Source organism: Danio aesculapii, chromosome 18, assembly GCF_903798145.1.
Source record: "Danio aesculapii chromosome 18, fDanAes4.1, whole genome shotgun sequence".
NCBI lineage: Eukaryota > Metazoa > Chordata > Actinopteri > Cypriniformes > Danionidae > Danio > Danio aesculapii.
In genome coordinates, this window is record NC_079452.1 from 42,225,192 (window position 1) to 42,355,684 (window position 130,493).

General features: G+C 34.8%; 2 protein-coding genes and 2 pseudogenes across 3 annotated transcripts; all 4 read left to right on the forward strand.

Moving 5' to 3' along the window:
- LOC130245606 (vesicular glutamate transporter 3-like) overlaps positions 1–18,111 on the forward strand; it is a 20,823-nt pseudogene extending 2,712 nt beyond the window's left edge.
- A 16,100-nt stretch (positions 18,112–34,211) lies between these two features.
- Positions 34,212–63,053, forward strand: LOC130245366 (bile acid receptor-like; annotated as a pseudogene).
- Positions 63,054–69,021: 5,968 nt separating this feature from the next.
- On the forward strand, positions 69,022–88,096 carry LOC130245424 (vesicular glutamate transporter 3). The gene is made up of 12 exons (XM_056478103.1): positions 69,022–69,482; positions 73,875–74,130; positions 75,639–75,757; positions 76,721–76,835; positions 77,278–77,365; positions 79,436–79,522; positions 81,938–82,080; positions 83,390–83,539; positions 83,649–83,781; positions 84,932–85,042; positions 85,476–85,603; positions 87,638–88,096. Exons 1-12 carry the CDS (start codon positions 69,385–69,387, stop codon positions 87,980–87,982), a joined length of 1,773 nt encoding a protein of 590 aa, XP_056334078.1. The 5' UTR covers positions 69,022–69,384; the 3' UTR covers positions 87,983–88,096.
- A 9,860-nt stretch (positions 88,097–97,956) lies between these two features.
- On the forward strand, positions 97,957–127,310 carry nr1h4 (nuclear receptor subfamily 1, group H, member 4). 2 transcript variants are annotated; one of them, XM_056478105.1, is made up of 10 exons: positions 97,957–98,075; positions 105,562–105,738; positions 108,668–109,045; positions 114,092–114,232; positions 114,717–114,853; positions 115,455–115,553; positions 115,778–115,877; positions 116,039–116,185; positions 123,989–124,102; positions 126,911–127,310. In XM_056478105.1, the coding sequence occupies exons 2-10, from the start codon at positions 105,642–105,644 to the stop codon at positions 127,147–127,149; spliced, it is 1,452 nt and encodes a 483-aa protein (XP_056334080.1). In that variant the 5' UTR covers positions 97,957–98,075; positions 105,562–105,641; the 3' UTR covers positions 127,150–127,310. The 2 variants fall into 2 exon arrangements, with proteins under 2 accessions (XP_056334080.1, XP_056334081.1); XM_056478106.1 differs by lacking the exons at positions 97,957–98,075; positions 105,562–105,738 and adding an exon at positions 106,119–106,159.
- Positions 127,311–130,493: the final 3,183 nt, after the last annotated feature.

A 130,493-nucleotide genomic window follows, 5' to 3' on the forward strand; every position in this document is an offset into this window, starting at 1 on the left:
AACTGAGTGAGAGGTACATTTGACTTTGTGCTGTTTTATCTTTTTAACTCAAAACTTTTTTGAGTTCATTGTTTTGTTCTGTATTCCTTCCAGTACAACATTATTTAAATTCTTTGCGTAATTAGTGCTGGGGATAGTTACTTTTGAAAGTAATGCCTTACAATATTGAGTTACTTCCTAAAAATGAACTAGGTACATTAAATTAAATTATTTTTTATGGCAAGTAATGCGATACGAGTTACTTTTGAGGTACTTTCTTTATTTTTGCTGAAACTTGATCTCTTTCAGAACTTGCAGTTTTTTTTGTTCTTTTTTTTTTTTCAATTAACAATGCACTGTACAAGCTACACCTTCATTCGCACGTCATGATTTTGATATAGATATTAGATAACAATCATGCAGAAGTGCATAAAACCTAACCCTGAGCTTAAACAACATAAATGGTAAATGTATCACTTAATTCTGATTGGCTGTTTGAAACATATAGTTGAAATCAGAATTATTCACCCCCCTTTGAATTTTATTTTCTTTTTAAAATATTTCCCAAATTATTTTTAACAAAGCAAGGAATTTTTCACAGTATGTCTGATAATATTTTTTCTTCTGGACAAAGTCTTATTTGTTTTATTTTGGCTAGAATAAAAGTAGTTTTAAAATGTTTAAAAAACATTTTAAGGTCAAAATTATTAGCTCTATTAAGCTATTTATAGTTTTTGATAGTCTACAGAACAAACCATCATTATAAAATAACTTTCCTAATTACCCTATCCTGCTAGTTAAACTAATTAACTTAGTTACGCCTTTAAAATGTCACTTTAAGCTGTATAGAGGTGTCTTGAAAAATATCTAGTCAAATAGTATTTACTGTCATCAGGCAACGGTAAAATAAATCAGTTATTAGAAATGAGTTATTAAAACTATTATGTTTAGAAATGTGTTAAAAAATCTCTCCATTAAACAGAAATTGGGAAGAAAAATAATGCTAATAATGAAGGAGGTTTAAATAATTCTGAGCTTTAGTTGATCCAGGAACACGCTCCTGACTTGGTGAAATCAGGTTAGGGCCTTCAATTACCTTTAAAAAAAAAAATTATTTTAAGATTAATTAGGATAATGCTACATTCTGAGACAATTTCCGCCTCCAGAGCTATATATGCCGTATATACAGATTATTGAAAGGTTTAAAGCAGAGATGCCCAAACTAGGACCAGCGGGTCAAAATTGGCCCATGCTAACCTTTCATTTGGCCCGCCACCCCATCTGAGAAGAGAGGGAGAATGATAGAAAAGGTTGGGGCAAATGCCTTTAACAGAGATCGTCAATTCTAGTTTAACAATAACCTTTTGTTTGTTTGTTTAATGTTATGAATGAATCAGTTTTTTAAAATGTTCAAATGTAAATTCGGTTACTTGACAATGCAAAAGGACATTGGCATTGAACTCTTTTGTGTTCTAAATGGGATTATGTTTGTATTGTAAGAAGTTTATTGTAAATGTAAAAAATATATAATTATTAATATGATTATATATAATTTTTAAAAAATTATATTTTAAAATTAGGAATTTACCAAGGCAACTTTAATGTAATACAGTTTGGTATATTTACCTTCGGCCCACTAGCCTCAATCAGTTTAGTTTTGGGCCCTTTATAGAAAACATTTGGGCACCCCTGCTTTAAAGCAATGTTTTTGCTATTTTGTTATTTTTGTATTAGTTACGTAAAATCACTGTCCATGTGAGGGCATTGCCTTTTCAGTTTCTTCAGTGCATTCAAAATAATAAATGAATTCTCTCATTACATTTTTAAAAAAGTAACTCAAAAATCATTAATAATAATTTTTAAGTATGCGTTACTTTACTCATTACTTCAAAAAGTAATATTAATTACGGAAATTGTGTTACTTGTAATGCATTACCGGCAATACGGTCTGTAAAATTGCTGTGAATTGTCTTGTGTTTTTGGGGTTATTCAGCGTCTACTGAAAGTTATTTGTAAATTCTAATACATTTTATTAAATATTAAAAGCTGAACTGTAAAGGAGTATATACGTCACCCACCGTACCACTTCACTGATTGTTAATTAAGAGATGTAGGAAAAAGGTGGATATGTCCATTCTTAAAACTATTTCTTATGCAATGGTAGTAGAGATTGATGGGCCTCAATGTGACTGAAGAGGACAACATTGAGTTGACAGAAGATGGCCGGCCGTGGCAGCCCCCTAAACGAAGCCCACCCCTTTTGGACTGTGGGTGCTTTGGCCTTCCAACCAAACGGTACATCATCGCCATGCTCAGCGGACTGGGCTTTTGCATCTCGTTTGGGCATTCGCTGTAACCTAGGGTAGCCATTGTTGGAAATGGTTTAACAACAACACGGTCTACATCACGGGACGGCCGTCATGCAGGTGAAACAAGGAATAAATAAACCAAAAATATTAAAATTACATTTCGTTCATCTCTCATGTTAAGTTAGACCCAAGGATTCCAAACTGTGGTCCAAAAAACATTAAAACGAAGTAAAGAAAAAGAAAAAATCATGTTTTATTAAGACTCTCAAAATTGGAATGAATACTGAATGAATAACACTAAATGAGCAGATATCAGGGCGGCACAGGAGGCTCATTGGTTAGCACTGTCGCCTCAGCAAAAAGGTTGCTGGTTTGAGTCCAGGCTGGGCAAGTGGCATTTCTGTGTGGAGTTTGCATGTTCTCCCCGTGTTTGCATGGGTTTCCTCTGAGTACTCCGGGTTTCCCCCACAGTCCAAAGACATGCGCTATAGGTGGATAGGATATACTTAATTGGCCATAGTGTATGTGTGTGATTGTATGGGTATTTCTCAGTACTGGGTTGCGATGGAAGGGCATCTGCTGTGTAAAACATATATGCCGGAATAGTTGGTTGTTTATTATGCTGTGGCAACCCCATGATAAATAAGGGACTTAAGCCCAAAGGAAAATGAATGAATGAGCAGATAAATAAATAAAAATATTAGTAATATGAATGAGTGAATAGTTCATTTTTTTGAAAATAGTAATAAATGTATATTTTTACTTTTATAACTTTTGTCATTAATAATCATGTTTGTTTAGCGAATGTGTCTGTATCATTTACATATATAGTAAATTTCATCTGGATAACTTTTTAGATTATTTTCCTGATTGAAATTAAACTTGTTCAACATTTTCCCAAACAAATACACTTTAATTGACTATATGTACATGAGAATACAATGCAATGTTGTAATTTTATTTAGTTACAATTTAATTAATTTATTTATAATAATATAATTTATAATAAGTTGGTCTCTTGTGATATCAGTTAGAATATTACTTTTATTTCCTTTATAGTAATAAAATTTATTAAAGTCACTGTAATACATTAAATCTCTATTTCCAATACATGCAGTTCTCTTTAAAAAATTTCTATTTAACAAGAATGTAGAAAATACAATCTGATTGAAAATTAAAATGTTAAACTTTGATAATAAAAATAAACTATTTTTGGGCACCAAAATCTGTGTAATTTTGAAGCATGTTGGAATGCTAAAAAAAACCATAAAGCTTATAAAAGCATTATACAGGCAGTCAATTGTTGGAGTCCTTGGCTTAAAAAAAGTTTGAGAACCCTTGGTCTAGACAGACAATTCATTTGACTTCAACAGCAATCAAGGTTCACAGGCATGATTACTTCTCTTCTCTTCTAGCTTGAATTCTTATCAATGAAATTTTTTTGGTAGTTAGCAGCCACAATTCCTGTAATTTCCCTGTTATAAGAGATACTGAGAGGAAGACATGATTCATGCACACACTATTCACAAGGCCATATCAATATGTATATCTCAGTAATGGCACAAATAGTGTATTTTTTCTATTCTTCTTTTAATTGAATTACAAGCTAACATATTTTCTTCTAATCTGCATTGTTTAGCCAGCTCAGTTTAATTGGGATCCAGAAACAGTGGGATTAATACACGGCTCTTTTTTCTGGGGCTACATCGTCACTCAAATCCCTGGAGGCTTCATCTCTAATAAACTAGCGGCTAACAGGTGAGTTTTGTGAGCGCACAAGCACTGAAGCCAAGACTCTTGTTCCATAACATAACTCTCATATTACATTCAAAGGTGTTTTAAAATCCACACGAGTGCATTGGCCAGGGCTGCGAGGGTTAAATTTGTGCCGTGTGTTGATTAGAGGGGCGATAGCGGTCTTGTAATAAAAGCCTCACAGGAAAAGAGGACACGTGGTTGACAGAGTTAATAATGAAAGATCCAGAAGTAGATCTCTCGCTGAAACACCAGCCACTGGAATATTACAAGTGTCACTTACTGTTTTGGAAAAAAAAGAGGCAGATGGATGGATTAAATGGAGATAAAGGACTACTGAATGAACTGAATGAAGAGATTTCACAAATATTTAAGGTAAAAAAAACATAAATTGGTTAATTCTGGGCAGCTGGAATAGGGTCTGCCTTATAAAACACATGCCAGAGTCATTCCGCTGTGGCAACCCTGATAAATAAGGGACTAAGCTGAAAGATAGTGAGTTAGTGGCTTAGTTCTGTGCAGAAAAAAACTCTACAGAGTTAAGGTAGAAATAATACATTATAACTAAAATATTCATTATAAATGATGGATTCATTGATACTTCAAACAATTCATATTGTGTTGAATTATTTAAGTTCAGTGACACATCACATTTATTTGAATCTTCATTATAGTCCTTTTCATGTTACAAAAAGTGCTCTCTAGGGTCACTAACTCATCACTTTTATATCATGTCAAGGGGAAACACTTATTAATTCTATGTAAAAATGTAATGTCTTTAAGAATTCCAGAACTTGTGTCACGGTTATTGAAATAATCAGAAAACATTATTATGGAGTGAGCCTGACTGCTTATTACTGAAATTACTTTCTTAATTTTAAATGATTTATGATGCCTGAAATGTTTTATAATCTTCACTTTCATAATTGAAGTAACATGATCAAATGTCTCTGTATCTCAGGGTGTTTGGAGCAGCCATTTTCTTGACGTCAGTGCTAAACATGTTTATTCCATCAGCAGCCAGGGTTCACTATGGTTGTGTTATGTTTGTGCGAATCTTACAAGGGCTTGTGGAGGTAAATGTTCATCGGTGATCTTGTCATGTTTTTTAAATACTAATATACAAGCGATCATATATATTAATATTGATTATAAATTGTTTACTATTGATGATGGAGTACCGACACATCCTTTTTTTTTGTAAATGAATAATTTACTTACCCTCTTATAATTTTACACACCATTCGCCCATTTCTTTCTTTTCTGCAACACAAAAGCAGAACAAAGATATTTCAATGAAATTTCATACTATTTCAAGCTCCAAAAAGTAACAATAAAAATAGCCATGCTTTATGTTCTCTGTCGTCTAAAGCCATTCGATAGCTTTAAAGTGTCGAAAGATTGAAATTTAAGTCATGATTCTTATGAAGGCATTATCTGGACAAACATTTCTAAATGAATTGTATATTTTGATTAAAATACATTAAGTATTAATACTAACAGTGCATTATGTTAACAGGGTGTCACATATCCAGCCTGCCATGGCATGTGGAGTAAATGGGCTCCTCCGCTTGAAAGAAGTCGTCTGGCTACTACCTCGTTCTGTGGTAAGTTTGACATGGCGTATTTTATTTCAAAATTACTCTTATTATGAGAGAAATTCAGATAAAACGCTTCAGCTTTTACTTTAAAAATGTTTATGTCACTATCCACTTTCAAACGATGCAGAAGCTAATGGTTATTAGCCTACGTGAACTAAAATATGCATAACGTTACTTCACCGACCAACTGTGGCGGTTTTTGTTTGAGAATGAATCAGTGTTTGAAGGAGTTGTGTGAGTAAACGATTCAAAGAGTCATTCACATACTGAACTTAAATGACATTTTAAAAAATTACATTTCTACTATTTTAGCAGTTCTAAATATGAATCTGGATAGCATGTATATATGAATGAATTTAAAAAAATCGAATTTTATTAAATGAACAAATTGAAAAGTATTTTTTTCAGCATTTTTTTTGCCTTGATGATGCAACTTGCAAAAAAGCTTATCACAGAAAGTGTTTAAAAACACATAGATTTTTTTGTTCACCAGTTTTTGGACTAAAAAAGATCAGTCAGTTATGAATCACGTTGTTAAGAATCACTTAGCCTAACGGTTCATTCAATATTTTAAATTCAAAATGGCGGAAAATCCTGTAGCTGATCTCGCAGTATATCTGCTGGTTGTTTTACATATCTAAACCATGTGTAAATATATATCTTACATCTAAGGTCTTTCAGCATACAAAACGAAACAGAGGAATGTATTATTTATCTGTGAAAAGTTTTTTGATTTGTCATGTATTTTAACATTTTGACAACTGTATATGAAATGGAGTAAACAAGACATCCGTTGCGTTCAAATGTGCCTTCTTCTTTCAACAGCATCTGGATGCAGCTTTATGATGCAAGCTAAGATTGCATTTCTCAGAGATACAATCTGACTGCACACTCGTGCAGATGCAAGCTGAGGTGCATTCGATGCTTTTTAATGCGTTCACCTACCACACCCCTAAGCCTACCCCTCACAGTTACGTCACAAGCTCCATTGAGTTTGATCTCATCTTGAGATCAGGCTGCATCCAGATACTATTGGACACAATGCACTCAATGGAGCTAGTGATGTCACTGTGAGGGATAGGGTTAGGGTGGGGTTAGGTGAGCCCATTAAAAAGCATTGCCTGCAGCTCAGATTGCATCTGCACCAGGTCTGCATCCAGACCCCTCTTTTTTTTTTTAATTTACCAGAGAATGTCATGTAAAAAAGTACCTGAATTGTGTATTATTTCTGCTGAGATGTGCATCTAATGGATTTTACAGTTTCACTGATTTTAAATGAAAGTGAACAAATCTTTTTTTTTTTTTTTTTATAACAAGTGTACATTAAGTGTACATTCATGCACATTAACCACTTTTACCAAACACTGAAAATCTATAATGCTCATTGCCCTTCAAATGCATTAAAACAGCCCTCTCCTAAAATAAAACATGTGCTGTGACAACCTGTGCTTCACACCGCTCTGAACATGACCACTAACCGAAGATGGTCTCAACACAGCTTCAGGTTCTCTCTGTAAAAGAGGCTTTATTCTGTTGACATAAATGAAACAGCACCCTCTTCTATGTTCAAAAGCTCATTCGAGAATTCTACGGCAAACAGGAAGGTTTACAAGTGCACCCAGCGGTAAAATATACATTAAGACACCTTTTCATTAAAATCCCATTTCCTGTAGCTGCCAGCCTGTCCTTTAGGCAGAAGCACATGTTGAGGTGAGGTCTTAGGAATCTGCACATGTCTTCTGGCATTTGTTGCTTTAAAATCTTTATAGTTTGACAACTTTGAGTAGATAACTAAAAATACTTCATCACTGGGTGCACAATTCTCCTAAAATATTAGAATTTCAAACTAAACGTAGAGGTTACAATTAAAAAATCTTCTCTCTGAAAGCTGAACTAAACTAATTATGTGAGTTTGGCACTGCCAGTTATGAGGCAACCCCCGCAATGGCTTCAAATTATTGAACTGTCATGCGAGGAGAATATTACAGGTTGATTAATGCGCTCCTTCTTAATTTAACTTTCTTAATTATGCCTGTGTGTGTGTGTTTGTGTGTTCGGGTTGACAGGATCTTATGCAGGAGCTGTGATAGCCATGCCACTGGCTGGAATATTAGTGCAGTATGTGGGCTGGCCCTCTGTCTTCTATATATATGGTGAGTTAATCTTTTGGTTAGAAAAACTAACTTTATTTATATTTCTACTAGGGTAACACAGTGGCTCAGTGGTTAGCACTGTGACCTAACAGCAAGATGGTTTAGGCCCCAGCTGAACCAGTTGGCATTTCTGTGTGGAAATTGCATGTTTTCCCGATGTTCGTGTGGGTTTCCTCCAGGTCTGTTCCAAATACATAGGTGAATTAAATAAACTAAATTGGCCTTAGTGTATGTGTGTGCATGTGAGAGTGTATGGGTGTTTCCTAGTACTGGGTTGCAGCTGGAAGGGCATTCGCTGTATAAAACGTATGCTGGATAAATTGGTGGTTCATTCTGCTGTGGTGACCCCTGATGAATAAAGGGACTATTAATAAAGCCGAAGGAAAATGAATTAATGAATGTTTCTACTTATTATATTAAAAAAAGGAGAGAGACAGAGTAATTAGCTTCAGATTTTTTCTTAGCGAGTTATATATCTGTTCATTCCAAATAATTTTACTTTTATTCTCTAGTGTACTAAACTATAACTCATTATAAATGAGCCAGAAGAAATGGAAATAATTTACATTCTTATTGTTTGCCAGTTAATCAATTTGAAATGAATTAAACTCACCTGGAGTGCGTTTCCCAAACAATTACGTAACGCGCGCTGAACTATCATAGTACGATGCATCGTTTGGTAAAAGAACGATGTAGTGATCAGTGTTTCCCAAAACCGTAGTTGCTTTGTCGCAGATCCATCGTTTGAACTACGTTAGTTTTAACATAAAACACCCATAATGATGCTCTAAACGGGGTGGTAACAACTTCTTTAGAGAAGAACCCTATAATTTTTTGAGCAAATATTGTTTTACACGCACACGCACGCATTTAAAAAAAAAAATCCAATATTAGTTTTGGTTACAACATGCACTCGTTTTCCATATTAATTGAAATATATGTAATCGCCACATATAGAGCCCATGTTTCCTCTACAAAAATTATTGAAAACATTACATATTCTATTCTAAAACATAACATCACTTACAAAAGCTAACACGTATTCTAATCTCATATATAAATCATATAAATAAAAGAATAATGAGGCTATTTATTAAGAAATTAAATGTAATATTTATTAGGAATGAAAAAAAATCCTACTTTAATGATAAAAATAATAATAATGATGATGATGATGATGATGATTATTAAGTAGGATATTGTTTATATATTTTATTTATTTTTTGAAAATTCTACTTTCACAATTTGACACTTGTAAACCACTGCAGAAATGTTCTAACCAACAGGCCCATGTCATATACAGTACAGATGCTTAATAAATACCCTACTATAAATTAAATGAATAACGTAGCCTATGTTTTTTTGTTTACACAAGCTTTGGAGACGTAACAAATTCTGCTTTTAATAAAAGGTCACCTATAGCTTCATGAGCCACAACGGCTATGTTCAAAAGGACATCAATGTTTTCAAAGTGTACTGCGAAGGGAGCACAACTTTAAACATGAAGATCGCTAAAACTGAACTGTAAAAATACTTGAAAGCAAATTACACCAAAGAGAGATGACTTTAATGCTTTTAAAAAAAATCATTCCAAGTTTAAATGTTGGAACACTCTAAACGAATAGGGCATAGGGGGGATAACGGACAGTAGAACACAGCCAGGAACTATGTTTCCAACTACAGCTCCAAAGGTGTAGTTGCAAGTGTTTGTGTAGTTTGCGATGCAGTTTGCGAATGTTCTTTGGAACAACAGTTTTGGGAAACGCCAAATCAATAAACTATGTTTGTAACGACAGACCTTGCGACTTTAGTTGGCTAATTATGGTTTTCGGAAACGCACCCCTAAACAGCTAAATGGAACTGAATTGAATGAAATGTAATAGTATGCAATGTTTCCCAGTACTGAATTGCAGCTGAAGAATAATGCTATGTAAAACATATGCTGGATAAGTTGGCGATTCATTCCACTGTGGCGACCCCTGATGAATAAAGGGACTAAGCCAGAGGAAAATAAATGAATGAATTAATAAAATGCAATAGCATAATATAAATAAGGAGGACAATAAGTCTTTTTGGACAGTACAGTTTGGACAAAATCATAGACCTATAGAATCTCATGGCAGCTGGTGCTTAACAAGTAACTATGTTTTGGTAAATGAGTAGCTAGTTTGTATACATTTTTACAATTTCATTCAACATTTTAGTCAGCCTTGTGCCCCAATGATGTTGTATTTATATACCTTCATGCTTACATTTTCTCCCTTAAAATTGGTGCTTATCATGTACTATATAAATTGGTTGGTTTTTCATGTGAGATCATTTTATGTGAAAACGTGACACTTGTAACAATTATCAGTCATCTGTGCTTCTGTTTTAACATCCAGGTGTGTTTGGCATTATATGGTATATTTTCTGGATCCTGCTTGCTTATAACAGCCCAGCGGTACATCCTACCATCAGTGAGGAGGAACGAAATTACATAGAGACCTCTATTGGGGAAGGGGCCAATTTAATGAGTTCAACAGAGGTATGTGGTGGTGTATATATATACACACACTCACAGTCACAGACCACTGTTAGTTAGCTACAACTTGCTGGTTCCAGGTTGGATCCCTATTTCCTTCAGAACTGCATCAATATGATCTGACAAATTTCTTGGTTTCACACTAATGATTTGAATCTCATGTGGTCATTTGAGTATAGTGAACTCTCTGACATTTTCCAGAAACCAGTTTGAGATGATTTGAGTTTCACGATTAGATGCTTTATCCTGCTGGAAGTCCTAGATAGTACTAGTGAGATTGAATGTGGTGTATACATAGTTTTCAGCTGGTACAAATTGGCCCATAGTGTGCCAAGAAAATCTCCCCATACACAATTAAAGCAGCAGCACTCTAAAACATTGAAAAAAGCAGATTGTATTCATGTTTTCATGTTGTTTATGCCAAATTCTACAGCTACAATCCAAATGTTGCAGCAGAAATCCAAACTGGCAACCCTTTTCTAGTCTTCTATTGTGTAGCCTAAGTTTCCTGCTCTGCGGCATGATTGACTGATAAGACATTTGCATTAACGAGTAGTTGAGCAAGAGTATCTAATAAAGTGGCCAGTGTTGGTATATATAGCATATAAGCCTGTATTTAACTTAGTGTTTAAGTATGGTAAAGAGTTCACCCAAAACAGAATATTCTTTTATCATTTACTCACCTTTCATTGTTCCAAAACCTGAGTTTTTTTGTACTGTTGAACTCAAAAGATGATATTTGAAGAAAGCTGTAATCATTGTGTTTTTCCTTCTATGGATATCAATAATTACCAGTTTCTAGCTTTTTTCAAAATATCTTTTGTGTTCAACAGAAAAAGAAACTTTTAAAGGTTTGAAACCACTTGAGAGAGTTAATGATGAGGAAATTGTCACTTTTGGGTGAACTATCCCTTAAGGTATATTGACCTTATTCTGCAATGCAGAAGTGCGCTTGTTTTTGCGATTGTTTTTGTTGTAGAATATCTAATTGAGTTGCCTATGAGAGAAATGACTAGGAATAATGAACAACAGAAAATGGTCACTTCTCACTTTATCTACTTGCTCTACAAACAAGTGTGTTCATGACTATACATAAAAATAAGATTAATATAAGAAGAAAATATCAGTTTGCAACATCACGCAAAATATCAAGCTGTTTTAACCACTAAATCAATGTAAATGAATAAGACAGGAAATTTCACGCCACTAAGGTTTCAATGGCTGATCCCGCTCATACATGAAGAAAATAAGGTCAATAAAGGAGGTTTACTCGTATATAATCACTTATATTTTTTTCCTCTCCAGAAATTTAAAACTCCCTGGCGTGAATTCTTCACTTCTATGCCCGTCTATGCCATCATTGTAGCAAACTTCTGCCGAAGCTGGACCTTTTACCTCCTGCTCATTAGTCAACCAGCTTACTTTGAAGAGGTCTTCGGCTTCCCCATCAGCAAGGTGGATTGTTCTGTGATTTAGAATTCACAGTCCTCTGTGATTTAAACTTGCTCTTAAATGCAGTACAACTCACTCTATGCTAAATCTAAATGAAGTTCTGCTGTTTCAGGTGGGGAATTTTGTCAGCGGTGCCGCACATGGTGATGACCATCATTGTGCCAATAGGAGGCCAGCTGGCTGACTTCCTGAGGAGTCGGAAAATCCTCTCTACTACAACTGTGAGGAAAATCATGAACTGCGGAGGTATGCAGAGTTCTCCAGGCAGACCGACCTCAAACTCATGCCATTGGTTGAGAATTTAACCAACGGCCGATGCAAATGCTGATGTACGTTAAATTGGAATAGAAAAAAATAATTAGGGGGCATTTGCAAAACTAAAAATGCTAAACATTCTTTGTTTTGGTCATTAATTTACACAACATTTTGGGGGCCTGAAAACAAAAATGCTGAAAATTTATTTCTCACTTCTAAACAATGTGAGAAATAATTTTAAACTCAAACTAGGTTAAAATTTGAAGAAATTTTTATAAAAAAAATTAACTAGCTGGTGAGTGCCAATATTTTACCCAAATTTGGATTGAAACATCCAAGCATTTTTTAAAGAGTACAAAAATCTGTAAAAACAGTGATATCAGGTAAATGCACTGTTTAATATGTGCATCTGAGTACCTGAAACCAAAACAACATTGGCTTACTACAAGATTATCAGAATCTCAACGATTGCAGATTTCAACAATGTTGTCAAAATGGCAAACTTTTTTCCTGTATGAAAATTAACCATGGTTATATTGTAGTTAAAGTGTGTAGCAACCATGCTATCTTTTGACGCACTGATGAACCTTTATATGACCACAGTTTTGGGAAAAATAAAATTAAACTATAGTTAATGTAGCAAAACCATGCTAAATTTATGGTTACCATGTTTTAACTACAACAATCATGTTTTTTGTTTTGTTTAATTTGCAGTTAGACTGTGGTTCAGTTTCTTAAGGAAGAAAACTTTTTCTTTTGTAAACACACCATAAAAACACAGACATTTATACAATGCTCACTGTTAGTTCCTAAATACTTTTTTAAAAGGTTACACTTAAAACTGTCTTGTGAAAATTCATGCAACACCAAAAAATTTACATAAATAAAATTAGTAAGCCATAGTTTAATGGTTCTCTATCTAGCACATTTACAGTAAAAAATGAAACTGAATTGGAGTAAAAAATCCTTCTGTGTTCACTGACTTTAAGAGGCCATTCACACAGAATGATTAAAAACATGTAAAGCTTGCAGGGCAGTGAAAAGGGCTGAAACACAAGGTCTAGAGAGGTATTTTATACTTGTTTAAACATTTTAAACACATGCATGAGATGCCTGATCCTACCATTGTCCTCAGGCTTTGGAATGGAGGCCACGTTGCTGTTGGTGGTAGGCTTTTCACACACTCGTGCAGTGGCCATCTCTTTCCTCATCCTGGCAGTGGGCTTCAGTGGATTTGCCATATCAGGTGACACATGAGACAGGAGTCAGTCACATTATCCTTTATGCTGTTTCGCTGTGATTGACTCAAACCTTTTCTTAGAAATAGGATAAAATAAAAGGTATTTGCATTCATACTTCATGGCCAGCTTTAATTATGTGCATTTTTTTAAAAACGGTATAAAATACATGCAATTCCTTAGTCTGAAATCCATGACAAGCTACAATGTGCAATATTAAATATTTTAGATGGGACGTTGGGACTTGTGGTGCTGCGCATCGATGAATTTGCTTTTCAGTGTTTGGACTTTCGGCAGTGAAAATTAAACCACACTGAACTGAACAAAATTGAATTTTAACTCTGGACTGACACAATCTACACTGTAAAAGTGCTATAGAAATTAAGATGAATTGAATTGAATATTTTGAAAAAAATGTGAAATGTAACTGTTTTTCAATGCAGGATTCAACGTAAACCATCTGGATATAGCTCCTCGCTATGCCAGTATTCTTATGGGCATCTCTAATGGAGTGGGCACCCTCTCTGGCATGGTTTGCCCCCTCATCGTTGGTGCACTGACCAAACATAAGGTATATCACTTTATCAGACAGAAAACCACACTAGCTGCCATACTAGCACATGCAAATAGCTTCCTTCTTGTCATTTCACTTCTATAGGTAATGGTATTTTTAGAGGACTGGTTATTCAAATAAATAACATAAAATGTATTAATATCCTTATTAATATCCTCAGTTACTCTACAGTATAGGTTTACAATATGTTTTAAGGCAAGACTCTGTAGGTGAGTAGGATACAAATCAACTAGCCATACTTTTTCAGTTAGTTTATTACAATAATAATTGTGAAAATAATCTATTTGATATATAGTTTATGTATTAATTTGTATACATTTCTACTAAAAAACATATAAACATTAAAAATTAAAGTCAGGTTAAAAAAGTTTTTTTTTTACATTAAAGTCAAATATTTTTACAGAGGTTTTTTTTTTATCTCTACATAATTCGGCTAATACTGTGAACAGACAGAAAAAAAATCATTATTTTTGTTAAAATAAAATGTTGCGTGTATATATATATATATATACCAACATATATAGCCAACTTGCCTAGTATGCATAATACACAACCTGACAAAAGTCCAGTCATCGATCCCAGTTGTAAGAGCAACAAATAATAACTTGACTTCTGGTTGATCATTTGGACAAGTTGAAGAAGGTAGATCTTTCTGAATCATCTGTTGGACTGCATCTCAGTCATCACAAATACTGCAGAAGACCTATTGGAACCCGCATGAACCCAAGATTCTCACAGAAATCAGTCAAGTTTGGTGAAGGAAAAATCTTGTTTGGGGTTACATTTAGTATGGGGCGTGCGAGAGATCGGCAGACTGAATGGCAACATCAACAGCCTGAGGTATCAAGACATTTGTGCTACCCATTATATTACAAACTACAGGAGAGGGCAAATTCCTCACAGGATAGCACATACTTCAGCCTCCACATCAAAGTTCCTAAAAGAAAAGAAGGCCAAGGTGCTCCAGGATTGTCCAGCCCAGTCACCAGTAATTAACATTATTAAGCATGTCTGGGGTAAGATGAAGGAGGAGGCATTGAAGATGAATCCAAACAATCTTAATGAAGAATGAAGATTAAGATGAAGAATCATCAAAGTTTTTTGAGTTATTGCAGAGATGTATGAATGCAGTCGTCCAAGCTCATGGGAGTCATACACAATATTAATTCTTTTTCTGCTGCGCATGACTTTATATTCTATAGTGTACATTATTTCTGTTAAATGACAAGATTTTGTCTAAGCAAAGTCAGACCTTACTGTCCTAATTAAATAATTAAAAATCAAGGCATGATCATATTTTATTTTGGTAAAATAAGCATAATCTAGTGTCCTATGCCTTTCATATAAGCCACTTCTGATACAAAATGATCAACTAGAAGTTTTTATTTGTTGTTCTTAAAACTTAGATGTGTACAAGTGAAAACATTAGTGTAAATGTTTACAGAATTAGTCAAAACAGGAATTTTTTTACAATGTTGTCATATGGATGCAAATGTTTTCAAAGAAGTAAATTTCTGTCATGCCCAAATTAACCCTAAATTAACCCTTTGCGCCCTGTTGTCATGGGTCGTTTGTGTTAATGCTAATCCATTGATTTTGAATGGAGTGACGTCAAGCGCTGTCAAACTGAATTGTGAGTTTGTCGAGTTGCGTTGCCTCCATTAATAGCTGCAAAAGTTGAAAAACATTCAACTTCTCAAGCATTGGATGCCTCATCCAATCAGATTGCTTTATGCAAATACCAATGCAAATGCTAGCCAATGACATTTGCGCAACGCCAGGGATTAGCGGTATGTCAAAATGGAGAAAAAGCTTAATATCACAGCTGAATCTAAATCAGTGATCTAAGCTAAGCTATGCTAAAAGAGCTTGTGCCAGATAAGAGATTGACTGAATAGATTCAAAAATGGTAAAATTCAACAGTTTAACTCTAGGTAAATGGTAAAATGAGAAAAAAGTGGTCCTTTAATCAGTGACTTCTGTTCTCAAATTTTGACCTCCACTATACATTTCTGTTCTCAACAGACTCGCCTGGAGTGGCAGCATGTCTTTGTGATCGCCTCCATGGTGCATTACACTGGCGTCATTTTCTACGCCATCTTTGCGTCTGGAGAGAAGCAGGACTGGGCTGATCCCGAGAATACAAGTGACGAGAAGTGCGGCATCATTGGTGAAGATGAGCTGGCAGATGAAACTGAACCCAGCAGCGACAGCGGATTGGCAACCAGACAGAAGACCTATGGAACCACAGACAACTCATCAGGCCGCAAACAAGGCTGGAAGAAGAAGAGAGGGGTGACCATGCAGGCCGAAGATGATCACGAATCAAATCATTATGAAAATGGGGAATATCAGACCCAGTATCAATGACTTTTTAACATCAGACCCCAGAGACTGTGCAATGAGATGTAGGAGCATTTATTTGAGTAACTGCAGAAATAATCCAAACCTGGGACTAAAATATATTGACTGATATTCAACACACAAGCGTATATTTCAGTTGAAGAATGTTTTGGATGGCATTTTATGATTTGACATGAAGGAATATGAGAATGATCTGTGAGTAGATAATCTGACATTATGAAGACACGCTGAAGGAAGTAATAAGCTGCTGTTTTTTTATGTAAGTCTTATTTTTACTCATCAAGGATGCATTAAATGGATCAAAACAGTGACAGTTTAGGCATTTATGTTACAGAAGCATAAAAATGATGTACCTTTGGCATTTCTGTCCATAAAATGATCCTGAATTTTATTAATCATTGTATCTCAGACTATTTATTCTGGCATATTAGGATCATGATCATGATGTGACAGTAAACATTCAGCTTTGCCATCACACAATAAATTCCATTTTAAAATGGTGAAATAGAAACTGCTAAATGGAATATTCACAACATTACTGTATTTTTGATCAAATAAATGCGCCCTTGGTGAACATTAGAGACTTGCAAAACAGTTAAAAATGATATATATTAGATCCCTGGCTTTTCAATAGCATTGCTTGTACATTCCAAAAAGATTTAAAACAGTATAAGACCTAATAATAAGACACAAAAATGTCTGAATGCATTAATAAACATCAAACCATATGGCATCTTTTAACAAAATTTAAAAAACGATTGGCTTTTGTTTTCGGCTGAAAGTGAAAAATGCCTGAAAATAAGCCACTGACAAGACATTTCTGTGTAGTATACTTGTTCCTGCTGGCAACACTGGTAAAATGGCTCCTTTTGATTTATTCACTGTCAACAAAATTTTACTGCTAATAAAATCTGGGTATTTTATTAGCTTGTGTTTTTTAAAATCAATATAATTTTCGAGTTTAATTTAAAAAGTCTTACAAAATTAGTTGTAAATTAAATAATAAACAAATATTACAGAGCAGTTTTGGTTTCAATTTTTGTTTACAGCCAAGTGCATCCAGGATACTCAGTTTCGGTCCAGAATTTTTACTTTGATGCAGCCCTAGTTTTAAGATACTAATGTTTTCACAAATTGATTCATGTAAGATATGCTTGTGCTAATCTAAATATTTTTAAATAAATGCCATTTGACTTGATATTTGGCATCTATGGAATGACATTCATACTTCTTAAGTGTGACTAAAGTGTCTGGACACATTAATTCAGTTTTACAGTTGGAAAATGAACAAATAGATAAAGGACAAAGGATACCTTTACTGTATGCTAGACTAGAGCATAATTCAAACTCAATTTTTTATAATCACAAATCATCATTTTTGTTACAAAGTCTTTTTTAAATCTACTAAACTATAATGCTGACAGCAAAAATGACATTAGTTCATTTTTATTGAATTATTTTACATTTTCAATGTTGTCAGTTTTGCAAAGATGTAAAAGTGCGTAAGCAAGTAAAAAAAAACTTTCATGGCATTTCTTGCATGCAATTGTGCAGCTCCACAAATCTCCTTGTGGACATTTCCAGAAATATTATTTACTGTATTTATCGAGAAAGCTAAAAATGATCAGAAATGAGAATGAATATGATGTGAAATTGAATGAGTATTTAGTTGAAGGCCTTAAATATCTGATAATTCTGTTTATCGTTTACATATGTGTTGGTGGGAGAGCTTATGTTTGGCTGAAAACACAGACAGAGATGAACCATTTTAGTATCAAAGAACTTATTAAATTGAACATATATAACTATCCGCAATGTGCCTGATTATTTTATTTCTTTTTTTTCACAATACCTGCTAAGAGAGAGACATTTCATTACTTATATGGATGTCCAAATGATTGTTTGAAATGTGCACTTTATCATTGCATCACTGTAACCGATGTCTAATTAAAAGTTTATTTGGAAGAGAATAAAAATGCTTTCAATTGATCTCTTATATAAGTATATGTGACAAAGCATTTACAGTTAAAAAAGTCATGTGTGGTTGACAGAATTTTACAGTTAAAAATATGTTAGAAACCGTAAAAGAAATTTCAAGACTTTTACAGTAAACTGCTGTATTTCATTAGTTTATATACCAACGCAGTCTCACGGAAATATGTTACTTTTTGATTCAGTGGCTAATTTGTATTTACTTGTACAATCTCATTTGTATATTGTAAAAAAATCCTGGTTGCCTTAAAATTTTAAGCTGAACCAAATTAACCTCCATTGCATTATACTATGTTAAACTGACTTAAAACAGCTTGTGTAACTTATAAAATTAAGTTACGACATGAGTTAACTTAGTTTAATAAGTCACAATGTCCTAAAACATATGCTGTTAGGACTAATTCATCATATATTTTTTACAGTGTATATTTAGGTACAATTTGCTCATCCCACAATGAGGGATAGGGTAAGGTATGGGGTTTATGAATGTAATTGAATGAATTTGTAAAAATTAGCCACTTTTCTGACAATACAAAAAAATAGTTATGTCTTGATGAGAAAATCAAATCAACTCAACACAAACAAATTGAGACCCATTTTGAAAATGAATGTTTTTATCCATTCCTAAGTGAATTTAGGCAATGTATTTTGGTGCATTTAAACAAAAGATATATTTATTAAAATAATATTTTAGTCACCAAAAATATTTAGAAATTAAAAGATAATACAATTAAATTTAAGCAAAATGTTGCAAAACAAATGACAATCTACAAAAATTCAACAAAATTTTTCATTTTTTTGCTTCTCTAGATTTTTCCTCTTTTTTTAAATTTGTATTTAATATTTCATATTTTTAAAGTTAGATAAGCTCCAGATTTGGCTGCAGTACTGACTAATCTAATGTATGCACAAATATAATATTGTATAGCTTCCTATTAAAAATATGAATTTAAAAGGTAGATTTGTGAGGGGGTGTACTTATATGCTGAGCACATATAGAAGATGCCTATTGTCATTCACACTAAACACTACTAAACACCATCATGCTGTGAATTCTGAAAAGTCAACTTGTGATATATATTAAGGAAACTTACTATAAAAAATAAAAAGATGACTCAACTAAGGCAACTTGCTGCGCAGCTTTTATTTTAGATGACTACAGAACTTGGGTTACTGTAGCATTTTATAGTTCTTTAACCATTGAAATTACACTCATGGAAGTTGAGTCAACTCAAACAAAGCTGTGCAGAAAATTGACTCAAATAGTTTTTTTTACAGAGATTTTTTACTGTAGAATTTTTATAGTTTTTAACCATTGAAATCACAGCCATGTTTATAGCATTATAACAAATGTAAATCAAAACAATGTTTTAATGTAGTTGCATCATTTAGATACTGTACATTCGACTACTCAGTTTAAATGGCGTCTTACAGTATTAATGAGTCAAGTGTGGAAGAAAAGAAACCGAAGAAGACGCAAGCGAGACTGACATCTCACAGCATGTTCTTTTTCAGATGCTTGTTTATTTTATGCTGAGATGCTTAAATTGGCTCACTTTGTCTTTGTTGGGAGCGAGCTGCAAATCTCCTGGTTTGTGTCATGTGGGAGTAAACATCCTTCACGTTATCGCTATTCTTAAACACATTAGCCCGACCACCCAAAACTCTGTCATCCGTTTGGTAACGTATTGCAGATTTTTGAAATATAATATCTTTGCTGCATCATGATAATAAAATTACAGAAAAAAGAAGAGAAAAAACTAACAACGATAAAATAAAATGAACACTCATATTGTTTTATTACTTATAAGCTATTACCTATATATCTTTCTATCTATCTATCTATCTATCTATCTATCTATCTATCTATCTATCTATCTATCTATCTATCCTATCTATCTATCTATCTATCTGTCTGTCTGTCTGTCTGTCTGTCTGTCTGTCTGTCTGTCTGTCTGTCTGTCTGTCTGTCTGTCTGTCTGTCCCAAATATAAATTATATTAAAAAGAAAAACTTGGATGGGCTGTCTTGTTATTAAAACAATTTAATGATATAGTTTTAATGCAAATGTTATTCTACACAGTATAAAAATTCTTATATCTGTTGAGCAGCATTTTTTTTTGAGCAGCATCCACTTTTATAGTCTAAAATAAAATATGTTTTTAAAGTTTTTGTTTTACAGTTTTTCTCAGTGGCTTTGGTGCATTTCTCACAACACTATTTACATTTGCACAACAGTTAATGCATTTCTCTAAACAATTAGTACAAACTGCAAAACCAAGTTGATAACCTGCAAAAGGTTGTCACTTGCTCAAAATGGATAGCTCATTCCTCAAAAGCAAGTATTCATGTCAATGAAACTGTCAGTGTCACCAAGACTAAAAAAGTCCTGACACCATTGTTTATAAACAAGATAGTCAAATGGCTTTGTCATGTTTTTACTATGACAGTTTACTCTGTACATTTTTGTCAATGCAAAAGAGTCAGACCCTTATTTACAACAAACATAAACTTCCTTTGGATAGAGCTGTGCACAACTGTAAACAATATTGCAGTACAAATTGGAACTGAACTTACATCAGGTCTGTAAATCCTTCATGAAAATGTTTACTTTAAGACATTTTCAGGAGAAAAAAAAAGATTTAAAAAGTTTTTTAAAATTTGCTTGACAGATTTTGACAACTTAACATTTTTGTATGTAATGACTCAAGTAATGAAATGACTGTTAGTTTTATATAGGATGACTATTCAGCATTCACAAGTTTAGTTAATTTTGACTGACATGACATAAGCAAATGGTAATGTTATAAAGCAGCAGAGAGTTGTATAAAAGCAATTGATGCATGTTCAAAAGCATTTGCAATTTGTTGGAAGGAATAAAAAAATGCTACTATGATGTGCAGAAATGACTAATTGTTTAGAGAAATGCATTAACTGTTGTGCAAATGTAAATACTGTTGTGAGAAATGCACCAAAGCAACTGAGAAAAACTGTAATATATTGATTTAGCTTTTTAAAGTTTCTTGTTTCAGCAGCTTTATTTTATTTATTTATTTTACACATGACTATTTGGGGGATTATTTTAGTTTTATTTTTGTCACTATACTTCAAATTTGAATTTAAGCAATATTTCAGTTCAGTTTACACAAATACTTGTAATAGTTATCCTAAACTAAATTACTTGGGTTATGTGTTAATAATGTGAACAAACATTTATCATTCATTCATTTCCCTTCAGCTTAGTCGCTGATTATCAGGGGTTGCCACAGCGGAATGAACCGCCAACTATTGCAGCATGTGTTTTACGCAGCGGATGCCCTTCCTTCTCCAACCCAGTACTGGGAAACATCCATACACTCTAATTCACACACATACACGGCCAATTTAGTTTATTCAATTTACCTATAGCGCATGTCTGTGGACTGTGGGGGAAACTGGAGCACCCGGAGGAAACCCACACCAACACATGGAGAACATGCAAACAGACAGATTTTTTTTTTTTTTGCTTGTTCAAGCTACTTATATAAAATGAGCTGAATCAACACAATTCTTGAGATTTCATTGGGACAACTTTATTTTTTATGTTCAATCCACATAAATTTGTTAAACATGTTAAGTTAACTTAATCGATTTGTGTTGGGACAACATGAATGAATTGTGTGGAACCCTGCATTTTTCACAGTGCAGAAACGCCAACAGGTCCAGCCAGGTCTCAAACCAGCGACCTTCTTGTTGTGAGGCGACAGTGCTAACCACTCAACCACCATGCCACGCCTGTGAACAAACAATAAATGTATTTCAATGTTTATTTCTCTTTATTAATAATGTCTGTTAATGAAATTAAAGTCGTTCATTGTTAGTAATTAACTCAGTAGTGCATTAACTAATGTTTAAAAGATTGATTTACATAATAAATGTCGTGCAAGTATTCTCCAAATTTCAAGTACTGTTTATTCTTAGTTCATGTTAGTAAATTATTTCATTTTAACTCTACTATGTGTTAACAAACGGTCTTTTTTAGGTAAATCTTGTGAAAGTTCAAGGTTGTGAACCTTGTTAGTGTGTAAATGGCATTTTTTTGTGTGCAGCAGTCCTTGACAGCTCATGTTTGACATGTCTGTCTACTCTCGGCTGCTGTTTGATGCTCTTATCTCTACATCGGCCTTTATCATTCTAAAACAGTAAGCACTTTTATTTCACATTGACTGTAATTGTAGTCTCTTCCATTTTCAGGTCTTTCAGGTCGCTTTGGTTTGGGTTTATCACAAATTAAGATTAAAACATTATTCTTAAACCTCAACATTATTATTAACACATCATTATAAGCATATTTTTACCCTGATTTAAGAATGTTATTGCACCACATATCATTCGTATTATAGTTTTTAATTTTGGTGGTATATTTTGTTTATTTTTTATTTTGGTTGTGTTTCACATAATGAAAAGAAAACCATACTTTAGCTATTATTTTGTTATGTAGAATTGTAGTTTTTATATTCATACTTTCCATTAAATATATATATATATATATATATATATATATATATATATATATATATATATATATATATGTATATATTTTTTTTTTTGACATTTTTATAAGTTTTCAATTTTTTTATTTAGTGTTAAGTTTAAATCTAAATGCTTTTTAAATTTATTTATTAAACTTAATTGGCTTAGGTTGCAATCTTTTATTAAATTGTTATTAAGTTGGACATAAAAATGCATAAAATATTTGTCAAAACTGAGCTTTTTTATGGGTGGTTGAAAAAATGGTGCCCGTTGTGTGTTGTCGTGAGTCAGAAAATAGCTGAAGTGTTTGCTGAGAGTTTTTTAATGGAGCTGTGAGTGTGTCCTTCCCACAAGGCCACACAGAGCTCGTCCTCCAGCTCACACTCACAGCCTATGGCAAAGGTCTGTTTATTTCAGAGCTCTGTCTGTTGACTCAGAAGGGACGCTCTGATGGAGCAACAGCCGGTAAATCATTAAGTGCTTGTTGTTACATATATTTTAGATACAATTATAAAGGGACGATGGCCTGCATCACGTTTGGTCAAGAGAAATCTCACTACTTGGGTCCATATATCTGTCTATGTCTGTCGGTCTGTCTGTCTATCCATCTACCTATCTATAATAAATCTATCTACAGTATCTATACCAATCAATCAATCTATACTAATCTATCTATAGGTGGTGCGGTGGCGCAGTGGGTAGCAATGTCGCTTCACAGCAAAAAGGTTGCTGGTTTGAGCCTCGGCTGGGTCAGTTGGATTTTTTTTGTGTGGAGTTCTCCCCTGTAGGTGTGGGTTTCTTTCGGGTGCACATGCGCTACAGGGGAATTGGGTAAGCTACATTGGCCGTTGTGTATGTGTGTGAATGAGAGTGTATAGGTGTCTATCTATCTATCTATCTATCTATCTATCTATCTGTCTATCTGTCTATCTGTCTATCTGTCTGTCTGTCTGTCTGTCTGTCTGTCTGTCTGTCTGTCTGTCTGTCTGTCTGTCTATCTATCTATCTATCTATCTATCTAATCTATCTATCTATCTATCTATCTATGACTAAAGACAAGCTTAGCACATGTTAGCAATATGCTAAAAGTTATTAGCATTGTGTTAATTCATACTAAAATATGATAAAACATGCTAGCAATGTGGTAAAACATGGCTACTAAGAGTGCTAGCAACTTTCTACAGTAACTGTTAGCAAACAGTGAATGGCTAGCCATGTGCTAAATGTACATGTAGCTAATTAAAACAGTGGTTTGAAAGCATTGAAACTTTTAAATCTTTCAGTCAAAACTGTTTTGCACAACTAATTTGAAGTAAACAAAGCTATGTATAGTTTATACATAGACAGGCTTAGCATGGGTCATTTTGAACAGAAATTTAAAACATAATTATGTTTATGTAAATATAAGAGTTTAAAAGAAAGACACTTTTGTTGTTATTACTATTATTGTTACAGTTTTTCTCAATTGCTTTGGCTCAATTCTCAATTGAAGTTTAGATCTCTGAACAATTAGCTTACTGTTCAGTTCAGATTGGCATTTCTTATTGATTTAAGCAAATTGCAAATGCTTTGGCGCATGTGTGCAAACCGTAAGTACAAATTTCTGTAGTTTGAACAAAAACTAATTGCATATGGATTGTTGATCAAAACTGGTCAATTGTTCAATTCTCATCTAAACTGTCCAACTCTTCACAACTTTTCATCGTGTAAACCATCACACTCAAAACATTTTATTCAACTATCAAACATTTGTATAGGCACATGTTTACACCATAAATATCTGATATTTGATATATCTGTATATCTGATATCTGATTTATAATGTCTGCTAAATTGGTAAATAACCTCTAGTTGTGATACAATTTTAATCAACAGTTTAACCAATCAATTCTGTGAGCATATATACAGTAGTAGTCAACGTTTGAGATGGATCAAAACGTTTCATCAAAGATTCAGCAACACCCATTCTTGTCTTACAGTAGGACAGCTTTGATCCACTTCACTACTGTATATGCAGACACAATCACAATCACTACGCTTTTTCCTGAACTGCAGCATCATGCTTGTGGAAGAGCAATTGGAAGACTTGTACTGTAATTTCTGGCAAGACCAACAACAGTGTCACAATATTCACCAAGGATTTCTTTCATGGATGTTTATTTTGTGGTATTTTTGTGTATTAGTGGTAACATAAGAAATATGAAATGTACAATACAGTAATTGGACAAGCAAGATTGCACTTTGCATGTAATACATTCGCACAGAAATAATCTCTGTATGAGTACAAATGTTCATATTTTAATGTACTATTCTCAACATATATCAGATCAGAACCTTAATTTCCATGGTTGACTGTATTGGTGAAAAAACAACTAATCATTTTGAGCAGTGTGGCTCACACGATGACAAATACATTTTGTTTTGGTGGCCTTGGCCAAATTACTGACACAATAACTAGGTTTTGAAGCATTAATTAAATGTTTTGGATGAGTAATTACATTTTGAAGACATGCAAAATGACAACAGTTTTGACATTTGCACTGAGAGTTTAGAGAATATTTAGAGAATGTTTAGAGTTTAGAGACTGTTTTGAAAAATCTGCCAAAGCAATTGAGAAAAACTGTAGTAGTAGTAGTAGTAGTAGTAGTAGTAGTAGTAGTAATAGTAGTAGTAGTAGTAGTAATTGTGGAGTTAATTTGCTCAATCCTCATTCAATTGTGCACTTTTGTATAAAATAAAAATTTATGTCATTGATTTCTTAGCTATTTTAAGTTAAACCTAAAAGAACATGACATTTTGTTTTTAACAACTAGCTGAAATAAAGTGCGAGTGTTTGTATATACTGTATATGTTATATTTTTCAGTTTATGTTTATTTTATTTCAAGTAACAAAAAAAATGACTTTAGTTTGAACTTGTTTTTATAATCTCAAAGTTAGTAGCACATGACACAAACATGTGAATGTGCTTTTCAGAGTATATTTTGGGACCATGGTTTATTGTCAGCCAAACATGTGTTGCAAATTGTGTCATCATGCCCGTTTATAACAACATGAGCCAAGCTGCAGTAATTGCTAATTGAGCAATGCATCAGACCCTGAAGTAAACTCCAGTTCTTTCAAGCACACTAATATCCATCAAACTTTAACTCACAATTTAAAACTAAACCATCATAAGCTCATAATATGAAGACAAAATATCAAACTTTTGAGTGACAAGCCAAAATAAAGCAGTTGTATTTCAATGCAAATGGTATAACTGCCATAAGAGACAGTAATAATATTGTTTATATGAGTAAGTGCGAGGGAATGTGTTGGGTTGTGCTGGTTATCTCTCGCTGTTAAGGAGGTAATGCTGCGTTTTTAGCCTGTCAGCCAAAGTTTGGATCTGATGGCAGAGGGAGGGACTGCTAGTACTCATGAGGAGAAACAGATAGATAGTTTAATTAATAACCACTGTCCTGTTTCCCCATGACCCCATCCGCTCACACAACTGTCCAGTTGCTACACACAATCAGCTTGAGGTCTTTTCCCAAAAACCGTATGGCTTTAAATAACAAGACGGGATTTGAGAGCATACAGCATCTGGTAAGAAAACGTTCATCTTACTGAAATAAATCAGATAGTGATACTATTTATTTCTTTAGGTGATCAGGGTGGGTGTGGAGATTTCTTGATTTGAAATGGGACTTTGTTATGGAGACCCCTTTGTGTGTACGAGCATGTAGTCCTATGGGAAATTATGGACTGGATTAATTATATAAAAAGCGTTATGTGGGAAACTGGTTGTTGGGACTGAGGAATCAATCAGTATGGCTAACGCTTGAGGCCTGTAGTTTGTGACACTGTGGGGTTGTAAACAAATCTTAAATCACAGTGCTGTGACTTTTCTTTCCTAATGTATTACTTGCATGTACGGTGAAATATTGAGAGAAAAAGAGCTTGGCTGATGTTTTACTCTCAATAGAATGTTTTTAGAATTGACTTTTTTTGTTAAAATGTTGCTAATGTTGATATTTTATGGACATTTAATATCAAAAAGTCAACAAATGCTTGAACATTAATATATTATGATGATTTAGTTGCGATTCAGACACCCGTATTTATATAGCTTTTATAAATTTCACTGTAAAGCTAAACAATGAGTAAAACTATTTTATTTTAATCAAAATGGTTCATTAAATGATTTAAGTAAGTTTAAGATTTTGGATTTTATAGTGTAGTATTCTACTCATGAGACAAACCTTTCTGACTACAACTTGTCCTAGAAATTTCAAGCTATACAGATACCACAAACTCAGACCTTCAGACTACTTTTGTCTAATGAACTTATCGTTTTACTAAAAAATATCATCAAAATCTATCCATCCATCACAAAAAGAGAAAATGTTAGCAATATGCTAAATGATGCTAACCACATGTTAAAACAATGTAAGCAATGTGCTAAAACATTACAACAATTTAAATATTATCATGCAAGTAATAAGACATGTACAAAACATGACAGTATAAAAAGTAGCCTAAGATATGTCAACAATAGTTAAAGCATGCTAACACTTGTAATAAAAATATTTGTACTGTTAAAACATGCTAGAAAAGTGTAAAGAAAGCAACATGAGTTACATGCTAGCGATGTGCTAAACATGCTAGAAACATGTTAGCAAGCACAAGTAAGATACTATAAAGGTCTTCAAAGATACTAGCATTTGGTTTGCACATGTTATATACAGCAAAAAATGCTAAAATGTGACTACAATATTGCTACCGCTGTCCCTAAAGCAACATGATGAGGGTATTGTGTCAAAACACGATAGCCTGACCTCAAATGTTTACATCAGACTGAACACTTTCAACTTTAAGCTTTTAAAACTGTCTGATCAGGATTTCTCAAACTGTCACGGATTGGTCAGGCTCTCACGATCCCCACTCACGAAGATCACCATCACCTGACTTCTAATGAGCACACAGCTGCATCACATTCACGAGACACCAGATAAAAGCACAGCACTCCAGTCAGCTCATTGTCCGGGCTCGTCTCGACGAAAGCGGACAACTGAGCGACCACTCAGCGTAGTCATCCTCAGCAAACAAACGATATTACTACCTGTTTCTCCTTTGTATTCCTCCTAGTCTTCCTGGTCCTCCCGTATCGTCCTGTCTTCCAGTCCTTCCAAGTCTGTGTCATCCTCTGTCAGCTGTATCTGTGTGTGCTGTCCATCCTCGTGTATCTGTTACACAGCCACGGAGGAAAAGACCCAACATCATTCCTGATCCTCCTGGCTATCCTTCATGTGCTCTTTGTTGGTCATTAATAAACACCCTAACGTTTCCTTACCTCTGTCTCCTGTCCGCTTCATGACAGAAGCCCGGACCAATAACGACGACAACATGAGCACCCCCGATCACTTTCAAGAGCTGGTGGACCAGTTGAAGCGGATTCTACAGCCACCAAGCTCCACTTTCCAACGCACCACCAGCACCGAGCACTTCCGCTCCACAGTTTCTTCTTCGGCCCTTCCTTCCAGTCCCATGGCCCGACCAGCGCCCTACTCAGGCGGAGCGGGGGAGTGCAATGGTTTTCGTTACAATGTTCCCTCTATTCGAAATGCAACCTTCTCTATATCCACAGATAAGTCAAAGATCGCCTACATCGTATCACTACTCTCTGGGCCTGCACTTAAATGGGCTGAGACGATCTGGAACCAAGCCGGGCCGGTCATGAATTCCATCACTACCTTCACGGAGTATTTCAAGAGGTGTTTTGGACGTTCTGATGGGGAAGTAGCCGCTGGAGAGCAGCTGTATCATCTAAAGCAAGGTACTCTATCTACACAGGAATATGCTCTCCGGTTTCGCACTCTAGCAGCTGCAAGTGGATGGAATGAGAGATCGTTGTTGACCACGTACCGGCTCGGCTTGGAACCCACTCTCCGACTCCAGCTGGCCACACTTAGATGATACTATGGGTCTGGAGAGATTCATCCAACATTCTCTCCGATGTTCCGATCGTCTCCGTTCCTATCAACAGGACACCATCACCCCCTCGTCTGCACTCCTCCAATCGCCTGAGTCAACAGCCTCTCCAGAACCAGAACCCATGATAATAGAGTCTGGAAGACTGACATCAGCGGAACGACAGAGGAGGCTGACCCGGGTATGTGTCCTATACTGCGGTGTCAGTGGACACACCCGTATGGAGTGTCCCCTTCGTCCCATTCGGACTTCAGTGAGTGTATTCAGTACGAATATTGAACAATGTAAACCACTTACTACCACCGTACAAATAACTACTGCCTCTATTTCCTCTCCTTGTCACAGCCCTCATCGACTCCGGGTCAGCAGGGAACTTCATCTCCAATCCCTCTGTCGTCAACTCCACCTACGTTCTGAGGCGTCCTCGCATATATACCAGATACAACCGATGAACCCAGTGCACTCGATCTTCCGACCCGTTATCCATCGACAATGCGAAGACATCCTTCTTCAAGTGGGGTTGTTACATCAAGAGAGGATTCAATTTCTGGTTCTGGATGGGTGCAAATATGGACATCATTCTAGGGCGCCGTGGTGGTGAAGCACGATCCCATCATCTCTTGGGCACAGGAGAGATAAAGAAATGGGGATCTGGATGTACACCTACCTGTTTTCCAAATCTCCCTCTTCAAGGTCGGAACCCCATTCTTGTTTACAACATCGGTCGAGAGTCCTCCTGAGAAGCAGTTATCCACATTCCTAAGGAGTACAGCTCCTTTCATGATGTCTTCTGCCCCAAGAGAGCTTCCCAGCTACCGCCGCATCGGCCATGGGATCTGCGCGATCGACCTAGTTCCAGATGCCCAGTTGCCAAGAGGTAGGATCTACCCGCTCTCGCTTCCAGAGAATCAGGCAATGGAAGATTACATAAGGGAGGCTCTGAGTCAGGGGTACATACGTCACTCAAAATCACAGCCGCCTCAAGCTTCTTCTTTGTGGCCAAGAAGGACGGAGGGCTGCGTCCATGCATCGACTACAGGGTCCTAAATAACGGTACAGTAAAATACCGATATCCCCTTCCTCTGGTACCAGCCGCTTTGGAACAGCTCGAGAAGCTAAAGTCTTCACTAAATTGGACCTCCGCAGCGCGTATAATCTGATAAGAATACGTGAGGGGGACCAATGGAAGACAGCATTCGTGACCCCTACTGGCCACTATGAATATGAGGTCATGCCTTACGGTCTGGTTCAACGCCCCCTCCGTATTCCAAAACTTCATTCATGAAGTCCTCCGGGAGTTTCTTCACCACTGTGTATAGTGTACATAGATGACATCCTCATTTACTCCCGGAGTGAGGCCGAACATCGCCCAACACGTTGCGGAGGTCCTACACACATTTGAGAGAACATCACCTCTACCTCAAAGCGGAGAAAAGAAATGCTCATTTCCACCGAAGTCGATTCATTTCTGGGATACATCATTGACCAAACCGGTATACGTATGGATGGGAAGAAAATTGAGGCTGTTCTATCCTGGTCAGAACCCACCTTCCATAAGGAGCTCACAGGGTTTCTTGGTTTGCTAACTTTTATAGACGATTTATCAAGGACTACAGCAGGATACATCACCTTCACTAATCTCCTCAAGGTAAACCAAAGGACTGGAGTGGACCAAAGAAGCAGCGCAGCCTTCCGCCTTCTTAAGAAGGAGTTCCAAGGGCCCCACTCCTGACTCATCCTAACCCAAATCTTCCTTTCGTGGTGGAAGTGGACGCATCCACACCGGCGTCAGGGGCAGTATTATCTCAACATCATGATACACCGCCCCGACTGCATCCCTGTGCCTATTTCTCTCGAAGTTGAGCCCGGCGAGCAGAATTAAGCATAGGAGACAGGGAGCTTCTAGCAATCAAGCTAGCCTTGGAGGAGTGGCGTCACTGGTTGGAGGGAGCCAAACATCCGTTCCAGGTGATCACAGACACAAAAACCTCCAGTACATCAAAGAGGCCAAGAGACTATGTCCACGTCAAGCCAGATGGTCACTTTTCCTTCTCACGTTTTGATTTCTCCATTTCCTATCGTCCAGGACCCAATGAATCTAAGAGCAGACGCTCTCTCTCGTTTACACGAGCATCACGATCATGAAGAACTCCCAACGAAGATTCTTCCCGAACACATCTCCATTTGTCCGATCACCTGGAACGCTCCTCCAGTCGTTGCCACTCCGGAAGCTCCTGCTCCGCCGGGATGCCCTCCTCATCGGCAGTTCATACCACCTGAACACCGGGTAGATCTGATCCACTCCTTACATACCTCGCTAGGCACTGGACATCCAGGGATCAACAATACTCTCTCGCTAGTATCCCAACGATTCTGGTGGCCAAACATTGGCCAAGGGAGGTGAGGCAATATGTTCAGGGCTGTAAGGACTGTGCCCAATCCAAGAGCCCACGTCATCTACCGCTGGAAAGCTCCATCCCTTGCCGATTCCGAACCGTCCCTGGTCACACCTAGGAGTGGACTTTATCACTGACCTCCCTTCGTCAGAAGGTAATACCTGTATTCTAGTCATAGTAGATAGATTCTCAAAGTTTGTCAAACTAATCCCTCTGAAAGGTCTTCCCACAGCCTTTGAAACTGCCGCCAATATCTTTAATCAAGTCTTCAGGTCATTTGGTATTCCAGAAGATATTGTGTCGGACAGAGGTCCACAGTTCATCTCACGTCTATGGAAAGCCTTCTTCAAGCTCTAGGTGTGGCCGTCAGCCTCTCTTCTGGATATCATCCCCAAACCAACGGGCAGACAGAGAGGAAGATTCAGAGGTGGGACGGTTTCCTGAGGACCTTCTGCAGTGGTCCCCAGAACTCCTGGAGCCAGTATTTGGGCTGGGCAGAATATGCCCAAAATTCACTGCGGCAACCTCCACCGGACTCACGCCATTCCAGTGGCGTCCTGGGCTTCCAACCACCGCTCTTTCCCTGGGATTGGCGAACCATCGATGTCCCCGCAGTGGATCACTGGTTCCGGGAGAGCGAGAGAGTCTGGGACGAGGCTCATCAACATCTGCAGAGTGCAGTCCGTCGAAGCAAGGTAACCGCCGATAGGAGAAGGTCTGAAGAACCCAGATACACACCCGGACAAAAGGTGTGGGCTATCCACCCGGGACATACGCATGCGACTGCCCTCTCGCAAGTTAAGTCCCCGATTTGTTGGTCCCGTCACCATCGTGGAACAGGTTAACCCCGTCACCTACAAACTACAATTACCCTCTCACTACCGTATTCACCCTACATTCCACGTATCACTCCTGAAACCCTATCACGATTCCTGTTCTTCCCTCCACAGAGCCTGACCACGAAGAGGAACCCCCTCCTCCACTGCTCCTAGAAGAAGGAGCCGTCTACGCAGTGAAGGAGATCTTGCGTTCCCGACGTCGTGGTGGCCAGTTGGAGTACCTGGTGGACTGGGAAGGGTACGGCCCCGAAGAAAGGACATGGGTTCCCAGAGCTGATATTCTCGATCCTAGTCTCATGGTGGAGTTTCATGAGAGCCAATCCTGAGTTCCCAGCGCCTAGAGGCAGAGGGAGACCACCACGGCGTCGGAGTGTCGGCCCTCAGGAGCGGGCCCTGGGGAGGGGGGGTACTGTCACGGATTGGTCAGGCTCTCACGATCCCCACATCACGAAGATCACCATCACCTGACTTCTAATGAGCACACAGCTGCATCACATTCACGAGCACCAGATAAAGCACAGCACTCCAGTCGCTCATTGTCCGGGCTCGTCTCGACGAAAGCGGCCAAACTGAGGCGAGACCACTCAGCGTAGTCATCCTCAGCTAAACAAACGATTTACTTACCTGTTCTCTTTGTATTCCTCCCTAGTCTTTCCTGGTCCTCCCGTATCGTCCTGTCTTCCAGTCCTTCCAAGTCTGTGTCATCCTCTGTCAGCTGTATCTGGTGTGTGCTGTCCATCCTCGTGGTATTCCTGTTACCAGCCACGGAGGAAAGACCCCAACATCATTCCTGATCCTCCTGGCTATCCTTCATGTGCTCTTTGTTGTCATTTAATAAACACCCTAACGTTTCCTTACCTCTGTCTCCTGTCCGCTTCATGACACAAACAGTATTAAACTTGTTTATTATTGTGTATATTGTAATGAGGGTATAATATAAATACAATACACTAAGACTGTAGCCTCTCAAAAAACATATTTATGTGACGTTTTACTTCCTGGATGGTTTAACTGTGTTCAGTTTATGGCTTCTTAAGTAATAGTGCTAAAAGTTCAAATTAAAACCTCATTTAAAGTGTAGTTAACTTTCTGAACCATAAACTAACATTAGATTTATTTTTAGCTACTTACACATGATATGACATGCTCACTCCTCAACTGTAAGGTAAAAGGGTTTTTAAACTTCAATATATTGTTGCATGCTGTTGCTTTATAATGCTTAACAATCTAAAGCAAATTTAGAGATATAAAGTGGCAAATACAATGACATGTAGGTGTCAGTTGTGTTGAATAAAATGTTTGGAACTACACTGTAAAAAATGCAGGGTTCCACACGATTTCATTCATGTTGTCCCAACACAAATGGATTAAGTTAACATAACACTTTTAACAAATTTATGTGGATTGAACATGAAAAAATTAAGTTGTCCCAATGAAATCTCAAGAATTGTGTTATTTCAGCTTATTTTATATAAGTAGTTTGAACAAGCAAAAAAAAATATTTTTGGAGTGTAGAGCAAATGTCACTGTAATCATTTGTAGCAATTCTACCATCTCCGATTGAAACAAAACAACAATAATTTGGTAAATCATTATGTTCTGCATTTCTGAAATGACTTCTGAGTGGATTCACAGGACATTATGCTTCTGAAGTGTCTACCATTATCACTGCTTTAAATCTGAATTATATAGCTGAAGTATATAACTTCACTGATCACTGATTTATTTTATGCTTTTTTCCTGAGCAACAGGACGGTTTACTACAGTATATTGCATAGATACCTTAATTTGCAATAAAAACTGCCTCCATCTGTAAGTAAAGAAACTCACTTCCTCCATTTGTTTTTGTCTTCAAGAAGCTGAATTAACCCATCATTTCCACACTGGACTGAATGATATTTGGACACTTTGTAGACTTAACATACAGGCTTCTGAATGAATGATTGGGTGGGCCATGACGTCAATGTGGTGGACCCTTACAGATCCCACCCAACGATGCGTTCCCTTTATCAGAGAGCTCACACTTTTTTGGTGAGTACTTCGGTAATTATACTTCACTTCTTATGCTAATCCTGTATATCTTTGCCATGGTGAAAAGATACAAAACTGAAGCAAATTTATGTTATTAGCTAAAAAAGTGAAACTGTCACCTTTAATTTTACAACCCTTCATTAGCACGCTTTGTCCAAGATGACATTATAAAACTAGATCGATACTAGCTGTAATGAGAATGAGGGAATCGTGGCCGTCAGGTTAATGAGCAACTATAGCAACCTTTGTTCACACTAGCACTTCTGTAAGAAGTATGAAGGTGTTCGAGAACAGTAATACTTTCTGAAAAGAGGCACAATGACACATGCTACGGAGTAAAAGGTACTGCGTTTGATGGTTAGGAATCAATACGGCTTATGACTGGGTCACACTGAAATGTCCATGGTTCAGGAGAAGGCTTCAGGTCAGTATGACACTCATGATACTGAAACAGTTGTCAGAGTTTAACATGTCACTGAAGAAATTTAATTGAAGTAAAGATATAGTTCAAATATTTCATATATTTTCATTTGAAAGCTTGAACAATCTTAGTTTGGAAAATGCTGTCATTAGCCACTTAATTTGGCAAAAAGAGTTCTCACATTTGTTAAAAACAAATATAAAACAGAAGAAGATGGCCTTATGTTTGAAAACATTTTTTAATTCTTAATATAAAAAAAACTTCCAGTATCTAAAATTTGTGTTCACAAATGGGTCAGACCGTGATTAACAAAATAATAATGCATGTACAACATTTACATGGTATGTCTAGTGGTTAATAGCGTGAATGCCATCTTTTACCATCATTTTTTTTCTTTTAAGTTCAATGACTGTCATGATCGACATACAATTTAAATAAAATCTTGCTTAGAAATTTAGTTACAGCTACTTTCTATAATAATAACAAATGCTGTTTGTGAAGTGACGGAAGCGGAAATAGATATTTTGTTCTGTATTACGATGATGTATATTATGCATATGATTTTTAAAAATATACAATATAAACTATTTTGTTGACTTTATCCATTACTTGTGGATTGGATGAAGGCAAATCTGAACATGAGATTGTAGCCAACTGTAAGGAAAGGCGGAGCTTAAGCAGACAAAAATGATTGCAGAAGGCTGGTGTATGCCATGGTGTTTGTTGAGTTGAAAATATGAATGTTTTAAAAGCCTAGCATATAGAAAAAGAAGCATACACATGAAATGTTTATTAAAGGCCAGGGCACACCAAGCTGAAAGCCAGCTGGTATGTATACTGTTTTGAATAGTTAATTTAGATTATCGATACCTGTTGATTTAAGAGTTGATTCTTGCATACCTAACTTTTGGGCCCAGTTGTGAAACAACACACACTGTAAAAAGCAATTCATTACTTGACTGAGTAAACCCATTACCTTAAAAGCGACAAGACGACATTTCCTTAAAAAAGTGAGTATACCTGTTTTAACTTGGAACTATTAAAGTTGACTTAATTTATTTTTTGTATTTATGCATATAGTTCTTTTACTTAAGATAATGAGTAAACTGCCCTACAATTATTAAGTAAAGTTAGTTAATAGCTTTTAGAGCAACACATTTACTTACTCTCTATAAGTGAAGTCAACTAATCGCTTTTAAATTGCAGTCATTGCTCGCTAATATTGTCTTGGTTTGTCATGGCCTACACTGAAAAAAATAATTCAAAGATGATTCCTTGGATTTACTAAATTTTTTTTTTTACGTTAAGTGGTTGTAAACAATTTATTTGGGCTGAATTTAAACAAACAAATTAAGTTGAACATTGTTAAATTTAATTTGTTTGTTTAAATTCAACACAAATAAACTGTTTGCGACAGTTTTGCATGCAACACTTTTTTCAGTATAATATCCATATCACAAACTATATACAAATTAAAATGTTATGCTCAATTTAATGGCATAGATATTTGATGTGTCCCCTCGACTATACTGACCAATACACTAGCCTGGTTTCAATTAAAGATTTTCTTTTAACATTTGCAATATCTTCTAAATATCCATTAAAAATCTTTCCAAAATAGAGTTGTTATGCAACTAAACAGAATCCAAAAATTCCAAAAATCATGATGACAGATTTAGATGTTGACAGTTTAGGTATACTGCAGACATTTATTTAATCCAAGCAAAAAGTGGCAAGTTATCCAAGTATTGAAGGGATGGTTCATTAAAAAAATGCTAATTCTATTTGTCATTTTCTAATCAATGACTTGTTCCAAACCAGTATTTTTATTTTGTTGAACACAAAAAGATATTTTGAAAACCAGTAACCATTGACAGCTATAGAAGGAAAAACAAATACTATGGAAGTCAATGGTTACAGGTTAGTATGTTGTAGTACGTTTCTACAAGTAAACTAAACACACAGCCGTATCTTTAAAAACAATTATCATGCCACTTTTACAATCATCAGCTGACCTTTGAAAAGTATTTGTCTGGCCACGTTTAATAACAGAGCTTCCAAAGTGAATTCTTTTAACCTACTCACAAACTAAACAAAACAACTGCCAAATGATCAAATAACAACTCAAAACTGAAAAAAACCCAACTATAAATCTACCCTTCATACAGTGATATTGTGCAAATCCAAGAGCCTTTGGTTAATGATTTCTTGTTTTATTTCTGGGTGTGTTCGACTTCTGTATTATGTACACTTCACGCAATCTCCTGCTACTATTTGGATAGAGGTCAGATATGTTTCCCGATTGAATATAATACTTACTCGTGAGCTATGGTGGAGATCTTAATGTCTCTGCAAGGTAACAGTACCCGAGTGTGTTTTAGTTTCACTAATTGTTGTGTTGGCATAAGATCTATTAGCACTCCATGCTGGGTTAAATCAGTAAGGTGAGCTTGAGCCTTGCATCTCTTTGACTTGTAAACTGACAAGCACCGCTCACTGCTGCCATCTTCTCCTCAGATATTCTGGCAGAGCAGAACAGTCCCTTGCTACAGGACCAGGAGGTCATGCCCTTCACCAGCTATCCCAGCATGCAGTACACTTCAGTGGAGCCCTCCATGTCATCACCGTCATATTACTCCAGTCAGCATTGCTACTCACAGTACGGTGCGGAGGAATGGTACTCTCCGTCTGCCATGTTTGAGATGAGGAAAGGACCGTTGGAGGGTGGTTTTGATAATGAGCTGGATGAATCTTGCCCTGTCGTCCCGACTGTGTGTAAACGGTCAAGACATGCAGGCCACTCTGGAAAAAGCAAAGGCGAGGAACTGTGTGTGGTCTGTGGAGATAAAGCATCAGGGGTATCACTACAATGCACTCACTTGTGAAGGGTGTAAAGGTGAATCCTTTTTGTATTTTTGCTGGTGTTTATAGTTACACACCACATACTTAAGCATTTCAGTGTGTCCAGTAGCTGTATTTCTATCCACTTACAGTATTTTATGCACATTTTGGACTGTGGCAGTGAGGTCCAGTGAAATTTAAATATTTTTATTAGATGTAAGTATCAGCATGTTAGCTTTAAGGATTTCAATAAACTAGTGTGCAGACACTTAGAGAAAAATAGCATTTAGAAGATATAAAACTGAAATAAAAAACTAAAGCTTGCAGTTTGTCGCTTCCACCTAAATGAAATCAATCGATTTTTCACCTCATACTTCAGTTTTTCATCAAATCTTGACCATCAAATCTTGACCAATCTCTGGTATCTGACATGTCCCGTGCCCTTCAGGATAGTTCTCATTTGCTGAGCTTGATCTCAACCACTCTCACTGTTTGTTAGTTAGACTTTATTAATCCCAAAGGGAAATTCATGTTACAGCAGAGCTCTCCATACTAAAAATAGATCAAATAAGTTACATATATTCAGTTGAAGTCAGAATTATTAGTCCCCCTTTGAATTTTCTTTCTTTTTTAAATATTTCCCAAATGATGTTTAACAGAGCAAGGAAATTTTCACAGTATGTCTGATAATATTTTTTTCTTCTGGAGAAAGTCTTATTTGTTTTATTTCGGCTAAAATAAAAGCAGTTTTAAATTTTTTTAAAAAACATTTTAAGGTCAAAATATTAGCCCCATTAAGCTATATATTTTTTCGATAGTCTACAGAACAAACCATCATTATACAATAACTTGCCTAATTACCCTAACCTGCCTAATTAACCTAGTTAAGCCTTTAAATGTGACTTTAAGCTGTATAGAAGTGTCTTGAAAAAAATCTAGTAAAATATTATTTACTGTCATCATGGCAAAGATAAATTAAATCAGTTATTAGAAATGAGTTATTAAAACTATTATGTTTAGAAATGTGTTGAAAAATATCTTATCTCCTTTAAACAGAAATTGGGGAAAAAATAAACAGAGGGGCTAAAAATTCAGGTGGGCTAATAATTCTGACTTAAAAACAATAATAAAATTATATTCATACTGCACACCTTAGTTTTAAACAATGAGTAAACACTTGTCCATGTCTAATAACTATTACAGTTCAGCATAATTCATCTAGTATGTTTTTAGTTATACAATTTGATCACTGTTGGTAAAAATTACTTCCTGTATCTTTCTCTGTAACACTGGGGTTAAATTAATCTTGCACTAAAAGAGCTTGCAATGCTTGGACTGTATCAAAAAGGAGATGATTATCGTGGATCATCATAAAACCATGATAATCGTGCAGAGCTGTGATGCAACGAAATGCTATTGGCTGTGCTTAAAAAAGAAGAGGGGTTACTCTATGTCCCGCCCTCTCTTTGTGTTTCAGTTGAGATTACGTCAAACATCAAATAAAAAAATGCACATCTCAAAGTGCTTCATAGAACCTTTAAATGGAAACAGTCACGCATACATTTTGAAAATGGGCATAATAAAAGTGTGTAGGACTTTTAAACCGACTTTTTACCACTACACTGGAAATGTTCTTTTGGTCATTCTAAAATGTCTGAACCAAGGTCTGTCATCAAGTTGTTTGGTATTATTATCTCCCAAAACTGTGATGTATGGCTGCGTTCCCAAAGGGTGATTTCACGCCTCCAAAAACCAGTTGACTCCATTCCTGAAGTGAAGATTTAATTATCTTTGAATCACAGGATGCAAACGCTGCTTTATTCGCAAATGTTTTATACAATATTCCAGTTTTGTGCATAGGATTAATTCACATCTTTGCATGGAAGCCTGATTGGCAAATGAATCTGCATTTGAATCAGAATCATTGAGTGAAATCAGTAAATTTTATCTTAAGAAGTTGTGTTGCTACTGCACCCTATTAAGGAGCATCATTATTGAAGTGTTGCATCTTAACGAACATGGTTTTGTGTCTTAAATAACATAGTTTAGACTATGGATCTATTGTCACTACATTTTTTATTTCCCAAGTGATGCACTGTAGTTCAGCTGTGAGTAAAGTTGTCATTTGGGAAACGCATCTCAATGTAAATCAAATGATTTTAATGAGTTATATATTTTTAGTTAATGAACACAGTATGAAGGTGTGACCGGTGTAGTCAGATTCCAAAACTAATGACTTTAATGAGTAGGATATATTTAGTGAAACAAATTATATACTGTACTTCAAAGTAGTTCGATTGCAGAACAAATGTATGATTCTTATAGTGAATTAAACTTGCACAGCATAACCAGCGTTTTTTTATATAATAAAATCAAATGAGTTTGAACTTATAATAAAATCCGAATCATTTATCTATTTTACCATTAGTCAAATACTAAACTGTATCAATAAAACTCATAAAAAACATAATTAAAATTAGTTTAGGCTAAAATAATAACATAACTGGTGCATTTGTTAATTATATTCTCATGGCGATGGATTTGTAATTTTTTTTTAAATAGCTATTTATCCAACCAGCCTGACAAAGCAACCAATGGTGTGAGCTTGGGGGCATGGCTGTGTGTTTTTTCTCATTTAATGAAGAAAATGGGAAACCAGTTTGAAAGCAATAATCATTTCTGCAACATCAAGCTTGTAAAATGCATATTTAAACTTTGAGGCCTAACAGCTTCGCCATTCATACCTTTATTATTGTATATTTTATTTCATATAGCTGCACCCCTCCATGATCTCTTTGTTCTCTACTGAACCCTTATATCACTGTGTGCTTGGTCTTACAGTGCAGCCCTGCCTACATAGCTTATAAAGGACATAATAAATGACATGGAACCCCATGCACCCAATTTTAGCTCTTTGGAAAATCATTGGCTGAATGACTGCAAGTGTAATTCCACCTGTGCATGGACAATGGCCAAAGGGCAGATGCTGGGGCCATGTGTCCCGCGTCCCGCAGGCTTGGCTGGGTTTGATGCTCCTTCACGTTCAGTTTGGATTGGGTTCCCTCTCAGCTTTCTGCTGAATAATGATAGAGGCAACCAGAGCCACACGCCGCCATGCAAAGTTAATGCGTGTCATTGTGCTCATGGGCTCATGCTGGAATAATTACCTGTTCCAAAAACAACTGCACATGTTGTCTCCTGCCTAGAACTGAAAATCGAGCATCCCAGAGTATCTGTATTACAGTACTGGACGTAATGTAACGGCGGCAGTGAACCCATTCTTTGATCTGTGTTTACAAAGCGGTTTTCTTGTTTCTCCTAACAGTTTAGACTGTAGGGGAGTTACTGGTTCTTCTGTTATTTTTTTACTAAGGCTTTTCAGAATGAACTGATGCTTATAGTGCAAATTATTCATGACTGTTGTGTAAGAAAAAAAATTAAATTATGGATTTCAGGAGTGCAAAAATAAAAAAAAAGCTTTTGTATTGTATAAAAAAATAAAAAATAATGGATTTCAGGGGTGCAAAAATACAAAAGGCATTTGTATTGTATTAAAAAAATAAAAATTGTATTATTAGGGGCTGCAAAAATACAAAAGGGATTTGTATTGTATATAAAAAAAGTGTATTTTAGGGGATACAAAAATACAAAAAGCATTTGTTTTGTATTAAAAAAATAAAAATAGTGTATTTTAGGAGGTGCAAAAAATACAAAAGGCATTTGTATTGTATTAAAAAAATAAAAAATAGTGTATTTTAGGGGATGCAAAAATATGAAAAGCATATGTATTGTATTAAAAAATAAAATAGTGAGTTTTAGAGAGTGCAAAAATACAAAAAGCATTTGTATTGTATATAAAAAATAATAATAATGGATTTCAGGGGCTGCAAAAATACAGAAGGCATTTGTATGTTGTTTTACAGTAAAACTAACACAATCTCATGGCAATTCCTAACTTTTTGATTTAGTGGCTAATTCTTATAAATTCGTATGATCTCATTCGTACAATTTAGTACAATTTTCTTATCCCCCAATAACGATTGGGTTTAGGAGTGAGATTGGGTGTCATGCCTCCTTTATAAAATCGTACATTTTCATAAGAATAAGCCACTAAATTGACAAAATGTAAAACACTTATGTGAAATCAGGCTGGTAAAAACATAATATATCAATCAATTACTTCAGCAATGAAATTAGCTAAGATATTAAATATGGTTTAGTGAAAACAAATAAAAATGAACAGATTTTAAGTTTAAATAAAATAAAATGTAAAAAATAACTAAATAAATAAATTATTTAAGAGAAAACACGTTAACAGATTTTTTTTTTGCTTTAAACATGGTCAGTTAATTTTCATACATATTCATACATCATACAAAACTGCTATCTTATATAATTTTGCTTCTCCAAAAAATATTTAACTATTTTAAAGTTATTTAATTTAGCTTTTTTTTTTTTTTTACATGTAAAGTGACTTATTTATGGAAAAACATATTGTAATTATTAAATAGAAGAATTAAACTTTAAAATATATATTAAATCTTTATAGCTATTTAGAAAGTTTTTTTTTGTTTTTACTATGTATTCATTCATTCATTTTCTTTTTGGCTTAATCACTTTATTAATCTGGGGTCACCACAGCAGAATGAACAGCCAGTTGCAAACCATCACTGGGGAACATCCATACACACTCATCCATTAGGGATAGTTTAGCCTACCCAATTCACCTATACCACATATTTTTTGGCTTGTGGGAGAAAACCCGACCACCCAGAGGAAACCCACACATACATGGGGAGAACATGCAAACACCACACACAAATGCCAACTGACCCAGCCGAGGCTCAAACCAGAAACCTTCTTGCTGTGAGGCGAACGTGCTACCCACTGCGCCAACGTGTAGCTGTTTTACTATGTGGTCAGTCTTAAAAATATTGTTTGGTTGTGGCAGTTTTGCACCTTTTTAAGAACATTCCTTTCTTATTGTTGTTTTTGATGTATGATCACCACCTAAAGCCCAAAGTTTACTGTATGTGTCTCAAATATGTGTCATATCAAACATTTTAGTTACTCACTTATTGATGCTGAGCTATTTCTTCAAGGTTTCTTCAGAAGGAGTATCACAAAGAATGCTGTATATAAATGTAAGAGTGGAGGAAACTGTGAGATGGACATGTATATGCGAAGAAAATGCCAGGAGTGTCGAACTCAGGAAGTGCAAAGAGATGGGCATGCTTGCGGAATGTGAGTAGAAGCACAGTAAACATTGTAAAAACTTGTTCCAATTCAACTAATATACCACGCTTCAGTCACACACATTGTGAAATCACACATGAGCTTCACGTGTCCAGTCACGTTTCATGTGTATTCATCCATAGTAAGAAAAAAAGGTATATTTATTGTAGCACAATGTTCTTGTCAGATAATGCTTAGGGTTCAGAAATGGTTTGGGTTCAAATAATACTGAAGCAAAAATGCTTTTCCCTATATTGTTTACCATGGTACTTTGAATATTCAGCCTCAAATCACATGCAAGTATGACTTCAAAACAGCATTAGTACTATTTATTTGTCTGTGTACAATGTTGTACTTTAATAGTCATCGGCTGCTAATATGAGTTCACTATTTACAATCTACACTATTATTTATTAAGGAAAAAGTGATTATTATCCGAATGTGAAAAGTGCATTTAGTTTTACATCCAGTTTTTATTTGTTATCACCAGGCTTGTTAACAGAAATCCAGTGCAAATCCAAACGTCTGAGGAAAAACACGAAAGCCTCGTCTGATGAAAGTATAGGGGATGATGTCGTTGATAGTAGAGATCCTAAACAGGTTGTATCTTCCACTAAACCCTTCAAGGTAAGACCACAGGTTCTGTCTGCATTATTATTTGTATTGTTATAATCAGCCATGATTTTCTAGAAAACCTCCAATGGCAAAACAGTATTTTAAAATGCATATTTTTGAGGGGCTTGATGCGAAATTCAAAAAACATTATGAATAGCCACACCAGTGGCCGCAAAGTGAATTGCAACTAGCTAATAATTTTGTGTGCTATAAAAGCGATTTATTCATGAAAATTCTTACATATAGTATCATGAGATATTTAAGATAAAGTTATTTTCTGGTGCCTCGCTTGTTACAGTGTAACTTTTCAGGCATAATTGCAAACTAAAGTTAAGGATGTTCTATGGCAAGTTTTATTGAAGTGCTGTAAAAGGTGAAAGGGCAGCCTCAATGATGACAAAATTTTATTCTTCTCACTTTTGCTCACATTTACAGTAACTTCTAAAAGATTATATTTTAATGATGGCTTGTTATATGAACCAAAATATGGATGGATATTAAAAAATGTCCAATCTTTATTTATTTGTGGTTTGATTTCCCATGATTTAAATGACAAAGTTACAATAATGAATAAATTATTTACTGTTTTTTTGGCAAATTTTCTCACTTCAGGAAAATATAGAACTGAGCCAAGACCAGCAGGCTTTGATTAATTATATCGTTGATGCTCACAACAAACATCGCATTCCTCAGGATATGGCCAAAAAGCTGGTATGGCCTCTCACTTACATTTTATCTCATTTCTGATCGCATTCCTTTATCGTTTTATGATTTTTTAATGTGCAAAGCAGTCAAATGCTACCGTTAAAATCAGTAAACATCTCTACCTCTTCTTATCACTGTGAAATCATTATGCAACCAAGGTTATCGCTACCCAAGAGTCATAAAGCAATGCCTTATTTTATGATTTTCCCCCCGTTCTAACTTGTTCACAGCTCCAAGAGCAATTTAATGCAGAAGAAAACTTCCTTCTGCTAACAGAAATGGCCACTAGTCATGTGCAGGTGCTGGTGGAGTTCACCAAAAACATACCAGGTACTGTTTTTTTTCCAATTCCACAATAGCTATCTGTATTCTGTATAGTTCCCATACTGTAGATCACATAGTTCAAAGAAACATGTGACGCATTTTATATTATTTTTATATTTAAAAAACTAGGTCTAAGCAAACATACTTGGGTTCTTGTCTACTGAGCAGGTTTTCAGTCTCTGGATCATGAAGACCAGATCGCTTTATTAAAAGGTTCTGCAGTAGAGGCCATGTTTCTGCGTTCAGCCCAGGTCTTCAGCAAGAAACTGCCCAATGGACACACCGAGGTGCTGGAAGAGAGGATCAGAAGAAGTGGTGAGCTCATTATTTCACATGAAGATAGTTTACGCAACACTTACAGGAGTAGATGAAAACACGTTAGACCAGACTGCTTTCATAATACAACCAAACCTCAAATGCATTCAAAAGCCACTAAAACCACATGCACTAGTCTGTAAAAACAATCTATAAAAAGATTTCTGTATTTAGTTATTTGTGTTTTGGTTTTCATTTATTTATGTTTTTGAATTGCATTATGAGATCTTGATCTTTCCTCCAATTACTTTTATTGATCATTTTAATAGCTTAAAGTGACGTATTTTCTAGGTTGGTATTGTAAATTGCAGTAAAAAATCCTGTTAATAAACTGCCAGTACATTTTTGTTATTCTTTACGGTCTTCATTTTTTATATATTATTTCTTATCCAATATATTCATAAGTCAAAGCAGAGATCAAGGTCCCATGATGCAATTCAAAACATAAATAACTTTAAAAAATGGTGAATCACAAAATAGGAAAACTGTTAATTAACAAATATTATGTACGATGCATTCTCTGCATAACCAAAGTCCCTTTAAGGCAAGTAATTTCACTCGGCAGCCATCTTTGAAAACATCTCTCAGGCAGTATGCTCGGGCATTTAAACATTCAAGTCACACAAAATCTGCAGAAACTCACATCCGAGCCCCTCCCCCAGATAATCGTCAGTCTATATTGGCCTCTGTACTAGAAGGCGGGGCTTCATTCATCATATTGACTGTTACACTTTTCCCCAATTAAACTATACGAGTGACATATCTTGTGTGTTATATAGTCTTTGTGCATACCCATAAAAATGTCTCAAATATGATGTTATGTGTTTTAAAGTACGCATCTCTAGACAAGATAATACTTGTGTTTTAATTTCAGAAAAATTACGAGATTAATATTTAGTGGAATAACTCTGATTTTCAATCATTATAGTTATTCTGACCAACTGTGTGTGAAAGAAGAAGTCTAATAGACGTCCAATAGATGTCTAAACTTAGATATCGTTGATAAAAAACAAAAATTTGGGCTGTCAGTGAAAATCTAACAACAGTTCAAAAATAGACTAGTCATCAAATAGACATCTTGTGAAGTCTTTCTAATCTGTCTATCTGATGACTTTTGTACTATTGCTATGATGTCAGTAAGACTATTAGTCTATTATTTTCCTTGACAGCCAAGTGTCTATATCTATGTATGGTTTTTACACGTCTTTTAAACATGAAGTTGCTGGGTGTGTTTGTATTCATTTTTAAAATGTGTGAGCTTTAAGCACATTTGTACCTAAATGATCCATACTGGCACTTAAAATGTTCATATTAGTACCAAACATTTCAGGAGGTTCACTTTTGTACTTTTTAGGTACTAATTTATACCTCTCAGGTCCCAATATGGACCCTTTATGTACAAATGTGTACTTTTTGAAAATTTACTGCCCTTATTATTCATTGGATTTACAAGTAGTTGCAAACAATTAAACAAACAAATTAAGTAATATTCAACTGAATTTGTTTGTTTAAATTCAGCCCATATAAATTGTTTGCAACTACTACCTTAAAAATCCAGTGAATCATTTTCTTTCAGTGTACCTTTATTTGTAAGAGTGCAGATTGAGAGATCACTACAGCTGCCAAAAAAGATGGATTATCAAAAATCTCTCTCTCTCGCTTGTCTCCTTATGATCCGATCAACCAAAATGCAACTTTAAACACGGCCAGAGCTGTCAAAAACATTTTAGACTCCATTTACAGCTTTATTTAGTGTTTTCCACTTGTGACTTGACTGATGAAACACCTCTTTAGCAGCAGGTGTAAACAGAGCCTATTAAGTGTTCAAAGGAATCATGACTCTTGAATTTGTTGAGTTCCTTAAAGGCCAGAACAAAGTTCATTAAGTTCACCAGGCACGTTACATTAATAATACATCTGTCCGCCCTAAATAAAGACAGGAAATTTGCCATCTTGATATCCTGCGGTGTATGTTACATGTGTAAGAGGACACTAAAGTCCTGCTGGTTTCAGTTTCACAGAAGTCTAAGCTCTGAATGACTGCCAGGAACAGCACAGAGAGGAAAGCCCTCATAATGCAAAAAACAAAAAAGATTTGGCTTGTATTTAAATATCTAAATGTTCTTCAACCTACCTGTCAAAGAAACAGAATTACATTAGATATTAAGTCTTGTTTCATTAAAAATGCTTCAAAATTAAGTAAGTTTATGCTGAAAGCAAGAAAGAATATCTACTAGTCAGGCCAGAAAGAGATTATTTCATTTAAAGATTAAAAAAAACTGTTTATTTATTTTTTTTAGCTTAGTGTTAGATTTTTCTTGTTTTATGCAAAACTAATTAGATTTTTAACTAGATTTATAAATGTTGTAATATTTGTACTGGAAAGAAACTCAAAAATATAAACGTAATAAAATCATTTCTTTTGCCGTGCATAGTGTTATTGTTCTATCACTGACTAACTACTGTAGAATTTATTAATAGTTTGAATTTGTTTATATATTTTCCAATGTCAATTCAGGTTGAATGTTAATACCAGTAATTCGGTTGTATGTTTTTATTTTTACATTTGTAACTTTATAAAAATAATATGTAAATTTAATTCCTTTTTATTTTAGTTGTTTTATTTCTTAAATGAAAATGATGCTATTGACAAAGAACATATGAAATGAGTAATGTCCTAGCAGAAATGTTTGTTTTGAAATGTATTCAAAGAATTAAAAAAATATATTGTCTGTAAATCAAGACCATTCGCAAATCATGATTCATTTTTAATAGAAAATGCATCTTTTCTACAGGACATTAACCATTCTCTACTGGGTTTTTAAAGTGTCTGCATGAACAAAAACAAATATGATTATATAGTTTACTTTTGTTTAACTATATCCTGCTGCACAAAGCATGTAGCTAATGAATATCATATTTCCACCTTATAAAATCTCATCAGATTTTATGCACAACAGCCGCTGTTGTATTACAGCTCGCCCGATCAATTCTGCATCTTAAAAGCATCTTAATGTACTGTAGCTCTCCTACACTTACTCCACAGTGAATCACCTTTATTTCAAAGCCAGCTGCTTTCAGCCTCTCAGTATTTGAAAAGCCTGGACCGTCCGGTTAGTAAGTAATATTCATAAACACACAGATGAAAGCAGAGTGGCAGAGACTGTTCCAATCCATCACTCTTTTGCCCTCCAGTACGTATTTGAGAATATTCATCCAAAAGGCCAGCGAGGGAGAAATAGACGCACTGTCTAAAGAGACTATTGTTCTCTATCTAAACATCGAGAGGTCTATTGTCCCACTCGCTGGCTCTCAGCGCCTCTGACATTTCTGTGGCGTGGAGGCTTCGTGATGCGTCAGGCTCTTTTTTTCTTTACTCGCTCCTTTTTTGGAAAGTTATGACAAAGGTTATCCTTTCATCTGAAGGGAAATGAATGAACTGTGAAAGGAGTCTGCGTGCTGCCATCATTTCATCTCTGAGACGGTTTGCTTTTTTTTTGTTTGTTACACTCCTGCGCCGTTTTGTTTTAATATGTCCATTTTGGTGGAATCGTTAAAGGGACAGTTCACCCAAAAAAATCAACATCTGTTGTACATTTGCTCACTTTTTATTTCAGTTGGACATTAACGGAGATTTTACCTGAAACTGCGCTCCTTAATGATTCATAAAATGCAAGTCAGTGGCTATGAGTCAATGGGAGGCGTGCTTTGGTGTCCCACCAGTGATGATATACAGTCACATCGTATTGCTACAAGTGTGATATTGTTCATATAAAACAACTCGATGCCATAATTGTGTATATATATATTTAAAAAATAAATAGATCAAACACGGAGAGTCTCAAAATCCTTTTGTATGAAGAACTACTTTCTTCTGCCATTCCTTCACATCTGCAGCTGACGTCAGAACGGCAGAAACTGTAACTTCACCAACAGCTCTTTAGAGCTAGTAATATTATTTGAATGATTCTCTCTAGGGATTATGTCTAAAGTAATGACAATAAGGATGAAGGCATGCACTCAACTCATGCACATTCAACACACTACAATGGCTATGGTATAAATACAGCCCTACAGCATACAAAAGAGAGATCAACTTAGAAAGTCACCAGTTTAAATGATTTGATCAGCTGTAGTTTAAAATTACGTGGGGTTTTCCTCCTCTAAGGGCCTATCATGTGGTCCTCTGTCGCCATATTGTGGTGGACAAACGTCAACCAACTTTGGCGCTTTAATGACAGGCTAATGACTGCTGAACGTGCTGTCTCTCAGAAAATTATAATATTTTTTAAAAACGGCCACTGTCCTTATAAATAAACTGCATAGTTGCAATCTAAAACAACTACATTCTCAACTAAAAAAGCCTCAGAAAGTACACTATGTTGTCCAACAGCAGCAATATTTGTCAAAACTGTAGTGAGTTTATTGATCTGCTGTCAACTATTGGGAGAAATTACCACAATGGTTAAAGAGGCTGTATGAGTGAGTGTTACTGCAGAAATAGCGCACAGCTATTCAGCCAATCCAGATTCAAGAACCAGACAGAAGCTCTCTCTCTCTCTCTCTCTCTCCTCTCTCTCTCTCTCTCCACTCTCTCTCTCTCTCTCTCCTCTCTCTCTCTCTCTCTCTCTATATATATATATATATATATATATATATATATATACTTTCAGTGTCTCGAGACTAAATTTATAACAATTCTTGGGGTCACGATTCAATTAAAAATATGTCTATTTTTTCACACTAGATCCACTTGCAGTCCAATTATTCTTATTTGATCACAGTTTTCTGTTGAATGCAAACTTTTCTGTTTTACTTCATACAGTTAGGTCCCAAAGGAAAAAATAATCTAATAATCTGTAAAATTTATTTAGTTTTCTTGCAGGTTAGAAAATTCATTATTATAAAACAATTGCCATTTGAGCTTAATGAAAACCTAAATACAAAAATTGTATTCCTCGGTGCAAGAATAAGAAATAAATGCACAGATGAATAATAATTAAATTAAGAGTTAATGCATTGTTTTCTTATATGTTTGGCTAAACCAATTAAACTCAATTAAACAGCTACATTTATGTGCAAGGTAGTTCTGCAAGATTCTGGATAAACTGAGACTTTTTAAAAATTCTTCCTTGATTCTGAATAGACAACTTTACAAATAAATACAAAATTAAATTACTATTAGATAAAAAAAACATATAATATAATATAATATAATATAATATAATATAATATAATATAATATAATATAAATTAAAATAACATAACATAACATAACAAAATATAATATAATATTATATATAATATAATATAATATAATATAAAATAACATAACAACATAACATAACAAAATTAATATAATATAATAATATAATATAATATATATAATATAATATAATATAATATAATATAATATAAAATAAAATAACATAACAAAATATAATATAATTAAATAATATAATATAATATAATATAATATAATATAATATAATATAAATAATATAATATAAAATAACATAACAACAAAATATAATATAATATAATATAATAATATAATATAATATAATATAATATAATATAACATAACAAAATATAATATAATATAATATAATATAATATAAAATAAAATAACATAACAAAATATAATATATATATATAATATAATATAACATAACATAACATAACAAAATATAATAATATATAATATAATATAAATAATATAATATAATATAATAAATAATATAAAATAACATAACATAACATAACATAACAACAAAATATAATATAACATAGCATAACAAAATATAATATAAATATATTAATATAATATAATATAATAATATAATATAATATAATATAACATATAATATAATTAACATAATATAAAAATAACATAACATATGAATTTATTTATATAATTTAATGATTAAATTCTAAATCTTATTTCTAAATGTACATATATTTTCCTTACCTTACCTCACTTGTAAACAGGCTTTGTCTGAAAGTGATATTAAAATTTACAATTCATTTAAATTAAAAGTTCTTATAATAAATATAATTTAACTGAATATAAAGTCACTGTCTTATTTTTTATAAAATCACCAAGGATCACAGTTTCAGCTAAACACTTCTTTAATACTGTACTGAAGGAAAAAACTCAACTACATTTTTAATTTGTGTCCCTTTAACTATCCCTTTAAGTCATGTTTTTAATGTCTCAGCACAGCAGCAGGGTTTCCCTGATTGGTCATTCTGTGTAAACCAAACCCTCGTAGCTCTTCACACTGAATGCTTTACATCAGAAAAGAGCTCTCGGCTTACATGGCCAGCAAAGTATGATAATTATATCAATGATAATGATAAAGACAAAGACCTTGTACAAAACAGGAAGGCCTTTCAAAGAGAGGCTTCAAATGAACTGCTGCTGCAGAAAATCATAGTGAATGTGGAAACACACACAGCTGTGGAAATCCGAGGCCAGATTCACATCAGCTCTGACCTGATAGACAATAGAAAACTGTATAAGGTCACAGTCCCTGACACGGCACGCTAAGGGACTTTCATGAAGTCTCAAATAAAACAGACTGTAGGTACATGACAAAATCGGTTTTAGTTATTGTCTCATTTAAAGCATAAATCAAGTTTAAAGCACTAACTAAAGAAAATGCATAGTGTATAATAAGCTTTAAGATATAGTCATGGACAACAAGTTAAATTCTCACAGTTCTGCTTCATTTATCTTATGGATGTTCAAATTGTCATGGAAAAGCACTAATATTTATTATATTTAATTTGAAGAAAGATTTAACTTTTATATATATTTAGTTTTGCTACACTCACATTTGTCATGTCAAAATATAAATTTCCACAACACAAGATACATTATTAGCATTAGGTATGAACATTAAATTTTTTTTTTTTTAATTTATTTGAATACTTTTTTAGATGAGAAAAAGAAATAATTCTAAATCATTTTCCTAAATTTACATTTATTTTCCTAATCTTACCTCACTTGTAAATAAGATTTGTCTGAAAGTGATATTAATTTAACTTAAATTTCATAGAGTGAAATTAATTAAACTTAAAATTCTCAGAGTAATATTTGAAAAGAAGTTCAACTATCTTACATAAGCTCTATTTATCTAATTTATGGATATTGAGGTCAAAAACCTTTAAACAAAATATTCATTGATATTGTCAACATGCAGTTTGAAATTGCCAACACATCAACAAGCACAACAGATGATGAAATGCTGTATTTATAAAAGCATTTATGTTGATGCGATTTTTTTTTAGACCTGATTGCTTTCCTCCCCACAACTGAACCACTTACATGGCTTAAATTTTCTATGTTGGGCCGCTGAATAAATATATAATCTGTACATACTGCATTTAGAATTTTGACACGATGGGAAGAAATGGCTGGAGCAGAACTGCTCCTTAAAGCACACGGGACACAAAGCAGCAGTCTGTTTGCATTGCTGAGCAGTGTATAGAAACAATGTAAAGACAGGCATGATGGGCTTTAGACTCCCTGCTTCTCTTGCTTTGGAAATGAGAGTCACACTTAGAAGTTTAATTTAACCTTAGATAGACATTGTTGCAATCTCACTATGAAATGTTATGGCCAAATCAAACACAGCCTGGGGTGTGTATGTCAATGATCAACATAATGGTCCATGTTTTGTGCTGATTGGCCAGTGTTTTTCCACTGGCATTTCACACTCATAGGATTTGCATGGGAAAGAGGAATCTATGGTGTTTAATGTTTACAGCATGGACATTTCCATGTACCGAACTTAGGGCTGGGCGATTACAAAACAAATGATCACAATATAATTTTCATGTCATTCAATATTGATAATTATTATTATTTTTTAACATTACATTAGAAATATTAGGATTTTTTAACCACTTTATTTTAATTTACCACCATTATTAAGGCAAATAGTTTTAATAGTCAAAAACAAAAAACATATTTTAACTAAATCACTTTATAATAAATAATCATATGTGTTAAAGAGACTCTTAAACATGAAAAATAAAATGTACAACGTGTGTGCAAAGGTAAAGTGTAAATATGAACAAAGCAAACTTTAAAGTAGATCAACATCTGTAAGGTGTCAATAATAATGATAGAGTAAACCTCAAACTCTAATTTGAGAGTATCTAATTTTAATTTAATTGGGTAATTATACACACATTTAAATAGACAGATAGAACCCTTAAAGGAGTTCAAGATGCTTTTCTGAGTCTGAGAGTTATTATTTTATGTTATTTAACATTTCTTGTTTGTACAGGCTAAATACAAATGAAAAGTGAACATAAATTTTATATCATACCACAGAGCCTGGAGGTATTATAGACTTTGCAAATTCAGTGTGCAGACATTTGATGGGCAGAGATGTATAAAGTACTAGAGACCCAGACTTAAGTAAAAGTACAAGTCTCTATCAAAAAGTGACTTGAGTGAGTAGAAGTAAAAGTGCTCTTTAAGCACCATACTAAGTGGAAGTACTAAAGTATTCAACATTTTTTGTACTTAAGTATTGCAAGTAGTTTATTTCAAAATTTACTACTCAAGTACTGAAAGTAAAAGTACAAGTATTGTGTAATGTAGTTATTAAAGAATGCAGTCAAAGACATCATATGTTTTGTTTATTTAAATCTCTTTTTTGGGGCACGTCATTAAGCAGAACGAAAAGAAACATGACTTACAATACTGTTTTTCTCTCACGCTCGAACCACAGATCTGACAGATTATAACAGCTTTAACACACACCTTTCAAAGTTGTGTGTCACAAAAACAGTCCATAATCCACTCAAAACGCTATTGAAACCCAATTTCGGAGCACAAATTACTGGTTGTAAATGCTGTAAACGAACGTTCTAATTCACTTGATTTTGATTTTATTGAAAAAAAGAAAACGTGTATATACTGTGTTAAATGAAAATCTGAAATATTTTATGGCTTATGCTATGATTTAGTATTCAAAAATGTTCATTTTGATTATGTTTTAATTAAATTGGTCCTAAACTTCATATTTTTATAGTATATTATTCATTCTGGTACTTTTACCATAAACCAACATCTCAACCATTTGGTAGAGGCTGATATTTTAGAAATTATGGGATGTGTTGGGGGAAATGTATTGATTGTGTTAACTAGCGACATTAGGAATTATGAAATGCAATAAATAAAAAAATTCTATTGTTTTTTTTCTTGGTGTGACAGTTAAATGGTTACTAATACAGCAGTAAGATATATGAACTGTACCCTTAATTTGACCCGCTCAAAGAAAACACTCTTTCTGAATGTATATCAACAAAACTCATGCACAGAAGACAGCATGAGCATTTATAGCAAATAAACTAATGTAAATATTCTCCCGCCTGCTTTTTAAACGCTGACAGGCGAGGTCTTACACCCTTTGATTAGTTTGTCGTCACCTTCTCAACAGAAAGGGCTGCTATCGGCTTTAATGAAAGCGTTGTTCACTGATGGCGGGAAGAACCAGCCGCGGTTACAGTCACTGTATGTATGTATAATACGCGGTTATCACAGGTAATCTATAATAGACACAGTGGAGAAAACTTGCACCTCATACACGCCTACCAGGCCAGCGGGTCAAATCTCCAAAGTGAGAGAGGCAGAGGGGAGTCTCAAACATTTCTCTGTAGTTACAGTGAAATAGCGGCTCATGTGCGTGCCGCCTTCACTCGCCCTCGCGCTCCGTCCTTCGCCATAGTATTGCGCCGACACCGCACATAGGAGATAAATGACGTCAGTACGTAATAACCCGTTTGATCTATTACTGACCGATTTCGACCATTTGACACCTATAGTAACGAGTAACGATGCAGCTAAAAAATCTATCGGAGTAAAAGTATTAAACTCATCGAAAAATGTACTTAAGTAAAAGTGGAAGTAGGAAAAACAATACTCCAGTAAAGTACAGATACTGCCTTTTAGTATTAAGTACAGTAGTGAAGTAGTTCTACTCGTTATATACATCTCTGTTTGTGGGTAACATCCATTGTGTGAAGTTTTTGGAAGTTTTCCTGGCTTTTTAATATTGACATCGATATCGGAATTATATCGTATCGACCGAAATTAAGAAATATATTATAATATAATTTTTTGCCAAATCATTAAACCATTGACAATCAAGTGAACATTAACATGAAAGGTAATCAAGGGTCACAAAGTCTTAAAGGATGCCAAATTTGATCGTCAACATGTAGAACAGACAATTAGACTACTGTATTTAAAACTAGATTTGCACACGACACAAAGGTTTGTCTTATACAAATAACAAACATCTGTTAATTTGAGAAGTAGTGCATTTATAGAAACATAAGACATTTTATCGCCTACATAAAACATGCCACAGTAATATTGTGAATGTCTAAAAAAATAAAACAAGTTCAAAGCTGCTGCCTTAACATGGTCAAAAAATCTAATCTGCAGAACTTTTGACCCCAGTTGCCTAGTTAGACCATTTAAATGTGTTAAAATGTGTTCCACCCATGGAGCCTATGATTGGCAATGACTATTAAATGTGTGATCATATCAGATTTTTTAGTTTATTTTTGGGTGAACTATAAATAGACAGCACATGAGTAACTAAATGCTTTTAAAAACCTCTAATAATTACACATTGTGTTAAGTTGTTTATTCAGGATGATTTTCAGTTATCCAGATCATGTATCTAAAATATAAATGGAAAATAGCCAATCTATTTCTACAACAAACAGGAAAATAAGAACCTAACCTTACTGGCTTCTTTCCCAAAACAAACTATTCTGAATAATTATACTCTTTAAATATCATTAAAAGCAATTTACACCTACAAATGCTTCAATATACTAGATAAATCCAACAGTTGATGTGAGCATCCCTGTCACCGCTAGAAAACGAGCATGTTACAAGGTGAGCTAATTATTCATGATCGTTTTCGCTGTAACCATAGAGCTTAACCAAAAACATGTCCAAACGCAATCAATTTACGTCAAACGTTGAGCAAGAAACGTGACTAAGCAAAAGTAGGTCACTTATTCCATTTCATTTAATTTTGGCACACTTTTGGCACCACACCTCGGTAGTACTTTTTTTTCGATTCATCAACCAGATTAAATATTAATTGTTTGGCTAAATGGTGGACAAACAGGCAACCACAGGTTCAACTATAACCACTGATGACGCATTTGCTAGTTTTTATCACCTTCAAACGATATATTTAGTTTTTGTAAAGCAGTTGCTAATATTATTCTTGCATCTGGCATACGAGGAGTGAAAAGTATTGATAACCATCCTCCCAGTATGTCCTTAGATGGGTTATAACACCACATTATCTGCTATAATCCTTAAGACCAGGCATCACCATAACAATTATGTCGCCTCGATAATTCAGATGTCAGTGAAGGAGGAGCTGCTGTAACAGTTATAAAACAAGTACTAGATCCTCTTCAATACAGAACCCAAAATGAAAAAAAAAGGCATCGTTTATTCATTCTCTTGTCCCAAACATTTGTGAGTTTCTTTCTTTCTTTGTGTTTAACAGAAGAAACATTTTGGGTGAATTTTCCCTTTATTTAGGTTAGGGAGAGCTACGTACTATCATTTATTCACTATCCAAAATGGATAAGAGGGATCCCTGTTTGACTATGTATGTATGAGAATATTGATTAAACTGACATTAATATGAATATTAAAAGTTATCATGTGAAACTGGTTCATATCATTTATCATAATGAAAACATATGTTGAAAATGAGAGGAGCGATAATATCAACTTATTTAAATGATTGACACCATAGTAATTATAGCAAATTACTGTCATTTTGTCAATTGTCTCTGCTAATTAAAAAAAAAATCAAAGCCTCATTATTCAACTAAAGCATAAGCAGAGGCGTTGCATTTTATTTCTGTTTGGAAGAGGACTTTACAGAGGTCACGCTAGTAGTGTTGCCAAGTCCACTTAAAAGCTTAGTGAACCAGTTTTTTTTAGTTAAAGCATTGCAGGTGCAGGTCACAATTTTAGATTAAGTTAATTATGTCTTTTGAATAAATAGTTTGGAATTAAGGTTATTATTGGCTTTGTACATTAAATGTTTTTCTAGCAATATCTGGCAACACTATTAAGTGTTACCTCAATGGTTTCTTGCACCACACATACAAAGTGAAACAAATATTAGATGCTTAAAGAAGTCAGTAACATTAGATAAAACTATTCAAATACATGTGGGTTCTGTACAAACCGCATAGGTTTTTTTGTTCGATTACCTATTTTTCTGGAGTTAACTCCGTTGTTCAATGTGGTTTTCTCTCAAATTATGTTTGTACTGAACAAGATAAGGGGAACTGAATTCATCTGCAGTGTGCATGTAGCCATAATGTAATACTAAATACATGTCTGCCCTTGTGCTATTAGGTTAATCTCGAAACTAAATTTATGGTTATTTTAAAAAAATGTGTGAAATAACAATTGGTAAGGTTTCATATTTGAATGTAAAATGTATGTATGATATGAATAATGAATAGAATGAGTAGCCAAATTCTTCCCACTGCTGAATAAAACACTGCGTGGATTGCTGTCAGTAAAGAGAGGATGTAAACTTGTAATATCTAGGTTGCTTAAAACCACAAACCAAGCCGGATAAAGCATCTTGAGAACTAATGAGATTTATTTGTGTATGCTTAAGGAAAGATATTAATTTTTCTGAATTTTCCTTTTTAATGCAGTGAAATATCTGTCTCCAATAACATTACAAAACCTGTTTTTCTGTCTATTTTTCATTCAGTTTCAGGCTGTTACACGAGTCAAAAAATGTGAGAATCCCTAGACGTGACAAATTTGTTCAAAAATGCATTCAGTAGATGTGACCTAATTTTTTGAACAAATTACAAAAGTGCTTATTCCCTAAAGCCAACAGTCTGCCAAATGTTTTAAATGACACTTAATTTCGATAATTCAGATTTGATAATGGGCCAATTAATCCATCATCTGAACATAAACTACAATCATAAAACACCAGAATACTTGATGATCAAACTCACTATAAAAGTAACAATAAAATAGACTGATCATGTCTGCTGTTTCATAACAATCTTTGTTTGCTTGATGTATACAGGACTAATTGTCAGTGCCACTGACTTTTAAAACACGCACAGTCACCAACGAAAGCCACATTAGAATCAGATTTAGACAAGAAATCATTCCCGATGTTGCATTGCAGTAAACTGAACAAGCAAATGACAAACTCCAAGCTTGATGCTAACACTGCTTCAAACAAATATCAAAGCTTACCATTGCATCTCTTTACATAAATAAAATCACAAAAAGACCAAGAATGTAAAACACCTACTGTTTAAACTAAATTAATAGCATATAACAGGAAACATTACGAGTTATTAAATTGCACACATTTTTTGTGCTGCATGCATCCTAATATTTCCTCTGAAAACCAAATGCTTAACATTTAAATAGCATAATCCAAAAAACAAAACAAGAAACAGAAGAAAAAAAGATCACATGATTCTCTAGTGTCTAGACAAGAAGGCAACAGGAAACCGTCTCTTTGACAGGAAGAAAAGTCAGGTCAAGCTGTAAAACTGATGCAGAGTTGTGATTTGAGGTTCAGATTTTTAGGATTGATAGCATAATAGCTCCTCTTTTAGCTATCATTATCTGATTTAAAAACAATAAAGAGGTGCTTAAGAATGAGACCTTGAACAGGACTCTCAGCTTCATAAAAATCCACACTTAAAATAGCTTCCCCATTCAAATCACAGCAGTCTTTACAAATATCTAGGATTCAAAACGCATAGCAATACTTACAAAAGTATTCGTGACTAGGCATGGGACGATAACCATTTTCAAGGTATACCGCGGTTTGGAAAAAAGGTTTTAAAACCGCCAAACTTTTCTGTAATACCGTTCCTAAGGTATTTTTATTTATTAAAAATTTTTTGTTTTTATTTTTAATTACATTTTTTTTGTTTTTTAGGACAACAGTATCTCCAGCAGCAAAAGTATCCAAAATCAGTGTTTTTGAAACAAATGAAGACAGCAGAAGTGAATGATTCATTTGAATTATATAGCCGGACATGTTTGCTGCTCCAAAATTTCATAAATCTTTCAAAAAATAGAATACATTGTTTTCAAAGGGGGAAAAAGTTGTTTATTTATTTCACAGACAATTAAAAAGAAAACATTTTAGAGCAGTAATCACAATACCGTGATACTGTGAAACGTGATATTTTATCCAAGGTTATCATACCGTCAAAATCTTACACCGGCCCAAGCCTATTCGTGACGCACCAAAAAATGACCCACTAAAAACTTGGATGAATAATTCTGCTTGTAAAATTCTTGCTTGTAACAATAGTGCATAAACTTAATGATACAATCACGTGCATGCAATGACGTTAGTAAAAGAATATAAACATAGCATATACGCTCAACTAAAGCAACACATTTCAACTTTATATACTCTCGCTATAGACAGGTAGTGGTCAGTGTAAGTGTTATTAAGTGCAAAAGTGCTGCAGTGCACCCAAGTTGTGCTGACCTACTTTTAATCAATTCTTCTCCTTAAACTTTAAAGCCTTCATAGTCCACATTAGAGTGCATAAATTAACTTCTAGTAAATATAAGTCAAGAAATCAAAGCATCTACTGAAACACTGTTTAAGATATTTAATTTTTTTTTAAATAATGACTGAAATAACAGTTTTGTAGTAAGAACTCTAATAGTTTTTCTTCTTTATGCATTTGGAATATAAGAGATTAATACCATTATGTTTTTTAAAATAGGTATAGTAAAATGTGATAGAATATGAAATGAAAACACTGTATATATACATTTCTTTAAAACATTTTAATAATGTAATATACGTTTCTACATGAATATTAAAATTAAATAGATAAAAATAAATAAGTAAATATGTTTCTACATGCATACTAAATTTAATTATTAAAAATAAATAAGTAAATATGTTTCTACATGAATAATAAAAATTAAATAAAGTAAATATGTTTCTACATTAATAAAAAAATGATATATTTATTTTCATTTAAGTAAATGCGTTTCTACATGAATAATAATTAAATAAATAAAATAAATGCGTTCTAAATAAATAATAATTAAATAAAAATTAATAAGTAAATATGCTTCTACATGAATATTAATAATTAATAAATAAAAAATAAATTAGTTAAAACATTTTTACATGAATAATTAAAATGTAGTAAATAATAAATAAGTAAATACCTTTCTACATGAATAATATTACATATATAAAACAAAGTAAATACATTTGTACAATAATAATTATTAAATAAAAATAAAAATAAGTAAATACGTTTCTACATGAATAAACATACTTAAATAAAAATAAATAAGTAAATACGCTACTACATGAATAATAATAATAATTAAACAAATAAAAATAAATAAACACGTTTCTACATACATTATAATTAAATAAAAATAAATAAGTAAATACGTTCTTACATGAATAATAAAATAAGTAAATCTTTTTCTACATGAATAATAATAAATAAATAAAAATAAATAAGTAAATGCATTTCTACATGAATATTAATAATTAAACAAATAAAAATAAATATGTTTCTACATGAATAATAATAATAATAATAATAATTAAATAAATAAAAATAAATGTTTCTACATGTATAATATACAAAATAAGATTAAAAGCACTTTTAAGGCATGTAAAGAATGTTTAAATAATGTTAAAGCTTTCGGAAACAATTACGTGAATATATTTTAAGATTATTTTAAAGAAATAATTAAATATAATGACATTTTATTTAATGTGCTACACTGTAAAAAATGCCTGTACTTTTCACAGTAAAAGAATTTAATTAAATTACAAAACATAAATTACTGTTAATACTGAAAAACATGGTACTTTTTACATTATTGTTCTTACTGTAAAACCTCTTAAAACTATGGTAAAGTACAAAAAACAACACTAAAAGTCACTGTATTTTCTAGAGATGCATGTTTTTTAAACAGTAAATCACAATATGGTCTGTAGGAATACGTGTTTTTTTATAGAAGCGTGCCATTTTAAGCCTGCTAGTACCCCAGAAAAGTAACTGCCACTGTTTTTGCATAGCACGTTTATATAACATTTCATTATCTTCCTTGTTTCTATCATCAAAGCAAAACCCACATTAAATGGTTTATTGAATGAACAAACTATTAATATGCATTGCAAAAAACACCCACAGTGTGCCAGGCGAAGGGCTTTTTTTCTCAGGCAGCTACGCCAAAATTCACCGGATGCCACCAGATAGTAAATAATTGACCTGAAAAATGCCCATACTAAATGACTGGAATCTGTTAACTCAAAAGGCCAGTTACCTAAGAGACATACTTTCCAGATGAGCCCCTAAATTCCAGTCACGTTTTCTCTCTGCTGGGGAAGCGGAGGGAGGGGGCGACTGTCACGAGACCAAGCAAACTGACAGCAGATTAGGTTACCGTTTTAGCCCAAGAATTAATAGCCCAGCAGTCCTATTACATCTGGCCTTCTTTGTTTCCTATTGTTTATATCCTAGTTATGCAAAGCTTTATTGATCGAATTAGGATTGAGAGAGAAAGCAACGCCTGAAGAAGAGGAGGGCATCACAGCTCCGGCCTACAAGTGTGCGGAGTTTGACCCTACATATTACACAACCGTCACGTTACAAGGTCACGTTACAGAAATCAGAGCAGATCAGGCAGCACTATGACCTCACCATGCTAATGATTCCACATTACGTCACAACAACATGCAGTTTCACTCATTAACAGGAGACTGAATTCACTTGGGAGAAAGCTTCAGTATTAGATGGTGGATTTGAGAACTCCAAAAATAAAAAACCTGATTGTCAGAGTGTGTGGAGTAAAACTGATACACGAATAAGCTTCAAAAGCGGAACAATAGATTCTAAACAATGGATCATATTTATAAAGTGTGGCACGCTTTGTGGTAATCCATTCGTATTTTACTAAACAATCAATACCATGCATAAACTAATTTGATGCGTTACATATTTATTTGGTAACTTTTTATTTAATATACAGCCATGATCATTAGCATTAATGATGCAGTAAAGGCTCCGACTAAATGTTTAATTGAAAACATGACTACATTATTATTATCTATTTTTACACACAAATAATAAGCCATGTTTTAGATGTTCTATATTATTTAACCAATTTTACAACTTCAGTATAAGAAATAAGTATTTGGTGGAAAATCTTTACTTTCAAACAATAACAATGAAAACAATTGCTATTCTGACCAATTATTATATTATAAAAAGCTCTAAATTTGGAAGAAATGTTATAACATTTGTTAGAATAAAATGTTTATTAACATACAGTGGACAGCATATTGAATACACTATTTTGAAAATGGATATATTTATTCATTTCTCAGTGAATATAGGTAATGAATTTTGGTGCATTTAAACAAAACATATTAAACATATATTATGAAAATAATATTTTAGTCACAAACATACTTAGAAATTGAACGATAATACAATTAAATCAAGCTAAATATTGCAAAAAAAAAAAAAAAACCTACAAAACTTCAACTAAATCTTTCATTTTTGTTGCTTCTCTTGATTTTTTTTCTCTTTTGTAAATTTGCATTTAATATTTTCTAAAACATAAATTTAAGTGTACTATTTTGGACCATTATCATGAGTTATTTGTTAGATAAGCTCCAGATTTGGCTTCAGTACTGACTAATTTAATGTATATGCACAAATATAACATTGTATCTCTTCCTATAAAAAATATTAATTTAAATATAGATTTGTGAGGGGTTGTAAATTGTATTTGAGTGTGTGTGTGTCTTAAAGTATCAAAATAACAACAAACTTAAATGAACCGGAATAATTAACAGATGAATCATAATCGCAAACAAAACCGCAGCATTCTTTTTCATACCACCGCTATGCAAAGGTAAACACAATAAATCAACAACGTTTTTCCTGATAATTACTTTTCTTCAAAACGTCGACAGCTTAAGCAGTTTTAAAGAAATCGCCTCAAACCAAATTTTAAAAATACAAACAAAAGGATACAACAACCCAAGACATTTAAACTAGCATAATAACTAGCCGCAATGACCCGAACGGAGCGGCAAAGCAAGTCTTCCAAAGGCCTCGCAAAAGAACAACTAAGCACAGCTTTTCTACAGTTAAAAGCGACTGACAGGCAAATTTATGACTAAATGTGTGCTTTAACCGCAGCGGTAAAGCTTGAAAAGTGCCCCAGCCAGCGCACAGTTTCGACGCGCCTGTGCTCGGGTTTGCTCGAGTTCGCTCTACTGAACTACTGACCTACTTTCAGTGCGCAAACCAATCAGCGGGGAACACCGAGTGCTCCCTCTCCTCCGCCCGGCGCACCCGCGCAATCCACACAAGCCCTGTCCGCTTCGACCGGGACCATTCCCGGGAGGACGAGCCGGTTTTTTGTTTGAAGCGACGAGTTACCTGTGTTTTCCCCCGTCGCTCCGTCACCGCCGCCAGCCGCTGTGTTCCTCGCCGACATGGCTGGAGCCGGTACGCCGGGCCGGCCCAGGGCTCCGATGCCGCATGTGGAGAACGAAGGCGGCGGTAGTTATTTTGCAAAAGAGGGGGGAGAAAGAGGAGAGGAGAGGAGAGGTGAAGGCGGAAGGTGGGGGGGCGGCGAGGCCTGTGTAATTGCTTTAATTTTTTTCTTTACAACTAACTGAATTGGGAGGGTGGGCTGAGCGTAAAAACGTGCAAGAGAGGACACGATAGAAGCAGGACAGTGGTTGAAATCCGGGGAAACGCGGAAGAAGACGACGCGCAATCTCCTCCTACCATCATCAACACCGCCTTCTCCTGTCCGCTCCCTCACGTTACTAACCTAGTAAGTCACGCGATATGTTATGCAAGCCGAGAAAAAATGCGGTCACGGATGCGATGGCGGTATGCGGTGCTGAAGTGAACGAGCGCCGGACGGATGGACGGTCGTCCTTTCAATTGCAGCAATTCAACTCGAGCAGATCTCGTTCAGATCCTGCAATATCAGATTTATGTTTTAAAGAAGAGATGCTTGTTATATTGAGGTATTTGGTGAATGTGCACGAGTAACATTGTTGGGATGATTTTAATTAAACAGGTTCTTATTCTATTTGAATGTGTCTGGGTATTTTTGCGTCTTATAATGAATTAGATCATTAATTTGAAACGCTTGTTTTGTGTCAACGTCTTATTCCCTTTGTTGACTGACACAAACCGAAAAGATTAGAAATGACCTTGCTTTCACTAAGAAATATTATTTCTAAACCTGTCAATAACAGCCTACAGTATATTCCTTCATTCTTTTTCAAAGTAAATAATTAATGAAACAAGAATAGACCTAGTATTTCAATGATTTCTATCAGTAATTTAGTAACACTCTTTATATTTATTCCTTCAAATGTATTAAAATAAAATTTGACTGTTTGAACTGGCATTGACCTTGTGATCTAAAAATACTGAATTGATGTTATCTTGATCAGTGGTAAACATCTTGTAAGAAACCCCAAATATGATCACCCTCATGCAAATCCTAATTCACCACCCTAAAATATGCAAGTAATCTTTTCTTGGATAAAAAATCTATATACTTCATTTGTTTGAATCTTTTTTTTTTCAATCCTTAACACATTTTGGATTTGATATTAATTATTTTACATATTTTTATAATTTTATATAATTATTAATACAGTATTATAATGTCACTTCATTATTTGTTTGCTTCTTTAAGTATATTAATACTAATTTACGCTACTGGTCAAAGGTTTGGGGTCAGCTTTTTTCATGTTTTTTTTTAAAGAAAATTATTCTGTTCATCAAAAAAATGTTAAGTTGTATTTATTACAATTTAAATAACATCTTTTTATGTATGTAGTTTCAAATGAAATTATTACTCCAGTCATTATTGATTTTATTGCTATTACCATTAATAAAATATAATAATAATATTATTAATTAATATTAGAGTGATTTCTAGAGGATCATGACTCTGAAGAGTGAAGTAATGAAGATGAAAATTCATCTTTAAAAGCACTGAATAAATGATTAAATTAAATGATAAACTACTTTTGAGCAGTTATTTTATAGTGCAATAACATTTCACAATTTTTATTGTATTTTTGATTAAATAAATGCAGCCTTGGTGAGCAGGATAAGCTTATTTTTAAACATTTATAAATCCTACTGACCCCAAACTTTTGACCGGTATTGCACTATGTATATTTCAATAATAAAGTGAAAATAAAAATAATAAACTAAAAGCAATATAAAATTAATAATGGATAATAAAAATATGTTTGCCATTTTTATATTTTAAAAAGCTTTTTCTTTAAACATTTGCAGCCCCCTGGACAACCACATTTTGAAAAGCCCTTTTCTAGGACTTCAAAACAATTATTGTTTAAGAGATGTTTGCAGGTCTTCATGGTTGAAACCAAAAACTCGTCTTCTATAGCCAGAAAATAACTTTCACAACCAAGACTTTGTTTGTCAGCCTGTACCACCCTGTAGCGTTTGAATTGAAACAGTTGAGTAACCAACTCTGAACGAAAATATAAGCACTAGCGCCACCTGGTGGACAAATGTTGCATATGTTGATGGTAAGAAAACTCCTGGAAATTTCTAGCAAATATAAATGTTACTTAACTCACTCACTTTTCTTCATAAATCTTTATTTATACAATATGGTTAAGCTGTATAAATTAAAGCAGTTCTTATATAAAGAGTGATTTACACAACACAGAAGAAACCTAAATGCAAATTATTTAAAATCATCTATTACAACACTTGTCTCCACCATACATTTTACTTTTACATGAATAAATTTGGCTGCCTCATTAATCCAAAGCAACTTCTCCCAAAGTTTCCCAGATGTTAGATTTTAGTCCCTATTTTGTAATAGTGTGATTATTGAGTAATTATGTTGAAGGAAAGTTTCACATTTTTAACATTTTTAACTTTTTGGACTCATAAAATAAAGTTCCAGTTGCAGTGAGTTTTTTTTTAATTGACCTAAAATATAATGTTTCCTAATGGTAAAACATTCCCAGAACATTCTGGCAACCAAAAAAATAAAATAACATAAAAATAAAATACATTTATTAAATTAATCATAATAATAATAAATATTGCTAGCTCAATATTGCAATCAGTTTTTTGCTTTCTTTGAGAAACAACCTGACAACAAATGCTCAAATTTAATTAATCTAATCAACTTAATTCACTAGCAGCTGTTGAACTGAGCAGCAAAGATTTGATGTCCTGAAAATGCATTTACCCAAGAAACAGGACAGAGATTCACTGTAAAAATTTTTATGAACAGCTGTATGACTGTATAATGGAAACTGTCCTTACAGATCTTGAATCATGGGCATTTTTTTTTTTTAGTTTATTTATGCATTTGTGTTGCATTATGGATCTTAATATCTGTTCTACTACTTTTGATGTTAAAATCTAAAATTATGCAGCTTAAGTGTGCTTTAATAAAAAATGTGGGCATCTGAAAACAATATATTGTCAGGGTAGTTCATATATGGTACAACAAAAATTTGCTGCCAGTGTTCCGTGTTTATGGGTACTGTAAAAATAAAAATGTAAGGTAAATTTAAAATGTGAAGACTTAACTGCTGTGCAAGGAAATTTAGTTTATGGGATAAAAATGACTGGTCTGACAGCTGCACACTGGCTCCTGTTAACCACTAGATGTCCCTATATTCTTTAAAAACAAAGTTCAAATGGACAAAGAAGATCATTAATTTTCCTTCAGCCTAGTCCCTTTATTGATCAGGGGTCAACATAGCGGAATGAACCGCCAACTTATCCAGAATATGTTTTACGCAGCGTATGCCCCTCTATGCTGCAACCCAGTACTGGGAAACACCTTACACACTCATTTACACACATACACTACAGTCAATTTTATTTATTCATTTTCTTTTCAGCTTAGTGCCTTTATTAATCAGGGGTCGCCACAGCGGAATGAGCCACCAACTTATCCAGCATATGTTTTACGCAGCGGATGCCCTCCCATCGGCCAATTTAGCTTATTCAGTTCACCTATACTGCATGTCTGGACCGGAGCACCAAGAGGAAACCCTTCACTAATACAGGGAGAACATGCAAACTCCATACAGAAATGCCAACTGACCAAGCCGGGTCTTGAACCAGCGACCTTCTTGCTGTGAGGCGATCACCAGTGCGCCACCATGTTACCCACAAGCAGATCATTCTGACATAACTGTATCCAAATATAAATAAATTACTTAGTAAATAATACTTTACTTCTGTAAAAGTGTATGGATCTTGATATTATTATCCATATCCATATATTTCTGCCAATAAAAAAAGACCAATCATAGGTGAGTATGTAAAAAAAAAATCAATGATAAATAAATGAAAATACATGCTGGAATAAAAACAGTGGAGCAATTTAAAAACTGTAATAAACAATTTTTCCTCTGCCAAATCAACATTACTGTGGCAGAACCAATAACAACAAAATAAAATAAAACAGAACCTGTTTAAATCTAAGTGCTCAGTTTCAAAAAATGTGATGAGTGAATTTGATAAACTACATTGACCGTAGTGTCTGAGTGTGTGAGTGAGAGTGTATGGGTGTTTCCCAGTGTATGGAATGCAGCTGGAAAGGCATATGTATAAAACATATGCTAGAGTAGTTGCCGGTTAATTCCACTGAGGCAACCCCTGATAAATCAGGGACTTAGTAGTAGTTAACACAACACTACAGCGTAGTTCGAGTTTTTTCAAAGTAGGGTCTGGGGACCCCCAGAGGGCCACTAGTAGGCGCCACCTGTCTGGTCCATGAAAATGATTAGAGAAAAGGCATTAAAAATGCAAACATTTATGTAACCCATTCATTCATCTTCTTTTCAGCTTAGTCCCTTTTATTAATCTGGGGTCGCCACAGCGGAATGAACCGCCAACTTATCCAGCACATGTTTTACACAGCGGATGCCTTTCCAGCTGCAACCCATCACTGGGAAACATCCATACACACTCATTCACACTCATACACTATGGACAATTTAGCCTACCCAATTCAACTGTACCGAATGTCTTTGGGGGAAAAACCGGAGCGCCCGGAGTAAACCCACGCGAACATGCAAACTCCACAGAGAAACCCCAACTGACCCAGCCGAGGCTCGAACCAGCGACCTTGTTGCTGTGAGGCGACAGCACTACCTACTGTGCCACTGCGTCGCCCTATGTAACTCATAAATAATGAAATAATAGATAATAATTTTAATAAGACAGCTATATTAACATAAAGAAACACCGGATTTATTTGTAGAACGATAACAATTATAAAATAATACAAAAATAAGAAACATTTAAATACAAAATGATAAAAATTTCAAAATGATTAAATAAACAATTTAATAAATATTAATTAATTTAATTCATTACATTCCATAAACTGTAAATAAAATGAAAAAAAAAAACAGTTTGACAATAACTGTATTTAACTTAACAGAAACTAAGTATAGGGTGACGTGGTGGTGCAGTGGGTAGCACGTTCGCCTCACAGCAAGAAAGTCACTGGTTCGAGCCTCGGTTGGATCAATTGGAGTTGGTTTCCTCCGGGTGCTCTGGTTTCACCCACAAGTCCAAAGACATGTGCTATAGGTGAATTGGGTAGGTTAAATTGTCCGTAGTGTATAAGTGTGTATGGATGTTTCCCAGTGATGGGTTGCGGCTGGAAGGGCATCCGCTGTGTAAAACATACGCTGGATAAGTTGGTGGTTTATTCCGCTGTGGCGACCCCAGATTAATAAAGGGACTACGCTGAAAAGAAAATGAAAGAAACTAAGTATTTTTCTTTTAAAATCATATTTTAATTACATTAAAAAATTCTGTATAAATAGCCTTTTGCATTTTAGGGGGGTGGTGATCCCTTGCATAAGAACAGTTGTATTTGGTGTTGAAATCAATTAACCCCTGGTGTTTATTCCTGCAGTCCAGCACTGCATAATCAAAACCACTTCATATTTATTTTCAAACACCTGTTATTGTATGGGAACACAGTAAATCCTCATTTCACACGGTCAATCCTGACTTCAGGCTTTAGTAGCCCATTAGTGAGGCAGATTTTCCTCAATGTAAACTGAAGAACTGAAGAACAAGCATCAGTGAAACACAGCCTGAGACTCTAGAGCAACACCACACAGACTACCAATGAATTTTTTACACCTCAATATCTGAATTTTTAAAAGCACGCTGCATTTTGATGATTATTGCACAAAAGAGGCTTTCGTAGGGAAAAAGGTGGCGTTCTCCAGCAACAGAATTACATTACAAATGCAGCTTTTCAACATCAGCTACAGCACATCAAACCCTCACATCAGTGTTTGGTTGTTGATGTTGATACGTTTGAACTGTGAACCTCTGGAACAGTTTTTTTGGGATACGGGTTAGACGGGGACTATAGAGGACGAGGTGTTTCATTACACCTGCTCATATCAAACAACCCCTCGCCTGCGATCCTTGACTTGCCTATCAATATTAAATGAGCTCTGCTAGAGTCACTCTTTTTGGCCAGCTTTCCTATGAGGGAGGGAAAAGTCAGGTGTTCTTCAGTCACTGTCCAACAAGGAGAACGACGGACTTTCCATTATTCATGCCTAACTTTTTGAGATGCTGATTCAGTGAACTCGGATTCCCAATTTGTGGCTCGTTTCTGGATGTTCTGCAGATCAAACCGAATGAAGGATCTTGGAGAGCAAAGTCCCTCCTCTTGTTTGTGTGTGTCGGTGTCTGAATTTCTCTCCTCCTCCTCCTCGATCCACTCAGTCCAGCGCAGGAGAGGATGCGCACCGGCGTTTAGTGGACGCCCGGCTCTGTTTTTCTGAGAGTGTTTGAGGGACAGACGTGAAAGGGAAGGAGAGATGCCGCTGGGGGGGTTTGCGGGTCTGAAGGAAAAGCTCAACCCGGGGAAGGAGGAGCTGAAGAATAATGTGGGCGACTCTCTGGGGAACCTGCAAAAGTAAGTGTGAAGCTGATTTGAGGCTATATGCGAAGATGATTGCTTGCGGTATGTGGTTTTGGTTCTCAAAGAAATAAAGAATCAATTAAGAAGAAAACTATAGAACATATTTGATGAAATTAGTTACTTGTTCTAAGACTTATGTGTATCTGTATATTAATAATAAATGTAATTATTAATAAAAAAAACTATCCAGTAGTGTTAAAAACATTAGCAATGCAAATAATTAAAGAGTTTAGATGTAAAAAAATTTCTGAAAAAATAGCTTCTTAGAGAATCTAGCAATAACACTGTCATCATGCAAAAACCATATACACACACACACACACACACACACGCGCGCACACACACACACACACACACACACACACACACACACACACACACACACACACACACACACACACACACACACACACACACACACACACACACACACACACAGTTGAAGTCAGAATTTCGGCTAGAATAAAAGTAGTTTTAAATTTTTTAATAACCATTTTAAGGTCAAAATTATTAGCCCCTTTAAGCTATATATTTTTTCGATATTGTATAATGATGGTTTGTTCTGTAGACTAACATGCCAAACTACCCTTACCTGCCTAGTTAACCTAATTAAGCCTTTAATTGTCACTTTAAGCTGTATAGAAGTGTCTTGAAAAATATCTAGTCAAATATTATTTACAGTCATCATGGCAAGGATAAAATAAATTAGTTATTAGAAATGAGTTATTAAAACTCTTATGCTTAGAAATGTCTTGAAAAAATCTCTCCTTTAAACAGAAATTAAGGAAAAAAATAAAGAGGGGGGCCAATAATTCAGATGGGCTAATAATTCTGACTTTAGCTGTATACTCTGAACTTTCAGCAGAAATAAGTTCTATTGCTTTCTAGGTGTATTCATTCATATTTAATATCGAGTGCATTTTAAGAGATTAAAAACTTGAGGACTCCACCTAGTGAGATATATGTGTCTTAAAAGTCTTGCGTATTAGACAGCTTAATATGTGAGATAATGTAAATAATTTCCTGTGTCTGCGTAATATTGTCAGGAAATCACTTAGAGCAGTGGGATAAGCATGTAAAATGACGCATAGTATATAAAATGGAATATATGTGAACATTTTTTGATTTAGTCTGTGGTGCACACTGAAAAATTTACAAGTCATGCAATATTTATCATAATTCCTGCTTTGATTTTTTTTGCTTTTAAAGTATGTTCAAATGGTACAGAACTTTTTCTTTTTATAGCACATTTTAATCATTAGAAGAGTATATCTGCTTCTCAAAAGCAAGGCCATTTCCAAAAAAGCAACACATATTATTAAAATATATTATATATTAATATCATTAATTATGTCTTAAGTGTAGTGGCTGTTTGCAACAGTTTGTAAAAATGCAATGACATGCTGTGACAGGATGAGCTTTTTTGTTTATTTTCTTTATTCTTGACTGGATCTTTATTTCATGTCCTATTACAGTGGATTTTTAATTGCAGGTTACAAATGTCTGGCCAGATCTTGCCATAGGTTTCATTTGACATTACTGTTATTATGTTATTAAATCTTATGGAAATTGTAAAGTTGAGATTAATATATAAAAAAGTATTTAAAAAGTTTGGAATTCATTGACACCAAAATCGAAAGAGTTTTCTGACTTAAATATGTGCATGTATTATTCACAATTGAAAAAAACAAAACAAAAAAACTTACAAGCAGGCCTTAAACTAGCTTATGTCCATTAACAATGCTTCACAAACATCATGGACAGGATCTGATGCCTCCTGATCCTCAATCCTGCAGTATTCAGCTTTTAGTGAGCTGCTTCCTCTGTGTGTGCAAGAACTCAGGTGTGCGTTTCAAAATGGACAGATGAAAGTAATTCATGTGAGGTGGAGGATGAGAGAAGTGATGAAGGTTCAGTAATGGAACAGGTGTGTGTGGTAAAAGGGAGGGAGAACCAAACGCAACCTGACCTTTTCGACGGCAAACTCTGGCAACCCCTGCTGGCCTTCTCCACCGAGAGGAGAATTCACTCTGTCCAGCAGTACATCACTCATAATCACAACACTGAGCTTAATCTACATAAGCAAAAATCTCTTCTTTTGCTTATTTACTGTCCACCTTTTTCAGTATGTGACTACTGTGTTTTGAATTTTGGGCTGCACTTCCAGTTTTCCCCCATTTAAAAGAACTTCAATAAATAATTTAGAATAATTAGATTGTCTGAGAAATTATCCATATGCATTCTGAAAACTGAGTGAGAGGTACATTTGACTTTGTGCTGTTTTATCTTTTTAACTCAAAACTTTTTTTGAGTTCATTGTTTTGTTCTGTATTCCTTCCAGTACAACATTATTTAAATTCTTTGCGTAATTAGTGCTGGGGATAGTTACTTTTGAAAGTAATGCCTTACAATATTGAGTTACTTCCTAAAAATGAACTAGGTACATTAAATTAAATTATTTTTTATGGCAAGTAATGCGATACGAGTTACTTTTGAGGTACTTTCTTTATTTTTGCTGAAACTTGATCTCTTTCAGAACTTGCAGTTTTTTTGTTCTTTTTTTTTTTTCAATTAACAATGCACTGTACAAGCTACACCTTCATTCGCACGTCATGATTTTGATATAGATATTAGATAACAATCATGCAGAAGTGCATAAACCTAACCCTGAGCTTAAACAACATAAATGGTAAATGTATCACTTAATTCTGATTGGCTGTTTGAAACATATAGTTGAAATCAGAATTATTCACCCCCCTTTGAATTTTTTTTCTTTTTAAAAATATTTCCCAAATTATTTTTAACAAAGCAAGGAAATTTTTACAGTATGTCTGATAATATTTTTTCTTCTGGACAAAGTCTTATTTGTTTTATTTTGGCTAGAATAAAAGTAGTTTTAAAATGTTTAAAAAACATTTTAAGGTCAAAATTATTAGCTCTATTAAGCTATTTATATTTTTGATAGTCTACAGAACAAACCATCATTATAAAATAACTTTCCTAATTACCCTATCCTGCCTAGTTAAACTAATTAACTTAGTTAAGCCTTTAAAATGTCACTTTAAGCTGTATAGAGGTGTCTTGAAAAATATCTAGTCAAATAGTATTTACTGTCATCATGGCAACGGTAAAATAAATCAGTTATTAGAAATGAGTTATTAAAACTATTATGTTTAGAAATGTGTTAAAAAAATCTCTCCATTAAACAGAAATTGGGAAGAAAAATAATGCTAATAATGAAGGAGGTTTAATAATTCTGACTTTAGTTGATCCAGGAACACGTCCTACTTGGTGAAATCAGGTTAGGGCCTTCATTTACCTTTAAAAAAAAAAATTATTTTAAGATTAATTTAGGATAATGCTACCTTCTGAGAATTTCCTGCCTCCAGAGCTATATATGCCGTATATACAGATTATTGAAAGTTTAAAGCAGAGATGCCCAAACTAGGACCAGCGGGTCAAAATTGGCCCATGCTAACCTTTCATTTGGCCCGCCACCCCATCTGAGAAGAGAGGGAGAATGATAGAAAAGGTTGGGGCAAATGCCTTTAACAGAGATCGTCAATTCTAGTTTAACATAACCTTTTGTTTGTTTGTTTAATGTTATGAATGAATCAGTTTTTTTAAATGTTCAAATGTAAATTCGGTTACTTGGACAATGCAAAAGACATTGGCATTGAACTCTTTTGTGTTCTAAATGGGATTATGTTTTTATTGTAAGAAGTTTATTGTAAAATGTAAAAAATATATAATTATTAATATGATTATATATAATTTTTAAAAAATATATTTTAAAATTAGGAATTTACCAAGGCAACTTTAATGTAATACAGTTTGGTATATTTACCTTCGGCCCACTAGCCTCAATCAAGTTTAGTTTTGGGCCCTTTATAAGAAAACATTTGGGCACCCCTGCTTTAAAGCAATGTTTTTGCTATTTTTGTTATTTTTGTATTAGTTACGTAAAATCACTGTCCATTGAGGCATTGCACTTTTCAGTTTCTTCAGTGCATTCAAAATAATAAATGAATTCTCTCATTACATTTTTAAAAAAGTAACTCAAAAATCATTAAATAATTTTTTAAGTAATGCGTTACTTTACTCATTACTTCAAAAAGTAATATTATTACGGAAATTGTGTTACTTGTAATGCATTACCGTCAATACGGTCTGTAAAATTGCTGTGGAATTGTCTTGTGTTTTTGGGGTTATTCATCGTCTACTGAAAGTTATTTGTAAATTCTAATACATTTTATTAAATATTAAAAGCTGAACTGTAAAGGAGTATAACGTCACCCACCGTACCACTTCACTGATTGTTAATATTAAGAGATGTAGGAAAAAGGTGGATATGTCCATTCTAAACTATTTCTTATGCAATGGTAGGAAGATTGATGGCTCAAATGTGACTGAAGAGGACAACATTGAGTTGACAGAAGATGGCCGGCCGGTGGCAGCCCCTAAACGAAGCCCACCCCTTTTGGACTGTGGGTGCTTTGGCCTTCCCAAACGGTACATCATCGCCATGCTCAGCGGACTGGGCTTTTGCATCTCGTTTGGCATTCGCTGTAACCTAGGTGTAGCCATTGTGGAAATGGTTAACAACAACACGGTCTACATCAACGGGACGGCCGTCATGCAGGTGAAACAAGGAATAAATAAACCAAAAAATATTAAAATTACATTTTCGTTCATCTCTCATGTTAAGTTAGACCCAAGGGATTCCAAACTGTGGTCCAAAAACATTAAAACGAAGTAAAGAAAAAGAAAATCATGTTTTTAAGACTCTCAAAATTGGAATGAATACTGAATGAATAACACTAAATGAGCAGATATCAGGGCGGCACAGGAGCTCATTGGTTAGCACTGTCGCCTCAGCAAAAAGGTTGCTGGTTTGAGTCCAGGCTGGGCAAGTTGGCATTTCTGTGTGGAGTTTGCATGTTCTCCCCGTGTTTGCATGGGTTTCCTCTGAGTACTCCGGTTTCCCCCACAGTCCAAAGACATGCGCTATAGGTGGATAGGATATACTTAATTGGCCATAGTGTATGTGTGATTGTATGGGTATTTCTCAGTACTGGGTTGCGGATGGAAGGGCATCTGCTGTGTAAAACATATGCCGGAATAGTTGGTGGTTTATTATGCTGTGGCAACCCCTGATAAATAAGGGACTAAGCCAAAGGAAAATGAATGAATGAGCAGATAAATAAATAAAAATATTAGTAATATGAATGAGTGAATAGTTCATTTTTTTGGAAAATAGTAATAAAATGTATATTTTTACTTTTATACTTTTGTCATTAATAATCATGTTTGTTTAGCGAATGTGTCTGTATCATTTACATATATAGTAAATTTCATCTGGATAACTTTTTAGATTTTTCCTGATTGAAATTAAACTTGTTCAACATTTTTCCCAAACAAATACACTTTAATTGACTATATGTACATGAGAATACAATGCAATGTTGTAATTTTATTTAGTTACAATTTAATTAATTTATTTATAATAAATATAATTTATAATAAGTTGGTCTCTTGTGATATCAGTTAGAATATTACTTTTATTTCCTTTATAGTAATAAAATTTATTAAAAGTCACTGTAAATACATTAAATCTCTATTTCCAATACATGCAGTTCTCTTTAAAATTTCTATTTAACAAAGAATGTAGAAAATACAATCTGATTGAAAATTAAAATGTTAAACTTTGATAATAAAAATAAATATTTTTTGGGCACCAAAATCTGTGTAATTTTGAAGCATTTGAATGCTAAAAAAACCATAAGCTTATAAAAGCATTTATACAGCAGTCAATTGTTGGAGTCCTTGGCTTAAAAAAGTTTGAGAACCCTTGGTCTAGACAGACAATTCATTTGACTTCAACAGCAATCAAGTTCACAGCATGATTATCTTCTCTTTTCTAGCTTGAATTCTTATCAATGAATTTTTTTGGTAGTTAGCAGCCACAATTTCCTGTAATTTCCTGTTATAAGAGATACTGAGAGGAAGACATGATTCATGCACACACATATTCACAAGGCCATATCAATATGTATATCCAGTAATGGCACAAATAGTGTATTTTTTCTATTCTTCTTTTTAATTGAATTACAAGCTAACATATTTTCTTCTAATGTCTGCATTGTTTAGCCAGCTCAGTTTAATTGGGATCCAGAAACAGTGGGATTAATACACGGCTCTTTTTTCTGGGGCTACATCGTCACTCAAATCCCTGGAGGCTTCATCTCTAATAAACTAGCGGCTAACAGGTGAGTTTTGTGAGCGCACAAGCACTGAAGCCAAGACTCTTGTTCCATAACATAACTCTCATATTACATTCAAAGGTGTTTTAAAATCCACACGAGTGCATTGGCCAGGGCTGCGAGGGTTAAATTTGTGCCGTGTGTTGATTAGAGGGGCGATAGCGGTCTTGTAATAAAGCCTCACAGGAAAAGAGGACACGTGGTTGACAGAGTTAATAATGAAAGATCCAGAAGTAGATCTCTCGCTGAAACACCAGCCACTGGAATATTACAAGTGTCACTTACTGTTTTGGAAAAAAAAGAGGCAGATGGATGGATTAAATGGAGATAAAGGACTACTGAATGAACTGAATGAAGAGATTTCACAAATATTTAAGGTAAAAAAAACATAAATTGGTTAATTCTGGGCAGCTGGAATAGGGTCTGCCTTATAAAACACATGCCAGAGTCATTCCGCGGTGGCAACCTCTGATAAATAAGGGACTAAGCTGAAAGATAGTGAGTTAGTGGCTTAGTTCTGTGCAGAAAAAAACTCTACAGAGTTAAGGTAGAAATAATACATTATAACTAAAATATTCATTATAAATGATGGATTCATTGATACTTCAAACAATTCATATTGTGTTGAATTATTTAAGTTCAGTGACACATCACATTTATTTGAATCTTCATTATAGTCCTTTTCATGTTACAAAAAGTGCTCTCTAGGGGTCACTAACTCATCACTTTTATATCATGTCAAGGAGAAAACACTTATTAATTCTATGTAACAAAATGTAATGTCTTTAAGAATTCCAGAACTTGTGTCACGGTTATTGAAATAATCAGAAAACATTATTATGGAGTGAGCCTGACTGCTTATTACTGAAATTACTTTCTTAATTTTAAATGATTTATGATGCCTGAAATGTTTTATAATCTGTCACTTTCATAATTGAAGTAACATGATCAAATGTCTCTGTATCTCAGGGTGTTTGGAGCAGCCATTTTCTTGACGTCAGTGCTAAACATGTTTATTCCATCAGCAGCCAGGGTTCACTATGGTTGTGTTATGTTTGTGCGAATCTTACAAGGACTTGTGGAGGTAAATGTTCATCGGTGATCTTGTCATGTTTTTTAAATACTAATATACAAGCGATCATATATATTAATATTGATTATAAATTGTTTACTATTGATGATGAGTACCGACACATACTTTTTTTTGTAAATGAATAATTTACTTACCCTCTTATAATTTTACACACCATTTCGCCCATTTCTTTCTTTTCTGCAACACAAAAGCAGAACAAAGATATTTCAATGAAATTTCATACTATTTCAAGCTCCAAAAAGTAACAATAAAAATAGCCATGCTTTATGTTCTCTGTCGTCTAAAGCCATTCGATAGCTTTAAAGTGTCGAAAGATTGAAATTTAAGTCATGATTCTTATGAAGGCATTATCTGGACAAACATTTCTAAATGAATTGTATATTTTGATTAAAATACATTAAGTATTAATACTAACAGTGCATTATGTTAACAGGGTGTCACATATCCAGCCTGCCATGGCATGTGGAGTAAATGGGCTCCTCCGCTTGAAAGAAGTCGTCTGGCTACTACCTCGTTCTGTGGTAAGTTTGACATGGCGTATTTTATTTCAAAATTACTCTTATTATGAGAGAAATTCAGATAAAACGCTTCAGCTTTTACTTTAAAAATGTTTATGTCACTATCCACTTTCAAACGATGCAGAAGCTAATGGTTATTAGCCTACGTGAACTAAAATATGCATAACGTTACTTCACCGACCAACTGTGGCGGTTTTTGTTTGAGAATGAATCAGTGTTTGAAGGAGTTGTGTGAGTAAACGATTCAAAGAGTCATTCACATACTGAACTTAAATGACATTTTAAAAAATTACATTTCTACTATTTTAGCAGTTCTAAATATGAATCTGGATAGCATGTATATATGAATGAATTTAAAAAAATCGAATTTTATTAAATGAACAAATTGAAAAGTATTTTTTTCAGCATTTTTTTGCCTTGATGATGCAACTTGCAAAAAAGCTTATCACAGAAAGTGTTTAAAAACACATAGATTTTTTTGTTCACCAGTTTTTGGACTAAAAAAGATCAGTCAGTTATGAATCACGTGTTGTTAAGAATCACTTAGCCTAAACGGTTCATTCAATATTTTAAATTCAAAATGGCGGAAAATCCTGTAGCTGATCTCGCAGTATATCTGCTGGTTGTTTTACATATCTAAACCATGTGTAAATAGATATATCTTACATCTAAGGTCTTTCAGCATACAAAACGAAACAGAGGAATGTATTATTTATCTGTGAAAAGTTTTTTGATTTGTCATGTATTTTAACATTTTGACAACTGTATATGAAATGGAGTAAACAAGACATCCGTTGCGTTCAAATGTGCCTTCTTCTTTCAACAGCATCTGGATGCAGCATTTATGATGCAAGCTAAGATTGCATTTCTCAGAGATACAATCTGACTGCACACTCGTGCAGATGCAAGCTGAGGTGCATTCGATGCTTTTTAATGCGTTCACCTTACCACACCCCTAAGCCTACCCCTCACAGTTACGTCACAAGCTCCATTGAGTTTGATCTCATCTTGAGATCAGGCTGCATCCAGATACTATTGGACACAATGCACTCAATGGAGCTAGTGATGTCACTGTGAGGGATAGGGTTAGGGGTGGGGTTAGGTGAGCCCATTAAAAAGCATTGCCTGCAGCTCAGATTGCATCTGCACCAGGTCTGCATCCAGACCCCTCTCTCTTTTTTTTTTAATTTACCAGAGAATGTCATGTAAAAAAGTACCTGAATTGTGTATTATTTCTGCTGAGATGTGCATCTAATGGATTTTACAGTTTCACTGATTTTAAATGAAAGTGAACAAATCTTTTTTTTTTTTTTTTTATAACAAAGTGTACATTAAGTGTACATTCATGCACATTAACCACTTTTACCAAACACTGAAAATCTATAATGCTCATTGCCCTTCAAATGCATTAAAACAGCCCTCTCCTAAAATAAAACATGTGCTGTGACAACCTGTGCTTCACACCGCTCTGAACATGACCACTAACCGAAGATGGTCTCAACACAGCTTCAGGTTCTCTCTGTAAAAGAGGCTTTATTCTGTTGACATAAATGAAACAGCACCCTCTTCTATGTTCAAAAGCTCATTCGAGAATTCTACGGCAAACAGGAAGGTTTACAAGTGCACCCAGCGGTAAAATATACATTAAGACACCTTTTCATTAAAATCCCATTTCCTGTAGCTGCCAGCCTGTCCTTTAGGCAGAAGCACATGTTGAGGTGAGGTCTTAGGAATCTGCACATGTCTTCTGGCATTTGTTGCTTTAAAATCTTTATAGTTTGACAACTTTGAGTAGATAACTAAAAATACTTCATCACTGGGTGCACAATTCTCCTAAAATATTAGAATTTCAAACTAAACGTAGAGGTTACAATTAAAAAATCTTCTCTCTGAAAGCTGAACTAACTAATTATGTGAGTTTGGCACTGCCAGTTATGAGGCAACCCCCGCAATGGCTTCAAATTATTGAACTGTCATGCGAGGAGAATATTACAGGTTGATTAATGCGCTCCTTCTTAATTTAACTTTCTTAATTATGCCTGTGTGTGTGTGTTTGTGTGTTCGGGTTGACAGGATCTTATGCAGGAGCTGTGATAGCCATGCCACTGGCTGGAATATTAGTGCAGTATGTGGGCTGGCCCTCTGTCTTCTATATATATGGTGAGTTAATCTTTTGGTTAGAAAAACTAACTTTATTTATATTTCTACTAGGGTAACACAGTGGCTCAGTGGTTAGCACTGTGACCTAACAGCAAGATGGTTTAGGCCCCAGCTGAACCAGTTGGCATTTCTGTGTGGAAATTGCATGTTTTCCCGATGTTCGTGTGGGTTTCCTCCAGGTCTGTTCCAAATACATATAGGTGAATTAAATAAACTAAATTGGCCTTAGTGTATGTGTGTGCATGTGAGAGTGTATGGGTGTTTCCTAGTACTGGGTTGCAGCTGGAAGGGCATTCGCTGTATAAAACGTATGCTGGATAAATTGGTGGTTCATTCTGCTGTGGTGACCCCTGATGAATAAAGGGACTATTAATAAAGCCGAAGGAAAATGAATTAATGAATGTTTCTACTTATTATATTAAAAAAAGGAGAGAGACAGAGTAATTAGCTTCAGATTTTTTCTTAGCGAGTTATATATCTGTTCATTCCAAATAATTTTACTTTTATTCTCTAGTGTACTAAACTATAACTCATTATAAATGAGCCAGAAGAAATGGAAATAATTTACATTCTTATTGTTTGCCAGTTAATCAATTTGAAATGAATTAAACTCACCTGGAGTGCGTTTCCCAAACAATTACGTAACGCGCGACTGAACTATCATAGTACGATGCATCGTTTGGTAAAAGAACGATGTAGTGATCAGTGTTTCCCAAAACCGTAGTTGCTTTGTCGCAGATCCATCGTTTGAACTACGTTAGTTTTAACATAAAACACCCATAATGATGCTCTAAACGGGGTGGTAACAACTTCTTTAGAGAAGAACCCTATAATTTTTTGAGCAAATTATATTGTTTTACACGCACACGCACACGCATTTAAAAAAAAAAATCCAATATTAGTTTTGGTTACAACATGCACTCGTTTTCCATATTAATTGAAATATATGTAATCGCCACATATAGAGCCCATGTTTCCTCTACAAAAATTATTGAAAACATTACATATTCTATTCTAAAACATAACATCACTTACAAAAGCTAACACGTATTCTAATCTCATATATAAATCATATAAATAAAAGAATAATGAGGCTATTTATTAAGAAATTAAATGTAATATTTATTAGGAAATGAAAAAAAATCCTACTTTAATGATAAAAATAATAATAATGAGGATGATGATGATGATGATGATTATTAAGTAGGATATTGTTTATATATTTTATTTATTTTTTGAAAATTCTACTTTCACAATTTGACACTTGTAAACCACTGCAGAAATGTTCTAACCAACAGGCCCATGTCATATACAGTACAGATGCTTAATAAATACCCTACTATAAATTTAAATGAATAACGTAGCCTATGTTTTTTTGTTTACACAAGCTTTGGAGACGTAACAAATTCTGCTTTTTAATAAAAGGTCACCTATAGCTTCATGAGCCACAACGGCTATGTTCAAAAGGACATCAATGTTTTCAAAGTGTACTGCGAAGGGAGCACAACTTTAAACATGAAGATCGCTAAAACTGAACTGTAAAAATACTCTGAAAGCAAATTACACCAAAGAGAGATGACTTTAATGCTTTTTAAAAAAAATCATTCCAAGTTTAAATGTTGGAACACTCTAAACGAATAGGGCATAGGGGGGATAACCGGACAGTAGAACACAGCCAGGAACTATGTTTCCAACTACAGCTCCAAAGGTGTAGTTGCAAGTGTTTGTGTAGTTTGCGATGCAGTTTGCGAATGTTCTTTGGAACAACAGTTTTGGGAAACGCCAAATCAATAAACTATGTTTGTAACGACAGACCTTGCGACTTTAGTTGGCTAATTATGGTTTTCGGAAACGCACCCCTAAACAGCTAAATGGAACTGAATTGAATGAAATGTAATAGTATGCAATGTTTCCCAGTACTGAATTGCAGCTGAAGAATAATCTGCTATGTAAAACATATGCTGGATAAGTTGGCGATTCATTCCACTGTGGCGACCCCTGATGAATAAAGGGACTAAGCCAGAGGAAAATAAATGAATGAATTAATAAAATGCAATAGCATAATATAAATAAGGAGGACAATAAGTCTTTTTGGACAGTACAGTTTGGACAAAATCATAGACCTATAGAATCTCATGGCAGCTGGTGCTTAACAAGTAACTATGTTTTGGTAAATGAGTAGCTAGTTTGTATACATTTTTACAATTTCATTCAAACATTTTAGTCAGCCTTGTGCCCCAATGATGTTGTATTTATATACCTTCATGCTTACATTTTCTCCCTTAAAATTGTGTGCTTATCATATAAAAATAACACTATATAAATTGGTTGGTTTTTCATGTGAGATCATGTTTATGTGAAAACGTGACACTTGTAACAATTATCAGTCATCTGTGCTTCTGTTTTAACATCCAGGTGTGTTTGGCATTATATGGTATATTTTCTGGATCCTGCTTGCTTATAACAGCCCAGCGGTACATCCTACCATCAGTGAGGAGGAACGAAATTACATAGAGACCTCTATTGGGGAAGGGGCCAATTTAATGAGTTCAACAGAGGTATGTGGTGGTGTATATATATACACACACTCACAGTCACAGACCACTGTTAGTTAGCTACAACTTGCTGGTTCCAGGTTGGATCCCTATTTCCTTCAGAACTGCATCAATATGATCTGACAAATTTCTTGGTTTCACACTAATGATTTGAATCTCATGTGGTCATTTGAGTATAGTGAACTCTCTGACATTTTCCAGAAACCAGTTTGAGATGATTTGAGTTTCACGATTAGATGCTTTATCCTGCTGGAAGTCCTAGATAGTACTAGTGAGATTGAATGTGGTGTATACATAGTTTTCAGCTGGTACAAATTGGCCCATAGTGTGCCAAGAAAATCTCCCCATACACAATTAAAGCAGCAGCACTCTAAAACATTGAAAAAAGCAGATTGTATTCATGTTTTCATGTTGTTTATGCCAAATTCTACAGCTACAATCCAAATGTTGCAGCAGAAATCCAAACTGGCAACCCTTTTCTAGTCTTCTATTGTGTAGCCTAAGTTTCCTGCTCTGCGGCATGATTGACTGATAAGACATTTGCATTAACGAGTAGTTGAGCAAGAGTATCTAATAAAGTGGCCAGTGTTGGTATATATATAGCATATAAGCCTGTATTTAACTTAGTGTTTAAGTATGGTAAAGAGTTCACCCAAAACAGAATATTCTTTTATCATTTACTCACCTTTCATTGTTCCAAAACCTGAGTTTTTTTGTACTGTTGAACTCAAAAGATGATATTTTGAAGAAAGCTGTAATCATTGTGTTTTTCCTTCTATGGATATCAATAATTACCAGTTTCTAGCTTTTTTTCAAAATATCATCTTTTGTGTTCAACAGAAAAAGAAACTTTTAAAGGTTTGAAACCACTTGAGAGAGTTAATGATGAGGAAATTGTCACTTTTGGGTGAACTATCCCTTTAAGGTATATTGACCTTATTCTGCAATGCAGAAGTGCGCTTGTTTTTGCGATTGTTTTTGTTGTAGAATATCTAATTGAGTTGCCTATGAGAGAAATGACTAGGAATAATGAACAACAGAAAATGGTCACTTCTCACTTTATCTACTTGCTCTACAAACAAGTGTGTTCATGACTATACATAAAAATAAGATTAATATAAGAAGAAAATATCAGTTTGCAACATCACGCAAAATATCAAGCTGTTTTAACCACTAAATCAATGTAAATGAATAAGACAGGAAATTTCACGCCACTAAGGTTTCAATGGCTGATCCCGCTCATACATGAAGAAAATAAGGTCAATAAAGGAGGTTTACTCGTATATAATCACTTATATTTTTTCCTCTCCAGAAATTTAAAACTCCCTGGCGTGAATTCTTCACTTCTATGCCCGTCTATGCCATCATTGTAGCAAACTTCTGCCGAAGCTGGACCTTTTACCTCCTGCTCATTAGTCAACCAGCTTACTTTGAAGAGGTCTTCGGCTTCCCCATCAGCAAGGTGGATTGTTCTGTGATTTAGAATTCACAGTCCTCTGTGATTTAAACTTGCTCTTAAATGCAGTACAACTCACTCTATGCTAAATCTAAATGAAGTTCTGCTGTTTCAGGTGGGAATTTTGTCAGCGGTGCCGCACATGGTGATGACCATCATTGTGCCAATAGGAGGCCAGCTGGCTGACTTCCTGAGGAGTCGGAAAATCCTCTCTACTACAACTGTGAGGAAAATCATGAACTGCGGAGGTATGCAGAGTTCTCCAGGCAGACCGACCTCAAACTCATGCCATTGGTTGAGAATTTAACCAACGGCCGATGCAAATGCTGATGTACGTTAAATTGGAATAGAAAAAAATAATTAGGGGGCATTTGCAAAACTAAAAATGCTAAACATTCTTTGTTTTGGTCATTAATTTACACAACATTTTGGGGGCCTGAAAACAAAAATGCTGAAAATTTATTTCTCACTTCTAAACAATGTGAGAAATAATTTTAAACTCAAACTAGGTTAAAATTTGAAGAAATTTTTATAAAAAAAAATTTAACTAGCTGGTGATGTGCCAATATTTTACCCAAATTTGGATTGAAACATCCAAGCATTTTTTAAAGAGTACAAAAATCTGTAAAAACAGTGATATCAGGTAAATGCACTGTTTAATATGTGCATCTGTGAGTACCTGAAAACCAAAACAACATTGGCTTACTACAAGATTATCAGAATCTCAACGATTGCAGATTTCAACAATGTTGTCAAAATGGCAAACTTTTTTCCTGTATGAAAATTAACCATGGTTATATTGTAGTTAAAGTGTGTAGCAACCATGCTATCTTTTGACGCACTGATGAACCTTTATATGACCACAGTTTTGGGAAAAATAAAATTAAACTATAGTTAATGTAGCAAAACCATGCTAAATTTATGGTTACCATGTTTTAACTACAACAATCATGTTTTTTGTTTTGTTTAATTTGCAGTTAGACTGTGGTTCAGTTTCTTAAGGAAGAAAACTTTTTCTTTTGTAAACACACCATAAAAACACAGACATTTATACAATGCTCACTGTTAGTTCCTAAATACTTTTTTAAAAGGTTACACTTAAAACTTGTCTTGTGAAAATTCATGCAACACCAAAAAATTTACATAAATAAAATTAGTAAGCCATAGTTTAATGGTTCTCTATCTAGCACATTTACAGTAAAAAATGAAACTGAATTGGAGTAAAAAATCCTTCTGTGTTCACTGACTTTAAGAGGCCATTCACACAGAATGATTAAAAACATGTAAAGCTTGCAGGGCAGTGAAAAGGGCTGAACACAAGGTCTAGAGAGGTATTTTATACTTGTTTAAACATTTTAAACACATGCATGAGATGCCTGATCCTACCATTGTCCTCAGGCTTTGGAATGGAGGCCACGTTGCTGTTGGTGGTAGGCTTTTCACACACTCGTGCAGTGGCCATCTCTTTCCTCATCCTGGCAGTGGGCTTCAGTGGATTTGCCATATCAGGTGACACATGAGACAGGAGTCAGTCACATTATCCTTTATGCTGTTTCGCTGTGATTGACTCAAACCTTTTCTTAGAAATAGGATAAAATAAAGGTATTTGCATTCATACTTCATGGCCAGCTTTAATTATGTGCATTTTTTTAAAAACGGTATAAAATACATGCAATTCCTTAGTCTGAAATCCATGACAAGCTACAATGTGCAATATTAAATATTTTAGATGGGACGTTGGGACTTGTGGTGCTGCGCATCGATGAATTTGCTTTTCAGTGTTTGGACTTTCGTCAGTGAAAATTAAACCACACTGAACTGAACAAAATTGAATTTTAACTCTGGACTGACACAATCTACACTGTAAAAGTGCTATAGAATTAAGATGAATTGAATTGAATATTTTGAAAAAAATGTGAAATGTAACTGTTTTTCAATGCAGGATTCAACGTAAACCATCTGGATATAGCTCCTCGCTATGCCAGTATTCTTATGGGCATCTCTAATGGAGTGGGCACCCTCTCTGGCATGGTTTGCCCCCTCATCGTTGGTGCACTGACCAAACATAAGGTATATCACTTTATCAGACAGAAAACCACACTAGCTGCCATACTAGCACATGCAATAGCTTCCTTCTTGTCATTTCACTTCTATAGGTAATGGTATTTTTAGAGGACTGGTTATTCAAATAAATAACATAAAATGTATTAATATCCTTATTAATATCCTCAGTTACTCTACAGTATAGGTTTACAATATGTTTTAAGGCAAGACTCTGTAGGTGAGTAGGATACAAATCAACTAGCCATACTTTTTCAGTTAGTTTATTACAATAATAATTGTGAAAATAATCTATTTGATATATAGTTTATGTATTAATTTGTATACATTTCTACTAAAAAACATATAAACATTTAAAAATTAAAGTCAGGTTAAAAAAGTTTTTTTTTTTACATTAAAGTCAAATATTTTTACAGAGGTTTTTTTTTTTATCTCTACATAATTCGGCTAATACTGTGAACAGACAGAAAAAAAATCATTATTTTTGTTAAAATAAAATGTTGCGTGTATATATATATATATATACCAACATATATAGCCAACTTGCCTAGTATGCATAATACACAACCTGACAAAAGTCCAGTCATCGATCCCAGTTGTAAGAGCAACAAATAATAACTTGACTTCTGGTTGATCATTTGGACAAGTTGAAGAAGGTAGATCTTTCTGAATCATCTGTTGGACTGCATCTCAGTCATCACAAATACTGCAGAAGACCTATTGGAACCCGCATGAACCCAAGATTCTCACAGAAATCAGTCAAGTTTGGTGAAGGAAAAATCTTGTTTGGGGTTACATTTAGTATGGGGCGTGCGAGAGATCGGCAGACTGAATGGCAACATCAACAGCCTGAGGTATCAAGACATTTGTGCTACCCATTATATTACAAACTACAGGAGAGGGCAAATTCCTCACAGGATAGCACATACTTCAGCCTCCACATCAAAGTTCCTAAAAGAAAAGAAGGCCAAGGTGCTCCAGGATTGTCCAGCCCAGTCACCAGTAATTAACATTATTAAGCATGTCTGGGGTAAGATGAAGGAGGAGGCATTGAAGATGAATCCAAACAATCTTAATGAAGAATGAAGATTAAGATGAAGAATCATCAAAGTTTTTTGAGTTATTGCAGAGATGTATGAATGCAGTCGTCCAAGCTCATGGGAGTCATACACAATATTAATTCTTTTTCTGCTGCAGCATGACTTTATATTCTATAGTGTACATTATTTCTGTTAAATGACAAGATGTTTGTCTAAGCAAAGTCAGACCTTACTGTCCTAATTAAATAATTAAAAATCAAGGCATGATCATATTTTATTTTGGTAAAATAAGCATAATCTAGTGTCCTATGCCTTTCATATAAGCCACTTCTGATACAAAATGATCAACTAGAAGTTTTTATTTGTTGTTCTTAAAACTTAGATGTGTACAAGTGAAAACATTAGTGTACAATGTTTACAGAATTAGTCAAAACAGGAATTTTTTTTACAATGTTGTCATATGGATGCAAATGTTTTCAAAGAAGTAAATTTCTGTCATGCCCAAATTAACCCTAAATTAACCCTTTGCGCCCTGTTGTCATGGGTCGTTTGTGTTAATGCTAATCCATTGATTTTGAATGGAGTGACGTCAAGCGCTGTCAAACTGAATTGTGAGTTTGTCGAGTTGCGTTGCCTCCATTAATAGCTGCAAAAGTTGAAAAACATTCAACTTCTCAAGCATTGGATGCCTCATCCAATCAGATTGCTTTATGCAAATACCAATGCAAATGCTAGCCAATGACATTTGCGCAACGCCAGGGATTAGCGGTATGTCAAAATGGAGAAAAAGCTTAATATCACAGCTGAATCTAAATCAGTGATCTAAGCTAAGCTATGCTAAAAGAGCTTGTGCCAGATAAGAGATTGACTGAATAGATTCAAAAATGGTAAAATTCAACAGTTTAACTCTAGGTAAATGGTAAAATGAGAAAAAAGTGGTCCTTTAATCAGTGACTTCTGTTCTCAAATTTTGACCTCCACTATACATTTCTGTTCTCAACAGACTCGCCTGGAGTGGCAGCATGTCTTTGTGATCGCCTCCATGGTGCATTACACTGGCGTCATTTTCTACGCCATCTTTGCGTCTGGAGAGAAGCAGGACTGGGCTGATCCCGAGAATACAAGTGACGAGAAGTGCGGCATCATTGGTGAAGATGAGCTGGCAGATGAAACTGAACCCAGCAGCGACAGCGGATTGGCAACCAGACAGAAGACCTATGGAACCACAGACAACTCATCAGGCCGCAAACAAGGCTGGAAGAAGAAGAGAGGGGTGACCATGCAGGCCGAAGATGATCACGAATCAAATCATTATGAAAATGGGGAATATCAGACCCAGTATCAATGACTTTTTAACATCAGACCCCAGAGACTGTGCAATGAGATGTAGGAGCATTTATTTGAGTAACTGCAGAAATAATCCAAACCTGGGACTAAAATATATTGACTGATATTCAACACACAAGCGTATATTCAGTTGAAGAATGTTTTGGATGGCATTTTATGATTTGACATGAAGGAATATGAGAATGATCTGTGAGTAGATAATCTGACATTATGAAGACACGCTGAAGGAAGTAATAAGCTGCTGTTTTTTTTATGTAAGTCTATTTTACTCATCAAGGATGCATTAAATGGATCAAAACAGTGACAGTTTAGGCATTTATGTTACAGAAGCATAAAAATGATGTACCTTTGGCATTTCTGTCCATAAAATGATCCTGAATTTTATTAATCATTGTATCTCAGACTATTTATTCTGGCATATTAGGATCATGATCATGATGTGACAGTAAACATCAGCTTTGCCATCACACAATAAATTCCATTTTAAAATGGTGAAATAGAAACTGCTAAATGGAATATTCACAACATTACTGTATTTTGATCAAATAAATGCGCCCTTGGTGAACATTAGAGACTTGCAAAACAGTTAAAAATGATATATATTAGATCCCTGGCTTTTCAATAGCATTGCTTGTACATTCCAAAAAGATTTTAAAACAGTATAAGACCTAATAATAAGACACAAAAATGTCTGAATGCATTAATAAACATCAAACCATATGGCATCTTTTAACAAAATTTAAAAAACGATTGGCTTTTGTTTTCGGCTGAAAGTGAAAAATGCCTGAAAATAAGCCACTGACAAGACATTTCTGTGTAGTATACTTGTTCCTGCTGGCAACACTGGTAAAATGGCTCCTTTTGATTTATTCACTGTCAACAAAATTTTACTGCTAATAAAATCTGGGTATTTTATTAGCTTGTGTTTTTTAAAATCAATATAATTTTCGAGTTTAATTTAAAAAGTCTTACAAAATTAGTTGTAAATTAAATAATAAACAAATATTACAGAGCAGTTTTGGTTTCAATTTTTGTTTACAGCCAAGTGCATCCAGGATACTCAGTTTCGGTCCAGAATTTTTACTTTGATGCAGCCCTAGTTTTAAGATACTAATGTTTTCACAAATTGATTCATGTAAGATATGCTTGTGCTAATCTAAATATTTTTAAATAAATGCCATTTGACCTTGATATTTGGCATCTATGGAATGACATTCATACTTCTTAAGTGTGACTAAAGTGTCTGGACACATTAATTCAGTTTTACAGTTGGAAAATGAACAAATAGATAAAGGACAAAGGATACCTTTACTGTATGCTAGACTAGAGCATAATTCAAACTCAATTTTTTATAATCACAAATCATCATTTTTGTTACAAGTCTTTTTTAAATCTACTAAACTATAATGCTGACAGCAAAAATGACATTAGTTCATTTTTATTGAATTATTTTACATTTTCAATGTTGTCAGTTTTGCAAAGATGTAAAAGTGCGTAAGCAAGTAAAAAAAAACTTTCATGGCATTTCTTGCATGCAATTGTGCAGCTCCACAAATCTCCTTGTGGACATTTCCAGAAATATTATTTACTGTATTTATCGAGGAAAGCTAAAATGATCAGAAATGAGAATGAATATGATGTGAAATTGAATGAGTATTTAGTTGAAGGCCTTAAATATCTGATAATTCTGTTTATCGTTTACATATGTGTTGGTGGGAGAGCTTATGTTTGGCTGAAAACACAGACAGAGATGAACCATTTTAGTATCAAAGAACTTATTAAATTGAACATATATAACTATCCGCAATGTGCCTGATTATTTTATTTCTTTTTTTTCACAATACCTGCTAAGAGAGAGACATTTCATTACTTATATGGATGTCCAAATGATTGTTTGAAATGTGCACTTTATCATTGCATCACTGTAACCGATGTCTAATTAAAAGTTTATTTGGAAGAGAATAAAAATGCTTTCAATTGATCTCTTATATAAGTATATGTGACAAAGCATTTACAGTTAAAAAAGTCATGTGTGGTTGACAGAATTTTACAGTTAAAAATATGTTAGAAACCGTAAAAGAAATTTCAAGACTTTTACAGTAAACTGCTGTATTTCATTAGTTTATATACCAACGCAGTCTCACGGAAATATGTTACTTTTTGATTCAGTGGCTAATTTGTATTTACTTGTACAATCTCATTTGTATATTGTAAAAAATCCTGGTTGCCTTAAAATTTTAAGCTGAACCAAATTAACCTCCATTGCATTATACTATGTTAAACTGACTTAAAACAGCTTGTGTAACTTATAAAATTAAGTTACGACATGAGTTAACTTAGTTTAATAAGTCACAATGTCCTAAAACATATGCTGTTAGGACTAATTCATCATATATTTTTTACAGTGTATATTTAGGTACAATTTGCTCATCCCACAATGAGGGATAGGGTAAGGTATGGGGTTTATGAATGTAATTGAATGAATTTGTAAAAATTAGCCACTTTTCTGACAATACAAAAAAATAGTTATGTCTTGATGAGAAAATCAAATCAACTCAACACAAACAAATTGAGACCCATTTTGAAAATGAATGTTTTTATCCATTCCTAAGTGAATTTAGGCAATGTATTTTGGTGCATTTAAACAAAAGATATATTTATTAAAATAATATTTTAGTCACCAAAAATATTTAGAAATTAAAAGATAATACAATTAATTTAAGCAAAATGTTGCAAAACAAATGACAATCTACAAAATTCAACAAAATTTTTCATTTTTTTTGCTTCTCTAGATTTTTCCTCTTTTTTTCAATTTGTATTTAATATTTCATATTTTTAAAGTTAGATAAGCTCCAGATTTGGCTGCAGTACTGACTAATCTAATGTATATGCACAAATATAATATTGTATAGCTTCCTATTAAAAATATGAATTTAAAAGGTAGATTTGTGAGGGGTGTACTTATATATGCTGAGCACATATAGAAGATGCCTATTGTCATTCACACTAAACACTACTAAACACCATCATGCTGTGAATTCTGAAAAGTCAACTTGTGATATATATTAAGGAAACTTACTATAAAAAATAAAAAGATGACTCAACTAAGGCAACTTGCTGCGCAGCTTTTATTTTAGATGACTACAGAACTTGGGTTACTGTAGCATTTTATAGTTCTTTAACCATTGAAATTACACTCATGGAAGTTGAGTCAACTCAAACAAAGCTGTGCAGAAAATTGACTCAATAGTTTTTTTTACAGAGATTTTTTACTGTAGAATTTTTATAGTTTTTAACCATTGAAATCACAGCCATGTTTATAGCATTATAACAAATGTAAATCAAACAATGTTTTAATGTAGTTGCATCATTTAGATACTGTACATTCGACTACTCAGTTTAAATGGCGTCTTACGTATTAATGAGTCAAGTGTGGAAGAAAAGAAACCGAAGAAGACGCAAGCGAGACTGACATCTCACAGCATGTTCTTTTTCAGATGCTTGTTTATTTATGCTGAGATGCTTAAATTGGCTCACTTTGTCTTTGTTGGGAGCGAGCTGCAAATCTCCTGGTTTGTGTCATGTGGGAGTAAACATCCTTCACGTTATCGCTATTCTTAAACACATTAGCCCGACCACCCAAAACTCTGTCATCCGTTTGGTAACGTATTGCAGATTTTTGAAATATAATATCTTTGCTGCATCATGATAATAAAATTACAGAAAAAAGAAGAGAAAAAACTAACAACGATAAAATAAAATGAACACTCATATTGTTTTATTACTTATAAGCTATTACCTATATATCTTTCTATCTATCTATCTATCTATCTATCTATCTATCTATCTATCTATCTATCTATCTATCTATCTATCTATCTATCTATCTATCTATCTATCTGTCTGTCTGTCTGTCTGTCTGTCTGTCTGTCTGTCTGTCTGTCTGTCTGTCTGTCTGTCTGTCTGTCTGTCCCAAATATAAATTATATTAAAAAGAAAAACTTGGATGGGCTGTCTTGTTATTAAAACAATTTAATGATATAGTTTTAATGCAAATGTTATTCTACACAGTATAAAAATTCTTATATCTGTTGAGCAGCATTTTTTTTTGAGCAGCATCCACTTTTATAGTCTAAAATAAAATATGTTTTTAAAGTTTTTGTTTTACAGTTTTTCTCAGTGGCTTTGGTGCATTTCTCACAACACTATTTACATTTGCACAACAGTTAATGCATTTCTCTAAACAATTAGTACAAACTGCAAAACCAAGTTGATAACCTGCAAAAGGTTGTCACTTGCTCAAAATGGATAGCTCATTCCTCAAAAGCAAGTATTCATGTCAATGAAACTGTCAGTGTCACCAAGACTAAAAAGTCCTGACACCATTGTTTATAAACAAGATAGTCAAATGGCTTTGTCATGTTTTTACTATGACAGTTTACTCTGTACATTTTTGTCAATGCAAAAGAGTCAGACCCTTATTTACAACAAACATAAACTTCCTTTGGATAGAGCTGTGCACAACTGTAAACAATATTGCAGTACAAATTGGAACTGAACTTACATCAGGTCTGTAAATCCTTCATGAAAATGTTTACTTTAAGACATTTTCAGGAGAAAAAAAAAAGATTTAAAAAGTTTTTTAAAATTTGCTTGACAGATTTTGACAACTTAACATTTTTGTATGTAATGACTCAAGTAATGAAATGACTGTTAGTTTTATATAGGATGACTATTCAGCATTCACAAGTTTAGTTAATTTTGACTGACATGACATAAGCAAATGGTAATGTTATAAAGCAGCAGAGAGTTGTATAAAAGCAATTGATGCATGTTCAAAAGCATTTGCAATTTGTTGGAAGGAATAAAAAATGCTACTATGATGTGCAGAAATGACTAATTGTTTAGAGAAATGCATTAACTGTTGTGCAAATGTAAATACTGTTGTGAGAAATGCACCAAAGCAACTGAGAAAAACTGTAATATATTGATTTAGCTTTTTAAAGTTTCTTGTTTCAGCAGCTTTATTTTATTTATTTATTTTACACATGACTATTTGGGGGATTATTTTAGTTTTATTTTTTGTCACTATACTTCAAATTTGAATTTAAGCAATATTTCAGTTCAGTTTACACAAATACTTGTAATAGTTATCCTAAACTAAATTACTTGGGTTATGTGTTAATAATGTGAACAAACATTTATCATTCATTCATTTCCCTTCAGCTTAGTCGCTGATTATCAGGGGTTGCCACAGCGGAATGAACCGCCAACTATTGCAGCATGTGTTTTACGCAGCGGATGCCCTTCCTTCTCCAACCCAGTACTGGGAAACATCCATACACTCTAATTCACACACATACACGGCCAATTTAGTTTATTCAATTTACCTATAGCGCATGTCTGTGGACTGTGGGGGAAACTGGAGCACCCGGAGGAAACCCACACCAACACATGGAGAACATGCAAACAGACAGATTTTTTTTTTTTTTTGCTTGTTCAAGCTACTTATATAAAATGAGCTGAATCAACACAATTCTTGAGATTTCATTGGGACAACTTTATTTTTTATGTTCAATCCACATAAATTTGTTAAACATGTTAAGTTAACTTAATCGATTTGTGTTGGGACAACATGAATGAATTGTGTGGAACCCTGCATTTTTCACAGTGCAGAAACGCCAACAGGTCCAGCCAGGTCTCAAACCAGCGACCTTCTTGTTGTGAGGCGACAGTGCTAACCACTCAACCACCATGCCACGCCTGTGAACAAACAATAAATGTATTTCAATGTTTATTTCTCTTTATTAATAATGTCTGTTAATGAAATTAAAGTCGTTCATTGTTAGTAATTAACTCAGTAGTGCATTAACTAATGTTTAAAAGATTGATTTACATAATAAATGTCGTGCAAGTATTCTCCAAATTTCAAGTACTGTTTATTCTTAGTTCATGTTAGTAAATTATTTCATTTTAACTCTACTATGTGTTAACAAACGGTCTTTTTTAGGTAAATCTTGTGAAAGTTCAAGGTTGTGAACCTTGTTAGTGTGTAAATGGCATTTTTTTGTGTGCAGCAGTCCTTGACAGCTCATGTTTGACATGTCTGTCTACTCTCGGCTGCTGTTTGATGCTCTTATCTCTACATCGGCCTTTATCATTCTAAAACAGTAAGCACTTTTTATTTCACATTGACTGTAATTGTAGTCTCTTCCATTTTCAGGTCTTTCAGGTCGCTTTGGTTTGGGTTTATCACAAATTAAGATTAAAACATTATTCTTAAACCTCAACATTATTATTAACACATCATTATAAGCATATTTTTACCCTGATTTAAGAATGTTATTGCACCACATATCATTCGTATTATAGTTTTTAATTTTGGTGGTATATTTTGTTTATTTTTTATTTTGGTTGTGTTTCACATAATGAAAAGAAACCATACTTTAGCTATTATTTTGTTATGTAGAATTGTAGTTTTATATTCATACTTTCCATTAAATATATATATATATATATATATATATATATATATATATATATATATATATATATATATATATGTATATATTATTTTTTTTTTGACATTTTTATAAGTTTTCAATTTTTTTATTTAGTGTTAAGTTTAAATCTAAATGCTTTTTAAATTTATTTATTAAACTTAATTGGCTTAGGTTGCAATCTTTTATTAAATTGTTATTAAGTTGGACATAAAAATGCATAAAATATTTGTCAAAACTGAGCTTTTTTATGGGTGGTTGAAAAAATGGTGCCCGTTGTGTGTTGTCGTGAGTCAGAAAATAGCTGAAGTGTTTGCTGAGAGTTTTTTAATGGAGCTGTGAGTGTGTCCTTCCCACAAGGCCACACAGAGCTCGTCCTCCAGCTCACACTCACAGCCTATGGCAAAGGTCTGTTTATTTCAGAGCTCTGTCTGTTGACTCAGAAGGGACGCTCTGATGGAGCAACAGCCGGTAAATCATTAAGTGCTTGTTGTTACATATATTTTAGATACAATTATAAAGGGACGATGGCCTGCATCACGTTTGGTCAAGAGAAATCTCACTACTTGGGTCCATATATCTGTCTATGTCTGTCGGTCTGTCTGTCTATCCATCTACCTATCTATAATAAATCTATCTACAGTATCTATACCAATCAATCAATCTATACTAATCTATCTATAGGTGGTGCGGTGGCGCAGTGGGTAGCAATGTCGCTTCACAGCAAAAAGGTTGCTGGTTTGAGCCTCGGCTGGGTCAGTTGGATTTTTTTTGTGTGGAGTTCTCCCCTGTAGGTGTGGGTTCTTTCGGGTGCACATGCGCTACAGGGGAATTGGGTAAGCTACATTGGCCGTTGTGTATGTGTGTGAATGAGAGTGTATAGGTGTCTATCTATCTATCTATCTATCTATCTATCTATCTGTCTATCTGTCTATCTGTCTATCTGTCTGTCTGTCTGTCTGTCTGTCTGTCTGTCTGTCTGTCTGTCTGTCTGTCTGTCTATCTATCTATCTATCTATCTATCTATCTATCTATCTATCTATCTATCTATCTATGACTAAAGACAAGCTTAGCACATGTTAGCAATATGCTAAAAGTTATTAGCATTGTGTTAATTCATACTAAAATATGATAAAACATGCTAGCAATGTGGTAAAACATGGCTACTAAGAGTGCTAGCAACTTTCTACAGTAACTGTTAGCAAACAGTGAATGGCTAGCCATGTGCTAAATGTACATGTAGCTAATTAAAACAGTGGTTTGAAAGCATTGAAACTTTTAAATCTTTCAGTCAAAACTGTTTTGCACAACTAATTTGAAGTAAACAAAGCTATGTATAGTTTATACATAGACAGGCTTAGCATGGGTCATTTTGAACAGAAATTTAAAACATAATTATGTTTATGTAAATATAAGAGTTTAAAAGAAAGACACTTTTGTTGTTATTACTATTATTGTTACAGTTTTTCTCAATTGCTTTGGCTCAATTCTCAATTGAAGTTTAGATCTCTGAACAATTAGCTTACTGTTCAGTTCAGATTGGCATTTCTTATTGATTTAAGCAAATTGCAAATGCTTTGGCGCATGTGTGCAAACCGTAAGTACAAATTTCTGTAGTTTGAACAAAAACTAATTGCATATGGATTGTTGATCAAAACTGGTCAATTGTTCAATTCTCATCTAAACTGTCCAACTCTTCACAACTTTTTCATCGTGTAAACCATCACACTCAAAACATTTTATTCAACTATCAAACATTTGTATAGGCACATGTTTACACCATAAATATCTGATATTTGATATATCTGTATATCTGATATCTGATTTATAATGTCTGCTAAATTGGTAAATAACCTCTAGTTGTGATACAATTTTAATCAACAGTTTAACCAATCAATTCTGTGAGCATATATACAGTAGTAGTCAACGTTTGAGATGGATCAAAACGTTTCATCAAAGATTCAGCAACACCCATTCTTGTCTTACAGTAGGACAGCTTTGATCCACTTCACTACTGTATATGCAGACACAATCACAATCACTACGCTTTTTCCTGAACTGCAGCATCATGCTTGTGGAAGAGCAATTGGAAGACTTGTACTGTAATTTCTGGCAAGACCAACAACAGTGTCACAATATTCACCAAGGATTTCTTTCATGGATGTTTATTTTGTGGTATTTTTGTGTATTAGTGGTAACATAAGAAATATGAAATGTACAATACAGTAATTGGACAAGCAAGATTGCACTTTGCATGTAATACATTCGCACAGAAATAATCTCTGTATGAGTACAAATGTTCATATTTTAATGTACTATTCTCAACATATATCAGATCAGAACCTTAATTTCCATGGTTGACTGTATTGGTGAAAAAACAACTAATCATTTTGAGCAGTGTGGCTCACACGATGACAAATACATTTTGTTTTGGTGGCCTTGGCCAAATTACTGACACAATAACTAGGTTTTGAAGCATTAATTAAATGTTTTGGATGAGTAATTACATTTTGAAGACATGCAAAATGACAACAGTTTTGACATTGCACTGAGAGTTTAGAGAATATTTAGAGAATGTTTAGAGTTTAGAGACTGTTTTGAAAAATCTGCCAAAGCAATTGAGAAAACTGTAGTAGTAGTAGTAGTAGTAGTAGTAGTAGTAGTAGTAGTAATAGTAGTAGTAGTAGTAATTGTGGAGTTAATTTGCTCAATCCTCATTCAATTGTGCACTTTTGTATAAAATAAAAATTTATGTCATTGATTTCTTAGCTATTTTAAGTTAAACCTAAAAGAACATGACATTTTGTTTTTAACAACTAGCTGAAATAAAGTGCGAGTGTTTGTATATACTGTATATGTTATATTTTTCAGTTTATGTTTATTTTATTTCAAGTAACAAAAAAAATGACTTTAGTTTGAACTTGTTTTTATAATCTCAAAGTTAGTAGCACATGACACAAACATGTGAATGTGCTTTTCAGAGTATATTTTGGGACCATGGTTTATTGTCAGCCAAACATGTGTTGCAAATTGTGTCATCATGCCCGTTTATAACAACATGAGCCAAGCTGCAGTAATTGCTAATTGAGCAATGCATCAGACCCTGAAGTAAACTCCAGTTCTTTCAAGCACACTAATATCCATCAAACTTTAACTCACAATTTAAAACTAAACCATCATAAGCTCATAATATGAAGACAAAATATCAAACTTTTGAGTGACAAGCCAAAATAAAGCAGTTGTATTTCAATGCAAATGGTATAACTGCCATAAGAGACAGTAATAATATTGTTTATATGAGTAAGTGCGAGGGAATGTGTTGGGTTGTGCTGGTTATCTCTCGCTGTTAAGGAGGTAATGCTGCGTTTTTAGGCCTGTCAGCCAAAGTTTGGATCTGATGGCAGAGGGAGGGACTGCTAGTACTCATGAGGAGAAACAGATAGATAGTTTAATTAATAACCACTGTCCTGTTTCCCCATGACCCCATCCGCTCACACAACTGTCCAGTTGCTACACACAATCAGCTTGAGGTCTTTTCCCAAAAACCGTATGGCTTTAAATAACAAGACGGGATTTGAGAGCATACAGCATCTGGTAAGAAAACGTTCATCTTACTGAAATAAATCAGATGTGATACTATTATTTCTTTAGGTGATCAGGGTGGGTGTGGAGATTTCTTGATTTGAAATGGGACTTTGTTATGGAGACCCCTTTGTGTGTACGAGCATGTAGTCCTATGGGAAATTATGGACTGGATTAATTATATAAAAAGCGTTATGTGGGAAACTGGTTGTTGGGACTGAGGAATCAATCAGTATGGCTAACGCTTGAGGCCTGTAGTTTGTGACACTGTGGGGTTGTAAACAAATCTTAAATCACAGTGCTGTGACTTTTCTTTCCTAATGTATTACTTGCATGTACGGTGAAATATTGAGAGAAAAAGAGCTTGGCTGATGTTTTACTCTCAATAGAATGTTTTTAGAATTGACTTTTTTTGTTAAAATGTTGCTAATGTTGATATTTTATGGACATTTAATATCAAAAAGTCAACAAATGCTTGAACATTAATATATTATGATGATTTAGTTGCGATTCAGACACCGTATTTATATAGCTTTTATAAATTTCACTGTAAAGCTAAACAATGAGTAAAACTATTTTATTTTAATCAAAATGGTTCATTAAATGATTTAAGTAAGTTTAAGATTTTGGATTTTATAGTGTAGTATTCTACTCATGAGACAAACCTTTCTGACTACAACTTGTCCTAGAAATTTCAAGCTATACAGATACCACAAACTCAGACCTTCAGACTACTTTTGTCTAATGAACTTATCGTTTTACTAAAAAATATCATCAAAATCTATCCATCCATCACAAAAAGAGAAAATGTTAGCAATATGCTAAATGATGCTAACCACATGTTAAAACAATGTAAGCAATGTGCTAAAACATTACAACAATTTAAATATTATCATGCAAGTAATAAGACATGTACAAAACATGACAGTATAAAAAGTAGCCTAAGATATGTCAACAATAGTTAAAGCATGCTAACAACTTGTAATAAAAATATTTGTACTGTTAAAACATGCTAGAAAAGTGTAAAGAAAGCAACATGAGTTACATGCTAGCGATGTGCTAAAACATGCTAGAAACATGTTAGCAAGCAACAAGTAAGATACTATAAAGGTCTTCAAAGATACTAGCATTTGGTTTGCAACATGTTATATACAGCAAAAAATGCTAAAATGTGACTACAATATTGCTACCGCTGTCCCTAAAGCAACATGATGAGGGTATTGTGTCAAAACACGATAGCCTGACCTCAAAATGTTTACATCAGACTGAACACTTTCAAACTTTAAGCTTTTAAAACTGTCTGATCAGGATTTCTCAAACTGTCACGGATTGGTCAGGCTCTCACGATCCCCACTCACGAAGATCACCATCACCTGACTTCTAATGAGCACACAGCTGCATCACATTCACGAGCACCAGATAAAAGCACAGCACTCCAGTCGCTCATTGTCCGGGCTCGTCTCGACGAAAGCGGACAACTGAGCGACCACTCAGCGTAGTCATCCTCAGCTAAACAAACGATTTACTTACCTGTTCTCTTTGTATTCCTCCCTAGTCTTCCTGTCCTCCCGTATCGTCCTGTCTTCCAGTCCTTCCAAGTCTGTGTCATCCTCTGTCAGCTGTATCTGGTGTGTGCTGTCCATCCTCGTGTATTCCTGTTACCCAGCCACGGAGGAAAAGACCCCAACATCATTCCTGATCCTCCTGGCTATCCTTCATGTGCTCTTTGTTGTCATTTAATAAACACCCTAACGTTTCCTTACCTCTGTCTCCTGTCCGCTTCATGACAGAAGCCCGGACCAATAACGACGACAAACATGAGCACCCCCGATCACTTTCAAGAGCTGGTGGACCAGTTGAAGCGGATTCTACAGCCACCAGCTCCACTTTCCAACGCACCACCAGCACCGAGCACTTCCGCCTCCACAGTTTCTTCTTCGGCCCTTCCTTCCAGTCCCATGGCCCGACCAGCGCCCTACTCAGGCGGAGCGGGGGAGTGCAATGGTTTTCTGTTACAATGTTCCCTCATATTCGAAATGCAACCTTCTCTATATCCCACAGATAAGTCAAGATCGCCTACATCGTTCACTACTCTCTGGGCCTGCACTTAAATGGGCTTGAGACGATCTGGAACCAAGCCGGGCCGGTCATGAATTCCATCACTACCTTCACGGAGTATTTCAAAGAGGGGTTTGGACGTTCTGATGGGGAAGTAGCCGCTGGAGAGCAGCTGTATCATCTAAAGCAAGGTACTCTATCTACACAGGAATATGCTCTCCGGTTTCGCACTCTAGCAGCTGCAAGTGGATGGAATGAGAGATCGTTGTTGACCACGTACCGGCTCGGCTTGGAACCCACTCTCTCCGAATCCAGCTGGCCACATTAGATGATACTATGGGTCTGGAGAGATTCATCCAACATTCTCTCCGATGTTCCGATCGTCTCCGTTCCTATCAACAGGACCCATCACCCCCTCGTCTGCACTCCTCCAATCGCCTGAGTCAACAGCCTCTCCAGAACCAGAACCCATGATAATAGAGTCTGGAAGACTGACATCAGCGGAACGACAGAGGAGGCTGACCCGGGGTCTGTGTCTATACTGCGGTGTCAGTGGACACACCCGTATGGAGTGTCCCCTTCGTCCCATTCGGACTTCAGTGAGTGTATTCAGTACGAATATTGAACAATGTAAACCACTTACTACCACCGTACAAATAACTACTGCCTCTATTTCTCTCCTTGTCACAGCCCTCATCGACTCCGGGTCAGCAGGGAACTTCATCTCCCAATCCCTCTGTCGTCAACTCCACCTACGTACTGAGGCGTCCTCGCATATATACCAGATACAACCGATAACCCAGTGCACTCGATCTTCGACCCGTATCCATCGACAATGCGAAGACATCCTTCTTCAAGTGGGGTTGTTACATCAAGAGAGGATTCAATTTCTGGTTCTGGAGGGTGCAAATATGGACATCATTCTAGGGCGCCCGTGGCTGGTGAAGCACGATCCCATCATCTCTTGGGGCACAGGAGAGATAAAGAAATGGGGATCTGGATGTACACCTACCTGTTTTCCAAATCTCCCTCTCAAGGTCGGAACCCCATTTCTTTGTTTACAACATCGGTCGAGAGTCCTCCTGAGAAGCAGTCTATCCACATTCCTAAGGAGTACAGCTCCTTTCATGATGTCTTCTGCCCCAAGAGAGCTTCCCAGCTACCGCCGCATCGGCCATGGGACTGCGCGATCGACCTAGATCAGATGCCCAGTTGCCAAGAGGTAGGATCTACCCGCTCTCGCTTCCAGAGAATCAGGCAATGGAAGATTACATAAGGGAGGCTCTGAGTCAGGGGTACATACGTCACTCAAAATCACCAGCCGCCTCAAGCTTCTTCTTTGTGGCCAAGAAGGACGGAGGGCTGCGTCCATGCATCGACTACAGGGTCCTAAATAACGGTACAGTAAAATACCGATATCCCCTTCCTCTGGTACCAGCCGCTTTGGAACAGCTCCGAGAAGCTAAAGTCTTCACTAAATTGGACCTCCGCAGCGCGTATAATCTGATAAGAATACGTGAGGGGGACCAATGGAAGACAGCATTCGTGACCCCTACTGGCCACTATGAATATGAGGTCATGCCTTACGGTCTGGTCAACGCCCCCTCCGTATTCCAAAACTTCATTCATGAAGTCCTCCGGGAGTTTCTTCACCACTGTGTAATAGTGTACATAGATGACATCCTCATTTACTCCCGGAGTGAGGCCGAACATCGCCAACACGTTGCGGAGGTCCTACACACATTGAGAGAACATCACCTCTACCTCAAAGCGGAGAAATGCTCATTCCACCAGAAGTCGATTCATTTCCTGGGATACATCATTGACCAAACCGGTATACGTATGGATGGGAAGAAAATTGAGGCTGTTCTATCCTGGTCAGAACCCACTTCCATTAAGGAGCTCCAGAGGTTTCTTGGGTTTGCTAACTTTTATAGACGATTTATCAAGGACTACAGCAGGATTACATCACCTCTCACTAATCTCCTCAAGGGTAAACCCAAAGGACTGGAGTGGACCAAAGAAGCAGCCGCAGCCTTCCGCCTTCTTAAGAAGGAGTTCACAAGGGCCCCCACTCCTGACTCATCCTGACCCAAATCTTCCTTTCGTGGTGGAAGTGGACGCATCCACCACCGGCGTCGGGGCAGTATTATCTCAACATCATGATACACCGCCCCGACTGCATCCCTGTGCCTATTTCTCTCGGAAGTTGAGCCCGGCGGAGCGAATTACAGCATAGGAGACAGGGAGCTTCTAGCAATCAAGCTAGCCTTGGAGGAGTGGCGTCACTGGTTGGAGGGAGCCAAACATCCGTTCCAGGTGATCACAGATCACAAAAACCTCCAGTACATCAAAGAGGCCAAGAGACTATGTCCACGTCAAGCCAGATGGTCACTTTTCTTCTCACGTTTTGATTTCTCCATTTCCTATCGTCCAGGACCCAAGAATCTAAGAGCAGACGCTCTCTCTCGTTTACACGAGCAATCACGATCATGAAGAACTCCCAACGAAGATTCTTCCCGAACACATCTCCATTTGTCCGATCACCTGGAACGCTCCTCCAGTCGTTGCCACTCCGGAAGCTCCTGCTCCGCCGGGATGCCCTCCTCATCGGCAGTTCATACCACCTGAACACCGGGTAGATCTGATCCACTCCTTACATACCTCGCTAGGCACTGGACATCCAGGGATCAACAATACTCTCTCGCTAGTATCCCAACGATTCTGGTGGCCAAACATGGCAAGGGATGTGAGGCAATATGTTCAGGGCTGTAAGGACTGTGCCCAATCCAAGAGCCCACGTCATCTACCCGCTGGAAAGCTCCATCCCTTGCCGATTCCGAACCGTCCCTGGTCACACCTAGGAGTGGACTTTATCACTGACCTCCCTTCGTCAGAAGGTAATACCTGTATTCTAGTCATAGTAGATAGATTCTCAAAGTTTGTCAAACTAATCCCTCTGAAAGGTCTTCCCACAGCCTTTGAAACTGCCGACAATATCTTTAATCAAGTCTTCAGGTCATTTGGTATTCCAGAAGATATTGTGTCGGACAGAGGTCCACAGTTCATCTCACGTCTATGGAAAGCCTTCTTCAAGCTCCTAGGTGTGGCCGTCAGCCTCTCTTCTGGATATCATCCCCAAACCAACGGGCAGACAGAGAGGAAGATTCAGGAGGTGGGACGGTTCCTGAGGACCTTCTGCAGTGGTCACCAGAACTCCTGGAGCCAGTATTTAGGCTGGGCAGAATATGCCCAAAATTCACTGCGGCAACCCTCCACCGGACTCACGCCATTCCAGTGCGTCCTGGGCTTCCAACCACCGCTCTTTCCCTGGGATGGCGAACCATCTGATGTCCCGCAGTGGATCACTGGTTCCGGGAGAGAGCGAGAGAGTCTGGGACGAGGCTCATCAACATCTGCAGAGGGCAGTCCGTCGAAGCAAGGTAACCGCCGATAGGAGAAGGTCTGAAGAACCCAGATACACACCCGGACAAAAGGTGTGGCTATCCACCCGGGACATACGCATGCGACTGCCCTCTCGCAAGTTAAGTCCCCGATTTGTTGGTCCCTTCACCATCGTGGAACAGGTTAACCCCGTCACCTACAAACTACAATTACCCTCTCACTACCGTATTCACCCTACATTCCACGTATCACTCCTGAAACCCTATCACGATCCTGTTCTTCCCTCCACAGAGCCTGACCACGAAGAGGAACCCCCTCCTCCACTGCTCCTAGAAGAAGGAGCCGTCTACGCAGTGAAGGAGATCTTGCGTTCCCGACGTCGTGGTGGCCAGTTGGAGTACCTGGTGGACTGGGAAGGGTACGGCCCCGAAGAAAGGACCTGGGTTCCCAGAGCTGATATTCTCGATCCTAGTCTCATGGTGGAGTTTCATGAGAGCCACCCTGAGTTCCCAGCGCCTAGAGGCAGAGGGAGACCACCACGGCGTCGGAGGTTCGGCCCTCAGAGCGGGCCCTGGGGAGGGGGGTACTGTCACGGATTGGTCAGGCTCTCACGATCCCCACTCACGAAGATCACCATCACCTGACTTCTAATGAGCACACAGCTGCATCACATTCACGAGCACCAGATAAAAGCACAGCACTCCAGTCGCTCATTGTCCGGGCTCGTCTCGACGAAAGCGGACAACTGAGCGACCACTCAGCGTAGTCATCCTCAGCTAAACAAACGATTTACTTACCTGTTCTCTTTGTATTCCTCCCTAGTCTTCCTGGTCCTCCCGTATCGTCCTGTCTTCCAGTCCTTCCAAGTCTGTGTCATCCTCTGTCAGCTGTATCTGGTGTGTGTGCTGTCCATCCTCGTGTATTCCTGTTACCCAGCCACGGAGGAAAAGACCCCAACATCATTCCTGATCCTCCTGGCTATCCTTCATGTGCTCTTTGTTGTCATTTAATAAACACCCTAACGTTTCCTTACCTCTGTCTCCTGTCCGCTTCATGACACAAACAGTATTAAACTTGTTTATTATTGTGTATATTGTAATGAGGGTATAATATAAATACAATACACTAAAGACTGTAGCCTCTCAAAAACATATTTATGTGACGTTTTACTTCCTGGATGGTTTAACTGTGTTCAGTTTATGGCTTCTTAAAGTAATAGTGCTAAAAGTTCAAATTAAAACCTCATTTAAAGTGTAGTTAACTTTCTGAACCATAAACTAACATTAGATTTATTTTTAGCTACTTACACATGATATAGACATGCTCACTCCTCAACTGTAAGGTAAAAGGGTTTTTAAAACTTCAATATATTGTTGCATGCTGTTGCTTTATAATGCTTAACAATCTAAAAGCAAATTTAGAGATATAAAGTGGCAAATACAATGACATGTAGGTGTCAGTTGTGTTGAATAAAATGTTTGGAACTACACTGTAAAAAATGCAGGGTTCCACACGATTCATTCATGTTGTCCCAACACAAATGGATTAAGTTAACATAACACTTTTAACAAATTTATGTGGATTGAACATGAAAAAATTAAGTTGTCCCAATGAAATCTCAAGAATTGTGTTATTTCAGCTTATTTTATATAAGTAGTTTGAACAAGCAAAAAAAAAATATTTTTGGAGTGTAGAGCAAATGTCACTGTAATCATTTGTAGCAATTCTACCATCTCCGATTGAAACAAAACAACAATAATTTGGTAAATCATTATGTTCTGCATTTCTGAAATGACTTCTGAGTGGATTCACAGGACATTATGCTTCTGAAGTGTCTACCATTATCACTGCTTTAAATCTGAATTATATAGCTGAAGTATATAACTTCACTGATCACTGATTTATTTTATGCTTTTTTCCTGAGCAACAGGACGGTTTACTACAGTATATTGCATAGATACCTTAATTTGCAATAAAAACTGCCTCCATCTGTAAGTAAAGAAACTCACTTCCTCCATTTGTTTTTGTCTTCAAGAAGCTGAATTAACCCCATCATTTCCACACTGGACTGAATGATATTTGGACACTTTGTAGACTTAACATACAGGCTTCTGAATGAATGATTGGGTGGGCCATGACGTCAATGTGGTGGGACCTTTACAGATCCCACCCAACGATGCGTTCCCTTTATCAGAGAGCTCACACTTTTTTGGTGAGTACTTCGGTAATTATACTTCACTTCTTATGCTAATCCTGTATATCTTTGCCATGGTGAAAGATACAAAACTGAAGCAATTTATGTTATTAGCTAAAAAAGTGAAACTGTCACCTTTAATTTTACAACCCTTCATTAGCACGCTTTGTCCAAGATGACATTTATAAAACTAGATCGATACTAGCTGTAATGAGAATGAGGGAATCGTGGCCGTCAGGTTAATGAGCAACTATAGCAACCTTTGTTCACACTAGCACTTCTGTAAGAAGTATGAAGGTGTTCGAGAACAGTAATACTTTCTGAAAAGAGGCACAATGACACATGCTACGGAGTAAAAGTACTGCGTTTGATGGTTAGGAATCAATAGGCTTATGACTGGGTCACACTGAAATGTCCATGGTTCAGGAGAAGGCTTCAGGTCAGTATGACACTCATGATACTGAAACAGTTGTCAGAGTTTAACATGTCACTGAAGAAATTTAATTGAAGTAAAGATATAGTTCAAATATTTCATATATTTTCATTTGAAAGCTTGAACAATCTTAGTTTGGAAAATGCTGTCATTAGCCACTTAATTTGGCAAAAAGAGTTCTCACATTTGTTAAAAACAAATATAAAACAGAAGAAGATGGCCTTATGTTTGAAACATTTTTTAATTCTTAATATAAAAAAAACTTCCAGTATCTAAAATTTGTGTTCACAAATGGGTCAGACCGTGATTAACAAAATAATAATGCATGTACAACATTTACATGGTATGTCTAGTGGTTAATAGCGTGAATGCCATCTTTTACCATCATTTTTTTTCTTTTAAGTTCAATGACTGTCATGATCGACATACAATTTAAATAAAATCTTGCTTAGAAATTTAGTTACAGCTACTTTCTATAATAATAACAAATGCTGTTTGTGAAGTGACGGAAGCGGAAATAGATATTTTGTTCTGTATTACGATGATGTATATTATGCATATGATTTTTAAAAATATACAATATAAACTATTTTGTTGACTTTATCCATTACTTGTGGATTGGATGAAGGCAAATCTGAACATGAGATTGTAGCCAACTGTAAGGAAAGGCGGAGCTTAAGCAGACAAAAATGATTGCAGAAGGCTGGTGTATGCCATGGTGTTTGTTGAGTTGAAATATGAATGTTTTAAAAGCCTAGCATATAGAAAAGAAGCATACACATGAAATGTTTATTAAAGGCCAGGGCACACCAAGCTGAAAGCCAGCTGGTATGTATACTGTTTTGAATAGTTAATTTAGATTATCGATACCTGTTGATTTAAGAGTTGATTCTTGCATACCTAACTTTTGGGCCCAGTTGTGAAACAACACACACTGTAAAAAGCAATTCATTACTTGACTGAGTAAACCCATTACCTTAAAAGCGACAAGACGACATTTCCTTAAAAAAGTGAGTATACCTGTTTTAACTTGGAACTATTAAAGTTGACTTAATTTATTTTTTGTATTTATGCATATAGTTCTTTTACTTAAGATAATGAGTAAACTGCCCTACAATTATTAAGTAAAGTTAGTTAATAGCTTTTAGAGCAACACATTTACTTACTCTCTATAAGTGAAGTCAACTAATCGCTTTTAAATTGCAGTCATTGCTCGCTAATATTGTCTTGGTTTGTCATGGCCTACACTGAAAAAAATAATTCAAAGATGATTCCTTGGATTTACTAAATTTTTTTTTTTACGTTAAGTGGTTGTAAACAATTTATTTGGGCTGAATTTAAACAAACAAATTAAGTTGAACATTGTTAAATTTAATTTGTTTGTTTAAATTCAACACAAATAAACTGTTTGCGACAGTTTTGCATGCAACACTTTTTTCAGTATAATATCCATATCACAAACTATATACAAATTAAAATGTTATGCTCAATTTAATGGCATAGATATTTGATGTGTCCCCTCGACTATACTGACCAATACACTAGCCTGGTTTCAATTAAAGATTTTCTTTTAACATTTGCAATATCTTCTAAATATCCATTAAAAATCTTTCCAAAATAGAGTTGTTATGCAACTAAACAGAATCCAAAAATTCCAAAAATCATGATGACAGATTTAGATGTTGACAGTTTAGGTATACTGCAGACATTTATTTAATCCAAGCAAAAAGTGGCAAGTTATCCAAGTATTGAAGGGATGGTTCATTAAAAAATGCTAATTCTATTTGTCATTTCTAATCAATGACTTGTTCCAAACCAGTATTTTTATTTTGTTGAACACAAAAAGATATTTTGAAACCAGTAACCATTGACAGCTATAGAAGGAAAAACAAATACTATGGAAGTCAATGGTTTACAGGTTAGTATGTTGTAGTACGTTTCTACAAGTAAACTAAACACACAGCCGTATCTTTAAAACAATTATCATGCCACTTTTACAATCATCAGCTGACCTTTGAAAAGTATTTGTCTGGCCACGTTTAATAACAGAGCTTCCAAAGTGAATTCTTTTAACCTACTCACAAACTAAACAAAACAACTGCCAAATGATCAAATAACAACTCAAAACTGAAAAAAACCCAACTATAAATCTACCCTTCATACAGTGATATTGTGCAAATCCAAGAGCCTTTGGTTAATGATTTCTTGTTTTATTTCTGGGTGTGTTCGACTTCTGTATTATGTACACTTCACGCAATCTCCTGCTACTATTTGGATAGAGGTCAGATATGTTTCCCGATTGAATATAATACTTACTCGTGAGCTATGGTGGAGATCTTAATGTCTCTGCAAGGTAACAGTACCCGAGTGTGTTTTAGTTTCACTAATTGTTGTGTTGGCATAAGATCTATTAGCACTCCATGCTGGGTTAAATCAGTAAGGTGAGCTTGAGCCTTGCATCTCTTTGACTTGTAAACTGACAAGCACCGCTCACTGCTGCCATCTTCTCCTCAGATATTCTGGCAGAGCAGAACAGTCCCTTGCTACAGGACCAGGAGGTCATGCCCTTCACCAGCTATCCCAGCATGCAGTACACTTCAGTGGAGCCCTCCATGTCATCACCGTCATATTACTCCAGTCAGCATTGCTACTCACAGTACGGTGCGGAGGAATGGTACTCTCCGTCTGCCATGTTTGAGATGAGGAAAGGACCGTTGGAGGGTGGTTTTGATAATGAGCTGGATGAATCTTGCCCTGTCGTCCCGACTGTGTGTAAACGGTCAAGACATGCAGGCCACTCTGGAAAAAGCAAAGGCGAGGAACTGTGTGTGGTCTGTGGAGATAAAGCATCAGGGTATCACTACAATGCACTCACTTGTGAAGGGTGTAAAGGTGAATCCTTTTTGTATTTTTGCTGGTGTTTATAGTTACACACCACATACTTAAGCATTTCAGTGTGTCCAGTAGCTGTATTTCTATCCACTTACAGTATTTTTATGCACATTTTGGACTGTGCAGTGAGGTCCAGTGAAATTTAAATATTTTTATTTAGATGTAAGTATCAGCATGTTAGCTTTAAGGATTTCAATAAACTAGTGTGCAGACACTTAGAGAAAAATAGCATTTAGAAGATATAAAACTGAAATAAAAAACTAAAGCTTGCAGTTTGTCGCTTCCACCTAAATGAAATCAATCGATTTTTCACCTCATACTTCAGTTTTTCATCAAATCTTGACCATCAAATCTTGACCAATCTCTGGTATCTGACATGTCCCGTGCCCTTCAGGATAGTTCTCATTTGCTGAGCTTGATCTCAACCACTCTCACTGTTTGTTAGTTAGACTTTATTAATCCCAAAGGGAAATTCATGTTACAGCAGAGCTCTCCATACTAAAAATAGATCAAATAAGTTACATATATTCAGTTGAAGTCAGAATTATTAGTCCCCCTTGAATTTTCTTTCTTTTTTAAATATTTCCCAAATGATGTTTAACAGAGCAAGGAAATTTTCACAGTATGTCTGATAATATTTTTTTCTTCTGGAGAAAGTCTTATTTGTTTTATTTCGGCTAAAATAAAAGCAGTTTTAAATTTTTTAAAAAACATTTTAAGGTCAAAATATTAGCCCCATTAAGCTATATATTTTTTCGATAGTCTACAGAACAAACCATCATTATACAATAACTTGCCTAATTACCCTAACCTGCCTAATTAACCTAGTTAAGCCTTTAAATGTGACTTTAAGCTGTATAGAAGTGTCTTGAAAAAAATCTAGTAAAATATTATTTACTGTCATCATGGCAAAGATAAATTAAATCAGTTATTAGAAATGAGTTATTAAAACTATTATGTTTAGAAATGTGTTGAAAAATATCTTATCTCCTTTAAACAGAAATTGGGGAAAAAATAAACAGAGGGGCTAAAAATTCAGGTGGGCTAATAATTCTGACTTAAAAACAATAATAAAATTATATTCATACTGCACACCTTAGTTTTAAACAATGAGTAAACACTTGTCCATGTCTAATAACTATTACAGTTCAGCATAATTCATCTAGTATGTTTTTAGTTATACAATTTGATCACTGTTGGTAAAATTACTTCCTGTATCTTTCTCTGTAACACTGGGGTTAAATTAATCTTGCACTAAAAGAGCTTGCAATGCTTGGACTGTATCAAAAAGGAGATGATTATCGTGGATCATCATAAAACCATGATAATCGTGCAGAGCTGTGATGCAACGAAATGCTATTGGCTGTGCTTTAAAAAAGAAGAGGGGTTACTCTATGTCCCGCCCTCTCTTTGTGTTTCAGTTGAGATTACGTCAAACATCAAATAAAAAAATGCACATCTCAAAGTGCTTCATAGAACCTTTAAATGGAAACAGTCACGCATACATTTTGAAAATGGGCATAATAAAAGTGTGTAGGACTTTTAAACCGACTTTTTACCACTACACTGGAAATGTTCTTTTGGTCATTCTAAAATGTCTGAACCAAGGTCTGTCATCAAAGTTGTTTGGTATTATTATCTCCCAAAACTGTGATGTATGGCTGCGTTCCCAAAGGGTGATTTCACGCCTCCAAAAACCAGTTGACTCCATTCCTGAAGTGAAGATTTAATTATCTTTGAATCACAGGATGCAAACGCTGCTTTATTCGCAAATGTTTTATACAATATTCCAGTTTTGTGCATAGGATTAATTCACATCTTTGCATGGAAGCCTGATTGGCAAATGAATCTGCATTTGAATCAGAATCATTGAGTGAAATCAGTAAATTTTATCTTAAGAAGTTGTGTTGCTACTGCACCCTATTAAGGAGCATCATTATTGAAGTGTTGCATCTTAACGAACATGGTTTTGTGTCTTAAATAACATAGTTTAGACTATGGATCTATTGTCACTACATTTTTTATTTCCCAAGTGATGCACTGTAGTTCAGCTGTGAGTAAAGTTGTCATTTGGGAAACGCATCTCAATGTAAATCAAATGATTTTAATGAGTTATATATTTTTAGTTAATGAAACACAGTATGAAGGTGTGACCGGTGTAGTCAGATTCCAAAACTAATGACTTTAATGAGTAGGATATATTTAGTGAAACAAATTATATACTGTACTTCAAAGTAGTTCGATTGCAGAACAAATGTATGATTCTTATAGTGAATTAAACTTGCACAGCATAACCAGCGTTTTTTTTATATAATAAAATCAAATGAGTTGAACTTATAATAAAATCCGAATCATTTATCTATTTTACCATTAGTCAAATACTAAACTGGATCAATAAAACTCATAAAAAACATAATTAAAAATTAGTTTAGGCTAAAATAATAACATAACTTGTGCATTTGTTAATTATATTCTCATGGCGATGGATTTGTAATTTTTTTTTAAATAGCTATTTATCCAACCAGCCTGACAAAGCAACCAATGGTGTGAGCTTGGGGCATGGCTGTGTGTTTTTCTCATTTAATGAAGAAAATGGGAAACCAGTTTGAAAGCAATAATCATTTCTGCAACATCAAGCTTGTAAAATGCATATTTAAACTTTGAGGCCTAACAGCTTCGCCATTCATACCTTTATTATTGTATATTTTATTTCATATAGCTGCACCCCTCCATGATCTCTTTGTTCTCTACTGAACCCTTATATCACTGTGTGCTTGGTCTTACAGTGCAGCCCTGCCTACATAGCTTATAAAGGACATAATAAATGACATGGAACCCCATGCACCCAATTTTAGCTCTTTGGAAAATCATTGGCTGAATGACTGCAAGTGTAATTCCACCTGTGCATGGACAATGGCCAAAGGGCAGATGCTGGGCCATGTGTCCCGCGTCCCGCAGGCTTGGCTGGGTTTGATGCTCCTTCACGTTCAGTTTGGATTGGGTTCCCTCTCAGCTTTCTGCTGAATAATGATAGAGGCAACCAGAGCCACACGCCGCCATGCAAAGTTAATGCGTGTCATTGTGCTCATGGGCTCATGCTGGAATAATTACCTGTTCCAAAAACAACTGCACATGTTTGTCTGCTGCCTAGAACTGAAAATCGAGCATCCCAGAGTATCTGTATTACAGTACTGGACGTAATGTAACGGCGGCAGTGAACCCATTCTTTGATCTGTGTTTACAAAGCGGTTTTCTTGTTTCTCCTAACAGTTTAGACTGTAGGGGAGTTACTGGTTCTTCTGTTATTTTTTTACTAAGGCTTTTCAGAATGAACTGATGCTTATAGTGCAAATTATTCATGACTGTTGTGTAAGAAAAAAAATTAAATTATGGATTTCAGGAGTGCAAAAATAAAAAAAAAGCTTTTGTATTGTATAAAAAAATAAAAAATAATGGATTTCAGGGGTGCAAAAATACAAAAGGCATTTGTATTGTATTAAAAAAATAAAAATTGTATTATTAGGGGCTGCAAAAATACAAAAGGGATTTGTATTGTATATAAAAAAAGTGTATTTTAGGGGATACAAAAATACAAAAAGCATTTGTTTTGTATTAAAAAAATAAAAATAGTGTATTTTAGGAGGTGCAAAAAATACAAAAGGCATTTGTATTGTATTAAAAAAATAAAAAATAGTGTATTTTAGGGGATGCAAAAATATGAAAAGCATATGTATTGTATTAAAAAATAAAATAGTGAGTTTTAGAGAGTGCAAAAATACAAAAAGCATTTGTATTGTATATAAAAAATAATAATAATGGATTTCAGGGGCTGCAAAAATACAGAAGGCATTTGTATGTTGTTTTACAGTAAAACTAACACAATCTCATGGCAATTCCTAACTTTTGATTTAGTGGCTAATTCTTATAAATTCGTATGATCTCATTCGTACAATTTAGTACAATTTTCTTATCCCCCAATAACGATTGGGTTTAGGAGTGAGATTGGGTGTCATGCCTCCTTTATAAAATCGTACATTTTCATAAGAATAAGCCACTAAATTGACAAAATGTAAAACACTTATGTGAAATCAGGCTGGTAAAACATAATATATCAATCAATTACTTCAGCAATGAAATTAGCTAAGATATTAAATATGGTTTAGTGAAAACAAATAAAAATGAACAGATTTTAAGTTTAAATAAAATAAAATGTAAAAAATAACTAAATAAATAAATTATTTAAGAGAAAACACGTTAACAGATTTTTTTTTTGCTTTAAACATGGTCAGTTAATTTTCATACATATTCATACATCATACAAAACTGCTATCTTATATAATTTTGCTTCTCCAAAAAATATTTAACTATTTTAAAGTTATTTAATTTAGCTTTTTTTTTTTTTTTTACATGTAAAGTGACTTATTTATGGAAAAACATATTGTAATTATTAAATAGAAGAATTAAACTTTAAAATATATATTTAAATCTTTATAGCTATTTAGAAAGTTTTTTTTTGTTTTTACTATGTATTCATTCATTCATTTTCTTTTTGGCTTAATCACTTTATTAATCTGGGGTCACCACAGCAGAATGAACAGCCAGTTGCAAACCATCACTGGGGAACATCCATACACACTCATCCATTAGGGATAGTTTAGCCTACCCAATTCACCTATACCACATATTTTTTGGCTTGTGGGAGAAACCCGACCACCCAGAGGAAACCCACACATACATGGGGAGAACATGCAAACACCACACACAAATGCCAACTGACCCAGCCGAGGCTCAAACCAGAAACCTTCTTGCTGTGAGGCGAACGTGCTACCCACTGCGCCAACGTGTAGCTGTTTTACTATGTGGTCAGTCTTAAAAATATTGTTTGGTTGTGGCAGTTTTGCACCTTTTTAAGAACATTCCTTTCTTATTGTTGTTTTTGATGTATGATCACCACCTAAAGCCCAAAGTTTACTGTATGTGTCTCAAATATGTGTCATATCAAACATTTTAGTTACTCACTTATTGATGCTGAGCTATTTCTTCAAGGTTTCTTCAGAAGGAGTATCACAAAGAATGCTGTATATAAATGTAAGAGTGGAGGAAACTGTGAGATGGACATGTATATGCGAAGAAAATGCCAGGAGTGTCGACTCAGGAAGTGCAAAGAGATGGGCATGCTTGCGGAATGTGAGTAGAAGCACAGTAAACATTGTAAAAACTTGTTCCAATTCAACTAATATACCACGCTTCAGTCACACACATTGTGAAATCACACATGAGCTTCACGTGTCCAGTCACGTTTCATGTGTATTCATCCATAGTAAGAAAAAAAGGTATATTTATTGTAGCACAATGTTCTTGTCAGATAATGCTTAGGGTTCAGAAATGGTTTGGGTTCAAATAATACTGAAGCAAAAATGCTTTTCCCTATATTGTTTACCATGGTACTTTGAATATTCAGCCTCAAATCACATGCAAGTATGACTTCAAAACAGCATTAGTACTATTTATTTGTCTGTGTACAATGTTGTACTTTAATAGTCATCGGCTGCTAATATGAGTTCACTATTTACAAATCTACACTATTATTTATTAAGGAAAAAGTTGATTATTATCCGAATGTGAAAAGTGCATTTAGTTTTTACATCCAGTTTTTATTTGTTATCACCAGGCTTGTTAACAGAAATCCAGTGCAAATCCAAACGTCTGAGGAAAAACACGAAAGCCTCGTCTGATGAAAGTATAGGGGATGATGTCGTTGATAGTAGAGATCCTAAACAGGTTGTATCTTCCACTAAACCCTTCAAGGTAAGACCACAGGTTCTGTCTGCATTATTATTTGTATTGTTATAATCAGCCATGATTTTCTAGAAAACCTCCAATGGCAAAACAGTATTTTAAAATGCATATTTTTGAGGGGCTTGATGCGAAATTCAAAAAACATTATGAATAGCCACACCAGTGGCCGCAAAGTGAATTGCAACTAGCTAATAATTTTGTGTGCTATAAAAGCGATTTATTCATGAAAATTCTTACATATAGTATCATGAGATATTTAAGATAAAGTTATTTTCTGGTGCCTCGCTTGTTACAGTGTAACTTTTCAGGCATAATTGCAAACTAAAGTTAAGGATGTTCTATGGCAAGTTTTATTGAAGTGCTGTAAAAGGTGAAAGGGCAGCCTCAATGATGACAAAATTTTATTCTTCTCACTTTTGCTCACATTTACAGTAACTTCTAAAAGATTATATTTTAATGATGGCTTGTTATATGAACCAAAATATGGATGGATATTAAAAAAATGTCCAATCTTTATTTATTTGTGGTTTGATTTCCCATGATTTAAATGACAAAGTTACAATAATGAATAAATTATTTACTGTTTTTTTGGCAAATTTTCTCACTTCAGGAAAATATAGAACTGAGCCAAGACCAGCAGGCTTTGATTAATTATATCGTTGATGCTCACAACAAACATCGCATTCCTCAGGATATGGCCAAAAAGCTGGTATGGCCTCTCACTTACATTTTATCTCATTTCTGATCGCATTCCTTTATCGTTTTATGATTTTTTAATGTGCAAAGCAGTCAAATGCTACCGTTAAAATCAGTAAACATCTCTACCTCTTCTTATCACTGTGAAATCATTATGCAACCAAGGTTATCGCTACCCAAGAGTCATAAAGCAATGCCTTATTTTATGATTTTCCCCCCGTTCTAACTTGTTCACAGCTCCAAGAGCAATTTAATGCAGAAGAAAACTTCCTTCTGCTAACAGAAATGGCCACTAGTCATGTGCAGGTGCTGGTGGAGTTCACCAAAAACATACCAGGTACTGTTTTTTTCCAATTCCACAATAGCTATCTGTATTCTGTATAGTTCCCATACTGTAGATCACATAGTTCAAAGAAACATGTGACGCATTTTATATTATTTTTATATTTAAAAAACTAGGTCTAAGCAAACATACTTGGGTTCTTGTCTACTGAGCAGGTTTTCAGTCTCTGGATCATGAAGACCAGATCGCTTTATTAAAAGGTTCTGCAGTAGAGGCCATGTTTCTGCGTTCAGCCCAGGTCTTCAGCAAGAAACTGCCCAATGGACACACCGAGGTGCTGGAAGAGAGGATCAGAAGAAGTGGTGAGCTCATTATTTCACATGAAGAATAGTTTACGCAACACTTACAGGAGTAGATGAAAACACGTTAGACCAGACTGCTTTCATAATACAACCAAACCTCAAATGCATTCAAAAGCCACTAAAACCACATGCACTAGTCTGTAAAAACAATCTATAAAAAGATTTCTGTATTTAGTTATTTGTGTTTTGGTTTTCATTTATTTATGTTTTTGAATTGCATTATGAGATCTTGATCTTTCCTCCAATTACTTTTATTGATCATTTTAATAGCTTAAAGTGACGTATTTTCTAGGTTGGTATTGTAAATTGCAGTAAAAAATCCTGTTAATAAACTGCCAGTACATTTTTGTTATTCTTTACGGTCTTCATTTTTTATATATTATTTCTTATCCAATATATTCATAAGTCAAAGCAGAGATCAAGGTCCCATGATGCAATTCAAAACATAAATAACTTTAAAAAAATGGTGAATCACAAAATAGGAAAACTGTTAATTAACAAATATTATGTACGATGCATTCTCTGCATAACCAAAGTCCCTTTAAGGCAAGTAATTTCACTCGGCAGCCATCTTTGAAAACATCTCTCAGGCAGTATGCTCGGGCATTTAAACATTCAAGTCACACAAAATCTGCAGAAACTCACATCCGAGCCCCTCCCCCAGATAATCGTCAGTCTATATTGGCCTCTGTACTAGAAGGCGGGGCTTCATTCATCATATTGACTGTTACACTTTTCCCCAATTAAACTATACGAGTGACATATCTTGTGTGTTATATAGTCTTTGTGCATACCCATAAAAATGTCTCAAATATGATGTTATGTGTTTTTAAAGTACGCATCTCTAGACAAGATAATACTTGTGTTTTAATTTCAGAAAAATTACGAGATTAATATTTAGTGGAATAACTCTGATTTTCAATCATTATAGTTATTCTGACCAACTGTGTGTGAAAGAAGAAGTCTAATAGACGTCCAATAGATGTCTAAACTTAGATATCGTTGATAAAAAACAAAAATTTGGGCTGTCAGTGAAAATCTAACAACAGTTCAAAAATAGACTAGTCATCAAATAGACATCTTGTGAAGTCTTTCTAATCTGTCTATCTGATGACTTTTGTACTATTGCTATGATGTCAGTAAGACTATTAGTCTATTATTTTCCTTGACAGCCAAGTGTCTATATCTATGTATGGTTTTTACACGTCTTTTAAACATGAAGTTGCTGGGTGTGTTTGTATTCATTTTTAAAATGTGTGAGCTTTAAGCACATTTGTACCTAAATGATCCATACTGGCACTTAAAATGTTCATATTAGTACCAAAACATTTCAGGAGGTTCACTTTTGTACTTTTTAGGTACTAATTTATACCTCTCAGGTCCCAATATGGACCCTTTATGTACAAATGTGTACTTTTTGAAAATTTACTGCCTTATTATTCATTGGATTTACAAGTAGTTGCAAACAATTAAACAAACAAATTAAGTAATATTCAACTGAATTTGTTTGTTTAAATTCAGCCCATATAAATTGTTTGCAACTACTACCTTAAAAATCCAGTGAATCATTTTCTTTCAGTGTACCTTTATTTGTAAGAGTGCAGATTGAGAGATCACTACAGCTGCCAAAAAAGATGGATTATCAAAAATCTCTCTCTCTCGCTTGTCTCCTTATGATCCGATCAACCAAAATGCAACTTTAAACACGGCCAGAGCTGTCAAAAACATTTTAGACTCCATTTACAGCTTTATTTAGTGTTTTCCACTTGTGACTTGACTGATGAAACACCTCTTTAGCAGCAGGTGTAAACAGAGCCTATTAAGTGTTCAAAGGAATCATGACTCTTGAATTTGTTGAGTTCCTTAAAGGCCAGAACAAAGTTCATTAAGTTCACCAGGCACGTTACATTAATAATACATCTGTCCGCCCTAAATAAAGACAGGAAATTTGCCATCTTGATAATCCTGCGGTGTATGTTACATGTGTAAGAGGACACTAAAGTCCTGCTGGTTTCAGTTTCACAGAAGTCTAAGCTCTGAATGACTGCCAGGAACAGCACAGAGAGGAAAGCCCTCATAATGCAAAAAACAAAAAAGATTTGGCTTGTATTTAAATATCTAAATGTTCTTCAACCTACCTGTCAAAGAAACAGAATTACATTAGATATTAAGTCTTGTTTCATTAAAAATGCTTCAAAATTAAGTAAGTTTATGCTGAAAGCAAGAAAGAATATCTACTAGTCAGGCCAGAAAGAGATTATTTCATTTAAAGATTAAAAAAAACTGTTTATTTATTTTTTTTAGCTTAGTGTTAGATTTTTCTTGTTTTATGCAAAACTAATTAGATTTTTTAACTAGATTTATAAATGTTGTAATATTTGTACTGGAAAGAAACTCAAAAATATAAACGTAATAAAAATCATTTCTTTTGCCGTGCATAGTGTTATTGTTCTATCACTGACTAACTACTGTAGAATTTATTAATAGTTTGAATTTGTTTATATATTTTCCAATGTCAATTCAGGTTGAATGTTAATACCAGTAATTCGGTTGTATGTTTTTATTTTTACATTTGTAACTTTATAAAAATAATATGTAAATTTAATTCCTTTTTATTTTAGTTGTTTTATTTCTTAAATGAAAATGATGCTATTGACAAAGAACATATGAAATGAGTAATGTCCTAGCAGAAATGTTTGTTTTGAAATGTATTCAAAGAATTAAAAAAATATATTGTCTGTAAATCAAGACCATTCGCAAATCATGATTCATTTTTAATAGAAAATGCATCTTTTCTACAGGACATTAACCATTCTCTACTGGGTTTTTAAAGTGTCTGCATGAACAAAAACAAATATTGATTATATAGTTTACTTTTGTTTAACTATATCCTGCTGCACAAAGCATGTAGCTAATGAATATCATATTTCCACCTTATAAAATCTCATCAGATTTTATGCACAACAGCCGCTGTTGTATTACAGCTCGCCCGATCAATTCTGCATCTTAAAAGCATCTTAATGTACTGTAGCTCTCCTACACTTACTCCACAGTGAATCACCTTTATTTCAAAGCCAGCTGCTTTCAGCCTCTCAGTATTTGAAAAGCCTGGACCGTCCGGTTAGTAAGTAATATTCATAAACACACAGATGAAAGCAGAGTGGCAGAGACTGTTCCAATCCATCACTCTTTTGCCCTCCAGTACGTATTTGAGAATATTCATCCAAAAGGCCAGCGAGGGAGAAATAGACGCACTGTCTAAAGAGACTATTGTTCTCTATCTAAACATCGAGAGGTCTATTGTCCCACTCGCTGGCTCTCAGCGCCTCTGACATTTCTGTGGCGTGGAGGCTTCGTGATGCGTCAGGCTCTTTTTTTTCTTTACTCGCTCCTTTTTTTGGAAAGTTATGACAAAGGTTATCCTTTCATCTGAAGGGAAATGAATGAACTGTGAAAGGAGTCTGCGTGCTGCCATCATTTCATCTCTGAGACGGTTTGCTTTTTTTTGTTTGTTACACTCCTGCGCCGTTTTGTTTTAATATGTCCATTTTGGTGGAATCGTTAAAGGGACAGTTCACCCAAAAAAATCAACATCTGTTGTACATTTGCTCACTTTTTATTTCAGTTGGACATTAACGGAGATTTTACCTGAAACTGCGCTCCTTAATGATTCATAAAATGCAAGTCAGTGGCTATGAGTCAATGGGAGGCGTGCTTTGGTGTCCCACCAGTGATGATATACAGTCACATCGTATTGCTACAAGTGTGATATTGTTCATATAAAACAACTCGATGCCATAATTGTGTATATATATATTTAAAAAATAAATAGATCAAACACGGAGAGTCTCAAAATCCTTTTGTATGAAGAACTACTTTCTTCTGCCATTCCTTCACATCTGCAGCTGACGTCAGAACGGCAGAAACTGTAACTTCACCAACAGCTCTTTAGAGCTAGTAATATTATTTGAATGATTCTCTAGGGTTATGTCTAAAGTAATGACAATAAGGATGAAGGCATGCACTCAACTCATGCACATTCAACACACTACAATTGCTATGGTATAAATACAGCCCTACAGCATACAAAAGAGAGATCAACTTAGAAAGTCACCAGTTTTAAAATGATTTGATCAGCTGTAGTTTAAAATTACGTGGGGTTTTCCTCCTCTAAGGGCCTATCATGTGGTCTCTGTCGCCATATTGTGGATGGACAACGTCAACCAACTTTGGTCTGCTTAATGACAGGCTAATGACTGCTGACGTGCTGTCTCTCAGAAATTATAAATATTTTAAAACGGCACTGTCCTTATAAATAAACTGCATAGTTGCAATCTAAACAACTACATTCTCAACTAAAAAGCCTCAGAAGTACACTATGTTGTCCAACAGCAGCAATATTTGTCAAACTGTAGTGAGTTTATTGATCTGCTGTCACTATGTGGGAGAAATACACAAGGTTAAAGAGGCTGTATGAGTGATGTTACTGCAGAATATCGCACAGCTATCAGCCAATCAGATTCAAGAACCAGACAGAACTGCTCTCTCTCTCTCTCTCTCTCTCTCTCTCTCTCTCTCTCTCTCTCTCTCTCTCTCTCTCTCTCTCTCTCTCTCTCTCTCTCTCTCTCTCTCTATATATATATATATATATATATATATATATATATATACTTTCAGTGTCTCGAGACTAAATTTATAACAATTCTTGGGGTCACGATTCAATTAAAAATATGTCTATTTTTTCACACTAGATCCACTTGCAGTCCAATATATTCTTATTTGATCACAGTTTTCTGTTGAATGCAAACTTTTCTGTTTTACTTCATACAGTTAGGTCCCAAAGGAAAAAATAATCTAATAATCTGTAAAATTTATTTAGTTTTCTTGCAGGTTAGAAAATTCATTATTATGAAACAATTGCCATTTGAGCTTAATGAAAACCTAAATACAAAAATTGTATTCTTCGGTGCAAGAATAAGAAATAAATGCACAGATGAATAATAATTAAATTAAGAGTTAATGCATTTTTTTCTTATATGTCTGGCTAAACCAACTAAACTCAATTGAACAGCTACATTTATGTACAAGGTAGTTCTGCAAGATTCTGGATAAACTGAGACTTTTTAAAATTCTTCCTTGATTCTGAATAGACAACTTGACAAATAAATACAAAATTAAATTACTATTAGATAAAAAAAAACATATATATATAATAACATATAATATAATAACATATAATATAATATAATATAATATAAATTAAAATAACATAACATAACATAACAAAATATAATATAATATAATATAATATAATATAATATAATATAATATAAAATAACATAACATAACATAACATAACAAAATATAATATAATATAATATAATATAATATAATATAATATAATATAATATAATATAATATAATATAATATAATATAAAATAAAATAACATAACAAAATATAATATAATATAATATAATATAATATAATATAATATAATATAATATAATATAATATAATATAATATAATATAAAATAACATAACAACAAAATATAATATAATATAATATAATATAATATAATATAATATAATATAATATAATATAACATAACAAAATATAATATAATATAATATAATATAATATAAAATAAAATAACATAACAAAATATAATATAATATAATATAATATAATATAACATAACATAACATAACAAAATATAATATAATATAATATAATATAATATAATATAATATAATATAATATAATATAATATAAAATAACATAACATAACATAACATAACAACAAAATATAATATAACATAGCATAACAAAATATAATATAATATAATATAATATAATATAATATAATATAATATAATATAATATAATATAATATAACATAATATAATATAATATAACATAATATAAAATAACATAACATAGGAATTTATTTATATAATTTAATCATTAAGTTCTAAATCTTATTTCTAAATGTACATATATTTTCCTTACCTTACCTCACTTGTAAACAGGCTTTGTCTGAAAGTGATATTAAAACTTACAATTCATTTAAATTAAAAGTTCTTATAATAAATATAATTTAACTGAATATAAAGTCACTGTCTTATTTTTTATAAAATCACCAAGGATCACAGTTTCAGCTAAACACTTCTTTAATACTGTACTGAAGAAAAAACTCAACTACATTTTTAATTTGTGTCCCTTTAACTATCCCTTTAAGTCATGTTTTTAATGTCTCAGCACAGCAGCAGGGTTTCCCTGATTGGTCATTCAGTGTAAACCAAACCCTCGTAGCTCTTCACACTGAATGCTTTACATCAGAAAAGAGCTCTCGGCTTACATGGCCAGCAAAGTATGATAATTATATCAATGATAATGATAAAGACAAAGACCTCGTACAAAACAGGAAGGCCTTTCAAAGAGAGGCTTCAAATGAACTGCTGCTGCAGAAAATCATAGTGAATGTGGAAACACACACAGCTGTGGAAATCCGAGGCCAGATTCACATCAGCTCTGACCTGATAGACAATAGAAAACTGTATAAGGTCACAGTCCCTGACACTGCACGCTAAGGGACTTTCATGAAGTCTCAAATAAAACAGACTGTAGGTACATGACAAAATCGGTTTTAGTTATTGTCTCATTTAAAGCATAAATCAAGTTTAAAGCACCAACTAAAAAAATTGCATAGTGTATATATAAGCTTTAAGATATAGTCATGGACAACAAGTTAAATTCTCACAGTTCTGCTTCATTTATCTTATGGATGTTCAAATTGTCATGGAAAAGCACTAATATTTATTTTATATTTAATTTTGAAGAAAGATTTAACTTTTATATATATTTAGTTTTGCTACACTCACATTTGTCATGTCAAAATATAAATTTCCACAACACAAGATACATTTATTAGCATTAGGTATGAACATTAAATTTTTTTTTTTTTTAATTTATTTGAATACTTTTTTAGATGAGAAAAAGAAATAATTTCTAAATCATTTTCCTAAATTTACATTTATTTTCCTAATCTTACCTCACTTGTAAATAAGATTTGTCTGAAAGTGATATTAATTTAACTTAAATTTCATAGAGTGAAATTAAAATTAAACTTAAAATTCTCAGAGTAATATTTGAAAAGAAGTTCAACTATCTTACATAAGCTCTATTTATCTAATTTATGGATATTTATAGGAAAACAAACAGTAAATATGATGCAAAACGATTTTTTAAATATTTATTTGGCTTCATTCCTTATTTTATTTCAGTCAATGTATTTCCCTTAACAACATTCATTTATTATTATAGATAGTTATATTTTCAGGATTTTAATTACTTGGGAAAACAAGACAAAAGACTCAAAAACATAAGATGAGATATCATTTGCATGATTTTTTTATATTATGTTAATATTCTCTCTTAAGAGGAAATTGAGTCAGTTAGGTGGTAACTAACTAAGGTTAGTGAGTTGTAAATATTTAAATATAGGCAACACTGCCACCATGAGGCACTATAATGAAATAAAACAGGCCATTTATAAATTATTTGCATGCACTAAACGTTGTATGTTCAAAATATGGTTTTATTATTTCCAACTTAAAATGTGACTCTTAGTATTTATTTTTAGAAGCTGAAGGACAAAAACAGAGTATGTTGAACTTTTGCCCATGTCAAGAAGCATTACTTTATTTAACTTTAGATCGTAGCTCAAATGTAAATAAAAACCTGTTATAGCTTATAAAGTTATTTATTTTGTTTAATGAATAGCCTTCTTTCCTCAACAGGGATTTCTGAGGAGTTTATCACACCCATGTTTAACTTCTATAAAAGCATCGGAGAGCTGCAGATGATGCAGGAGGAACATGCTTTACTCACTGCCATCACGATTCTATCACCAGGTCAGTTGACTCATCATCACTTTAAACAAAGAGTATTTCATTCATTCATTTTCTTTTCGGCTTAGTCCCTTTATTAAACTGATGCCGCCACAGCGGAATAGACTGATTTCACGCGGCCGCCATTTTTAAAAGCGAAATCGAGGCTGCGGTGGGAAGAAACCCGGAAGTATCGTTGGGAGTTACATTAGAACGTTGTGTACTTGGCTGTATATCTTATCAGCGAAGAGAAAGTGACACAAATTTATCATTTCACCGCCTTCCGAGTGACCCGAAGGTCCGTCCTGAATGAATGGTGAAAATAAAAAGGGATATCAGAGCTCATTTTCAGCTAAGTTAAGAGAAATGGCACTAGTTAGCTAACGTTTTCTTTCCCAAACACACGTTTTAGATGCCATTTATCAAACTCAAGTTAATGAACTGATTCTTTCACTATATTAGACTTGTCACGATACTGAATTAAAAGAAAAACCATCAATTTCCCGCTAACATTTAAGGCACTGTTGACGGCTTTCTTAAAACAGCGCTGATTGGCCATTGTGTTCACGTGATCAACAGACTAGCTTGTGATTGGCCGAGAAGGTCATCAGTTCACCCTCCGCTGTTTACCGAGTACAAACACAGACGAGCCGAGCGATCTGCTTGATGACTCGACTGATCTTCATGGCTGTTTCCGCTCGCGTCTCCGTGTATCTGTGTTTGCACTGGGTGAAGGGCGGTAAACTGAGTGCAAACACAGATACAAGGAGACTGGAACGCGAAGCAGCCGTGAAGATCAGTCGAGTCAAAAACTCAGCGGGAAATTGATGGTTTTAAAACTTCAGTACCGGGACAACACTATTACAGACAACACGAGGGTGTGCTACAGTGTTTTAGCGCTCACTGGGTAACATAGACTGAAGCAGGGAAGTGTCCCCACGGTGTTTACCTGCTGCCATGACCTGAAGCCTAGGAGGACACTTGAGCATATTACTCTTAAAGAGATTGTGATGTTGTTTGATGCTAAATTGCTTTAAATTTTCTAAATTAAACTTACTGAATGATATTAAAGTGATGTTTACACCAGTTCTGCATTTTGAAATCTCGGCAACAGCTGGAGGTGTGTACTCCACATCATGTTACTGTAATGTGTACAGTCCTTGTCCTATACTTCCGGGTTTCTTCCCACCGCAGCCTCGCTTTGGTTCTTTAAAATGGCGGCCGCGTGAAATAAGCGTATAAACCGCCAACTTAACCAGCATATGTTTACAAAGCGGATGCCCTAGCTGCAACCCAATATTGGGAAACACACACACTCATTCACACACAAACACGGACATTTTTATCTTACCCAATTCACCTATAGCAAATGTCTTTGGACTTATGGGGGAAACCGGAGCACCCGGAGGAAACCCACGCGAACACGGGGAGAACTTGCAAAATCCACACAGAAATGCCAACTGACCCAGCCGAGGCTCGAACCAGCGACCTTCTTGCTGTGAGGCGACAGCATTTCGTTAATGAAACTTCAATGTGTAGGTGACGTTGTGAATGAAATGAACGGTCTGCACCGAAATAAACATTAGTTGTACAGTAATTTAACGTTAATAAAATGTTTTGTGTGTGTGTGTGCGTTATGTATGTGCGGTAGCAAATCTGAACCGCGCCGTTTTATGACGTCTGTCATAGCTGTTTATTTTGTCATTCCTTTAACATTTACTTTTATATTTTATATTTACATTTAATACACCCTTTTATGTAATGAGATGTTCATCTTCTGTGATTGTGACTATCTTTTTGTAAAAACAGTGCAATTTTAATTGCATCCACTCCCACATAAAAAAATACTAAAGCAATTTTATAGCAATACTTTAGTGTTTTTGAACCATATTATAAGAAAAATTGCCTATTTAAATTTTATAGTTGCTGTGCTATTACAACAACTATAAACATAACACAATACTGAAAAAAGATGTTCAAAAACACTAAAATATTTACTATAAATTACCATAGTATTTTTCTTGGTCATTCGTCCACGATAAAAAACGCGAACGCGATCTCCGCAACTGGCGACGTTACCAGACAGCAAAACAGCGAGATTCGGGAATTCTGATGTATTTTTTGAGCCTTCCTCTTACTGCAGCCGCCTGCTCTCGTCTACAGTGCAGTCAGGTGAGGCGCATCTCAAACGAGCCTATTCGTCACATGTGGCAGTCACGTGGCGTCCGCTCAGAATCAATCCAGACACAATTTCTAACTGGCATGCACTGCTTTAAGACATATTTCGATCGGTCTGCGCAGCGCTGCATGAAGTCCAACGCACCTCTTATCTTTGGCTAAGTCCCTGTTTTATCAGGGGTTGCCAGAGTGGAATGTACCACCAATTACACTGACATATGTTTTATGTGTTAGATACACTTTCAGCCACAACCCAGCACTGGAAAACACCCAGACCCTCTCTCATTCACTCACACATTCGTTCACAATGGGCAATTTTGTTTACCAAATTCACCTATACCACATGTGTTTGGACTGTGGTGGAAACTGGAGCACTCAGAGGAAACCCACACGAACACGGGGAGAACATGCAAGCTTCACACTGAATCACCAACTGGCCCTGCCTGGACTCAAACCAGCAACCGTCTTGCTGTAAGGCGACAGTGCTAACCACTGAGCCACCATGCCAATATAAACAATCTGCCGGTAATAAGTCAAAGATTGCTATGGTGACTATTGAGAAGCAGACATTTTTCACTGCTTTATGCTTCGCAAGGGTTCATGGTTCAAAACAGGTTTGTTCCATATGACTGAAATTGTTCTGTTTATCCACAGATAGACCGTATGTGAAGGACCAGCAGTCGGTGGACCGTCTGCAGGAGCCCTTGCTGGAGGTACTGAGGAAGGTCTGTAAACTACAGCACCCCCAGGAGCCCCAGCATTTTGCACGACTTCTCGGTCGCCTAACTGAGCTTCGCACCCTCAACCACCACCACGCTGAAATGCTGGAATCATGGCGCATGAGTGACCACAAGTTTAACCCCCTCCTCTGTGAGATCTGGGATGTTCAGTGAAACAGAATATGCACAATAAAAAAATGGACGGGTGAAGGAAGAATGCCAAAGACTTTCACTAAGCTGCCAAACAATGGATTTGACCCAGTTTTGACTGTAAAAGTATTAAATGTAAACTTAATATATTGTCGAGCGTTAAATAAAACGAGATGATTTTGAGATATCAGTGTCTGTAGGACTTTAAGAAAGAACTGTTAACACCTTTAGATATTGTAATGCATTTTATAAGTTGACCTGTCCTTTGCAACTTAGTTTAAAATGTTCTTGGTCTGTGGCTTTTTACACTTTTATGTCTGTCTGTGGATGTTGTAAATCTTCTAAATATTTTAAGGTTCTCAAAATCTGTACTACTTGCCAAAATAAATGTTTAGTTGTACATATATCTAGTGTTTTTCCACTGTAAGAATCCACGTAAAGAGTATTTTAAGAGTTGATTAATTTACTGATACACTATGTGGAAAAAGTATGAGGACAAAAAAAAAAAAAGAAAAAAAATCGGCGGCATGGTGGCTCAGTGGATAGCAATGTTGACTCACAACAAGAAGATCATTGTTTCGAATCCTGGCTGGGCCAGTTGGCATGTCTGTGTGGTGTTTAAAAAGAGCTCCCTGTGTATGCTTGGGTTTCCTCTGGGTGCTCCGGTTTCCCCCACAGTCCAAAGACATGTGGTATAGGTGAATTAAATAAAGCAAAATTGGCTTTAGTGCATTAGAGAGAGAGTGTGTGTGAGTGTGTGTGTGTGTGCGTGTGTGTGTGTGTGTGTGTGTGTGTGTGTGCGTGTGTGTGCGCGTGTGTGTGTGTGAAAGTGGGAGTGTATGGGTGTTTCCCTGTACTGTGTTGCGGCTGAAAGGGCATCTGCTGCATAAAACATATGCCAGAATAGTTAATAAGGGACTTAGCCGAAGGAAAACGAAGCAATGAATGAATGAATGATTGATTGATGAATGACACTCCTCTGAAAACTGCATGACAATGTGTCAGTGCACTGGAATCCCTAAACGTCACTCATTAAATTCAGCGTAAATTAATTAATCTTAAATGTCAAGGCTGTGTTTATTTACCTTTATGACATTTCAAAGGCACTGGGTTCTAGCAATTCATTGTTTTGATGTTTCCAGGAAATACCTGCTCGGTTTCATGCAAACCCATTTATTATTTTCATGCGTTTTAGATTTTTTAATCTGTATATTTACTCAAGGTAAAAAGGTAAGTAACTGCTTGTCAAAGCAAATATCAAATCAGTCAATATCAATAAGAAACTGAAGTAATTTAGACATTTGGATAGGTAATCCAAAAATAAACATGTACTGGTTCCAAACCTTTATAAGATTCTTTATTTTATTGAACACAAAAGATTAGATTTTGAAGAATGCTGTAAACATGTAACTATTGACTTCCACTGTTGGAAAGACAAATACTATGGAAGTCAGTGGTTACATGTTAACAGCTTTCTACAAAACATTTTGTGCAATTTGTGAAAAAAAATCTTTACTTGTTCCAAACCTGTTTGACTGAATAAATGAGATTAGGGTAAACTATCCCTTTAAGCTCAAACCTGGAATCAGAATGTGATTTATATTATTTTTAATGTGGCATGATTGTTAGTGCCTGATGGATATTTCTGAATATTTTCTGAATATATCTACAGTGTTTTTTCTTTCACAGGTCATCAACATTGGACATTATAAAAATCAAAAAGTCTGCTTGGTCTAATGCTTGTTATGATGGGTCATATTTTGCTCTGATATTCATATGGTTAGGTTAGAATTTTAAATTCAAAATATTGATCCATTCTGTCTAAAACCCCACAATTTCAGCCACAACTTGGTCATCTGATGCAAGTCTTAAAAGATTCATATAATCATAGTTTTACATCTGTAATTGTCAATTTGACATGTTCATCAACAGAGGATTAATATCTACTGTAAATGAAAGACTTTCCTGTAGTGTGACTTTTAAAATAAGCGTTAAACCAAGGAACACTTCGATCAGCTCGAACAACTTCAAGTTGCCACAGGGAAGCGTCAAAAGTGCTTTTTCTGTTTTTTTATATTTGTATTTATTTCCAAGACAAGAGCAAAATTAACCCTACAGATTGTTAATGTTTGCTGTGAGGTGTAATTTCAGAATGCAACTTACTGGATGCAACTTGAACGGATGACGTCAAACTCTTGTGTAGGTTTTTAATCCCATTCAGACACAATATCAGTCTTAGTTCATGGGAAACTGACTGCAAACTCGAGAATGTAATTCATGCCAGAGCATCAATATTTTTCATTGGAATAAACTGCATCATTATTTACTCATCTTCATGGCATTTCAAACTAACTGGCTTTTGCATTTGAATTCTCCTCCTATATTATATATACAGTGGTGTGAAAAAAATAGTTTGCCTCCTACTTATTTCTTATTGTTTTTACATTTTTATCAAATTTTAATGCTTCAGATCATCAAACAAATGTAAATATTAGTCAAAGATGACACAAGTAAACACATCATGCAGTTTTTACACATCACGCTGGTTTTTATTATTAAAGGAAAATAAAATACAACGCTACATAGCCATGTGTGAAAATGTGTTTGCCCCCCCACACCTAATAACTGATTTGGACACCCTTAGCAGCAACAACTGCAACCAAGCATTTTCGATAATCTTCAATGAGTTCAGTGATGTGGAGGAATTTTGGCCCACTCATCTTTAAAAAATTGTTGTAATTCAACTACATGGAGGATTTTTGAGCATGAACTGCCATTATAAGGTCATGCCACAGCATCTCAGTTGGATACAGGTCAGGACTTTGACCAGGTTACTCCAAAGTCTTAATTTAATTTATTTTTCTTTAGCCATTGAGAAGTGCACTTGCTGGTGGGTTTCAATCATTTCCTGCTGCAGAACCCAATTTTTTTCAACTTGAGGTCACTAACAGAGGCCTGACATTCTCCTTTAGGATATTTTGGTACACAGCAGAATTCATGGATCTATTTATCACAGCAAGTCTTCCATGTCCTGAAACAGCAATACAGCCCCAGACCATCACACTACCACCACCACATTTTATTGGAATGCAGCATTACTTTTATGCCACATATAATCAGACATATACCTTCCCAAAAGGTAAACTTTTGTCTTGTCAGTCCACAGAGTATTTTCCCAAAAGTCTTGGGGATCATCAAGATGTTTTTTGGGCAAAACTGAGGTGAGCTTTTATGTTTTTTTTTTTTTTCAGCAGGTTTTTGTGCGGTCTTTTGTGACGTCTTGAATGAGTTGTCGCTTTGCTCTTGGGGTAATTTTGATTAGCCAGTTCTCCACTGATCCATATTTTTTGCTATTTGTAGATAATGGC

Bases quoted from the DNA above. Each gene is read 5' to 3' on its own strand.
- LOC130245424 (XM_056478103.1), top strand. From the start codon at position 69,385: ATGCCGCTGGGGGGGTTTGCGGGTCTGAAGGAAAAGCTCAACCCGGGG. The intron at 75,758-76,720 runs GTGAGTTTTGTG...TCTGTATCTCAG, and splicing joins AATAAACTAGCGGCTAACAG to GGTGTTTGGAGCAGCCATTT. The intron at 85,043-85,475 runs GTGACACATGAG...TTTTCAATGCAG, and splicing joins CAGTGGATTTGCCATATCAG to GATTCAACGTAAACCATCTG.
- nr1h4 (XM_056478105.1), top strand. From the start codon at position 105,642: ATGAATGATTGGGTGGGCCATGACGTCAATGTGGTGGGACCTTTACAG. The intron at 105,739-108,667 runs GTGAGTACTTCG...TCTTCTCCTCAG, and splicing joins AGAGAGCTCACACTTTTTTG to ATATTCTGGCAGAGCAGAAC. The intron at 115,554-115,777 runs GTATGGCCTCTC...ACTTGTTCACAG, and splicing joins AGGATATGGCCAAAAAGCTG to CTCCAAGAGCAATTTAATGC.